The sequence below is a fragment of the Phoenix dactylifera genome, chromosome 10 (genome assembly GCF_051530095.1).
Source record: "Phoenix dactylifera cultivar Ajwa chromosome 10, Ajwa_hap1_PhDact_Kaust_v1.1, whole genome shotgun sequence".
NCBI classification, from domain to species: domain Eukaryota; kingdom Viridiplantae; phylum Streptophyta; class Magnoliopsida; order Arecales; family Arecaceae; genus Phoenix; species Phoenix dactylifera.
Window position 1 is genome coordinate 24920100 of NC_143199.1, and position 130010 is coordinate 25050109.

Below are 130010 nucleotides of genomic sequence, written 5' to 3' on the forward strand. Positions count from 1 at the left end.
AGAAAGAAAAAAAAATCTAAAACAACAAACTAATATCTCATAAAGTCTTAAAATTTTAGTATTAGCATAACCTGTTCATCAATTCACTACTTCTATAATTTTATAAATAAATACATAAAAAAGCTTATTCTGACAATTTTGTGGAAACAAAGCAAAAAAACCATAAAAAAGGATGCCATTTGAATCTTTTTCCCTCTGGAGGGGGGGGAAGGAAAAATCAAACCTAAAAGAAGGGGCAAAAGAGCGGCGACCTCTCCAACTACTGGTAAGGGGGCCCACTGCGACGGCAACTGGCTCTTTCTCCCCTCAATCCACCCATCGCGCCGTACTCTCCAAGGACCGGCAGATGCTCTTCCTGGGCCCCCTTCCTTCCCTCCCCTTCTCTCTCTAAACTGCGTTCCCTCTCTCTCTCTCTCTCTCTCTCTCTCTCTCTCTCGCCTTCGAAACCCCCCACCATCCATCTTATCGCTCGCCGCGCCTCGCGCGTTACATTTATTTCCACCGCCTTACTCTTTTTTGTCTCTCTCTCTCTCTCTTTCTCTCTCTCTCTCTCTCTCGATCCATTCGATTTCTTGGAGAGAGAGGAAGAGAGGTGGTCATGGCGTCGGGGAGCTACAGGAATGGGGGGCCAAAGCTCTCGGCCAAGCTCGATCGGCAGCCCTCCGCAGTCTACTCCACCCCCAAGGCATCTGCCAAGTCCCGGCCGACCGCCACCCCCGCCGCCGCCTCCGGCCTCCGCCGCAGCGGCGCCGGGAACCCCGCCTCCACCCCCGCCAGCAACAAGGGCGACGCTGGAGGTTTGCTTCCCCTTCTTTACTCTTTCCCCCTTCTTAAATGTGTCCCGTTGGAGCGAGATCTGGTGGTGGATGCCACGTGGATGGGTTCTTTTGCTTTTGTTTGGTGCTTCTGCGACCTGTTTGTCGACCATGGTTATGTTTGATCGGTGGTTTTTTTGCTTGGATCCGTGAATTAGGTTAAGGGTTGGGAAGCTGGGCTCGTTCTTGAGCTTCTTTAAATTTTCTGATGCCTTTTTTTAAAAAAAATTCTTCGGGTACAATGCTGGCGGTATAGATATTCAAATTATGGAGTGCTCTGCATCCTGTTTCTAAATTTTGGAAGAGTTTGCCGGAAAAAAGATTATTTTTTCCAGATTTTATGAATTTTGCATTCCATTGTAAGATTGCATGCAACACTCAAAATGGTGGTTGGCGGTTGTTGTTTGAAGCTCTTTCCCGTTAGATCACAGATCTGCTAATGTCTTTAAACTGTAATACGAACTTGTCATGAGAAAGAAAAGCTACAGAGAGCTAAAGCATTTGCATTCTGTGGCAATGCGAAGTGTTTAATATAAAATTTGTAAATGGAAATGTATCTCATGCAGTAAGCCCATTGAACTTTGACTTCTGGTTGTAAAAATTTTTGAAAGCTAGTATTGCAGTTGACTTGGAGAATATTATGGGGGGCAAGCATGAATTACTGATAAATTGGAATAATGAATGGAAGTTTTGAATCAATCAAATGGACAGAAAATAAGGATTCAATACAAGTAAAAATCAGTGAAAAGCGAATCTCCAGCAATTATGGCAAGATGGTATTAGGAAAAATAAAGTCCTAGCATTCTCATTTGAACTTCAAATGGTTGGACATTCGATTGAGCATCTCTTGATTTTCATAGCCAGTCTTTTTACTTTTTTTTGAATCTCCAGTCATTTCACTTTGTTGCAAGCCCACATTGCTAGCTTCATCATCCCATAGTTTATGTCGTCAATGTTCCTATTCCTAAGTTTCACTTATTTTGCTTTGAACTCTATTTCTTGCGCTGCACTTAAAAATTCAGGAGCTGAATCATAATTTTATAAAGTTGTCTGCATGACAGATGCTGCTTTTGCGGTTATTGAGCACAGTCATCATAATATTGGTACCATCTTCATCTTAGATCAATGCTAAACTCATGGACTTGCCTTGTCATAAGCACCAACATCCACTTTTGTTTCTCAAACTAGACATGTTTCTCTTGGAATTGTGGTGCTGTAGTTACAGAACTGTGCTTAGGGAGAAAAATTGTGTGGTGAAGCTAAAGGAGGGAGGAATAGTTAACCTAGTCAATAGTAGAGTTGTTACTTCTTTGGAGCAACTGTCTAAATGTCGAACCCATTCTCGAACCACTAAGACTAAACAACAAATTACATTGATAAATTCTTAGCCTGAAGCTCTGTCTAGCATATGTTTGCTCAAAATTTTCAACCTAAGCACAGCCCAAAATGTTGTATTTTAGTGCTAAAGTTTTTTGTTATTGACTAATTTTGGTTATTTCTTTTAACTTCTTGTAGAAATAGGCAATACTGATGTTTTTCCATATTTGATATTTGTGCAATAAATCTCTGAATTCCTTTTTTTCTTCAAATGAAAGTGTTTCAAGCTCATTATTGATGAAGCGATATGCTTTGCTTGCAACTACAGAAGGTTATTTCACTGAAACTAAAAAAAAGTTATTAATATAACAAAGATTTGTGAAGTCATGTTCTAACAAGAACCTTTAGCAATGTGTTTCTAGATCCAAGATACAAACACATAGAAAATCATGAAAATGCAAGTCGAGCAATTAAAGTTACTTTGATTGTATTCATGGATTAGCAAATAGTTTGTCAAAATCTGACAATTTTGGTAAAATAAGTTTGATTGGAAAGTAACCTAGCTGGGTTGTTCTCATGAATCCAACAATTAAATCCCCAAAACCAAGCTCAAAATACTTGAATCCACTAAAAACTAGCAAGGTTTGAGAACAGTTCCAGCAAAATCTATAGAAAATGAGAGATAAGGAGGAAAATAGAGAATCCCTGTGTGATCCCTTTCACAGCTAGTCAAATTCATCAAATTTGGTTAGTTTCCACCTAAACTGTCAAAATCATCAACTTTGACCTAAACTGGCAAAAATCAAAAACTGCGGGCTGGTTTTGGCTTGCTCCCAGCTGAGTTGATCGTTTTCAGCTGAAATGAATGTACCTAGGTTGAAATTTTACACCATTGATAATAAAAAGTTATCCTTCTGCATTGGACCATTGATTAGAAATTGAGATATTCTATAGCATATATATTTCCTATGGTTTAAACACTATAGTAAAGTAAAGAAATCTTATGGTACGTATGCAAGTATGCTGTGCCCCTGTAGTGATTACATGGTACATTGGAGTTGGCACAACACTTGTACCATGTCTTTGTATGGGGACATATTGAGCCCTTGTACTGTACTAGGCTGATACGGTATGGTTTGTACCACCCGGTAAAAGTTGGTACTTAAAATGCTGATTCTAAGTACGCAAAAGAGTAGCAATTAATGCAGGTATGTAGGATGATTATAATCCTAGATTTCTATAAACTGCAATTGTAATTGAAATATATTTATGCACTAGTACAGGGTAGTTAAATTGTTCATATTCTAGCAATATTTGAAGAAAATAGCATACCTTACCATGATACTCTCTAGTAATGTCACAACTATCCATTCTTTCCTATCCTGTATGTGTGGAGCATTGACTTGTCACAAAAGACCTTGCTAGGCCATACGTGGCATATGCACCATACTCTACGCTTTATTCCTTATTCTTACATGTTACGGCTCCATCACGGTCCTTTTAGATCCAATGTCTTCCTTGCATTCATTGCTCATGGCATCTGAATTACCTCTCATGCTACTTTGTATGATTGCTACATGTGGATAAAATTATGTACTGATCCTTCTGGTGAATATTTCCATTTGAATCCTTTTCATCTACAAGATCTCTGAATCTTATTTGAACTTTTGAATGTCAAATCCATATTATTCTACCTTAATCTTTGGCTTGCGTAAATCCCTAGTTAAGTCCTTTGGCTTGACAAAATTTTGTAAATCAACTGGGGAGCAATAATGCGAAAATAGATTCTATTTCTAAGGAGAATGAGATTTGCATTATTATCTTTGTTTGCAATTATGCTTGCAATTGATTATCTTTTATTTTGCTATTTATTTCGTGCTCTCCACTGAATTATTTTATAATATCATGTTACCTTTTTTTTCTTAAAATTTTTACAAAGTAAGAAGCTATTGACTCTTTAATAGACTTCATAGTCAATGGATTGGCAAGTGTAGTTTGTGGTGCAAGACTTCTAAATTTTTACTCTTCACCATTTGCAACGAGTCAATAACAATATGTTTATGTACCATGGTTAATATTATGGTCACTGAAGTTTCTGATATCTAGGCCTCATTTCTGTCAACTGATATATGTTTGGGTAAGCTCTTGTCTGCTATCTAATTCATATGAAAATTAAAATGTTTGGTATATAAATCACTTTAGTGGATTATGTCCCATCTACCAGGTCTAATACTTATTCCTGTGCTCTCTAATGTGCTGCTGACCTAAGCTATGGAGTTATATGACAAAGCACACCAATGGAGTACAACATGCCAACTATATGTCCTCAGTTTCTTGCATGAGCTGTTTTTGCTTTTCTTAAAAGTGGCGTATGTCTTGCATGACATTGATTACACATTAGAATTTTCTGTAGTCTGTTGAATTTCTGTCACTACGAATGAGCTTACTTATTTACAGGGTTGACTTTGGCATGTGCGTGTTAGTTTGTCTCATGATTCTCAGTAAACAAATTGATTGATTCAAAAAATTTGGAGTTTATGCAGCTGCAATCATATTGTTATATCTTTCACTGCAGACATTTTTAATCTTTCTTTCTGGATTTCTTATTGACATTGAATTATTTGTTTTTTAACATCCTGTGCAGTTCCTGGAAGAGTTCGAGTGGCTGTTAGACTTAGGCCTCGAAATGCAGAGGAGTCGATGGCAGATGCTGATTTTGCAGATTGTGTTGAATTGCAACCGGAGGTTTGACTTCTTCCTTTATTTTATTTCACTCGTCCATATTAAAGGCTAGTTGATAATTTCTTTTTCTTTTTTTCTTGAGGAAAAGATTGGACAAAGCCCAATCTGATTCTTAAGATAATGAATGGAAGTACAAGCAATGCTAGTGGATTCTTTCAAACTACTGTGGCTACTTTTCTATGGACTCTTGGTGCTGGATTCTTGTAATATATTTTGTGCTTGCTATCCTGCAGCTTAAAAGGTTAAAGCTCCGCAAAAATAATTGGGACTCAGAGACCTATGAGTTTGATGAGGTGCTTACAGAATTTGCCTCACAAAAACGCGTTTATGAAGTTGTTGCTAAACCAGTTGTTGAGGTACATATGATAAAAATACCTCATGCTTGATTTTTGTCTTTTTGGCTTTATGATTGCTAAAGGTGAATCATGCTATTCTAGGAGAAGCTTGATGGATGTGAATTATGGTGGGGTCATTTTCTGATTCTAAGTTGATTAAGGAGGAGCTTTCTGCATTTTTTTTGCTTCAAACTTGCTGCACACATGCTTGTTTCATTTATTTAACATTTAAATATCTTATTGTAAGAAATAAAATTATTTCTGATGTTTGTATAACTACATCTATAAACCTTAGAATACCTCCTTTTAACATCATGCTTATATGAAGCTGACATATATTCTAACTTCAATTTCTTGCAGGCAAAAACGAATTATCCCCCTCCCCCCTCTCTCTCTCTCTCTGAACAATAGGATATCTTAATCAATGCCATTATCTTCATCAAATTCCCTCTGTTAAACTGTCCCCTAAATTCCAAGGATTTTATGAATAAACATACCTGAATTTGTCTCATGGAAACAATTAACTGTAACTATAGCTTCTTGATATTGTTTCCTAGGGTTTGACTAGACTTACAAATTTAAGAAACCACATCCAGTGGTATCGTTATTTCTTCTCATCCCTTTTAGAGTGTTAGGCTTATGGGAACATCTTCTCTAATTTTATCAATTTCATCTCAAAGCACTATGGCTCATTCAAGCACTACACCGTTTGTCATTCTCTCCCTTAAATTATTACATGAAACTTCCTATTTTGAATAGTGACCTGTAGAGCCTTCTTGAAGTCTTGTTTCAAAACGACATGCAAATGGAACTCCTGATATATTCCTTTGCTTATTTGCTTGCTGTCTTGAAAGGGACTATGCAACTGTGTAACTATCTTCATGCAATAGAGCTGAGGGCTCGTTTGGTTCGCGGGAAAAGAAGGGGGGAAAGTGTGGTCAACGGGAAAGTAATGAGATGCCTCTTGTTTGGTTGGAGTTTTCAAAGGAGAGAGAATGGAAAGTTATATTCCCATGGGAATGTGATTCCCACATTTCATGGGAAAGTCTTTCCCATGAGAAACATGGGAAAGTTACTTTTCCATGAGGCGGGAATCACTCCATTGTTACTTTTTCCCAAAAAGTCCCTTCAGCATTAAAGAAGCATTAAAGAGGCATTAAAAACCTAATTTTTATTAAGGGCATAATAGGAATTATATATAACTTTCCTAGGAAAGTGGATGGCCAACCAAACATAAGCACCTTGGAAATTTGTCACTTTCCCATGGTCAACCAAACATGCCAAAAGTACTTTCTTAGGCATCCTCTTCCTAGGAATTTGTTTTCCAGGAATCATATTCCTAGGAAGGAAAATGCTTCCCGCGAACCAAACGAGCCCTGAGAGTCGAAGACCACTTGATTTGCATGAAAATTAATTTTCAAAATCCCTTTTGTCAAAGGCAAATTAACCATTAACAAGTTCTTTGTTGGAAACAAAGATCTGTCTGTGGAGAATGACAGATCGTGTGTCAAATTGCTTGTCATATCTCCTCCTTATCATAGGTCTGACTGATTCTTTTGTGTTCACTTTCAATATTTCTATGTTCAGGGCTCCTACATTAAGCTTCTTATTCTTGCTTGGTTTAGGTTATGTGATTTTGGTCCATGTTAGATTGATTTTGCTTCCCCCTCAAGTCAGTTTTCCTGTCATTACTTTCCTAGGGATTTTCATTTGTTGCAGCTTGTGATGAAGCCTCGTTTCTTTGTGTAGAGTGTTCTGGAGGGATATAATGGTACTGTTATGGCTTATGGACAAACTGGTACTGGGAAGACTTTCACTCTTGGAAGGCTCGGAGAGGAAGACAATGCTGCCCGGGGAATTATGGTCCGTGCAATGGAGGATATTCTTGCAGATACATCTCCAGATACAGATTCCATATCTGTATCCTACTTGCAGGTTCCCTGGCCATTATAACAATATACTATCATCTAACCCTTCTCTACTTTTCTTGAGAAATTAACTCTTTTGTATTGTAATATCACTGGAAATTTCATTCCTGCTTTCCAAGACTGCAAAATTTAACTGCATTAAGAGATGTTTTTTGGCTGCAAGCTAATGCATTCTTTATGGATTTGCCCAGCTATATATGGAAACCATTCAGGACCTTCTTGTTCCTGGAAATGATAACATTGCCATTGTAGAAGATCCAAAGACAGGGGATGTTTCACTACCTGGGGCCACCATTGTAGAGATAAGAAATCAGAGGAGCTTTGTAGAACTTCTAAGACTAGGGGAAGCTCACCGCTTCGCCGCAAACACAAAGTTGAATACAGAGTCATCTCGAAGCCATGCTATTCTTATGGTAACTTATCAAATTTTTGTTTACAGTCTCCTATTTGTGATTGTTGTAGTGAATTTGGATCCTCTTTGTTCAAGTAGAATAATTATATATCTTACTTACTTTTGGTTCAGGTACATGTTAAGAGGTCAATTAAGGGAAGGCATGATTCTGAACCAGGTTTACCTAGAGAGAATTGCAATGCGTCCACCCTTGTCTCTTCTCTTAGGCCACCTATTGTTAGGAAAAGCAAGCTTGTTGTTGTTGATCTTGCAGGATCAGAGCGAATAGATAAATCAGGTATATAAGATTTGCTCTGCACATGAAAGTCATTGATGGACGATTTTCTTTTCTGTTTTCAATTATTTCTTCTTGTTGTTTGTAGATAATTCAGATATCATATGACTAACTATATTTGCATATAAATGCATTCATATGTAACGTGGCCAAGGCTGGGTTTGCAGTATACATTAAGATGTACAGGCTTCACCTATATCTGAACTGACCTGCTAGCGGGTCTTTGTCACTTATATTATCAGTGGGTCAGTCATGGCAATCCACATGCGAATTACTTAAACTGCTAAGTCACTTCCTCAACCTTTTGAACTCTACTTGAACCACATGACCAAAATTTGTTCTCCTCATCCATGGTTTAGCTACTTAAGGAAAATTACTGATCATCATTCATGGTGCTAGGAACAAATTCTAGGTTGTGATTTGGAAAAATCATGCAAGATTTGCTGAACCAGTATTGGAGGGCATACTGGCCAGTGACCGGTTCGGCATGGTACAGGTCTGTACCATGCTGTTACGAGGCATATCGACACAAGGAGAGTAGGAGAGGGAGAAAAGGATAAAGGACGAGAGAGAGAGAGAGAGAGAGAGAGAGAGAGAGAGAGAGAGAGAGAGAGGAGGGCTGGGAAACCCTAACACTAGCCCGAGTGCGTGCGCGCGATAGAGAGAGAGAGATAGAGAGAGAGGGAAGGATGGAGAGAGAAGGGGAGGGACATAAAACCTTAACCATAACCCGAGCGCATGAAAGAGAGGGAGAGAGGAACTTACCACTCTCGAACCATCATGAGTGGCTGTAGGGAGGAGGGGAGCGCTAGTGTGATGTTTGCGAGTGGGAAAGGGGAGCGCTGGGGCGGTTCTTGTGAGCGTGTGGGGGGGGGGGGGGAGGGGGAGGGGGAGTGGGGGTGCGGGGACGCTAGGGCAATTTTGCGAGTGAGGGGGTGACTTCTCCAACATCGAATGATCTCGAATCATGCCCAGTGGGAATTGAAAAGTTAGCACCCGGTGGGGAGGGAGAATCCAATCGTGCCCGGTGGACGATCCCCGACTGGTTTGGTTTGGTACGCCTCTAACTGTTTGGTTCGGCAAACCTTGCATTCAAGTACTATTTATTGCTACCTTTGCCATATTGCTCCTATAAAAATGATCCAATGTTTGATGAGGATTTTACCTATGTCGGACATGCTTATATGGCTGGTAATAATTGCTTGATTCATTCTTGAGAAACAATGGAAATTCATATTGTTGAAGCCACAATCCTTATGCTTCTTTTTTTGTTCTACATAAGACAGTTTGATAGTTTACCTTGTACTTGCCTCATCACTTAAATGCTATATCATTGGCTTATCCAGAATGTTCCTCCTCAAGAATTGGTTTAGGTAGGTACTGGCACATTGCAGCCTTGAAGCAGGATCCTGTTATTGAAAATCAGCAGTCTTGCGACAGTTGCTTCCAACTCTTATTACTTTGCTATCATTCATATTTTCAACAATTTGAACTTACCAATTATTATATCTTTCTTCCTTAGTTCATATTTTCTCGACTCTCGAAGAAATTCCTTATTGCATATAAGTTGTTGCTTTTGGTATCTTATTATCCTTCATCCAAGTTGTTAAAACCTCATACATGCATTCGTCTTTTTGCAAAACCAATCCATTATTGCCTGTACAAGAAAATTTAATCTATTGTTGTTCCTTTTTATATCCATTTGTTCTCTAAATTTTGGTTCTTATTATTTTTGTCTTTGTTCCATTATCTGCTTTTCTACAATTTTACAGATTTTGCATATAATGCATAGTTATATAATGTGTAGATAATCACGAGTTAACTAATGTTACACTAATGTACAATATTATTTCTGGGCTCCTTCCACAGGTTGTGATGGAATGGAGATCAGCAAGCCCCTCCCTGTCATAAAGAATTTGCAATTTGCCCACTAATTTATATATGGAGAGATTGCATGGTGAGAGGACTTAGAAGAAGTGCTAGTAAGCTTTTGACAAACCCTCATAAAACCAAGACTGGCTTGGGAGAGCTAATGCTAGAGCTTAGCGCTGGGACTAATAGAATTAATATCAGCTAAGGCTTTCTTCAGTGAGGGTTTGTCAAAGGAGAAGAGAGTCAGTCAAGGTCCCTTGATGATATCAGGAACGGCATATAATATCTACATTCTGTGAAGCAAGGAGCATTGACAGATTGACTTAGAATCTTTTGTAGAGAAATGCCAAATAGACAAGTCTATGTGATACTTTTTGTGGGATGAACCTTCATATCAAACTCCCTCGATATATCAACTGTGTATGTAGTAATTAAACATGACTAGTAAAATTTTTTTAACTACGACAACTTATCCTTGAGAAGAAAATTCAGCTTCAAGATCTTTTAAGTAGCAAAATTGGCTAGATTCCTTCATCTAAAATTGATGAAGGAATTGCATTGATATTGAAAAATATAATGTCAAGAGAGCATGGTCATGATAACTCCATTCAAGCTTTGTATGATTGCTAGCATAACCACATATAGTTCTATGGAGGCTTCAAACATTGTGATGGTTCAAAAATGGTTGTAGGGAGGCTGCATTTAGACCTCCTTAAAGTGTAAATTAGGAGAGGCACTATTTATTTTCATCTTACACTAGCTACCATGGTTTGCCGTACTATACCATACTGGTAGGGAATTAATACTTGGTATGGGTGCATGCCAAGTGCCGACACTACGAACTGACCTGTATTGACACTGTACCATCATGATACTTGTACGGGTACTGAAACTGATATTGCAAACCATGCTAACCACAAACAAGAAAAATAAAATTCATCGCATATTGTTGTTTTACGCTCTCTTTGGTATATTATTAGTTGTCATTATTTACTTTTTGTCTTTAATGCCCTTTTCTTGTAACTATAATATAACATTCATGGATTGTCGTACTGCTCCGGACTACCTAGTTCAAGGCATACACACCTTATTGGGTCAGAACTAGTAAAAAATAGTATTAGGGTTGGTACAAGTCTCATACCAATTTGTACCGAGACTGAGGTGTACGAAGACATATCAAAGCGTACTAGGGTGTGTACCAACTCGTACTACTCAGTTTTAGGCTAGGCCTTGATAAAACTAGGAAAAATGGCATGAGAGCTATCTCGGTATGGGGTGCATACCGTACCATACTAACCTATATTGTACCGAATCAGTAATGTACCGTTACGATACCCAATACTGAGATCGCAGACCTTGATAACATGTTTTAGAATTAGTACCTTAGGCAATGTCACATCCTTTGTCATGACATGAAGTGAATCAAGATAATTTCATAAATCATTTTTTGCATCTCTGACTTCTAATCTGAAGTGAACTTATCCTTTTAGGCCTGATGAATTTTAAGTTTCTTTCGTAAAATACTTGTCGACTGCTTGTATTTATTTATGGTTTATTAGAACTTTTCTCCCTTCTGATAGATATGTAATAATCTGTCATTAATGGTCATCCAGTCAATTGGTCTATAGTGCTTGCTGCAATTATATCAAATATGTGTATTCGTTCTTATCCTATTAATTTTATGTCACACTTCCTGTATTGGAGATACTGAAGTCTTAAAGTATATTCATTTCCACTGTATGGACATGTTTAAGTTATCTGCTAGTTATGTGAGCGTTTCTAGAAACAATGCTAGTTAACTGTTCCTTTCAGAATTGCCATGGATATTCTCAATCATATTTTGGGTTGTACATTTTTTTATTTTTGAAAGTTGTTATTGTTGTCAGGAAGTGAGGGACATTCGCTGGAAGAAGCAAAATCGATTAATCTGTCACTGAGTGCCTTAGGAAAATGCATTAATTCACTTGCTGAAAATAGTCCACATGTTCCCTTTCGTGATTCAAAGCTGACAAGATTGCTTAGAGATTCATTTGGAGGTGAGGTATTGAAGCATTTTTGAGGCTATGATGGTCAAAGCTTCTAAAGCTTAGATGGTTGCTTGTTTTCACAGCTTATGTGTATATTAATGTTAGTAGCCTATACAAATCACGTGCCAAATGTGAAGATATATAACATAGATGATTTTTCAAAATTTAAGCAAGAAAACTTGGTGTTCTTTTGTCTCCAAAAAATTTGAGTGCCCTTACTGTCCTATATTGCTAAGAATATGTATTTGTGTACCCTAGACCTTGACTTACATTTACATCCTCCATCTACAACTCTGATTTTCTATTGAATGCTTTTCCTGTTTCTTGAAGTCATAATCTGGTATTCTTATTGTAATATATCATCTACTTATAGAATTACTTAGCTTACATGCTCATAAAGGAAGGCTAAAATTTGTAGCCTCCTGAGTTTGATCCACATGGACATGCTGAAGCTTTTTGGTTAGATGTGTATATATGCACAGCATCCTTACATATGCCTGTACACCTCTATGCGGAACCATCGGTACATAGTTACGTACAATGTATATGCATAAATCCATAGATCTACAAACATTTATAGATAGATAGATGCACATATATATCTATACCCACACACATATAGGCATACATCTGTGTATATGACTATATTTATGTGCATGTGGGTGTCTATGAAAGATTGAAAAACCACCTGTACATACCTACTGTCCCGGGACTGGTACAGGGATCCTGGAATGTGCTGGTTTTTGCAAACCAGGCCTGTATACTGACCTTGTACCACCCGGTATACTTTTTTTCCTTAATTTTTTTTTGCTCATTTATGCCTAGGCATACTGAGGCGCACCTCCCCCATATCAAGGATCACACCATAGTGGGTAGCCATTGACATGGTACTGATCTTTGTGATTTGAATCCTTGATATGTACTATGTACGTATATATGCATGCACACATTTATGCATGTACAGACACAAAAATATATGTATGCATGTATTGCAATACCTATATGTTTTTTGTGTTGTTCATTTATTCTTTCTTTCTTTTTTTTTTTTGAAAAATCTGTGCACAGAAAGTATCTTTTATAATAAGCATATGAATAAATAAAAAAGGCACTTACACCCCATTATGTGTAGTCTGACAAATAGGGTCAGAGTTCTTTGCAAAGTTATATTTGTTTCAGAGCATGTACTCCACCATTTGAGTTCATAGCATCAGAGCCTAGAATTGCTGTCTTGGAAGGGATCATGACTTATTTTGGCTTTATGGGTCTGATTTCAAGCTGTGATTACAATGTTATTCCTTTGTTTGATGGAATGTATATGGTTGATTTGGTATTTTTTGAGGGCTTCAAGGGTTGGAAATACTAATAAAAAATTTGATTTGAAGGAACTAATGGTTTTTGGTGTTCTAAATTGGATCTACTGCAAAATTTGAAACTGTAGTTGGAAAAAAGGATTGATATATGCAGCATTCAGTCAGCACTAAAAGTTTCTCATGATATATGCTTGATGGGGCTGGCAACTTGGTCATGGAACCACACAATGGAGAAAAGAGAGACATTTTATTTTTGCCTAAATTCTGCAATAAGTTTGTCGTGTTATTTGGATACTTCAGGTTTTGGGAGTTCTAGAAGGTCTGGCATGGCAGTCCATGACACTTCAAAAATGAAGTTCTTAGGTCAGCTTGAAGTGTCGAAATTTGGCATTATCATATGGAGTCTCCTGTTAAAAAATACCTTATTGCTTGTGATCTGATCAACACTAAATAAACAGTACAAAGACATCAACGAGGCATTAATAGTTTTCATACTGCACCAATCAATTGTTTATATCACTGTGTCTGCATTGGCAGTTGGAGACAGTCTTCATGGCAAGTTCTTTTCCCTGATACTGGATTGAGAGCTAGTTACAAAGCATTCTGAAATTTGATCGATGCTTATTTTGATAAATAAAACTGACCATATATAAACAAATTAGGATTGCAGTTTAAGTTAAAATAACTCCAAGAGTTCTTTTCACAATTGTAAAAATTTAACAGGCACTGCAAGAACTTCACTGGTTGTGACAATTGGCCCATCTCCACGCCATCGAGGAGAGACTGCAAGTACTATAATGTTTGGACAAAGAGTATGGCTCTTATATTGCCTTGTCGTTTTTTTGTTGTTAAGTTCTTTTTAACCTTTATTATTACCATGCCTGTGGTTGAAATTTTTGTGTTTCAGTACATGCTAAATCATCTATTTTATACCATATATTTGTCAAGATGAAAATTAACAAGAACTGGATAATGTTCTAAACTTTTTGTAATATGATGCTTATTCCATGTTACAGTTCAAGAAGTTTCAGTTTAGATCACTTTTTTTTTTAACATCATTTCTCTTTCTTTCCATCTATTATCATTTTTTTAGGAAATTCACTACTAAAATAAATAGAGTATCGATGTAGAATATGGTTTTTATGTTACATTTTTGGAATGGCATTCTGATAGTCAATACTCGACATATTCCTATTATCCCTAGAGCCCATTTTCACATCCTTCCTTGTTGCCTAGACTGAGAGTTGGGCTGATGAAATGGCCGGATATTCTAATAAATAACTCAAACTCTCTTGTTGGTATGTGCTGCTTCATCTTTGTTTTGACCCTTAGTTTCATTTTTTTCTCACTGAGGGCTTTTCTATAAATTTCACCTATATAAGAATTAATGAAAGATTCCTCATGTTTTACCATGTTAGAAGGGTTTTTGCATGCAATCCACGATTAAATGTGAAAATGTAAAATTGACACCCATTATTATCATTGCAGCCATGTTCAAATATTCTTAAATTGTAGCTTCACTTGCCTATATGTGATACCGTATCTGCATACCTCATACTGAAACTAACAATAACAATTAGGGATGTTGGAATCATATAGCACAAAAATGGTACCGGCTGTGAATAATCTAGGAGGGACTTAAGAAAGACAAAAACTGCAAGAAACAAGACTAGCTTATATGAGTGGTACTTGATGTGGTATGCTTTTCATGGTTGTTGATAAGTTATGGTCCTGTAACAACTAAAAAAGCATTAGAGAAAGGTTGGGACACTTAGAGACTGAAGAGTGTGATTTATTCAAAAAACTTAAAATGTGCAATTTAATATAATGGTGAGAGGCATCAAGAAACACTGTTACCCCTGTATACAAGTTACTATATATGCATTATCATGTCATAGCACATTCGGCACTGTAATTTACGATGAAGATGAGATAAATTAGTTCATCGAGGGTTAAAGGACCTTATCAAGAAGCTAACATGAATGGGTCCACCAATTGGCAAGCAAGACATTCACTTCTTGCACTTGCAGATTCAAGTTTTTTACAATATGGTTTCACCTGCTTGAGCAATATAACCTCATTAGGGGTAAATGGCTCCTTAATCCATGTTCCATGAAGGATTTCCTTCCCGTCAAAGGTTATTAAAACTTGAAACAGTTACTATTCATGTAAACTGACAAAACAGAAAATAGATAGGAAATTACCAAGTGTAAAAAATTTCAACCTACTAAAGTGGAAGAACACCATGCTAGGAAAAAAATAAAAAAAACACAGATAAGGATAATACAAACTTTATTAGATCAAATGCATAGCCGTGGTTAATGGTATAGATGAAACACATAACCAGACTAAAGCTGTGAAACCTAGTACAATTTGCTAACCAATTTTTTATGAACATGAAAAATCTTGTTTTGATTATCTTCATATTTCTTCGGCAATTAAACATCAGGTACTAATAAAGCAGTTTCTTGTGAATATGGTCCCTGATAGGCAATGAAGGTGGAGAACATGGTGAAATTAAAGGAGGAATTTGATTACAAAAGCTTATGCAGGAGGCTTGATATTGAGATAGACAAGTTAATTGCAACAAATGAAAGGCAGCAGAAAGATTTTGAAGATGAGGTTGAGAGAATAAGAGCAGATGCACAGAGCCGTATTGCTGAGGCTGAAAGAAACTATATGAATTCTCTAGAGGTTTGTCTTTGATTTTATTTCTATGCTGAGAAGCAAAGGATTTCATATGATGATGATTTTGAATTATTTAAGTTCAAAAGAGAAGTTAATTTTGAAGTACTTTTGTGTTGAAATTTCAAATTATTATGTCAGGTAAACACTTGATCTATTATTTTGATTTGCTGTGCAGTATATTTTATTAACTTGCCCTTCTGCTGAGGAGGCAATGAACATGGTATATTCTTGGTAGCTGAATTTTGTTGCTTTCTACGAGCTTGGCACCACCATATCTACTTTTTTGAATGGAAATTTCTGGTCACTCCATATTTTAATTGTAATTATGGAGTCTAGAGGTTGTAGACTCCATATTTTCTTTATTAATCGATTTTTTTTTGATTTTCTACTTGGTTGGCTCTTCCCTTTTGTATATCATCTAACAGCTCCCCTCAGGTTGGCCATTCCTTCCCTTTGTTTCTTTCTCACATTGGTGAGTCTTCCACTCAGACTGTTGGCCACTCATTGCGGCCATTAATGGATGTTTGTGCCCTCACAGGTAGACATACGGTGCAAGTTGATGGCGGAAGAATAGGATACAAAATTGTAATTGTCTACATAAGTGTTACTTGCTGCTTGCAAGTCCCTTCTTGTAGAGTTTTAATCCTAGTCCTAGCTTATACTCAATGTAATTCTTCTTTATGATTAAGGAAGCACTTTTCTTACACAATTATCTTTATTGAAACACAGTAGCTACTCTAACTTGCAATCCTAATGCCTTTAGGTCTGCTTCAACTTGATATATAGCTAAAGTGAGAGTCTTAACTCAATTCTAGACAGGACAGGACAAACTAGTATTGATGGTAGACAACTAAAATGGAGAAGGAAACATAAAACTCTTTTAACTTAGAAAATAATCATTAGTGAGGTAAAAAAAGGATCACTATGGAGCAAGGTTTGCAATCTTGGACTTTTCCACACAGTACGGGGCATACTGTATCATACTGTAGGGTAATAAGACTTAGTACACTCCTCATATAGAGTGTCGCATTGAGGTATATACCCTACCGACACTTGATACATGGAGTACTAGTTGGGCACCGGTACCGTGTCGAATACTGAGATTGCAAACCTTGCCATGGAGTCCCATATTGAACAATGCCTAGTCACTTAACTGCACAATACTTATGATATAGGACTATCTCAGGTCACCTTGTAACTATAAATAGAACCCATTTTCTAGTGAATATAAGACTTGTAAGAAGTCCTAAAATTTGTAAGCAGAAATCCTAAAGTCGTATAAAATCCTATTAGAATATATAAAAAAAATCTTACCTTAACAAACTTGGATGAAAAATTTAATATTAGTAAAATTTTTGTTTGATGGAAACTGCCTGATATTTTCTAACAACCATCATGGAAACCAGATTAAATCATGATATTTTCCAGAGTTGAGAAACTGGCCCTTTATTACTGTAGAAAAGGAGAACTGAAATTACTTTATAATGAAGTGCGTTGATCTCTGACTTTTAATCATGCTGCTTTGTATTTTTCTTTGTTAGAGTTTTTTGATTGTAAGCTTAATCTTTCGTCTTTAAAAGTACTTATGTACATAACGCCTCGTTTGATAATCTAATTCAACTCTTCAATCTTGAGCATTTCATTTTCCATCCTCCTTTTGATTACCAAGTTTAGCCTTGTAATATTTTATTGTCTAGTAATTTTCTTTCTTCTTTCATTTGAGTGTAGAATGAGAGATTGAAGTACCAGACAGATTACTTGGAATCAATAAAGAAACTTGAGGAGAAGTGGAGAATGAAACAGCAAAGCAGCAATAATGATAAAACTAGAGTTGACCATGAACAATGTTTGCTGAAAACATGTAACATTGAGGTTTGCCTTAACTTATTTATCACGACATTATGTAACAACTTTGATGAGCACATTTTATATTATGCACTTGGTTGTGCATGTTTTCTTATTTTACATGCACATCTGTGATGCTTAGGGAAAAAAAGATTATTTTTTAAAAATTTTGGCAGGGTTGTCTGTAATCATCGTTAACAATTGTGGGTAAAAGCAGTAAGTTCACAGAGCTGGACGATATCAACAATCAACCTGCCCACCCACCCCACACAACAAAAGGGGGAAAACACAAGTTGTTTATTCATTTGATTACATGACAGTAGTCGGCCGCAATTGATGCCTGTTATTTGTATTACATGCTTGATGGTATAGCTTCCTGTACTTATCACATAAAATTGTAGTGATATATCAACCATGCATTTTTCGAAGTACAATTAATAATTTATTGCATAATCTGGAGGAAAAAGTTGCAACTTTAGTATTTGGTATGTCACAGCACTCTAAAATAGGTTCTCGATCTTGATAAGTGCTATTTGCTTAATTTTCCTTTCTTTTTTTATTTTTTATTTGTTATTGGTTGCTGGTAAATTGCTGATTGTTTTCATATGTAATATATTCTAGTTATTTTTCTAATATAGTAGGCCAAAGGTGCCTCTTTCTACCTGAAGACAGAAATCAGTTCCTTGACTGCCTGCATACTACTAACGCCTTTGAATTCTAACAGTATGGTTTGGTAAATATTTATATTGATTATCTCATATGGTCTTAAATGTTGCCAGGTTAGTTTGGCATTCAGAAATATCCTCTCAGGTTATCATATTTATTCTATGCATGAACGATATAGTGATTACCAGGTGTTAGGGCTTGATGCTAAAATATTATATGGGTTTAAATTTACTCTCTAATTTGCTTGCATTCTAAGTGGGGGACATCTTATTATCATAACACAAACTCCCACAGTGGATGATCGTCTCCATGTCTCCACTTTCCACTCTCCTATTTACTGCATTTCCACCCGGATAGCTAATCCTATCTTTAGCAAATCTCCCTACTGTTTAGTTCTCTTTATGAGGGAGAGAAACATAGGTAGTACACAAGCCAAAAGTGGCCTTATATATACCATGTTACATAAATAATGAAGGGCAATCTTGTACAAATAGGATTGCAGCCATTCATGCTTCTCTCCCATGCATCAGGCATGCTGAGTACTTGTTTGCTTGGACTCAAACACAAAATTCATGGTTGATCAAGTAGAATTACTTACTGATTCTGGGGGTACAGAAGTTTGATGGGAAAGTTGAGATACCTAAACTTGGCTGGGCATCTCTTTGCAGTGGATGTTGTTAGTCAGTTTCTACATGCTCCGAGAAACCCTTGCTTAGATGTAGTAATTTGAATTCTTAGTTACTTATCAGGTGCTCCAGGATGAGGTGTTCTGTAGAAAATCACTTGTCAGTTGCAAATGGAAGGATCCTCTGACATCAATTAAGTTCTCTGGTGGATGAATGATCCACTACAAACCTTCAATACTTTGTTGGTGGAAACAGAAACACAAGAAACAAGACATTGCTGCTAGGCCTTTGATATACATTGAAGATCAGGTTATGAGATAGAACTATGCGAACTAATGTGGATAAAGACTGCTAAAAGGATTTTATGTATAAAGGTCTAGTCAGGGTTTCAGATCTCGACTGTACTGCACTTTATTGACCCCATAATACATGCTGTATCAACCTGTGTCGACATGGAGGTATCATCTGGTTCGGACTGTAAGTAGATATGGAGGGTGTACCAAATCTCGTACTATATGGGTACATGAATGCTGTGGTGGTGTAGCACGAGATTTCAGACCTTGGGTTTAATAATAATGTAATCAAGCTGCAACAGAGTTGGTAATCTCACTCATCATGAAAGAACTATGCATATTTAAGCACATTGCCAATTTATTTATGTAAAAACTTGAAAATGAACTCCACATATTTACTAGAAGAATTAGGTTCCTAATGTGTTCATCTGGTCTCTTAGAAAAACACAATTTTATAGGATGTTGTTACAGCCTTGCTGTCATGATAGATATTCTCTGACTTGAGAGGGACACTTGAGGGTTATCTGATGATATTTTGTTAACTTTTGGGAGCTTTATTAGGGAGATATGTGAGTAATTTCAAGTTGTTGGGCCTTAAGTATTAGTTCTGGGTCTAACTATAGCCAGAGGAAAGGTTTTAAGATTCATTCAAAATGGATCGGCTTTGGCTGGAACTGAACCAGAACTGACTGAGATTTTTGGTTTCAGTCAGTTTTAGCCGAAACTACTATTTAGTATTTATTTGCTTAACAAGTTAATATGGCTAGTATTTTCTAAAATTGACCAATACAATTCAATCACACATTTATCTGATATTTTAATTATCAATTTTTTTTTGGCTTAAGCTCTGTTGTTATGATGGATAAGCTGCATTTTGAAACAATGAAATTATGGGTTGCTATTGATATGTCTTTTCTTGCTTATGTGGGTTGTTCAAATGAAATCGAATGAAACATGCTTATATGGTTCATTTTCTTCTTCTTCTTTTTGTTCAGATGGGTTATTAATATGTAATAGAATGAAATATTCTTAGATGGGTGTTTTCTTGCTTAGATTGGTTGTTCACATGAAATAAAACTTACTATGCTTAGATGGGTTTTGTCTCTTCTAGTTATTAAAATGAACATAATGAGATATGCTTAGATGGATCTTTTCTTGATTAGATGAATTTAAAATGAAAATAAAATGAAATATATAAAGTTGGGATTTTCTGTTTTGACTAGTTATTAGAATGAAACAAAATGCAATATTTATCGAGAAATGTTTAATAAACTACAAAAACAAGGCTATTGGAATTTACAAAAAACAGAGAAAAGTGTAGGTACATTACAACTATTAGGGAAAGTGTAGGAAAATAAAATACATTTACTGTGAGTGGAAATTTTAGTATAATGCAATAAGTTTAAGTATATTTTAATTTCATCTTAAAACTAGCCTTACTATACAAACTATGCTCCTAGTAACTTTAAACATAATAAAATAATGTGAAATAACTTATCTTGTTTTTTAATTCTTTTTTCCTTTTTTTCTCTTTTTGGGTATTTTTATGACTTTATTGATCGAAATTCTGAAACTTGGAGAGTAACTGGTGAAGCCGCTGAGAATGCCGGAACTGAAACTCTATTCGGAGTGCCGAAACCGGGTTTTAAAACCTTGGCCAAAAGTCACTGTAGCACCATGCAACCAGCTGCATCCTGGGGTTTTGATAACTAGGAACGCCCTATGCCTATTAACAAGAGGGGAGACGAAATGGGTATTCAATTGCTATATACCCACCTCTCTTTCTACTTGTTTTCTCTTCTTTAGAAATCTTTGCAATTCTTGCTTCCATTCTCTTTTACTATTTATTCCATATTAATTGTCTACTTCTGCAGCTCTAATTGCTGAAGTACACAGTAATAAGCCAAGAACTTTGCCTTGAAAGCTACTTTATATGTGATTTCAGATAAGGCTTCATTACTGGTATAATTGAATGAAGTAATATGATTAAGACAACATATATTATTTATTGATTGATCACGTGTTGGTGGTAGTTGACTCTATGTCACAAAATGTGGAAACATGACAAGCTAGAAAGAGATCATTTGATGTGGGGCAATCAAAGAGATGAATCTGTAATAACCATGTTGATTTAACAAGGTGAAGGTACTTTGATCTTTGTAATTGATAGGGCTTTAAGATGGTACATTGCAAAACTGCTTGCTGGTAATAATTGAAATTGTGTTTAAAGTGAACTACAGGATATAGAGAGTCAAATTTTTTACAGGAATTAGGTATGCTGGATCAATCCTCAGAAAAAAAAAATCACAGTACGGTAAGATTAAGTTTGTTTTCTAGTGAAAAAACTTCCATTTACATTTGCTGAAAATAATTTTAACAGAACTGATTTAGCTTACATTGAATTGGTAATGCAAGAAACATAGTCAAGTTTGTGGATGAAAAATAAGGAAACTATTGTGAGAGGTAGTGTAAGTTGGTTTTCATGATTTTTCAAACTTAGATGTTAGAACAAGGGAAAAGAGAAAGTTTAAGGCTTCTAAAAATCACCAGTGGATTTCATAATAATTCAAAGTCAGAAGTTTGAACAATGGGGGAAGGGAAGTTTAAGGTTTCTAAATTACCACCACTGAGAAGTTTGTCTTATTCTTTTCCATATGCGGAACTTCCAATTCCTACACCATTTACAGCGACAGTTAAAAAAGATATCACAATCATCAAATGTTACCAAATATTCCTTCTAAATTACCACCACTGAGAAGTTTGTCTTATTCTTTTCCTCATCCGGAACTTCCAATTCCTACACCATTTACAGCGACAGTTAAAAAAGATATCACAATCATCAGATGTTACCAAATATTCCTTGATCACCATCGTTTTTAAATTGCAACTTCTTGTAGAAGCCACATACTACTTGGCACTTCTCTTTTCTTGGGGAACTCTTTGAATATGATCCACCAGGAACTCGAAGGGTGGAATAAGTATGGGTTCATGTTTCTATTGTATACTGATTTCCTGACTCCCAATTTCTTGTGTTCTCTAATTAATATATCAGATTGTTGCTCTGCATAGTTCATGACAGCATGGCATCTCACAATCTTTGCAGTAATACTGTAATAGTGTTTATCTTTTCTTTTGTGTACCATATCCTGTATAATAAAAGCACCAGTATATGCTAATACGTGGTCCATTCAAGTCTCATTTGTCTATTGATTGAGTAGGATAGTATTTTTCCACATTTTTATTGCATGATCCATTTTCTTTATCCTCTTATTACTATTTATTTTCATTTATTTCTGAGGAAGAATTAAAAAAGAAGTGAAATAACCTATTTACCAAGAACACACTCAGTCTCTCAGCTTTTGGTTTAAAATTTAGGGCACTGTAGGGTGAGTTCTTGGTGCATTTGTGCTGTTTAAAATTTTGTTTTATAATGCAAGTAATGGATCAAGAGTAGAAGTCCTGTTACAGATATTTGTCTAACATGTGTTAATGGCTATTGTCTGCCCTTGACTTTGATTGCGGCTTTTTTTTTTTTTGTGAAATTGTTAGATATAGTTTATACTGTTCAAAAGGAAAAAAAAGAAAACAAAGATAAGAACAAGCTCACATATTTGCCATAATGTGCAACCTATATTGCCTAGATCGTTTTACTTGGCTGACAATGTTGGATATGATGCAATATCTATGTGGGCACAGTTTATTATATTCTTGTTAAGACAATCCTAGGATCTACATACTGAATCTTGAGGAATTTAATGCCCTTCTATATTCTTGATTATTTCTGATCCACTTGATTCGTGAACATATTTAAGAAGCCTAGCACATATATAAAAAATATGAGTTTCACAATTATGAGGCACAGATGGCCTTAGCTTGTGCTTTGTATGGACGGACTAATTGCCTCTTCAGGTCTTGTTTTGTGATTTATTATATCATTCTTTTAACATAACAAATAAATGGCTAATGCACTATGTCAGCATTCATGTTGGGCACAACATAACTACATTAACATTTAAGTTATATCGGCATGTTAGCCAAAGTTTGCTCCTTCAGTTTGCTTCATTGTCATTTTCTCTCTTAAGAAGAGAGAAAACTTTATCCAATTATCCCTAGCAAAGGAATCAAATCCAAGACTTACATATATACGGTTATAACATACCCACTTAATCCATAAGCAGTGAATTCATATACAAACATATAAACATATGATATTTGATTTTGTCATTAATACTGATTTAGATAGCTGATTAATTTCTCTGGAAGTTGTAGGGATCAACAACATCAAACTTGGAGGAAATTACTGGGGTCGGACAGTTACTCCAGAATGAAAAGCACCTACGGGAATCTACTGAAGAGGTTAACGACCTTAAGATCCAAGTGCTGCACTGGAAAAATTTAGAAGTATGGTTGTTCCCAGTAATTGATTTTGTTGGCTATCATTGAGTCATATTTAAATTTGATTATTTTGATAGACATGCACTATGCAATTTCCTGTATGTTAGGCAGCTGCAAGTGCTGAGATTATAAAGCTCCGCATGATGCTTGACAATGAAGCTAATCAGAAGCAGAAGCTTGAAGAAGAAATAAGAATACTAAAAGGTCAGCTGTTGCAGTTGAGTGTTGAAGCTGATAAGGTATGGACTGAGGATTGAGCAAACATGCATGTGTAGTGTACAGGGTTCAAAAATTAATTCTTCAGGAAGTACAACCAAGTGTATAAGTCATTGCTTGAACACTTTCCATCATGAATTCATCTAGATTCTATGATGCATTGAGGCCATTTTAGTCTCTTAACTGATGTTATGACATACGACATACACCATTTAGGAAGACTAGATCTGTCCTTAACGAATCGAAGGATGTAGTGTAAATTGGATGCATATTATTTTCCATCCATTCTCTGATTTGGCATATTATTTTCCGGCCATTCTCTGGTTCAACCAAACATTTACTAAGGCATTATAAGTCAACTCATGTCAAATTGCTTTGTGTAACTGGGCATGGGCATGCACATGATTAGCAATTATAAACTTCTACAGTCTTATGATTATGATTATAATTTCATTTGTCTGCTCTGTTGATTTTTGTTATGAGCATAGTTATTTAATGCTTTAATTTTCTCGTATCAGACAAAGAGGATTCTTGACAGCGGTGGGTCTGGGAAAATCTTAACAGGATTAGATTCCCTTATGCCGCAAGCTAGGCATTCACCGCTTAGAGACTCGGGAAATGGACCTAAGGCATCAATTGCTAAACTCTTTGAACAAGGTACTGCAATAAACCGATATTGTCGAGTCAATAAAGTCTAGTATCCAATTCTTATTAGTTATTTCTTAAATGGATACTTCAATATGGCAGTGGGGTTGCAAAAAATATTGTCATTGCTTGAGTCGGAAGATGCTGATGTTCGTATTCATGCAGTAAAGGTGGTAGCAAACCTAGCAGCTGAAGGTGACTAAAGATTTAATAGATCGGCATTGACTCTAGTATTTCTTTTGTTATTTGATTAGTTTTACTCTATGTTATGTTTTCTCTTATAATCCATGTTTTAGCCGTCGCATTACCATGATGCAACATGTCAAATTTGTAGCATTAGAAAAGTTTTTAACTATATATATTTCTCACAACTAAGTTTTAGATCAGGGGAATAGCAATCTAAGGATATATTTGTACTAACTTATATATCTTTTTTGGTAAGTTGTGTTTAAAATTGAGAATCATGAAATGCTACTTTATAAGGGGTGGACCTTAGCGCAATGGTAAGTTACGTCAATTTGACCTGGATGTCATAGGTTCAAAATACGGAAACAACTCTCCGCATGTGGAGGTAATGCTGCGTTCGTTTGACCCTCACGAGATCTCGTAGTGGCAGGAGCCTTGTGCACTAGGATGCTTTTTTTTATAAATGCTACTTTATAACTTATGATGAGCTTATATCATGGCACATCATACCGGCCCAAGCCGAGTGGTATAGGGCACATCGTACCGGTTCAGTACCGGTACCTGGTACGGGTGGCATACCGACATTTGATACGCCAAAAAAATTTTTGTACCATACCATACCAACACCGTGCTAATGTGGCACTGGTATGGGGTCCAGTATTGAGACGGCGATCCTTGGCCTATATAGTCATTTTATTTATAGACTTGTCACATATTTTGTTTTCAATGAAGATGCTGAGAGCTAAAATATTACAATATCAGAAATCTGCTAGAAATTTTCAAGTTTGTATGAATTGTGTATAACTTTAATTTTAGTAAATACAACATACAATATAATGCTTTTGTAAGGCATTAAAGATGCACTACATTGTAAAAAAAGGAAATATGATTCAAACAACCACATGTAGGTGTATGACTACTATACTCTATATCAGTACGATGAATAAGTTGATGAGATTTTGACAAATTGGTCCTTTTTTGACCCAATCCCTGATCAACCCCTTTTCTTATAAAATGACAGGTAAGACCTTTTTTTTTTTAATGACTGACTCTGTGAACGTCCTTGTGTTAAATGAGAATAAGGGTTTTATTTGTTTTTCCTATATGATAGTAGAAGTGATGGCTTTAGTCTAGCCTCTAGCCTTCATACTAGGTGCCTGGTATCCAAAGTATACACTCTAATTTCTCACAACTTGCGATACATACGTAATCATCTTTATCCCTTTCTGAACATTGACCAAATGATAGATTCTCAAAAAGATCCTTTTATCTCAGTCTTCTAGAATCATCAATTTGCATCATCATCATCAATTTTCTTTAATTCTTTAATATGAAAGACTGCATCGCAGTTGTATGCAGCTCTAGTATATTCAAAATAATGCTTAATTTTTTGTTTCATTAAGTAATTAATCAAGGTTTTAAAAACCTCTGGAATGGGATGGGACGAGCAGTACCATACTGTTTTGGCAGAATACCGGCACCAGTACACAGTGTGTTAGTACAGGATGCAATCCCATACCATGTGTCTATACCTGGTACCATACCGCTCTGGAAGAAAACTTATACACAGTCCATGCCGTATTTGAAACTTTGTAATTAATATTTCATTAGGTACCAACTCATCCTGGTTACTTCTGTTACAAGGCGATTTGTAGGTTCCTTTTCTGCATTACACATTTTTGGATTTCTTAAATCAGTAGAGCAAACGATAGATTCATTTAAAAATTAAAACCATTGACAATGTCTCAGCTATGCCAATTTGTGGAGTGGGTACTAGCTGTTGCCATTCCTTCTACATCTTTAAAAGTGGCAAATTAAATATGCCATGCTGATGAATTGAAGTCAAAGATTTAAATGCATTGGGAAGGAAAAAAATGGGACAAGGCTTGATTGTTATGGTTATGGTAATTTATTGCACATCGAGTACTTAAGAAATTGGTCAGAGTTGGCAGATAGGCTTTAAAAGCTTGCACAAATAATGGATGGTAGCCCTTAACAATGACTTTTTTTTAAAGAAGGATCTGTCAAAAGCCACCTAGGTGTGCCACTTATATAAATGTGTCATATTCCTTGTATGCATGCTTTTGCATTTTTCCTTGTTCTCTAAGAACTCCTATAGCATATTGATTTTTGTTTTTTCATCTGTCCAGTATTGCATTTTTTTTTCTTTTTTTTAGTTTATGTGCTAGAAGCTCTTATTTATATTGCTCTGTTGGAACCATCAATTCATTTATACCTTTTCCTGTTATGAATAATATTGAATGTTATGTCATATTCAGAAGCAAATCAGGAGAAAATTGTAGAAGCTGGTGGTCTTTCATCATTACTGATGCTCTTGAGAAGCTCAGAGGATGAAACTATACGTAGAGTAGCAGCTGGAGCAATTGCCAATCTTGCAATGAATGGTAAGCATGCTTGGTTAAATGGTGATGTTTATTACTCTTCATGCTGGACCTTGTTACATGGTGTCGACACAATGCTAAGTCAAATATTCTGCTTGGTCTTTTTTTGTTACTTGTTAACCTATTGTTTTGTTCTCCAATTTCCACGTTTGCAGAAACCAATCAAGAGCTTATTATGGCTCAAGGTGGCATTAGTTTATTATCAATGACTGCAGCTGATGCCGAGGACCCCCAGACTCTTAGAATGGTTGCAGGGGCTGTAGCCAATTTATGTGGCAATGGTAAATCTTCTAATATTCGTTATCATCGTTGTCAGATTGCTGATGCTGTCCTTTAATCTATCACGTTTAGCTTTGAAAGACAACTTTTGAATATCATGTAAAAAGTTAATTTTCCAAGTTTTGCAACAAAATAGATATTCTCTCAAGTTCTTAGAAGTAACTAAGCATTTTAATAGAATAAGAGTGAAGTTGAAATCTCTTCCAGAGGGTTTTGAGTACATTATTGGACAGAAGGGAGCTAATAACTCGTATTAAAAACAGAAACAGATACGGTAGACTAATTTTTTTGGCTTTTGGTTGAACTTTGGTGAAGGTTTCTAACTGCTGCATCATGGTTTCTTGTCATTTCTTTGGTTGTCTCGAGTCATTTGCTTTATCTCTTGAAGCAACTCCTCCTCCTCCTTATTCTCCATCTTCTTCCTTTTCTTATTCTTCTTCTCCTTCTTCTTCTTCTCCTTTTATTTCTTCTTCTCCATCTTCTGCTGCTTCTCCTTCTTCCTCTTCTCTATCTTTTTCACCGTCACCTTCTTCTTTGGATTCTCCTCTCCTTCCGCTTCCTTTCCCCGCTTCCTTTCCCCTCTCCTTCCGCTTCCTTTCCCCTCTCCATCTTTGGGTATCAGAGCCAGGTTGGTATAGTTCAGTTCATAGCGCTGAGCCCAAGGGGAGGCTACTGGTAGTACCCTAGGCCAGTTTGTACGCAACTATCCATCGTAAGTGTCACACCTCCGTGCTTGAGGCGCGCGGAGGCGCGCAGGCTCGGCCCATGCGCAGGCCATGCACCGGGCACATGGCCGGGCTGAGCAGAGGATTGTGCGACGAGGCGCACACAGAGCGGCAAAACGGCAGGGCGCTGGCCTGTGCACAGGCTGCGCGCAGGCAAGCGCACAGTCAGGCCAACGCCTGAGCGCGCGCAGCTGGGCGTGTGCAGGGTTGCCAGGACGCTTGGCCGTGGCCAGGCCAAGCGTGGCTGCCCAGTGCGCAGGCGACGCGCACAGGCAGCAGTCGGACGAATTGGCCCATGCGCAGGGCCGCGCGCAGGCACGCGCGCGGCTGGGCCAAACGGGAAGAGATGCGCGCAGGCGCGCGCGCATCTGGAGGATCCTGCGCAGGCGCGCGCAGGATGATGGCACTCAGGCCAGCGCGGACGCGCGCACGAGGAGGGCCGAGTGCAGGCCCGACGCGCGCAGACGGCGCGCGCATGATGGGCGGACCTGTGCGCGGGGCGCGCACGGCAGACCTTGGCCGGGCGGATCCACGGCCGGGGCAGGTGCGCAGGTGGCACACAAAGACCCTGCGCTCGGCTGTAGCGGCAGGCGAGCACAGGGCGGACGCGCGTGCAGAGGAAGCCGTGCCTAGATGGGCGCACGTCCAGGCTCCATAGGGCAAGGCACTGGCCCGCTTGTGGCACAAGGGCCAGGCCAGGCCGGATGCTGCGCGAAGGAGGCGCGCGGCTAAAGGACTTTGTCGACCGGCGCGCGGGCGAGCGCGCACGGCAAAGGGATGCGGAGCTGCGTGCGCGGCGCGCGCAGCTGATTGAGCTCGAGCGGCAGACTTCGGCCAGAGTAGTGGCCGGGCGGGCCACTGCTGCGCGCAGGCAGGCGCGCACAAGAAGCCGCGGGCGCAGGAGCGCGCCCGCCCAGTCTGGCGCAGGGCAATGGCCGCGCGCAGGCGCGCGCGCGGCCGGGCCTGGGCGCGCGCGCCGGGCGCGCGTGCGGGGCGGACCAGGGCACCGGGCGGCCTTGGGCGGCTGGGCAGACAGCCGCATGTGGGATGTTCCCCCAGCAGGCTTCAGGCGGCGGCGGGCTGGAAGCTGGGCAGGAGGCGGTTCTGCCCAGGCGCTGCCATTGGCTGATGCCTCTGTCCAAGGACACTTGGCGGCCTGCTGTGCATTGGGCGGTGGCTGGGCAGGCTGCGGGGCAGCTGGGCAGGAGGAAACACATTTCCTAACCGCCAAGAGAAAGCACAAGCCAAGTGAAGGTCCTATCGACCAATGGGCGGCTACGGATGACTTGCACTTGGATTGGGAGTTCAATGGGAGGCTACATCCGGCTGAAGGGGAGATGCCAACCTTGGGCACTATAAAAAGACCTAAAGGTTGAGGATTTCGGAAGAGTCCTTTTGGGTGTAATTTTGGGAGTCCACTTAGAGTCTTTGGGAGATTCTAAGAGGGTGGTATTCAGTCCATGTGGGCAGACCTTTGGGCACTTGTAAGTGAGGGTTCCACTTGCCAAAAGGGAGTGCATTCGGTCCTATTAGTGGGAGAGTGTAGTCCACGGCCAAAGAGGGTCTTTGGCCGGGCCATGTGTTGGCCGAAGAGGGGTTTTTGGGTTGGCTAAGTCTAGTGAGTCAAGGGCTTGGCTATCCTCTCGGCTTGTGAGAGGTACTTGGATATTTTGAGCAATTCAAGTTCCGTTTTCCCCTATTCATTGGTGTCATGTGTGCATGGGCATTTGGCAAGGAAATTGAGGGCATGCGGGCTTGATCCAATCCCTTAGTGCATGCAGAAGAAAACCATCTAGAGGCTAAGTATGGGCTATCTTCTAGAGGGTTGGAAGGCTTACTAGGGAGTAGTATGGGATGCTCTCTAGGCCGCACACCTTGAAGGGGTGATCCAAGCGAAAAATTGGTGATCCCATCTCCGCACTTCTAAGGGGTGTGACAGTTGGTATCAGAGCCGTGTGCCACGGTTCTTGGAGGATCGGAGGAGTTCTTGGAGCTATACCGAAGGGATGACGCTCACCGACCGTGTTGCTCGCTTAGAGGAGCTAGTGGGCAGCCCAAACGGAGAGGAGGTGCCGGACTTGATTGCGGTGGCCTTGGAGCATCATGACAGGTTAGTAACCCTTGAAACTTCTAGCGGAGACTTGGTTCGTAATATGGAGACATGGGAAGAGCATCATAGGGCCGAGAAGGCTGAGATGATGGCTCGGGTGCGTTCTTTGGAGGATGAGATTTCTTTGTTGAAGCGGTTGATCCTCAACGCTCCAACAACTTCATCCCATGCGGACCAAAGTGGGAGGATGAGGATTCCGGAGCCAAAACCATTCGATGGCGTGAGGGATGCGAAGGAGGTGGAGAACTTCCTTTGGGACATCGACCACTACTTCAAAGCCATGAAGATCCCGAAGGCCGACCAAGTAAACATGGCGACTATGTTCTTGGCCGGCGATGCCAAATTGTGGTGGCGCACAAGAATGGCGGATGATGTGGGCGCGGGGCGTGCCCATGTGGGATCGTGGGAGGCATTGAAGAAGGAACTCCGTGACCAATTCTTGCCTTGCAATACGTCTTGGGTTGCAAGGGAGAATTTGAAGAAGCTCAAGATGATGACCACGACCCGTGAGTATGTAAAGGCATTTAGTTCTTTAATGCTTGATATTTCTAACATGTCCGAGGAGGACAAGCTTTTCAATTTTATGAGCGGGTTACACCCATGGGCGTGTGCGGAGCTACGCCGCCAAGGGGTGACAGATATCCCCTCGGCCATGGCAGCGGCAGAGGCATTGGTGGACTTCTGCCCACCACATTCTAGCGGAGAACCGGAGGTGCACGCCGAGGAGAGGGTTTTGAAGGCGGCCAAGAATGGCCCCCGGAAGGAGAAAGTGGATGGCACCAAGAAGCGGAAGGAGGAGAAAAGCAAGGCGCCATGGGGTTGTTTCATATGCGGAGAAGCCCATCTTGCACGGAATTGCCCCAAGAAGAAGGCCTTAAATGCTTTGTCGGTGGAGGAGCCCGAGGCACAAGAAGGTACGCATCGCATTGGTGCTCTGCAGGTCTTGGAGGCGGCAAATGGTCCTTCCGGTGATGCCATGGAGAAGGCGTCGACGAGGGCGTCGACATCTTCTGCCCGGGGAGGATTGTCACACCTCCGTGCTTGAGGCGCGCGGAGGCGCGCGGAGGCGCATGCGCATGCCATGCACCGGGGACATGGCCGGGCTGAGCAGAGGATTGTGCGACGAGGCGCACACAGAGCGGCAAAACGGCAGGGCGCTGGCCTGTGCACAGGCTGCGCGCAGGCAAGCGCACAGTCAGGCCAATGCCTGAGCGCGCGCAGCTGGGCGTGTGCAGGGTTGCCAGGACGCTTGGCCGTGGCCAGGCCAAGCGTGGCTGCCCAGTGTGCAGGCGACGCGCACAGGCAGCAGTCGGACGAATTGGCCCATGCGCAGGGCCGCGCGCAGGCACGCGCGCGGCTGGGCCAAACGGGAAGAGATGCGCGCAGGCGCGCGCGCATCTGGAGGATCCTGCGCAGGCGCGCGCAGGATGATGGCACTCAGGCCAGCGCGGACGCGCGCACGAGGAGGGCCGAGTGCAGGCCCGACGCGCGCAGACGGCGCGCGCATGATGGGCGGACCCGTGCGCGGGGCGCGCGCTGCAGACCTTGGCCGGGCGGATCCACGGCCGGGGCAGGTGCGCAGGTGGCACACAAAGACCCTGCGCTCGGCCGTAGCGGCAGGCGAGCACAGGGCGGACGCGTGCAGAGGAAGCCGTGCCCAGATGGGCGGACGGCCAGGCTCCACAGGGCAAGGCACTGGCCCGCTTGTGGCACAAGGGCCAGGCCAGGCCGGATGCTGCGCGAAGGAGGCGCGCGGCTAAAGGACTTTGTCGACCGGCGCGCGGGCGAGCGCACACGGCAGAGGGATGCGGAGCGCGTGCGCGGCGCGCGCAGCTGATTGAGCTCGAGCGGCAGACTTCGGCCAGAGTAGTGGCCGGGCGGGCCACTGCTGCGCGCAGGCAGGCGCGCACAAGAAGCTGCGGGCGCAGGAGCGCGCCCGCCCAGTCTGGCGCAGGGCAATGGCCGCGCGCAGGCGCGCGCGCAGCCGGGCCTGGGCGCGCTCGCGGGGCGGACCAGGGCACCGGGCGGCTGGGCAGACAGCCGCACGTGGGCTGTTCCCCCAGCAGGCTTCAGGCGGCGGCGGGCTGGAAGCTGGGCAGGAGGCGGTTTCTGCCCAGGCGCTGCCATTAGCTGATGCCTCTGTCCAAGGACACTTGGCGGCCTGCTGTGCATTGGGCGGTGGCTGGGCAGGCTGCGGGGCAGCTGGGCAGGAGGAAACACATTTCCTAACCGCCAAGAGAAAGCACAAGCCAAGTGAAGGTCCTATCGACCAATGGGCGGCTACGGATGACTTGCACTTGGATTGGGAGTTCAATGGGAGGCTACATCCGGCTGAAGGGGAGATGCCAACCTTGGGCACTATAAAAAGACCTAAAGGTTGAGGATTTCGGAAGAGTCCTTTTGGGTGTAATTTTGGGAGTCCACTTAGAGTCTTTGGGAGATTCTAAGAGGGTGGTATTCAGTCCATGTGGGCAGACCTTTGGGCACTTGTAAGTGAGGGTTCCACTTGCCAAAAGGGAGTGCATTCGGTCCTATTAGTGGGAGAGTGTAGTCCACGGCCAAAGAGGGTCTTTGGCCGGGCCATGTGTTGGCCGAAGAGGGGTTTTTGGGTTGGCTAAGTCTAGTGAGTCAAGGGCTTGGCTATCCTCTCGGCTTGTGAGAGGTACTTGGATATTTTGAGCAATTCAAGTTCCGTTTTCCCCTATTCATTGGTGTCATGTGTGCATGGGCATTTGGCAAGGAAATTGAGGGCATGCGGGCTTGATCCAATCCCTTAGTGCATGCAGAAGAAAACCATCTAGAGGCTAAGTATGGGCTATCTTCTAGAGGGTTGGAAGGCTTACTAGGGAGTAGTATGGGATGCTCTCTAGGCCGCACACCTTGAAGGGGTGATCCAAGCGAAAAATTGGTGATCCCATCTCCGCACTTCTAAGGGGTGTGACAGTAAGGGTCATAGGCCAAGGCATAAGCGCCGGGAAAAGGGCTTGTTGAGCCAACCTTACGGGGGTAGGAAACTGGGCATAGCCAGAATGGCTGGCTAGAGGCACCTGACAATGCTAGGTGCATGAAGGTATGGATGTTCAGACCTTAATCATTTTATGTTATGTTTTTGATTATGATTCATAGACTGAAAGCATGAACTGGTGTTTATAATCCATCGTGTGTTGAACTATATATCATTTAACCTGAAGTCACAAGGATGGCTATAGGGTTACTAGTCTCAGTGTTCAGCTGTACCAGTCTGAGTTGAGGTCGAGGATAGGAAGGCTTGTTTGCCCGTGTTGGCCCATTGATGCTGAGATGGCGAGTAGGGCGTTTTGTTGCCCATGTTCCTGAGTAATCTCCTCGTGAAGGGTACAGTAGAACTAGATTGATTGGAGACCCAGACAATAGTTAATCATGTGATCTAAGTTTAAAAGGTATATCTTTCAACCAGATTAAAGGATTTAGACATCATATCTTCATGGTGATTGTGTTTTGAGTCTTAGAATCATAAGAAATGATCATAAGATGAAAAGGTTAAGATCCATAACATGATAGCTTCATGCACAGAGCACTGATCAGTAAGCCAGAAATATGGAAAATAGTTCCATAGGCCCAGATTCCATTAATGAAATGTTTAAAAATTTTAGTTATATAGAGCGTCAAACAAGTCTTCAATCAGGAAGCATATTAAGAAATTTCCTAAATCAAGAATTTCAATCGGAAGATAATAAATCTTTAGAAAATGGTATTTCAATAATTTTAATTCAACTGAGTTACAATATTATAAAACTCAGTATTATAAAGATTTAGAAACCAGAGGAAACATTGAATTCTTTGTTCCATGGTTTAATAGGTTCTATAAAGAACAACAGATAGCAGAATTAATGCTAAATTCTTTTTTAAAAGAAGAAAAGAACCTAGAATGTTCTAGGACTAACCCTGATAATATATCAAGGGATGAAAAGATAGTTCTTCCAGGCTTAATTAGCTTAGACAAAGAAAGAAGTCTAGATAATAAGTCTAGAAAAGAAGAAATTACTCTTCCTGATCTAATAGATCTTACCGATTTTCCTGAGTCTGTCAGTAACCCTGGAGATAGTCTAGATATGAATAATAAAATTCAATCTGGATTGGAATTAGAAAATGAAAAGACAGAAATATCTTCTTGTGAAATTGAATCAGATCAAGAAATACTTGAATCTGAAGAGAGTGAAACTGAGTTAATAAAAACAAATTTTAGTTTTCATAACTCAGAACATATTAATCATATGTCGGATATGAAGACTGAAAATAAGTCTTATCCGAAAAAGGTTAGGAATAAACCTAAACTTCTAGAAGAAAATCATCTTCTACAAATAAAAGTAAATCCTGAGTTGAAATTTAACTCAGATGAACAATATTGTAAAAATATACACTATTGGAAATCAATGATAAAAGAAAAACACTTAATAAAACGGACAGAAGATTCTTCTTCTTCAGAAGAAGAAAAGACAAAAGATGTAGATAATAGCTCTATATCAGATGTTTCAAGAGAAGAAATGAATAACTTTTCTTCTAACCATTCTCAAGTAAATATTCTGACTAATAGTCAAGAAGAAATATTAGAGAAATCGGTTTCAATAAATGAATTGAAACAAGAAATTAATCAATTAAAAACAGAAATAACTCAATTAAAATCACAAAGTAACAATCAACCAGTAGAAAATAATCTACTAGGTAAATTCAATATCTTAAATCAAATAAGATATCATAGGTGGAATACAATAATTAAATTGTTATAAAAGACAATTTGGTCTTAGAAAATATAACTGCACTAATAGATAGTGGAGCAGACTTGAATTGTATTTAGGAGGGAATAATCCCTACAAATTACTTTGAGAAAACGGTACAGACATTAGCTGCAGCCGATGGAAACAAATTAGATATTAAATATAAGATATCACATGCATATGTCTGTATTATGGAAGTTTGCATAAAAAACTTCATTTATTTTGGTAAAAAATCTGACTCAATCAGTGATCTTAGGAATACCTTTCCTAAATGGAATTATGCCAATAATAAGAATAGATGATAATGGTATCTATTCCAAAAGGCAAGGAAAAGAAATAATATTTTTCTTTATTACAAAACCATAAACAAAGGTTATTAATGAGATAAGAAACCTTATAAAAAAGGAAAAACAATTAGATTTCCTTAAACAAGAAGCTAATATGCTTATTATAAAAAGAAAGTTACAAGATCCTTATATGATCCAGAAAATTAAGGATCTAGAAAAACAGTTACAGAAGAAATCTGTAACGAATTACCTTATGCATTCTGGTCTAGGAAAAAACATGTTTTCTTGCCTTATGAAAGCTCTTTCAATGAGAAAAATATACCAAGGCCAGACCAGCACAGATGAATAGAGAATATTTAGATTTGTGTAAAAAAGAAATTAATATACTTCTAAACAGAGGATTAATTAGAAAATCCCAATCCCCATGGAGTTGTACAGCATTCTACGTTAATAAAAACGCAGAAAAAGAAAGAGTACCAAGATTGATAATTGATTACAAACCCTTAAATAAGGTATTAAAATGGATAAGGTATCCATTGCCCAATAAGAAAGACCTCTTAGACAGGCTAAGTGAGGCATTAATCTTTTCTAAATTTGATTTAAAATCAGGATACTGGCAGATTCAAATTGAAGAATCTGACAGATATAAGACAGCATTTACAGTACCATTTGGGCATTATGAATGGAACATAATGCTATTTGGTTTAAAAAATGCTCCCTCTGAATTTCAGAGTATAATGAATGAAATTTTTAATCCATTTTCTAAATTCATCATTACTTATATTGATGATGTCTTAGTGTTTTCTAAATCAATAGAACAACACATTAAAGACCTTTAAAATGGTAGCCATAAAAAATGGTTTAGCAATATATGCTAGGAAAATGAGTCTTTTCCAAACCAAAATAAGATTTTTGGATCATTATATCAACCAAGGGAAAATAGTCCCAATAGAAAGAAGTATAGAATTTGTATCCAAATTTTCGGATGAAATAATAAACACCAAACAGCTTCAAAGATTCTTAGGAAGCTTAAATTATGTGTCCGGACTATTATAAAGATTTGGCACAGGATACTGCAATTCTATACAAAAGGTTAAATAAAGAACCTGTACCTTGGAGTCAGAAACATACTGATAAGGTAAGACAAATCAAGTCTAAGGTAAGGAATCTGGCGGCCTCTCACGAATGGCTTTCGGAGGGCAAGTGTACCTTGCTTATCTTTATCAAATTCTAATTGGTTTAAGATTGTAGAGACCGATGCTTCAGACATTGGTTTTGGAGGAATATTAAAGCAATTAGATCTAAATAATGGTAAATAAATTCTGGTAAGATTTATCTCTGGTAAGTGGAATCCAACTTAGAGCAAATATTCAACAAGCAAAAAATAAATGTTTTCAATAGTAAAAAGCATTTCAAAATTTCAAAATGATCTGTTGAACCAGCCATTTTTGCTGAGAATAGACTGTTGTGCAGTCAAACAGATCATAGAAAAGGATGTCAAAAATTTGGTATCCAAGCAAATATTTGCTGGATGGCAGGCACAAATGTCTTTGATTTTCAATTGAATATATTAAATCTGAAGATAATTTTCTTCCAGATTTTCTAAATAGAGAGTTTTTGCAGGAATGATTCCAAGCCGAGGATCATATGATCGAGGCAGAAAATTTTCTGCTTGATGTCAGGGGACGCAGTGCCAATGCACTTCCCATGAGCATAGAGAATGTTCTGTCTCATTATGATCGGGGATGCAGTGCCAATGCACTTTCCAAAATTTCACAAATGGTGAATTTGGCAACCTATCTCAGAAAAAAAGAGAAGGTTGGCCAAGAACAACAAATAAATGTTGTCTCGTAAGGAATTACTTTGCAATCAACTTTATCGTCGAGCCCACCGATGAAGTACTACAGGAAAATATTCTAGATAGTACTTATTCGGAGAAGAAATTCGAAGAGATAATTATGTACCTGGATCATAATGAAGTAAATAATCTGAATGATCCATGGTTCATACGTCAAAAATATTTTGACGAACGGGGTTATCCTTCATTAGAAGGGAAAAACAAAGTAGTTATGGAGGCACTCCTGCTCCATACTAATTCTGTGGAAATTAATTATAATTTTCATAATAATTCTATCAGGAGTGGCATAATAAATTTCAGCAAATGCAAAATTCACAAGGTGATTCGGCCCAATAAATGGGGATTTGACCCAAATCAGGGCAAACAGATCACAGTGCATAGGCAAATAGTCTTAGTAAATTATTGGGACTATGTCCAAGTCTTTACCAATATATTCTATTATGAGAATCCAAAAAGGAGGCATTCATGGTTTTTTAGGTTAATCCTGAAGTACTGCATAAACCCTTGCCAGGATGGTTCCATAGATAGTGGACATATTTTGGGCCAGATATTAATATATTGCCCAAAGAAATAATGAATTATTTTGAAGAATGGGTGGATCATCATCCTTTCATCAACAAGCTCACAGATGAATACATCTCTTCCGAGCTCTGTCCAATGATGTTCATAATAGAGAACAAAATCCCCTGGATATGGAAATGGATCATATCTGCGGAAGTGGAGGAAGAAAATATTCCTATCCTAAAGAGGAAATTTTTATATAAGTGGTGGCTGAGAATGCTTAGAAAAAAACTTGATGATATCATCACCACTATAAAATCCAATTTAATATCATTTAAAAATGATCGTGCTGAATCACAGCAGCCAGAAGATAGTATTGACAGTTATTTTGCCAGTCTGAAGATTAAATTTTTCAGGAAATATCCTCAATGTACTTCTGAAGAAATTATGGCTAAATGCTTGGACCATATGAAATAACAATTCTGCTCTACATTTGAAGCAGAGCCAAAAGGGACAATGTCCATTGCATCAAGAACTTCATCTTGTTCTACACCTGAATATTAGAACAAATACAGATGCCTTGCAGGAGAGTCCTAGGATCCCTATGCAGCGGATACCCAGTCTTCTGAAGAAGAAGAACAGTCTTTTCATGCCGAAGAATTAACAGAAGCCATGTGGCAGAAAGTTCTGGCCACAAGACTAAGGAAAGGAGCAGTAAAAACTAGACCAATCAGGTCTAATTCAAGTACGGGCAAAGAACCAGCCCATCATTCTGATTAATTACCAACAAAATGAATAAGCTAGAATTAAAGCTGAGTCACCAGCAATTATCCCGAAGGAATCTACTTTCGGCAACTTTGTGTCTGCATCATAGCTGAGTCACCGGCAATTATCCCGAAGGAATCCACTTTCGGCAGAAGGACATCAATTTTATGTCTATATCAGCATAACTTTCGGTGGAAGAAATCCTCTCTGGCCAACAAAGAGAATCATCTTTATTAAAGCTGTCTAATGTCAAATCAGCCTTTGCCCGCATATCATGCCCGCACAACACTATGGATGAAGAAATGTCTTCTCCAGCCAGCAAAAGGAATCCACTTTTGAAAAAGCCACTTTTTGAAAAGGAGCTTTAGTCCCATCAAGACTACTCTGATGGATGGAATCACCACCGACCAGAGGAAAAGAAAGATGCTTTTCAAAAAGTCACTTTTGGAAAAGCAAGATGCCTTGCTTTATTTTCTGCTTTGAGTCGTTTCGGTCTTTCTTTTCTCTTCTTTATATCAAGTCATTGTTTTATCTGTCGACCATGCGTGGCAGACTAACTTTCGGACTCCAAAATGAATTGGAATTCATCTTTGTAACTTGGTCTATATAAGGCGATGCCCTCGCACTTGCAAATGCAGAACCTTTCAGACCTTTGGAGTAATTGAATCTCTTTTCTCCACATAGGTCAGAGCCGAAAGATGGAGAGGGGAAAGGAAGCAGGAGGAGGAAAGAACGCAAGCTCAAAGGTCTGAAAGGTTCTGCCTTTGCAAGTACGAGGGCATCGCCTTATATAGACCAAGTTACAAAGATGGATTTCAATTCATTTTGGAGCCCGAAAGTTAGTCTGCCACGCATGGTCGACAGATAAAATAATGACTTGACATAAAGAAGAAAAAAGAAAGACTGAAAAGACTCAAAGCAGAAAATAAAGCAAGGCATCTTGCTTTTACAAAAGTGGCTTTTCGAAAAGCATCTTTCTTTTTCTCTGGTCGGTGGTGATTCCTCCCGTCAGAGTAGACTTGATGGGACTAAAGCTTCTTTTCAAAAAGTGGCTTTTTCAAAAGTGGACTCCTTTTGCTGGCTGGAGAAGACATTTCTTCATCCATAGTGTTGTGCTGGCATGATATGCTGACAAAGGCTGATTTGACATTAGACAGTTTTAATAAAGATGATTCTCTTTGTTGGCTAGAGAGGATTTCTTCCGCCGAAAGTTGTGCTGATGTAGACATAAAATTGATGTCCTTCTGCCGAAAGTGGATTCCTTCGGGATAATTGCTGGTGACTCAGCTATGATGCAGACACAAAGTTGCCGAAAGTAGATTCCTTCGGGATAATTGCTGGTGACTCAGCTTTAATTCTAGCTGATTCATTCTATTGGCAATTAATCAGAATGATGGGCTGGTTCTTTGCCCGTACTTGAATTAGATCTGATTGGTCTAGTTTTTACTGCTCCTTAGTCTTGTGGCCAGAACTTTCTGCCACACGGCTTCTGTCAATTCTTCTGCACGAAGCTTTTGTGCATGAAAAGACTGTTCTTCTTCTTCAGGAGACTGGGTATCCGTTGCATAGGGATTCTGGGATTCTCCTACAAGATGAAGTTCTTGATGCAATGGACATTGTCCCTTTTGGCTCTGCTTCAAATGTAGAGCAGAACTATTGTTTGATATGGTCCAGGCATTTAGCCATAATTTCTTCAGGAGTACATTGAGGATATTTCTTGAAAAATTTATTCTTCAGACTGGCAAAATAACTGTCAGTACTATTTTCTGGCTGTTGTGATTCAGCATGATCATTTTTAAATGATATTAAATTGGATTTTATAGTGGCGATGATATCAAGTTGTTTTCCTGGGCATTCTCAGCCACCACTTATATAAAAATTCTCTCTTTAGGACAGGAATATTTTCTTCCTCCGTTTCCATAGATATGATCCATTTTCATATCTAGGAAATTTTGTTATCTATTATGAACATAATTGGACTGAGCTCGGAAGAGATGTATTCATCTGTGAGCTTGTTGATGGTAGGATGATGATCCACCCATTCTTCAAAATAATTCATTATTTCTTTGGGCAATATATTAATATCCGGCCCAAAATATGTCCACTATCTGTGGAACCATCCTGGCAAGGGTTTATGCAGTACTTCAGGATTAACCTACAAAAACCATGAATGCCTCCTCTTTGGATTCTCATAATAGAATACATTGGTAAAGGCTTGGACATAGTCCCAATACTTTACTAAGACTATTTGCCCATGCACTGTGATATGCTTGCCCTGATTTGGGTCAAGTCCCCATTCATTGGGTTGAATCACCTTGTGAATTGTGCATTTGCTGAAATTTATTATACCACTCCTGATAGAATTATTATGAAAATTATGATTAATTTCCACAGAATTAGTATGGAGCAGGAGTGCTTCCATAACTACTCTGTTTTTCCCTTTTAATAACAGATAACCCCGTTCGTCAAAATATTTTTGACATATGAACCATGGATCATTCAGATTATTTACTTCATTATGATCCAGGTACATAATTATCTCTTCGGATTTCTTTTCCGAATAAGTACATCTAGAATATTTTTTTGTACTACTTTCTTCATCGGTGGGCTCGACGATGAAGTTGATTGCAAAGTAATTCCTTCCGAGACAACATTTATTTGTTGTTCTTGGCCAACTTTCTCTTTTTTTTCCGAGATAGGTTGCCAAATCCACCATTTGTGGAATTTTGGGAAGTGCATTGGCACTGCGTCCCCGATCATAATGAGACAAAACATTCTCTGTGCTCATGGGAAGTGCATTGGCACTGCGTCCCCTGACATCGAGCAGAAGATTTTCTGCCTCGATCATATGATCCTCGGCTTGGAATCATTTCTGCAAAAACTCTCTAGTTAGAAAATCTGGAAGAAAATTATCTTCAGATTTAATATATTCAATTTGAAAATCAAAGACAGACATTTGTGCCTGCTATCCAACAAATATTTGCTTGGATACCAAATTTTTGACATCCTTTTCTATGATCTGTTTGACTGCACAACAGTCTATTCTCAGCAAAAATGGCTGGTTCAACAGATCATTTTGAAATTTTGAAATGCTTTTTACTATTGAAAATATTTCTTTTTTGATTGTTGAATATTTGCTCTAAGTTGGATTCCACTTACCAGAGACAAATCTTACCAGAATTTCTTTACCATTATTTAGATCTAATTGTTTTAATATTCCTCCAAAACCAATGTCTGAAGCATTGGTTTATACAATCTTAAACCAATTAGGATTTGATAAAGATAAGCAAGGTAGATTCCTTACCTTAGACTTGATTTGTCTTACCGTGTCAGTATGTTTCTGACTTCATGGTACATGTTCTTTATTTAACCTTTTGTATAGAATTGCAGTATCCTGTGCCAAATCTTTATAATAGTCCGGACCCATAATTTAAGCTTCCTAAGAATCTTTGAAGCTGTTTGGTGTTTATTATTTCATCCGAAAATTTGGATGCAAATTCTATACTTCTTTCTATTGGGACTATTTTTCCTTGGTTGATATAATGACCCAAAAATCTTATTTTGGTTTGGAAAAGACTCATTTTTCTAGCAAATATTGCTAAACCATTTTTTATGGCTACCATTTTAAAAATCTTTAAGTCTTTAATGTGTTGTTCTATTGATTTAGAAAACACTAAGACATCATCAATATAAGTAATGATGAATTTAGAAAATGGATTAAAAATCTCATTCATTATACTCTGAAATTCAGAGGGAGCATTTTTTAAACCAAATGGCATTATGTTCCATTCATAATGCCCAAATGGTACTGTAAATGCTGTCTTATATCTGTCAGATTCTTCAATTTGAATCTGCCAGTATCCTAATTTTAAATCAAATTTAGAAAAGATTAATGCCTCACTTAGCCTGTCTAAGAGGTTTTTCTTATTGGGCAATGGATACCTTATCCATTTTAATACCTTATTTAAGGGTTTGTAATTAATTACCAATCTTGGTACTCTTTCTTTTTCTGCATTTTTATTAACGTAGAATGCTGTACAACTCCATGGGGATTGAGATTTTCTAATTAATCCTATGTTTAGAAGTGTATTAATTTTCTTTTTACACAAATCTAGATATTCTCTATTCATCTGTGCTGGTCTGGCCTTCGTTGGTATATTTTTCTCATTGAAAGAGCTTTCATAAGGCAGGAAAACATGTTTTTTTCTAGACCAGAATGCATAAGGTAATTCGTTGCAGATTTCTTCTCTAAACTGTTTTTCTAGATCCTTAATTTTCTGGATCATATAAGGATCTTGTCACTTTTTTTCTATAATAAGCATATTAGCTTCTTGTTTAAGGAAATCTAATTGTTTTTCCTTTTTGATAAGAAGGTTTCTTGTCTCATTAATAACCTTTGTTTATGGTTTTGTAATAAAGAAAAATATTATTTTTTTTTCCTTGCTTTTTGGAATAGATACCATTATCATCTATTCTTATTATTGGCATAATTCCATTTAGGAAAGGCATTCCTAAGATCACTGATTGAGTCAGGTTTTTTACCAAAATAAATGAAGTTTTTATGCAAACTTCCGTAAAAGATGGAGAGGGAAAAGGAAGTGGAGGAGGAAAGAACGCAAGCTCAGACATATGTGGAGAAAAGAGATTCAATTACTCCAAAGGTCTGAAAGGTTCTGCCTTTGCAAGTGCGAGGGCATCATCTTATATAGACCAAGTTGCAAAGTTGGATTCCAATTCATTTTGGAGTTCGAAAGTTAGTCTGCCACGCATGGTCGACAGATAAAACAATAACTTGACATAAAGAAGAGAACAGAAAGACCGAAAAGACTCAAAGCAGAAAATAAAGCAAGGCATCTTTCTTTTATAAAAGCGGCTTTTCGTAAAGCATCTTTCTTTTCCTCTGGTCGGTGGTGATTCCTTCTGTCAGAGTAGCTTGATGGGACTAAAGCTCGTTTTCAAAAAGTGGCTTTTTCAAAAGTGGATTCTTTTTGCTAGCTGGAGAAGACATTTCTTCATCCGTAGTGTTGTGCTGGCATGATATGTTGGCTAAGGCTGATTTGACATTAGACAGCTTTAATAAAGATGATTCTCTTTGTTGGCTAGAGAGGATTTCTTCGACCGAAAGTTGTGCTGATGTAGACATAAAATTGATGTCCTTCTGCCGAAAGGAGATTCCTTCGGGATAATTGATGGTGACTCAGCTTTAATTCTAGCTGATTCATTCTGTTGGTAATTAATCAGAATGATGGGCTGGTTCTTTGTCCGTACTTGCATTAGACCTGATTGGTCTAGTTTTTACTGCTTCTTTTCTTGGTCTTGTGGCCAGAACTTTCTGCCACATGGCTTCTGTCAATTCTTATGCACGAAGCTTTTGTGCATGAAAAGACTGTTCTTCTTCTTCTTCAGGAGACTGGGTATCCGCTGCATAGGGATCCTAGGACTCTTTTGCAAGGCATCTGTATTTGTTCTGATATTCAGGTGTAGAACAAGATGAAGTTTTTGATGCAATGGACATTGTCCCTTTTGGCTCTGCTTCAAATGTAGAGCAGAACTGTTGTTTCATATGGTCCAGGCATTTAGCCATAATTTCTTCAGGAGTACATTGAGGATATTTTCTGGAAAATTTATTCTTCAGACCGGCAAAATAACTGTCAGTACTATCTTCTGGCTGCTGTGATTCAGCATGATTATTTTTAAATGATATTAAATTGGATTTTATAGTGGCGATGATATCATCAAGTTTTTTCTTGGGTATTCTCAGCCACCACTTATATAAAAATTTTCTTTTTAGGACAAGAATATTTTCTTCCTTCTTCATTTCCGCAGATATGATCCATTTCCATATCCAGAGGATTTTGTTCTCTATTATGAACATCATTGGACAGAGCTCGGAAGAGATGTATTCATGTGTGAGCTTGTTGATGGTAGGATGATGATCCACCCATTCTTCAAAATAATTCATTATTTCTTTGGGCTATATATTAATATCTGGCCCAAAATATGTCCACCATCTATGGAACCATTCTGGTAAGGGTTTATGCAGTACTTTAGGATTAACCTACAAAAGCCATGAATGCCTCCTCTTTGGATTCTCATAATAGAGTACATTGGTAAAGGCTTGGATTCTTGTCATTTCTTTGGTTTTCTCGAGTCATTTGCTTTATCTCGAGTCATTTCTTTGGTTGTCTCGAGTCATTTGCTTTATCTCTTGTCACTTCTTTGGTTGTCTCTGGATTTTCAAATCAAAGAGAAGCATATTTCTTAATAAGGTATTTCAATATTTTGTTATTTATGTTTTACCATGCTTGGAAGTATTTGCTACTATTGCTAAGAGCACTTAGAAGCGATATGAATGGTTCTTTTAGAAGTTAACCAATTATATTGCAGATTTGATGGCTTATTTAAAATAACCAAAATTAACATGGGCTGCAAAGAGTATCTGGAGGACATTTGTTTGAAACTGTCTATCGTGAAGGTCCTATATATGTATATGTATATATATTTATGTGAAATTTTGGGATATTAGGGTATAATGCTGCAGTGTTGCCACTACTTTAGTGGTAATGCACTAATGCTGTCTATTTCTAGGTTCAAGTGATAAATGAAGTCTTATGAATTCTTTAGAAATGGGAATGATGACAGAATTTGTTAAACCCATGATGGTTATTTGGTTATGTTCAACGTACGGCTAAATTGTATTCTCAATAAAGATTCAAGAAACACAGGTTGGGTGTGGTTTTCAGCTGTTGCGAATGGTTCAGCATAGAGGTGAGAAATGTCTAAAGAAGCGTGAGGAGTTGCATGTAAAAAATCGAAGTCTTTCATAGGTATGGAATTTATACAGTTCTTTGTATAAACAAGTGGCGGACTGTATTTCATTTGGCTCTTTGGCTATTTGTGCCTTTTAGATGGATACAGCTCCACATGTCAAAGTTTTCATTGCACCCCTTTCTCTTAGACTCTTTGCAGACAAAGATTTCACCACCCACCACCTAGCCATGTAGGTTTTATACTGGGCCCCTTTCTTGGATCCATCTTAATTTTGAGTTGTGTTTTCTTGGATGATGAACAAATGGCAAGGAGGGTTTAAAAATGCTGAAACAAATTAGATGGGAAAAGGCTTGTTAACAATGACTTTCAAGATCATCTAGTTTCCGGACTCTTCCAATGATGCATCTATTTTACAGGTTCATGAAAACAGAAGTTATGTCAATGGAGGGTAATGTGATGATGATTAATCTAAATGGCATGGCATTTGCGATGAACATTGAGGAAGGCCCAATCAAGAGCCAAACAAAAGGACTTCAAATTGTCTTGCTTTAGTGAGCATGGATGGAATTGTACATGAACATTTGATAATATTTTTTGCATTGGATCTAATCATTGGTTTGTAGAAATAAATGGAAAAGAATTTTTCATGGTCCTAGGGTTTTCATTTTTCGACATCAACATGGTATGATATTGATACCATGATTCATAAACAATTAGAGAAAATAACAATAAGTTCAAATAAAACATGTATTTGCTGGGGACGGTTGCATGAATCCTTTTCCTACATTCTGCTTGGTTTAGGGCTACATTTTTTAAAGGATGTTAGATATCAAGTCCTTCCTTACTACGACATCCCATATAATTCAATTCTCACCCTACCTCTACCTTCTCTTTTTTCCTTTTATATGTATCAAAAAACACACCTTCGTACTGGTGCATTCCTCGATCTACGTTGTACATGTCCAAACCATCTAAGTCGTGCTTCTCTCAATTTGTCGTTAATTTATACTACCTCCATTTTTTTACGAATGGTTTTATTTTTTATTCTATCTTTTCTTGTATTACCATACATTCATTTTAACATTGTCATCTTGGTCATACTTAGAATGTGCACATGTTATTTTCTAATTGTACAGCATTCTGTACCATAAAGAATAGTTGGTTGTTTGTCTGCCCTATAAAATTTTTTCCTTAACTTGGTAGGTATTCTACGATCACATAATACTTTAGTTGTACTTCTCCGTTTTATCTAGTATGTTTTAAACCAATGGATAACATTTTCTTCGATTTCCTCTTCCTTATGAGTAAAAGACCGTAAATACCAAAAATAATCATGCTTAGACACTTCATGTTTTTCAATTTTCACTATACGTTCATCTCTATTTCTAAGTTTACTAAAATTACATTCCATGTATTTCATCTTGGTCCTACTTAACCTAAAATCCTTTGATTCTAATGCACTCATCCATAGTTCTAATTATGATTAACCTTGACCTTAATTTTTTCCACTATGACTATATTATCCGTATGCACCAAGGAACATCGTCTTGAATATGTCTAGTAAGCTCATCTATAACTAGCGCAAAAAGGTAAGGACCTAGAGAAGATCCTTAGAATAGACGTATTGTGATCGGAAATTCATTAGTATGCCACTAGTTCTCATAATAGTAATCATTCCATTGGACATATCGTTTATTATGTTAATATATCTAAGGTAAACTCCTTTCTTTTTTAACACTTACCATAAGACTCTTCTAGGGACTCTATCATATGCTTTTTCAAGGTTAATAAATACTATAGGAAGATCTTATCTGTTTTCTCTATACTTCTCCATTAATCTCTGAAGAAGAAAAATAGCTTCCATAGTCGACCCTCTTGGCATAAAATTTAATTGATTCTCCAATGCTTTAATGTTACACCTCAATCTGTGCTCAATCACACTCTCTTAGATTCTATGAACTCATAGTATGGCTCATAAGTTCAATATCACGATGGGTAGAACAATTTTGAACATAACTATTCTTATAAATTGGTGCTATAATGCTCTTTATTCATCAGGCATCTTCTTGGTCTTTCATAAATTAAAATACTACATTATCTAACTTCAACATTTTAATGCATAAATACTTTCAGAAAAGTAGATATTGCCCACTAACTGGTAGTCCCCTCTAGAGTGTCTATGAGCCTTTTAGATGTCCAGATCATGTTCATGGTTAGGCTAGTCGATCTGATGCCTTCCTGAATATTGCCACCACCATTCTTGCTGATAATGTGACTGATCTTGTCCAAGATAGTTGCCTTGATAGTGAGTTTGATATTGTCCTGGCCATTGTTGCATGGGGGGAATGGATTTCAACAACATACTGTGACCTTAGAACATACCCACCATATAAGGAGGGAAGGTTTGTGGAAGATCATACTCCATGGAATATGATGTCTGACGGTAGGTTATGTGTGCGGGTCCTATATTGGAGAAGGACCATATAACCTTTTATGGTGGAGTTGATGATTAAAGGAAAGAAACAGAGAGACGAGAGGTGCAAGTGGGAAAGAAGATTGAAAGACAATGTGGAAGAGGAGTTCCATGGTTTGTTTAGTCAGATTGTGTGCCTTCCCATTTTCATTTATCCTATCATGGTGAATGACTCTATAATTGGCAACTTAATACCCGTTAGTGAAACATCTGTTGTACTATTTATTCTGCTTTGAGCTCAATGGTTTCCCCTAATATGTGCAGGTCCATAAACAACAAAACACTTGGGAATGAACCCGAGAAAACATATAAAATGCTCAAGTTGAACCAAGGCCTAATGAGTAAAATATTGTATGTTTGTAACAAAATATATATGGACCGTAAATGTATAAAGAAAATAATACTAGATGTTACATTCCAATCTAAAAAGATTTTAGGCTTACCATTGATGTATTCCAAATTGCTGACCTGTTTAACATCATCATGATAATCCCATTACTACAGAACTACAACTGGTTTTAAAAAGGAATCCATCTTGGATTCTGGGTATCAACCATCACTTTTACACTTCTGGTGCTAAAACTGATGCAAGACAGAGAATTCTGGAGTCCACCAGATTCGAGAAATCCTCCTCTAGTGGTCTCCAATTCGGGAGTACCTTTGCAAAAGCAAGATTTTCATTCCAAATATTCTGACTAAGAAAACAGGCATGGGGTTTCATATGTAGCCCCCTATATAACTACCCATGATCCCAACAAGTGATCATGTAACTACCCATGATCCAAAGACACATCATGGGTCACTAAGACAACTAAACACAACCATAACAAGCTGGCTAAAAATAGCAATTGACATAAATACGAAAATGCATAATAAATAAAAGGGAAATACACAAGTAAATAACACAAGTAAATAACACTGGGGCCTCTGCATATGGACCAAAGTGCTATGCACGCCAGCGACGCCTGTAAACGTGCTGAAAACGGTGGTCTGTGTCTCCACCAACTCTCCTCAGCTAAGAAGAGTTCGCCTCTGGCGAAACAGAGCTCTAGTAATGCTCCAACAGGTCGGAAGCAAGTCGCTAAAGCTCATCTCTGCTAATCCAGGTATCATCTGACTGAGATCGACCATACCATCTGACAAGATATCGCTGATATCCACCGCTTTGCGTACTAACAATCTGATCATCCAAAATTTGTTCCACTGTGTCCGTGATCTGCGGAGAAAAAGGTACAGGAGGCAAGGCAGGAGTAGGAGATATATTTTAAAATTGGATGTGAGGTCAGTATCAGGCTCTGTGAATGGGTCTTCAGGAATAGTTGTCGGACCTCTGTAAGCAACTAAGTCTTCTACATTAAAAACTAGATTAATCCCAAAATCACTTGAAATATCCACCGCATATGCATTAGATCCAACCTGTTTCAGAATTTTGTATGGACTCATACTTCGGGCATGCAATTTTCTAACGTTTCCTGGTGGAAACCGTTCAGATCTGATTCTGATCATTACATCATCACCCACTTTAAATTCTTGATAACGTCGACGCAAGTCAATAGCCATTTTATATCTCGCATTATTGATTTCAATTTTCTTATTAATCTCTTTATGTAAGTTTTGCATGTGTTGCGCAAAAGATTTGGCGGTCTCAGAAATTTTGTTGTTAGGTGCTACTGGGATAAGATCAATAGGTTTTCGCGGGACGTAGCCTAAAACAATTTCGAAAGGACTCAAACCAGAGGTCCTGTTTACAGAGCTATTGTAGGCAAATTCAGTCGTGGATAGGAGAAGATTCCAATTTTTCGGGTGGTCACCCACTAAACATCTTAGAAGGTTTCCTAGGCTGCGGTTGACCACCTCAGTTTGACCATCTGTCTGGGAGTGATATGCTGTGGAATATTTAAGCTTCATGCCTATAAGATTCTAGAGGGTCTTCCAAAAATAACTAACAAATTTGACATCTCTATCAGTCACTACCGATTTAGGAAATCCGTGGAGCCTAACTACCTCGTCATAGATTATCCTCGCAACTTTGGAGGCGTCAGAAATCTTTGAAGTGGGCCAAAAATGTGCCATCTTAGAAAACTGATCCACTACCATGAGAATGGAATGATGCTTCCAATCTTTGGTAGCCCTAGCACAAAATCCATCTAATGTCCTGCCAAGGACGATCAGGGACGGGAAGGGGGGTATATAAGCCAGTGTTTTGTTTGCGCTGCTTGGATAAGTGACAAGTACGACACTGACTAACGATTTTTGCAACATCCCTTTTTAAACTAGGCCAATAAAATCTTTGTTCGACCATATCAATAGTTTTATTTCTACCAAAATGGCCAGCTATTCCTCCCGCATGGAGTTCCCAAACAAGAAAATCTCTAAGGGACGTTTGAGGAATACGCAGCTTGTTTTCTCTGAACAGGAAAGCATCTACCACAAGGTAGTCACTATTGTTCCTGGTGCGACCTGCTAACATGCTAGCATAAATCTCAACGAAGTTTGGACAAGATGCATAGTCTTCAATCATACGCTCAAATCCAGTAACCTTTATGCTTATTGAAAAAAGTAATGCTATACGTCGACTTAAGGCATCAGCTGCCTTATTGTCAATTCCTGCTTTATGACATAACACAAAGGTGTATTCTTGAAGAAATTTAGCCCACTTTCCGTGTCGGAAACTCAATCGTTTCTGGGAATTCAAGTACCTCAAAGCTTCATGATCGGAATATAAGACAAATTCTTGAGGTAACAAATAGTGACGCTAGTGACGCAGCACTTGTACAACTGCGTAAAATTCTGTCATAGGTGGAATACTTCCATTTGGCGTCATTCAGCTTCTCACTGAAGTATGCGATAGGATGTTTTTCTTGGCTTAAGACTCCACCTATACCTATACCAGATGCATCACGAGAGACTTCAAAAACTTTAGTAAAATCTGGGAGGCACATGACTGGAGCTTCTGTCATTCTAGTCTTGATCTCTTGAAACGCCTTGGAGGCTGCGGCGGTCCAATGAAATTCACCTTTTTGGATATAATCCGTAATCGGTGCAGTGATCGTACTAAAGTTCTTGATGAACTTCCTATAAAAGGTGGCTAAGCCGTGGAAGCTTCGCACCTCAAATAATGTAGTGGGTTCGGGCCATTCAAGAATAGCTTGGACCTTTTGTGGGTCTGCTGAAACACCCTCGGAAGACATGACAAGCCCTAAGAAGATAACACGATCAGTCATAAATGAACATTTCTTAAGGTTCACATATAAGCTTTCTTTCCTAAGCGAGTTGCAGACCAAACGTAAGTGCTCAAGGTGTTGTTCCTTGCTTTTGCTATAAATTAAGATATCGTCAAAATAGACTACAAGGAATTTTCCTATAAAAGGTCTTAGCACTTGAGTCATGATTCGCATAAATGTACTAGGTGCATTTGTCAACCCAAAGGGCATGACTAGCTACTCGTCTAATCCATCCTTGTTTTGAAAGCTGTTTTCCATTCATCACTAGAGCGGATACGGATTTGGTGGTAACCACTCTTAAGGTCAATTTTGGAGAAAATAGTGGCACCTGCCATCATGTCGAGCATGTCATCCAATCGTGGTGTTGGAAATCGATACTTAACCGTTATCTTATTAATTGCCCTGCTATCCACACATATTCTCCAGGTGCCATCTTTTTTGGGCGTCAGAAGTGCAAGCACTGCGCACGGGCTAAGACTCTCTCGGATGAATCTCTTTTGGAGTAGTTCATCAACTTGCCGTTTCAATTCGGCGTGTTCCATCGGATTGAGTCTATAATAAGGCAAGTTCAGAAAAGTTGCCCCTGGGACCAAGTCTATGGCGTGCTGAATATCACGCATAGGAGGGAGCTCAGCAGGAAGGTCCTCAGGGAAGATATCCTTAAATTCTTCCAGAACATGATGAACTTCATTCGGGAAATCTATTTGGAAATCAGGAGCAACTTCTTTGGAAATTAACACAATAACTATGGATTCTTGGGTTGTTGCTTTCTCAAACTCCTTAGGACTAATAATTTGAAGGCGCTTTTCAACCTTCACATCCTTCTTTCCAGCAATAGAGGGCCTAGGAGGCAAAGGGTTCAGACGAATTTTCTTTCCTTGATAAATAAAAGAACAGGAATTGGATTTGTCATAAATGGTCACATCCAAATCATAAAGCCATGGTCTGTCAAGGATGATGTGTCCAACATCCATGGGAATAACATCACACCAGATTTTATCGTTATATTCAGAAAAGTTGATTTGGACTAGGCAACGCTCAGTGACTGGTACGGCGGTTTTGTCCACCCAAGACACATTATAAGGATTAGGATGGGGCACTGTCTTTAACTGTAGCTTCTTGACAGTTTTTGTGGATACAACATTGACGCTACTCCTACTGTCGGTGATAACTTTGCAGTTATGTTCGCCACATTTAATATAGGTGTGAAATATGGATCGGCGCCTCCAGTCATCATCTTGCTTAGGTTGTGTAAGGACTCACCTAACTACGCCTAAAGGAGTGGAACCCTCAAGTGAACCGGGCTCCTCACCTTCATCTGAATCTTCAGGGTCAACCTCAGGCTTGTAGACCAACTCATCTTCATCATTTTGTTCTTCTTCGATGATCAGTGTTTTCTTAGTAGGACATTGACTAGCTTTATGCCCAAAACCGAAATATCTGTAACACTGATCTTGAGAAACTTTGGAAGGTTCACCTAAAATTCCCTTATTCTTCTGATCATTAAATTTTTGGGACTCTGTCGCTTGATTTCTATTATTGGGCTTACCCCAAGTGTTAGTTTGACTCCCATGGGCGAACTTGTGGTTTGACTCCTTAAGATCAAAACACCGTTGGGGGGTCCTGATCTCGATCAAATGCAACTAACTATTCTTTTTCGGTTTGAGGCGATCGGTAATTATTTTGATGATGGGAGTGGGTCGGCCATGGAAAGCATTCTAGTTTCTTCTTCAGTGAGGCATTAACGAAATTGTAACTCTCGATGTCTTGGACAAGTTGATAGGCATGTTCTAAAGAATTGACCTTGCGTAGAATAAGCTCTTTTTGTAGGTCATCTTGCAATCCAGACCTAAATCTAGAAAGGGTCAGCTCTACACTCTCGCGTGCATTGCATCGCATGAAGAACTCATCAAAGTGAGCGATGTACTTAGACACAAGTTTGTTTCCTTGAGTCAGTCGTTGCAACCGATCTAACAAGTGACTCTTATAGGATATGGGGAGATATTTTTTCTTTAATTTCTCCTTTATTTCATCCCATTGTACCACAGGGGGTTGCCTAGCTCTAGCAAGCACGTTTTCTATTGTATTCCAATGTAACTTGGCGGGACTAATGAGCTTCATTTTTGCAAAATGAACTCTGCGATCTTCAGATAGACTATACCAATCAAAGTAATGGTCCATATCAGCGAGCCAGTCAATGAAGATTTTTGGGTTGAGGCGACCATCATAACTTGGTGCTTCTATCTTAATACTGCGCATTACACGCTCATCTGGTGTCTCACGCGTTCTTGGATAGTCCCTCTGGTATTGTTGCCTAAGGCCTCGTGGGCAGGGCGGTTTAAACTCACCAAGTTCAGACTCTCTATCGTTGTTAGTAACTTGGAGGTTGGTGATTGAATTTTCCGCTGAAGTCAAGCGAGTGTTCATCCTAGTTTCAAGGTCAGTAATCCTTGCTTCTAACCTGGTTTCTAATGTCGTAATGGCATCTAACACCTGTTGGTTTGGGTTGGTAGACATCTCATGTGAATAGGATGTACCGCTACGAGTTGTCATGCTCTAGAATATGAAAATTCTAGATATTAATATTCAGATTAAAATCGACAACCTTGAATAAAAGACTTATGACAGAGTCTCGATTACTTTCGAATTAGCACAGGTGATAACTTAATATCACGGCCTTAGATACTGCCAACCTTGGCCTGGTCATGCAAAATCTTCGCAGGTTAATCAATTGAAAGTGGGGTCCTTCAAATTGATTAGGGCTTCAAGTAAATTTCCTAGTTGCCTTTCGAGGGTTTGAAAAATAACTTGTGAGGCTCAATATGTGTTTTCAAGGGGCACAGGCTCTTATAAAATTAAGGTCCTATCTCAAACCGACAACATAAAGTAAAAGAAATAGCAATCTAGAGATAAACTAGTTTATAAGGAAAGGCTGAAAAATTATTTAAAGGAAAGATACGACCTTTTCTTACAGATCTGAATCAGTAGAAGAGTATGGATGATAGAATCGGAGCGCAGAACCGGGGCCCGGCGATTTGTGGAAGATGCTGCTGAAGACGGCATAGGCGTGTGGAAGCGGTGAGGGCAGAGGGTGGAGTTGGTGATAGAGGTGGTGGCGGCAGCGCGGGGGAAGAGGGGTCTCGGTGAGATAGGAGGGAGAAGAAGAAAGGGGATTAGCGTTTGAGGGATGAGATATGGGAGGGAGAGGGGTCTCGGTGAGCTGGGAGGGAGAAGAAACAGGGTGAACTCGAGGGTTGGAGGGTGGAGGCAGCGGAGAAGATGAAGGTGGCGGCGACGTGATCGGGGCAACGGCGTGTGCGGTCGCAGAGGAGAGCATGTTGGAGGGCGGCTCTCGGCCCCGAGTCGCCACACCAAGCCTTGCACCTTGGCTCCTTGCGGATGCCTTAGAAACGTAGGAACGCGGGCCGAACGGGTAACGCCGGTTGTTTGCCGAGCACTTAGTAGCCAAGGGAATCAAGGCAAGAGGAGGGCCTACTGGCTGCAGTTTGACCCGACCCTTGTCTTGAATGAAAACAACTCAAGAACACAAGTGGATTTTGAGGAAAGCTTGAGGTGGATTCTATTTCCAAAATGAAGCTTACAAGCATAATCTAGTGGAACTATGATGGGTTCTCACTAGCCCAAGTCCTTAGAGACACTCTAGGACCGAATACAATAGGGCAAAGCCCTCCCAAGCCTAAGGCCGAAATACAAGAGAATACATATGACATAAGGTCCCTAAAATGTGCCTCTCCAAGGCTTATTTATAGGCATCCAAGTCCTCACATGGCTGCCCAAAGAAGTGGCTAAGACATGGCTTCATAGGGCCTAGGCATGGCCAAGGCCTAGGTGACATGTGGCACAAGGCTGCAGTCTTGGCATGGTGGCTGCAACATTGGCCCTTGGCTAGGCTGTGGCATGGGCTGGCAGCATGGCTGTCATGGCTGGCAATAGGCATGGCTGGGCTGGCATGGCCTTTGGCAAGGCTGTGGCAGGGCTGGCAGGGCATTGATGCAGGGCTGGGCAGCAGGCTGGGCAAGGCATGGCGGTGGCAAGGCCTTGGCAGGCGGTTGGGGCAGCTGGCTGGATAGGGCGGCTAGGGGCTGGGCACAGGCTGGCAGGGCGCCTGGGCACGCGGCAGGGGCGCCGAGGCGCGGCAGGGTCGCTGAGGCGCGGCGCGCGGCAGGGGCGGCGCGGCAGGCGGCAGCAGGGCGCGCGGCAGGTTCGCTGGGCCGAACCTCGCCCGGGGCGCACGGTCAGGCGGGCATGCGCGGGCGTGCTGACGGGCTGGCGGGCGCGCGACACTGTAGCTGGCGAGATTCTGTCCCGAACCTCGCCAGGCCTGTCCGCTGGGCCTGGGCGCACCCGGCACTGTAGCTGGCGAGGTTCAGTATCCAGAACCTCGCCCGGCACACTGTAGCTGGCGAGGTTCTGTGACCCAGCACACTGTAGTTGGCGAGGTTCTTTGGTCTGAACCTGCAGTTTTGCAACATTTGGCCGCGGCAAGCATGCGGTGTGCTCGGCCGAGGTTGGGCATGCTCGGCCGAGGCTTGGACATGTGCGCGGCGTGCTCGGCCGAGGTTGGGCATGCTTGGCCAAGGCTTGGCATTGATGGTATGGGCACGGTGCGTGCAGGCGATGTCGGGCACGCGGCGGGCACGGATGACCGCGGATGCATGCGGGCAAGTGCGGGCGGCGTCGTGCGCGCGACGGGCTGAATGTGGGGTTGCTTGGCCAAGGTTCGGCCAAGTGTGAAGATGCTCGGCCGAGGCTTGGCCAAGCGTGAAGGGGCTTGGCCAAGGCTCGGCCATCCCTCCAAGCAAGTAATTGGCTCGATCCTTGATCTTGGTCTTGGTAGGACCCTCCTTCGGTAGCTTCCGAGCCCGGACCTCTCCTTGGTGGTGGGATCTGACGGTGGTGTATAAGGGGGGTCCGCAACATTCCCCCTCCCTTGAAAACTATCCTTGTCCTCAAGGATAAAGTGTGGATACCGCCGGGAAACCTTGGCATAGTCTTCTCAAGCATCCTTCCTCCCCAATGGATGAACGCTTGCCATATCTTCTTCTTGCTTTCTCCTCTTTCAAAATCCCCCGATGAGCTTCAAGCAACCTTTAGAACCTTTGGAGGTAGGCCCCCTAACTCCTCTTCATGCCGGTTCCTTTCATCATGATGTCGGCCGGCCAATTCAAAAAATCTCCTTGGTGCCGGCTCAACCTTAGGCAAGGGCCACTTAATCATGGCCTCAAACTTTGATTGATCATCCTCCATTTCTTCTCCCAAAGTAATGAGGGCAAAGCACTCCAACTCCGGTTGGGTGAGGGTATGTATTGCAAGCTTGATGTGGAAGTGGTGTTCATCCAAAATGGACAACACAACCTCCACATGTTCCTTGTGTTGTTCCATGGGTTGAGAAGGGACCAAAATATTATCGAAGGAAGCAAAATTCGTCAAGCAAGGCCAAGGTACCTCATTTGTTGTAGCTTGAAGGATGGACGATCTTTGCAAGGCATGCAAAGGGGGGTCGGCCTCCTCCACTTTTGAACTTCTTCCGGCCTCATCATCATGTTCAAGCTCTTTCCTTTCTTTTTCTAAATTTTCAGATTTGGTGGCTTCATCTTTGCTTCCCCCTTGTCTCATCTTGGTTTCCTCGGGTTGGCCCTCAAGCTTTTGAGCATGAAAAAGCTCCTTTTTGGGTTGTCTCATATGATCACGGTTTGCCCCAAGCTTCATACACTCTCGGGCCTTCTCTAACTCCCGTTTTATCATCATCAATTGGCCCTCTCTCCACCTACTTTCCCCATAGCCATGCTCCCCATGGTGTCTAGCATAGCTTCTTGCTCCTTGAGTACTCCTATACTCCCAACTCCTTATCTTTTCTTCTCTTCTTTTTTCATCATCTCTCCTCACTTCTTTCTCCCTTCTCCCTTCTTTTCTTCTTTCTTCTCTCATCCTCATGAACTCATTTTTTTTCTCTTTCTTCCCTATCCCTTAGATCCTTTCTAATTTTGGATAGGGTCTCATTTGCCCTCTTTAAACAAGCCTCACTCTCCTCCATGATGTTTACCATGTTAACCCAATTCTTTCACTCTAACCCTCCGGACTCCATAAAAAAAATTTGCCCTCCAAATCACCTCTTCTAACCTCCTTTGGTCATCACCTAAGGGATGAACCGACCCTCCTCTTTTTATAAAAATTGGAATGAACACCACTCAATCTTCTCCAATTATAACAAAGATTACAAGTAAAACTCTCTTTCTCCCAAGAGAGATGTTTTGAAACTCTATTTACTTCCTACCCGATGTAGTTAGGAAAGGGCACGAGGTACTACCACTAGCCTCCCTCTTGTGTCGTCCCTAATGTACCCTACACCGAATAATTGGGTCAAATAGTGCCGGGTACTATCATTAGCCTCCCCATTGGCACCATCCCTATGATGAGCAAGGTAGAGATCAACCCGTTCCCTTTCACAAGAAAAAAAATGCTCACTCCTCTTTTGCAAATAAGAACGATAAGTTGCCGAAATTTAAGAAACCAATGCATGCATAATAAACTTCTAATGTACCCTTCCACAAGCTCAACAATTAATATGAAGGTATCATGAAGCAATCCTCACTTCTAAACATGCAATGTAATGTAAAACAACTTATCCCAACCTAATATAGAATTTGAAATTTTCTTAAGGTTGTAGGCGTTACCTCTTAGGAAGAGATCTTCCTAATGAAACTTCTCAACGAAAGCACCATTGTTGGAGGGCGGCTCTTGGCCCCGAGTCGCCACACCAAGCCTTGCACCTTGGCTCCTTGCGGATGCCTTAGAAACGTAGGAACGCAGGCCAAACGGGTAACGCCGGTTGTGTGCCGAGCACTTAGTAGCCAAGGAAATCAAGGCAAGGGGAGGGCCTACTGGCTGCAGCTTGACCCGACCCTTGTCTTAAAAGAAAACAACTCAAGAACACAAGTGGATTTAGGGGAAAGCTTGAGGTGGATTCTATTCCCAAAATGAAACTTACAAGCATAATCTAGGACCGAATACAATAGGGCAAAGCCCTCCCAAGCCTAAGGCCGAAATACAAGAGAATACATATGACATAAGGTCCCGAAAATGTGCCTCTCCAAAGCTTATTTATAGGCATCCAAGTCCTCACATGGCTGCCCAAATAAGTGGCTAAGACATGACTTCATAGGGCCTAGGCATGGCCAAGGCCTAGGTGACATGTGGCACAAGGCTGCAGCCTTGGCATGGTGGCTGCATTGGCCCTTGGCTAGGCTGTGGCATGAGCTGGCAGCATGGCTGGCAAGGCTGTCATGGCTGGGCTGGCATGGCCTTTGGCAAGGCTGTGGCAGGGCATTGCTGCAGGGCTGGGCAGCAGGCTGGGCAAGGCATGGCTGTGGCAGGGCATTGCTGCAGGGCTTGGCAGGCGGCTGGGGCAGCTGGCTGGACAGGGCGCTGGGCACGGCAGTAGGGCAGCCAAGGGCTGGGCACAGGCTGATAGGGCACCTGGGCTTGCGGCAGGGGCGTGGCTAGGCGTTGGGGCGCGGCAGGGGGCGTGCCAGGGCTCGGCAGGGAGCGGCAGGGGTGCTGGCAGGGCGCGGCACCGGCGCCGGGGCGCGGCGCGCGGCAGGCGGGGCGGCAGGGCGCGCGGCAGGGCACGCGCGAGCTGCGGCGAGGTTCGCTCGGCCGAATCTCGCCCGGGGCGCTGGGCGCGGGCGCGCGTGGGCGGGCGTGCTGACGGGCTGGCGGGCGCGCGGCACTGTAGCTGGCGAGGTTCTGTCCTGAACCTCGCCAGGCCTGTCCGTTGGGCCTGGGCGCGCCGGGCACTGTAGCTGGCGAGGTTCAGACCAAAGAACCTCGCCAGCTACAGTGTGCCGGGCGAGGTTCTGGATACTGAACCTCGCCGCAGCAATGCAGTCTTGCAACATTTGGCCGCGGCTTGGACATGTGCGCGGCGTGCTCGGCCGAGGCTTGGACATGTGCGCGGTGTGCTCGGCCGAGGTTGGGCATGCTTGGCCGAGGCTTGGCATTAATGCTATAGGCACGGTGCGTGCGGGCGATGTTGGGCACGTGGCGGGCGCGGACGATCGTGGATGCATGCGGGCAAGCGCGGGCGTCGTCGTGTGCGCGGCGGGCTGAATGTGGGGGTGCTTGGCCAAGGTTCGGCCAAGTGTGAAGGGGCTTGGCCAAGGCTTGGCCATCCCTCCAAGCAAGTAATTGGCTTGATCCTTGATCTTGGTCTTGGTAGGACCCTCCTTTGGTAGCTTCCGAGCCCGGACCTCTCCTTGGTGGTGGGATCCAACGGTGGTGTATAAGGAGGGTCCGCAACAGAGCGGCGATGGCGGCCTGGCGGCGAAGAGGAGAGGCGGAGCGGCGGCGGCGAAGGGCGGCGCAGTGACCTGTCGGCAGCGGCTTTGCGGGCGGTCGGTTGTGAGGCAGACGAAGAGGTATTTTTTTTTGTAGAGGAAAGCGGTGACGGCGGACGAGGGCAGCCTGGCGGCAGTGGCAGACGACGGCGGCCTGGCGGCGAAGGGCGTTGCAGCGACCTGCCGGCGGCGGCTTTGCGGGCGGCCGATCGTGAGGCAGACCAAGGGGTATTTTTTTTTTTTTGACTAGCTTGTGCGACTCGTGCGGTGGAGCACGTGTGCCTCATGTGGGTTGGGGCACATGCAACTCATGTGCAGCTTTTTTTTTTATTTTTTTTCTTTTTCTGGAGCGGATCCGGGCTAATGAACTGGGTGACGGGTGAGGGACTTACTCGTTAACCGGTGCTCCCTCAGCCTTCCGACGGTTTCGAGAGGTTGTCCGATCTCTGTGGCTACTGCTGCAAAGTGGATCCTGTGGCCTGCAGTGGTGGAAGGCAGCTGGTTACGAAACCCATGGTTGGTAAGATCAGAGGAGAAGAACCCTCCCCTTGCTCCTTCTGGTGAGAGCTGATCGAGAGGGAGTAGAAAAGGGACGCAAGACTCTCCCTTTTTTTCGCACTGTGCACTGGTCGTCGGTGCTCAACACGCTCCGGCGTCCGTGGTGCAAGGTATGCTGTGAAGAACTCGTGCGGCATACAAAACAGAGACAGCCTGTACATATGCCAGATCCCTGGGTTGATGACTGCTACGGGTGAACCGAGAGGGGGGTTTAGGGAGGGGAACAGGGAGACAGGATCAGGGCTTTGGCACAGAGGTAAAGCCCTGGCTGGCTCTGATACCAAACTGATGCGGGATAGAAAATTCTGGGAACAAAGAGAAGGGGAGAAGATCTGGAGTCCACCAGATTCGAGGAATCCTCCTCTAGTGGTCTCCAGTTCGGGAGTACCTTTGCAAAAGCAAGATTTTCATTCCAAATATTCTAACTAAAAAAAAAGACACGGGGTTCCATATGTAGCCCCCTATTTAACTACTCATGATCCCAACAAGTGATCATGTAACTACCCATGATCCAAAGACATCATGGGTCACTAAGACAACTAAACACAACCATAACTAGCTGGCTAAAAATAGCAACTGACATAGAGACGAAAATGCATAATAAATAAAAGGGAAATACACAAGTAAATAACACACACAAGTAAATAACACTGGGGCCCCTGTATATGGACCAAAGTGCTATGCACGCTGGCGACGCCTGTAAACGTGCTGAAAACGGTGGTCTATGTCCCCACCAAAAATTCTTGCAGAAGATGTCTAGGACAACTCGAAAGCATAGGTAGATCAAAAGTGGGCATGTCTGAAGACTTTTGATATCACTATGGTTGTTGGCATGATATAATATTTGCTATATGAAGGCAGCAAAGTAGAATTGGAAAACTTTCCAGTACTACTATTATTTAGATTAGTTATAATCCAAAATGGTAGTCAGATTATCTTGCCTGAGCAGTTGCATTTGACATTTTAGTGCACTAGGCTCATCTAGTATGATGTTATTATGCATCCTGGTAGGGGCTCTTTTCTATGGTATGAATCATTTTGGTACTGTTGGCTGCTAATAACGAGTACATTGACCTTGAAATATGTATATCCTGTCATTATACATGACTTGAAGATGCAGTCTTATATTGGAAAGAAAATTATCTTTTACAAATTGTGGGTGGTTTCACAGCCATTCTTTCTGTTGATTTGAGCAGATAAGCTACAAACAAGGCTGAGAGGGGAAGGTGGTATTAAAGCGTTGCTAGGAATGGTTAGATGTGGGCACCCTGATGTTCTTGCTCAAGTCGCACGTGGCATTGCAAACTTTGCGAAGTGTGAGTCTAGAGCTTCTACACAAGGTAAAGGCCTCCCTTTTGACTGCTGAACTTACATTTAATGGTGTTTCTTGATGTTATTTTTCATGTTAATTTTCTGTTGAGGCATTAATGTTAGGCAGCCTGTATTCCTGTGGTATTAGCGTTTAGTCATCCATAAAGAGCATTATTTTTTGGAAATTTACAAATTATCTTTTGCGGGTATTGGTGTTTAATAACTTGATTATTCATATAAAATCTTTACTTATGAAGTTGCTTATATTTTTCCCTTTAGTATTATCTGTTTTATGAGATCTATCATCATGTCTCATTTAATTGCAATCCCAATGAATAATGGTAAACAAGGAGGTACCATAAAGTGTATCTCTCTTGATGTACAGATAATATGGGGTGAAAAATTGGAGAAAAGTTAAGAGCAAGGGCAGGGAAAGTCTAGTCCTTAGAAAAGGATGAGTGGCCATGCCATTTTAGAAGAATTTGTTCAAAAATATATTATATATTTAATATGTAACAGAATTCGTTCATTTAGAATTTATAATAAATTGTTAAAGGAAATTTCCGTACTTTAACAATTCCTACACCACCCAGGATGAGTGGCCATGCCATTTTAGAAGAATTTGTTCAAAAATATATTATATATTTAATATGTAACAGAATTTGTTCATTTAGAATTTATAATAAATTGTTAAAGGAAATTTCCGTACTTTAACAATTCCTACACCACCCTCCTCTTCTCATCAAAAAACAAGTCTCTGCACGTTAGTTGCTCTCTCCTTTTCCTTAGTTGAAGCTGAAAGGAAAGCTCTGTCAAATCATTATCAACATTGATGCTCACTTTCATCTGGGTGAGGAAGTGGGGAACTATGCATAGCTTTAGGGGATTCTGACTGGTATGGTTGTCATGAACCATTATTGTCAAAAGCCTACAAGGTTGCCTTTCTCTCAGTTCTGATACTCTGGGGGGACTCTTGATGACATTTCTTATAAAACAAGCCTTTCATGGAGTCACTGGTATCAATTATCTGTCTTCATCCAATGTAACAGATCAAGTTTCAGGATTTTCGGAGTACCTAAATTAGTTTACAATTGAATGCTAAATGATACCTCATGATACTCAGCACTCTTAAAAATGGAAGGTCCTACTTGTTGAAGCTAGAAATGTGGCACCTGGATTAGCATTTTTGGAATATTCTCTTAAAAGAACTTTAGAGCAAGGTTATGACACTTTTGGTAAAGTGTCCTGCATTTTTCTTCCTTTCTCATTAATCTAATGTTACATGAAGTGCAACTTGATGCATTATTACTTGTCAAATTATATAGAAAGGTGGGGAGGGGCTGGTTATACAAATGCATATACATGCATATACATACACAAGCAGACATATGGTTCTGATAGACATAGGTTATGTAGAAAGTACTTTACGCCAACTTCCAATTTCCATGATTGAAGTTCCAAAATCAAAATCTACACCATTCTATTTGATCAACAAGGTCTAAAGTGCCTGTAAACAAAAAATTATTGTTTTAGAGATCAACAAGGTCCAAAGTGCGTCAAATCATCCCAAATTAATAGTTATAGCGACAAAATACAGTGTGTTGATTCTTGGACTACTTGATGCATAGGCAAGAAGTTGTGAAAATGATTGTTTTTTTGTTTATAGGTATATTAGAGCTTGTAGATCACATCCAACTGGTTAAATTTTCATTTTGCAACTCCATCAAATTTGGCAGCTGTTGTAAATTTCTACCTCTACAACCTGTATTATAAGTGCACCCATATAATGATAGGATTATAATACATTTGTAGATGTATTGTAGCCTATATGTGTATGTATGATATTTGTGTCCATATATAGAAAATGATTCTATTGTCAGAGAATTAGAATAATGTTGATGGTACTTGGTCCCAATAACTATCCATGCAAAATAAGTGGTAGCCCTTTCAAAATGAAAATCCATATGTTATTGTTCATGATCTGCATCACCTCAATTGCTTAGAAACCAAAAAATCATGTTTTTTGGAGGTCTTATACCTGTATATCAACTTGATATTAATTGCAGTTATGATTGTGAAATGCCACGTTTTGGTTTAATTTATAGCTTATCTAAAATCTGTAGGTCAGATAAGTGGTTTGGATGCTGGAATTATATGGTGTATAATGTTTAACTCATTAATTGTATTGAGTCTGTCCATTTTTGTCCGCTTGATGCATGAAAAGAGACCTTTCAAACACATGATTTTGGTTGCTAGTCAATTTAGAAACTGCATCATAATCAGTGGAGCAGATTTTCCTTTTGAAAAGTCTATCTTTATCTTGCATTGATGGTATTCTAGTTTCACTGTATATGTGTATGTGTTTGAACATGTATATGTTTGTGCATATGTACATAAAATACACTTGCTTTGACTCTTTTTAAAGGTAAATTGTTCCACTTGGGATACTTACATCAAAAGAAGAAGAAAAAGTATCAAATACTTTCAGGGCACCTGAAAGCTTGGCATGGGTGTCATTATCCTTCACTAGATGAATTGGATTGGCCTCAAGTAGAATGTTAGTTTAGTCCTAGTAAGAGATGAAACCAAGGTAGGGAGAGATACTGGACCTGTTTAGTCCACCTTATCTGTTATCAACTCTTAACCATCCCGGTAGTTTATAATTTCAAGTCCTTCATCTTGTATGAGCAAGTGCTCTCCCTCTTGCATGCCAAAACAAACAACATCTTGCCCTCCTGAGAACAGTGAATTTATGTATAGAGCCAAATTACTCCACCTCCAGCATTTGTAAGTTAATAAAATTCCGCCCTGTAATCTATTTTCTAACCCTATGTCTCCTTGGACCCATTTGAAATAAACATATTTTCTCTTGGGTGTCACCAATAGAAGGTTCCTGACACCTTAGGCACTTGATTTTGTTTGGTTTAAGAACCCTAACTGTTGTATCCTGAGGCCAGCTCATTTGGTGCAGTTTTCACCATTTATTTTCTTACGTTAATTTACTCTGGCATGTTCACCAGAAAGGAGTGATTCTTTCCGCCTTATTTTTTTCTCTATTGAGGCCTTTGCTTATTTTCTTTCCCTTTTTCCACCATTCCTGTCTGGAGTTACAAGTCTTTTTCAACTTTGTGGGGAATTGCAGGGTTCAAATTAGTTGCCTCAACAAGACATCCGCCCTCTAATTGAAACTTTCGAAACCTCACTAGAATGCGACTGGTTGGGCGTCGACCTCTCGTCACCCTTGACTCATGTAAGAATACCCTGTTGTGTGTTTTCTTAGAAGGCAATGTGACAGACAAATTCACCAAATAATAAAAAAAAACTCCATTAAAAGAGGGGTCCTTGTCAATCGAACTGCAAAGCACACAGCCAGAGCTGCTGTCTGCAACACTTGCTTCTACATGTACACAGGTTGTTAAAACTTGCTTTCCTCATTAATTATTGAGAATGATTTAGAAAACTTATGCATCTTTCAGATTTTCCATGGTATCCATTAAGAGATGAAGAGTATAAATGCAGTGGCAAATTTGCAAGTATTCATTGTGTTCTTTAATCCTTTTGTCTTTTGTCACTTTGTAATAAATACGAAGTTTATGTTTGCATCAAGCAAGTTTTCTCTGAGGATGTCACTCCAATGGGATATTTTTTTTTAAAGTTTATTAATAGCATTGGAAGCCAAGTCTAGCAACCATCTCAATGCAAAAGAATTGCTTATAAGTGTTGTTACGTAAATGATCACCACAGGAAATAAGGCAGGAAAGTCTCTTTTGATAGAAGATGGAGCACTTCCTTGGATTGTAAAAAGTGCCAACAACGAAGCTGCACCCATTAGAAGGCACATAGAGCTTGCTTTATGCCACTTGGCACAACATGGTAAGTTAGTTTTTCTCCTGACCCAACTGCTGGAAAAGACTTGTGCTTATGGCCTGATATTTTCAACTCTTGATTGCAGAAGTAAATGCAAATGATATGATTAGCGAGGGAGCCTTGTGGGAGCTGGTTCGCATTTCACGGGATTGTTCTCGAGAAGATATTAGGACACTGGCACACCGAACTCTGACTTCCAGCCTTACTTTCCAATCAGAGTTGAGAAGATTACGCATAGAATGTTGAGATTTGTTGACGTTGGGCCTTGTGCATGAATATGAATCGAGAAGCAGCAGATAACATTGAGTTGCACCTTCTGCAAGGAAGCGGGGTAGAAAGTATCAAGGAGGTTTGGCTTGGCACCATCTAAGTGATGAAGTGGATTCAAATCAAGTTCCAATGTTGAACTTGTGATAATTAAGAATATTCATTTCTAAGAAGGCAGCGTTCTTTTTGTGACCCCTCCCCTCCATGAATTGGGGAAGAGGTCAAGAATTCCTGTCAGCAATTCTTTTTGTTCATACTGAATTCGTGTACCAGCCAAACTCATCATGCCTACCTGCCTAGCTATTGTACAAGTGTGTATATATTAAATAAGGTAGAGAAGATGGTTGTAACTTGCATCAAGAGTAATTGGCTGGAGGCTTCAACCTATAGAAATATCCAGCCATATTTGTATCATACATGTTAACATTATGGTGATTCCATATTAAAATTATCAAGGTTTGTAGGTTAATCGAGATTTTTTTTACCTCAATGCTTGTGTATATTTATTATCTTTGGCAAATCCTATGTCAAACTTGTCTACCATAGGCAGATGAAAAAAGCATGTCTTACATTGAGACTTTACCTGTTACTGCTTGCTGTAGTCCCCAGATTTCATGTCTGGTTACAAGTTCAATAGCTCCGATGCCTGGCCAGAACAGAGAAAGAAAAGGTACAAATTAGGGATCCATGGATCAGTGGGGTGTCGGGCACATTCCCCTAAATTAGATCTCAAAACGAGATGATAAATTAGTAATTTCTTACTTGTTAATGACGTTAGAACTCTGGTGGGTAGCTGGGGCACATTCCAACCAATTTGTAACTTTTGGGATCTAATTAAAAAAAATTAGAACTTTGGTGTAAGTGCAAATTGCGAAAAATTGAAGAGATGTTTTGTAATTTATTCTTTTTTTTGGAGTGAAAAATTTTGGGCTTGTATTGATAAGTGATGATTGATATATTTTCCATGTCAAATGCAAATATCAGAGCATAACGTGGGAAGGAGAGAAGTGAGAGGTTGCTAAGTAGGAAAAAGAAAGCACGTGTTGTTAGCTATCGCTTCAACCCCCAAATAATTAGAGCCCCAATTTTGTGACCTTTGGCTTGGTCCTTGTAAAGGGCTAGGCTCTGATCTTGGTGCGGTTGGATAGGTATGGACGTGAGCAAACGACCGGAGCGACAAGCTATACATCTTCAAATAAAAGCACATTTAAGATAGTTAAAACCCATTAAGAAGATGGTTATGATCCCATGCACTTATGAGCCACATTGCGGAACAATTATAGCTCGTCTCGTATGATTGAGCAGTTACCAAGCAACCTGCTCAGTTAAGTCCTCCGATATGTGTAACATGCGGATGGTTATTATCTGTCAAGCAGTTAAGGCACACGTCCACCTTTTTCTGTAAATGATACTAACCCTCACTTTATATAATTTACATATAGGAGATCTCTAGGTATGCTCTCTCTCACGCTAACATCCTTGCTTTCACTACTCTCAAATCTCTATTGTTTGTCAAAAATCTTGCTTGATTAGATATTGGAGGATCTCCCCATCAAATAAATTTTGGCAATCTTCAGTGCTTTTTTTTTTTTTTGCTTTTAGGTCGAACTCTTAGCAGACCTCTTCGTCCGAGCATGGCCATCCGCTTGTCTAATTTTTTGGCCCTGATTTGGTGGCAACACTGTTAATAGAAAAAGATATATGGATGGTTTGTTTTGGAAAGGAAACATGTTTGGAGTAGATAATTTTACCTTTTTTTTTTCTAAATAGAAATGACCTTTAGACAATAAGCTATGTAATGAGGATGGCCCTTTTTAACGTAAATATTTACTAGTTATTTGATCCGGAATACTTAGGCCCTGTTTGGCAAAGCTTTTAAAGGACCAGAATATACTTTCTAGTCCTCCAAAAGTATTTTTGGATGGTATAGTAGTGTTTGATAAAAAATCGGAAAGCTATTTTAGTTTTGCAAAAAGCTAAAAAGGTCTACTTGGAAAAAGCTCTATTTTGGAGCTTCTTCTCAAAAGTATTTTCTGGCCAATATTAAAAAGTTGTTTTCGTTTTAATAAAACTTTCTAATGACCAAAATGCCAACCAACAAATCTCATGATTACTCTTATATTATATCATACCGTATCATAATATATATTGTTACACTATAAATGTAATATAATAATAAATTAATAATATATTTTTTATATTATATTATATTATTACATTATAATAATATAATATATTATATTATCATAGTAATATATAATTATAAAATAATAAATTCTTATATTATATTATAAACATAATAGCATATATTTTTACAATTCATTATGTTATATTACTATAATAATATAATATAATATTATTATTATAATAATATTATGGTATACTATTATTATCATTGTATGATTATATTATAATAATGTTATATTATTATTAAATATATAATAATATATAATAATATAATATTATTATACTATAAAATAGTATAATCTATTATTAGATTAGATTCTAATCCATTATATTATATTATAATACTATTATATTATATTATATTATTACATTATATTACATTGTAGTAATATTGTACTATTAATAAAACATTACTATATCATATCATAGTATGTTATATTATTATACTATAGTATTCAATATTATATTACACTATATTATAATAATATTTTATAAAATAATAATATTTTGATATATAATATTGTTGGGGGAATACAGTTTTCCCCCAGCAATATAGTAACCCCACCTCCAAAAGGCCGCATAGCCACCGAGCTTGGACGACTGAGGTCGGCGTCCGACCTCTGAACATCCGACCTCAGAACGTCCGACCTCAAAACGTCCGACCTGGAGAATTTCCGACCCCAAAGGTCTGTCCTTGTCGACCACCTACTACGGCCGAACCCCTCCAAAGTCCGGCCGAGGGCCATATCCTGCCACTGCCCCAGCATTTATTGCGCATGACCTCTGCAAACCCCCAGTTTACTCAACAATTAATGCGACTCTCCGGCCTACTCAACTATTAATGCGCACCTCCGGCTTACTCAACAATTAATGCGCATGGCTCCTATTATCTACGGACCTACGACTCTCCATGGCAAATCAGCTCAGCGGAGTCCAATCAACTGTGATAAGCCTCTGATCTCGGCCTCACCTCCGACATCAATGCAATGATTCATCCGATCGTCTGTCAGTCCAAGCAACATGTCGAGCCGTACGACGGCCTCGCCCCGTCACATCACAGGTAAACCGACCCCCCTATAAAAGGGAACCCTTGCTTCTCAAAAGGGGGGAGGGACAAAAAAACTCAAAAGATACCGTTCTCCTCTTTCTCCTTTGAACACAGATAGCCCCCTTCTGACTTAAGCATCGGAGGGCCGGCGCCGGAAAACCCGGCCACCGGCTTTTCTGCAGGCACCCCGACGGAGGACGTTGCCCGCCGACGGACCGCCACTCTCCTGTGTCCACCGCCGCTCCCCCTCCTCGACCGACGATCGCCCCCGGGTCCAATTTTCAGCAACAGTTGGCGCTAGAGGAAGGGACCGAGTCGCGATCATGAAGTTGAGAAGTAAGGGAGCCTCCAATATCTCCCGGCGTCCCCCACAGAGTCCTGGACACTCCGTCCAGAATTCGCCTACTCCGGCTGGCCCGGATCCCCGGGTCCAGCCGGAGCAATTCAATGCTCTCGTGCAGCAAGTTCAGGCCCTGGCCGCTGCCGTTCAAGGTCTGCGGCGCGAGGAGGCCTTACCAACGCTTCCCCCGCAGGCCCAGGTCTTGTCGGAGTTTCCTCCCAATGGCCCGATTCTCCCAGGCCAGAATCTTCACGGCTTCTCCAGGACCAACAACGAAGGGCGGGCCTCCCCCCAGGGAGAGCTGCCGGGGGAAGGTCTCAACAGAAGACCCCAACCCTCTGAAGCCGAATCAGCCCCTGACCACCGTGAGCCGGAGCAAACCATGGTGGCGATTCCACGGGTTGGGGAGCTCGACAGGAAAGTCGAACACTTGGAGCTTCAGATCGAAGCGCTCCACAGCAAGAAGGCAAGACAAGAGGGGGATTTTGAATTCACCACCAAGTCCCCCTTCTCCTGCCAGATCGAGGATGAGCCGGTCCCCGCGAGGTTTAAGATGCCTCAAGTGGAGCCCTACAGCGGAATTACCGACCCCCTCGACCACTTGGAGAGTTACCGAGCTCTCATGGCCCTACAAGGATCCTCGAAGGCTGTACTTTGTAAGGCCTTCCCGGCGACTCTCCGAGGGACGGCTCGGCTTTGGTTCTCTGGGCTAAAGCCGAACATGGTATCTTCCTTCGAGCAACTCGGCAGGCAGTTTGCCACTAATTTTGCTGCCAGCTGACGCCAACGGCGGACGTCGGATTTCCTCCTGGATGTCAAGCAGAAGGAGGGGGAATCCCTCAAGGAGTATCTAGACCGGTTTACCGCCGCCACGTGAGAAGTTCGCGAGCTGGACCAGTCAATAGCCATGTCGGCTCTAAAGACTGGGATTCGCTCTTATCGATTCCTCTTCTCTATCGAGAAGAGCTTCCCCGCCGACTTCATCGAGATGCTGGCCCGAGCTCGAAAGTATGCAAAGGCCGAGGAGGCAATCGCCTCCAGGCGGGGTGCGGTCGAGCCCGCCTCAAGGAAGCAGAAGAAACGCCGCGAGGAGCGTGGCCGACAAAGAAGCCGATCCCCCCATCGAGAGAAGAACCTCCTCCGACTGAGGAGCCCGCCTCGGCAGCGGGGACAACCGCAACGGAGGACCCCACCTCAACCAAGGTCCCCACCACGGCCTCGGACGTACCCAGGGAGGTACGAGAATTACACACCGGTCAATGCTCCCCGGGCCGAGATTTTGATGGAAATCGAAGGTCGGGATTTTTTCCGACCTCCACCTCCTATGCGGGATACAGGAGTTCCCCGCAATCCCAGGAAGTACTGCCGCTTCCACCGAGATTGCGGGCACGACACGGAGGATTGCTTTCAGCTCCGAGACGAGATAGAGGCGCTTATCCGCTGCGGAGTACACAATCGGTTCGTAAGGAACCGACGTGAGGAAAGGAGGCCAGCAGAAAACGCCACACCGTCCGAAAATCCGGACGACAACAGGCCTATCGCCGGCACCATCAATGTAATTGGAGGAGCCTCGGCAGGAAGGTCAGCCCAAGGAGTCTCCCCGAAGCGCCCGCGTACTGCTGAAGTCATTTTGTTCTCGGACGAGGACTTGGAAGGGGTTGAAACCCCCCACGATGACGCTGTGGTCATCTCCATGATTGCAAATAAGTTTGATGTAAAACGTGTCCTAGTTGACAATGGAAGTTCAGCCAACATTTTGTACTACCACGCCTACCAAAAAATGGGGTTGCCAGAAGGACATCTCCAGAAAATTGGTACCCCACTAGTCGGGTTCACCGGAGACTCGGTCCCAGTTGAGGGTGAGGTCAGCTTCCTTGTCACGGTCGGCCTCGCTCCCCAGGAAAGCACTGTGAGGACGGACTTCCTTGTGGTCCGTCTATCCTCAGCCTACAACGCTATCCTTGGGCGACCGGGGCTAAATGCCCTCCGAGTCGTGGTCTCAACCCGCCATCTACTCATGCGATTCTCCACCGGCCAAGGAGTAGGCGAGGTCCGCGGGGATCAGCTGGTTGCCAAGCAGTGCTATATGGCGGCTCACAGAGTGAAGCAACCAACCGAGGCGCCGACTCAGGCAACGGGCCCCACGCTACCCATAGAAACCCTGGACGCAAGGGACGACCTCTGGAAGAAGCAAGTAGAGCCCGGTGAGCTCCTCGTTCAAGTTCCTCTACGAGAAAATTTTTCCGAGCTAACTGTGCAGGTCGGCTCCGGCCTTGGCATCTGCGAGAGGGATCACCTTATCAGCTTCCTGCGGGATAATGCTGATGTCTTCGCCTGGTCACCCGCCGACGTACCAGGAATTGACCCTGAGGTCATAGTCCATCGACTCCAGGTAAAGCCGACCAGCAGACCTGTGAAGCAAAAAAAGAGAGGATCCGCCCCGGAACGACAATGAGCTGCGGCCGAGAAAGTAGATAAACTCCTTGAAGCTGGCTTCATTCGGGAAGTCTCCTACCCAGACTGGCTCGCCAACATAGTCCTCGTGAGGAAGGCCAATGGGAAATGGCGCATCTGCGTGGACTACACCGACCTGAACAAGGACTGCCCGAAAGACAGTTTCCCCCTTCCGAGCATTGACCAGCTCGTCGATTCCACCTCAGGACATCAATTGCTGACCTTCATGGACGCCTTCTCAGGATATAATCAAATCCGAATGGCGCCAGAAGACGAGGAGAAGACGGCCTTCATCACCGACAAGGGCATCTATTGCTATAAGGTGATGCCTTTCGGTCTGAAGAACGCTGGAGCCACCTATCAGAGGCTGGTCAGCCAAATTTTTGAGGACCAGATCGGCCGAAATATGGAAGTTTATGTGGATAACATGTTGGTGAAGAGCCGAGCGGCGGAGCACCATGTAGCTGACCTCAACGAGACGTTCTCCAAGCTCAGGAGATACCGAATGAAGCTCAACCCAGCAAAGTGCGCGTTCGGAGTTACCTCGGGCAAATTCCTAGGTTTCATAGTGACCCAGCGCGGAATTGAAACCAACCCCGAGAAGATCCGAGCGCTGCAAGAAATGACGCCCCCAAAGACAGTCAAAGAGGTGCAGCGGCTTACCGGACGGGTTGCCGCCTTGGGGAGATTTGTCTCCCGATCGGCTGAGCGCTACCTCCCCTTCTTCAAGATCCTTAAGCGGCCAAAGGGCTTCCTGTGGTCAGAAGAATGCCAGCAGGCCTTTGAAGAGCTCAGGCGCCTTCTGGCCTCTCCCCCGCTACTCACCAAGCCTCAGCAGGACGAAGTTCTTTACTTATACCTGGCCGTCTCCCCGGTTGCAGTAAGCTCGGTCCTGGTCCGGGAAGAGGACAAGCTTCAAAAGCCGGTCTACTACATCAGCCGGGTCCTCAGGGATGCTGAGACCCGATATTCTAAGCTTGAGAAGATAATTTTTACCCTTATCATCTCGGCTCGAAGACTCCGGCCTTATTTTCAAGCACATACAATAGTCATACTGACCGACCAGCCTATGAAGCAAATATTGCAAAGGTCAGATCGTGCGGGAAGGATCGCCAAATGGGCGGTCGAGCTCGGAGAGTTCGACCTCGAGTATCGGCCCAGGCCGGCCATTAAAGCTCAAATACTCGTCGACTTCCTCGCAGAGTGCACCTTGCCAGATGACCCCGAGCTACCGTCTGCACCTATGAAGGGAACCCCGGGGCTACCATGGGTCCTATATTCGGATGGGTCCTCAACTTCGGGGGGTAGCGGAGCTGGACTCATCCTCACCAGCCTGGACGGAGTGGTGGCTGAACAAGCCTTGCGCCTCGAATTTTCGGCCTCAAACAACGAGGCAGAGTATGAGGCTCTCATTGCCGGGCTCAAATTGGCGAAGGAACTGAAAGTGGAAGACCTGAAGGCCTTCAGCGATTCCCAGCTGATAGTGAGCCAGATCCAGGGAGACTTTGAAGCAAGAGAGCCATCAATGCAAAAATATCTCCAAAAAGTGCGGGAGCTCACGTCTGCCTTGGGCTCTTTCAGCATCCAGTACATTCCCAGAGCGGAGAATCTCAGGGCAGACCAGTTGTCCAAACTGGCGACCTCCCGCATGAGCGAGCTTTCCAAGGAGACAACGCTCGAGTATCTTCAGACACCCAGCACGGAAGAACCCGAACCCACCATGTGCATCGACTTCGAGCCGAGCTGGATCGACGGGTTCGTCCGTTATCTCCAGGACGGAACCCTCCCCCATGATGAGACAGAGGCTCGCCGGATCAAGCGCCAAGCTTTTCGGTATGTCCTATATGAAAACAAGCTCTATCGTCGATCATTCACTTCCCCTCTTCTCAGATGTCTCCGCCCCTCTGAGGCGGACTACGCCCTCCGAGAAGTCCATAAAGGAATTTGCGGTAACCATCTGGGAGGTCGGGCGTTAGCCCATAAGATCCTGCGGCAAGGATATTACTGGCCCACGCTCCAGAAGGATGCGACCGACTTCGTTCAGAAGTGCGACCGGTGCCAACGGAACGCCAACATCCAACGCCGACTTTCGGCCCTGCTAACTTCAATCATCGCCCCCTGGCCGTTTGCCCAGTGGGGGATCGATATTCTGGGGCCTTTTCCTCTGGCCACCGGGCAAAGAAAATTTCTGGTCGTCTCCATTGACTACTTCACCAAATGGGTTGAAGCTGAACCTGTAGCCCGGATCACCGAGCAAAAGATGCGGGACTTCGTGTGGAAGTCCATAATCTGCAGATTCGGACTCCCCCGAATTCTTATATCTGACAATGGCCGACAATTCGACAACGTCCACTTCAGAGAATTTTGCTCCGAGCTCGGCATCGATCACCGCTTCACCTCGGTCGCCCATCCCCAGACAAACGGAGAAACGGAGGTAACTAACCGTACCATTTTGTAGGGACTTAAGGCTAGGCTTGATCGATCCAAAGGACAGTGGGTCGAGGACTTGTACAACGTCCTCTGGGCATACCGGACTACGTTCCGATTGCCCACAGGAGAGACCCCCTTCAACCTATCATATGGCACAGAGGCTGTCATCCCGCTGGAAATCGGCCTCCCTTCTTCAAGGGTGGAGCACTACGACCCCGACTCCAACTCTTCCCGACTCAGGGGTAATCTGGATCTTGTTGAAGAGACATGAGAGGTCGCCTAGATCCGTATGGCAAGATACCAACAGAAAACGGCCCAATACTACAACTCCAGAGCCAAGCCCAAGCTCTTCAAAGTAGGGGACCTCGTTCTCAGGAGAGCCGAGGCTTCTCAGCCAACTGAACAGGGAAAGCTCGCCCCAAATTGGGAAGGGCCATATCAAATCGCCCGAGTACAACGACCCGGAGCATACAAGTTGAAATCCCTCGAAGGGACTCCAATTCCGTGAAGCTGGAATTCCGAGAATCTACAAATGTACTACCAATGAAACCCTTAGGGGTTCAAGACAATCAGGAACATGGACTCAGTCTCCTTTTTACAAATGATTCGTCCATTCCAATAATTATGATTATTTCTTCTAACGTCGGGTCGTTTGTGATCCTCAGATTCCTCGATTAAGATCAAGATGCCTCGAGGCTCGACCGTAGAGTCCCAAACTCCCTCGACCTCGGAAAGCGTCGCAGGTCGATAGAGCATTCCCAGACCCATCGATCTGACGTACGGTTCCTCGACCAAGGTCGGGATGCCCCGAGGGTCGACCGTAGAGTCCCAAACTCCCTCGACCTCGGAAAGCGTCGCAGGTCGATAGAGCGTTCCCAGACCCATCAACCTGACGTACGGTTCCTCGACTAAGGTCGGGATGCCCCGAGGGTCGACCGTAGAGTCCCAAACTCCCTCGACCTCGGGAAGCGTCGTAGGTCGATAGAGCGTTCGCAGACCCATCGACTTGACGTACGGTTCCTCGACTAAGGTCGGGATGCCCCGAGGGTCGACCGTAGAGTCCCAAACTCCCTCGACCTCGGGAAGCGTCGCAGCTCGATAGAGCGTTCCCAGACCCATCGACCTGACGTACGGTTCCTCGACTAAGGTCGGGATGTCCCGAGGGTCGACCGTAGAGTCCCAAACTTCCTCGACCTCGGGAAGCGTCGCAGGTCGATAGAGCGTTCCCAGACCCATCGACCTGAAGTACGGTTCCTCGACCAAGGTCGGGATGCCCCGAGGGTCGACCGTAGAGTCCCAAACTCCCTCGACCCCGAGAAGAATTGCAGATTAATGGAGCATTCCCAAACCCCTTCAACCTCGGCGGGCGCCATCAGGCTCATGAAAAGCCCGAGTTCTCCTAAAGTCAAAGAATCACTCCGAAAGTCGGCAAGGAAATAAGGCCGCCCACTCCGCTACGAGGAGCGCAATTTTGGAAATACAAAAGGTATACCCTACTTGATGTTTGCCTTGTTATATTTATCTACATATTGCCAGCCACATCCCGATTAAAATCGGGACCTTATTCTGGCCAAGGTCGCATTGCTCCTGCAAGTCGGTTTAGTCTACTGACCTCATGCATGCTCCATCTACCGATAACCTCCTCGACAACTTATGTGAACTCACAGGCACCAGGGCCCAATTCGGCCCTCATACGCAGAAACCCCAATGTTGACCTATGAAGATGACCTCGACCGCGGGCATACTGATCGCGCTCGAGAAGGTCGAGGTATCCCCTACAGATTCCGGCCCCGCTTGCTGAAGCCTCGGCGGGGTCCAAGGGCGATAGCTAACCTTTTTATTGACCTACGGTCCGAGAGCCGAGCCCGAAAGCTCGGCTAGGCCCCCTGATAGCGACCTATGCGAGTCTGACAAGGCCCCTCTCGGGGTCCGGGGCCCGAGCTTGGTGCCTCAAGAATCCGAAAACCAAACCCGGCAACCTTTGCGAGCTCTAAATCCGGGCTCCAAAACTTGTCGGACGCTCAAATCCGAGCTCCAAGACTTGGTGAAATTTGTTGGAAAACAAGTTAAGGGAAAGAAAAGCAAAATACAGCTGAGAAACGTGTATTCATTGATGAGCCGCCCAAAGGCTAGGATACAAAGTCGAGGATCGATAAAATAATAAGTTGAAGTACCGGCCTCGCTCACAACTGAAGAAAGTAAAAGGAAAGAATAGGCGCAGAATCGCGAAAGAAAATCTTTTCATTAATAAAGCGCCGGAAGGCTAAGTACAAAATTAGAGGTCGGCCGATCAACAATTTTGAGGGCCAACCTCATTTACAGTAAAGGGAAGAAAAAAGTCTACGTCTTAAGAGGCGGCAGCAGCGTCGGCGTCGCCCTCGGGGTCATCTATGGCGATGACCTAGGGGCCTTCGGCGGACACGGGCTCGGAGTCTGCGGCGGGGACCTCGGCGGGGACCTCAGGAGCGTCCTCGGTAATTCCGCGAGGGGGAGCCTCCGTCACCGCCAGCGCGGCTGTGTCCGCCTCAACCTCGGCAGACTCCTCCTCGGGCGCGAGGGCATCAGGAACGTCGTCGTTGGAGTCGCAGCCCAACCTCATCCTCGGATGAATCGTGGAGAGATCGAGCCGGGGGCAGAATCGAGCCATCTGCCTCCGGAAGTTCTCGAAGCCGCGGAGGAACCCATCCACGGTTTCCTCCTCTAGCATGTCGCGGAATTCGTCCGAGTCCTTGAAGAAGTCCACGGCATGCTCGGCTCGCTCGAGCGCCCTCCTCTCTCGGGCCTCAAGCTGCTCGACCTTCAGGCGCAAGACCCCGCCCTCGTATTTGAGGCCTGCAACCTCGGACTGAGCCTCCGCCAGACGCGCCTCTGAAGCGCGCAGAGCCGACTTGGCGAGAGAATGAGCGGCCCTTTCCCCCTCGAGCTCTTCGACGACGGCCAGCCGCCCAGCCTCCGTCGCTTCCCTCCGCGCTTCGGCCTCGGCCAGCGCGGCCTCTAGCTCGGTGACCCTCTTCTTGGCCGGCTCCAACTGCCGGCTGAGTCGTCGAGTCTCCTCCTGATACCCTTGGGCAATAAACACAGGGCGTCGACTTCATAAATATGCTGCAAGAGGAAAAAGAGGAAGCGATTATAAGTAAAAAACAGGCAATATGTATATACGCTAGCAGTCAAAGGAAAATTGAGATAATGGCTCACCCGAACAGTATTGCGGTAAGTACTGTCGACGATCTCTTCCAGCAACGAGCTTCGGAACTCGGCTCGGTCCGCTGGAAGCATGGCATGCCGAAACACCGCGTGCGCGACGTCGGCATCGTGGAAGGCCGAGCTCCCCTCGAGGAGCGGGGACCCTGGCTCGGCTGTTTCCCCCCTTTGGCCCCTTGAGGAGCTCGGCTCATCCGAGCTGGGGACCTCGGGGCCCCTGCTCGGCTCGGGCCCCGAACGCTGCAGCCGGATCACTGTCGGCCCTCCCCGTTGGGCGACAGGAGCCGGACAAGATGGGGCCGCCGAGCCCGCATCGCCGGCAGCTGATGCTCGCCCTCAAATGGTTCCAGAGACCCCCGCCTATGGGCCTCCCGTCGCGGCCGAGGTAGAAGTGGCGGCCGACCTGGACTTCTTACGAGGCTGGGGAATAGCCCCCCCGGCCTCGGCCTCCCGCCTCTTCAGTCGAGAGAAGAGGGACGTGCTGCTGGTCGGCATATGGGAGATGTCTGAAACCAAAAATTTTCTTAAGTGTCAGACCAATGTTAGTAAAAAGAGAAAACAGATAAAAATAAAGCGATGCGACTACTCTTACCTTCGGGGTGCGCCGAACTCAAGCCCACGCTCGCCAAGGCCTCCTCCCGTAGGAGCTCGGTTAGGTTGAACCCCTTCTCGAGGGCCCGTAGGGAGTCCAAGACCCTCAGCTCCCTCCCCGAGGGCTCAAAGAGCTTGTTGAGAGCTTTCAACCGAGGGTGCCCCCACCTCGGGTTGAACCCCCACGGTGCCTCGGACGCAAGAAAGAAAAATTTTATCTTCCAATCATGAATAGAGGAAGGGGCACCCTGAAAGAGTGACATACCGCCCCGAAAGGCGAAGTATAGCCACCCCGCATTCGCCAGATTTTTCTTTAATAAAAAACAACGGCGGAAAATACTCACCGAGATCGGGATCCCGTGCGCAAGACACAAGGACAAGAACCCGATGAGCAAGCTGTGCTGGAACGAGTTGATACTCTACCAGCAAGTTGTTCACGAACTCGTGAACAGGAAACCGTAGACCGGCCCAGAGCGTCTTGCGATGGATCGCGATCCGACCTGGGGGCGGCCGCGTCACCCTATCCTCCGGCCCCGCGGTTTCGAGACGAAATCCGGGCTGGAAGAAGAACCGGGAGCAGATTAATTCCAACTCCTCCCCCGACAAACTCGACCCTACTTCCTCTGGACCGAGACCCATTTTTACAGAGAAATGAAATAAACTAAAGGTAAAGGGAGTAAAGAGGAGGAGGAAGGGGAACCCTAGCTAATATAGGGTGGAAACCTACAGGAAAGTCGCCGGAAATCGCTCCGGGCACCGCCGGCAAGATTTGGTCGAAAGGTAGGATGAAGGAGGAAACGGCAAAATGAAAGGCAACCAAATGGAAATCTTAGGGCAGATTCATGGGGTTTATATAGACCCCCCTGACGGCCCAGATCGGCAGGTTCGGTTCCCACCCCCCGTCTGGATTGCGCCACGTGTCGGCCTCGGAAGCCGAAGCACCGCATTCACTCCAGATCAATAAGTCGGGTACAAAATCGAAGCGCCGTCCCATCGGATCTCACGGCCTCATCATGGGTCCGCAAAACCGGACCACCTTGAAAGACGAGCGGACGTCACCCCCGCTCCCTCCATTTAATAAGCCTCAGGGACACGTGGAGCGCCGATGTAGCCTCAGCCTCCCCAGATCACTATCCTGCCAATACGAGATCAGAAATATCCGACCTCGGATCACGCCGCGTGTCCGTTTTGAGGCGCGAAGCGGCGCACCTATTTAAAAGGGAGGCCTCGACCACGGGATCGAGGCGCCGCCCCATTGGGCCCAGGGACCCTCATCATGAGTTCGCCGCACAAAGCGATCTCGGAGATCCAAAGGGTGCTGTCCCCGTTGTAGCTGCTTCGGGATGTGTAAGGATGCAAACCCCGGTATAAGTTCGCCATGTAGAGCGACCTCGAAGAGCCAAAAGGCGCAGACTCCGTTTTAAAAGTTTCGAGGTACGTAAGGGTGCAAACGTGACCCCCTTCGGCCTCAATAGCCATAATGACAACCTCTACTTCCCACGTCCGAGCTGGCAAGCCGCTCGAACTCGGAAGTCGGAGGGTAGTGTTGGGGGAATACAGTTTTTCCCCAGCAATATAGTAACCCCACCTCCAAAAGGCCGCATAGCCACCGAGCTTGGACGACTGAGGTCGGCGTCCGACCTCTGAACGTCCGACCTCAGAACGTCCGACCTCGAAACGTCCGACCTGGAGAATTCCCGACCCCAAAGGTCTGTCCCTGTCGACCACCTACTACGGCCGAACCCCTCCAAAGTCCGGTCGAGGGCCATATCCTGCCACTGCCCCAGCATTTATTGCGCATGACCTCTGCAAACCCCCAGTTTACTCAACAATTAATGCGACTCTCCGGCCTACTCAACTATTAATGCGCACCTCCGGCTTACTCAACAATTAATGCGCATGGCTCCTATTATCTACGGACCTACGGCTCTCCATGGCAAATCAGCTCAGCGGAGTCCAATCAACTGTGATAAGCCTCTGATCTCGGCCTCACCTCCGACATCAATGCAATGATTCACCCGATCGTTTGTCAGTCCAAGCAACATGCCGAGCCGTACGACGGCCTCGCCCCGTCACATCACAGGTAAACCGACCCCCCATAAAAGGGAACCCTTGCTTCTCAAAAGGGGGGAGGGACAAAAAAAACTCAAAAGATACCGTTCTCCTCTTTCTCCTTTGAACACAGATAGCCCCCTTCTGACTTAAGCATCGGAGGGCCGGCGCCGGAAAACCCGGCCACCGGCTTTTCTGCAGGCACCCCGACGGAGGACGTCGCCCGCCGACGGACCGCCACTCTCCTGTGTCCACCGCCGCTCCCCCTCCTCGACCGACGATCGCCCCCGGGTCCAATTTCCAGCAACAAATATTATGCAATATTATATTATATTGTACTTTACAATGCAATACTATACAATATTTTTTATTGTCCTTTTATTATACTAAAAATATTTTCTCATTTTGATTACTAAACATATATTAAAGCTTTATAATACTTTAAAAATATAGTTACTAAACAGCAAATAACTTTTTATATCTATTTTTAAAAGTTTTATTGCTTACTGCGATTCCAAACAAGATCATAATTCATAAATCAAAAGTGTCTGCTTAGCAGCCATGATCGGATACGCAATGTTGCGTTCTCTTTTTAAAAATTATTATATGTATCTCAATCTAAATATGGGAGTATATATTTACGGTGGATAACATGCATCTTTCATTTGATCTTGAATGGTTTAAACACGAAGAGGTAATAAATACCCTGTGGGGAGTGGCTATTAGACTGGGTCCGTCTACCCTCTCTTCTCGGTACTCACCTGTGGAAATGAATCTCATCAGCGGTCACGCCACGTCATGACCCGGCAACGCGAACAAGCTAAGGTATGGCGCATGGGCCCACTCCTCGTAAGCCGGGTCCCTCCTGCCCGACCCTGTCATTTGGGATCCTCTCGTGGCCGCGGAAACAGAGCAAGAAGGAGAGAGGGAGAGAGAGAGAGAGAGAGAGAGAGAGGGGGAGAGGGGAAGGGCATGGGCCGGCGGGCGTGTGGGTGTCAGCGCACCGTACGCGTCGCCTACTGGGGCTTCTCGTGTGTGGTGACGTGAATGCGTTCATCCGATACGAGCAAGACAGAGATGTGACAACTTGGCCTTATCGTTCTTCTCATTCCTTCCCTCTCTCTCTCTCTCTCTCTCTGTTCCCATCTATCTGCCTGCCCCAGCTTAACCACTCGATTCCCTTGCATCGTGTTCTTGCCCCTGTCAGACTTACGTATGCTCACTAAATGTGTCCTTCCATCTCACTCCATAGTCATGTGATTACTAAAACAGAGCATGGCATGCTCTGTCCTGTATTACCTATCCTTTTCTCGACAGTCTTCTTTTGGATTTGTGCTCTTTGCTCATGTGTTGATGGGTTATGGAAACTCCACTCGGTCAGAGTTTACCGAGGATTGAAGGAAACAAAGATTTTGTACCCTTATGTATGGATTGATTGACTCCAAGTCTGATTGCATGAAATTTCAGATCAGTAATGAAAATCTTAATCCTTAGTCATAAATTCAAGAGAACAAAATATTAAATACTAAACCTGAGCTTGGATGGAGATTAACTTAAACCTGAGCTTCGAGTCTAGTTTAAATGTTGTCTCATGCACAGAGTTGTTTTTCATATTTCGAATCTATAACATTCCGAAAGTAATTTTACTGTTGCAATAAGATCCAAGCTTAAAAAGCTTCATTGCCAAAACTGAAACTTTGGTCTACTAAGTACGAGCCAAGAATCCTAAACAAGCTCCTAATGCCAGTTTCCTACCAAAATATGCTTTCTATTTTGATCTATCGCATAACTGCGATAAATGAAGCTCCAACTAAGTGCAATGCATGGTGGATTATGACTTGCTGGTTGGTGCATGCATGATGTTGATAATCAATCATGTATCTGCCTGTAGCTACACTGCATACACAAATGATTCAACTCAACAGCCACAAAATGAACCTTTAACTTAGAATATTTATATCAAAATATCACAATATCATGCTCCACGGGTACCACCAATTATAGACGACGAGCATGGGTGCTGATGACTCTGGTTTCTTATACCAGCTCATCTGAAAGTCTGGGTTCTCTGGGTGCGTGAGGTGAGCTCGGTTGCTCCACCCCAGGCGGGCACCTGTCCGACAAGCCCAGTGAAGGGATAGCGTCATACGGCCTCGGGACGTGGAGACAGTCTTCGTACCATGCATGCGGCATGGCACGTAGTGCCACCACCTTAGCCTTGGGCACTGGACCGCGCCTCCACCGGCTGCCGATGTTGGCGGCTTTAATTTACGTGCACATGATGTCCCCCAGCCCAGGACAGATACTCAGCATCCACACCGTTTTCCACCCGGAATTTAAGAACTTTTTGTTCTGTATATATGCATGGGCGGTCGATTCCTTCGGCTATGGAGTTCCAATCCGTTGTCCGACAAATTATATATGTTAGGTCCCTTGAAACTTTGAGCCTTTGGATTTCTCAGGGCTTGGCTTGCACCCCATGAAGCGGAGAGAGGATTACTTTAGGAGAAGTGCTTATTATAAGAGGATCGGGCTAATCCTCTGGGAGGCTTGGATTTAATAATCAAGTTTGGTCTTATCCACATCCATGTCCACATCTTGTTGGATTAGGAGATAACATAATCCCGTAAAACCACCTCTCTCTCTCTCTCTCTCTCTCTCTCTCTCTCTCTCTCTCTCTCTCTCTCTCTCTCTCTCTGTGTGTGTGTGTGTGTGGGTGAGAGAGAGATAGAGAAGGGTTTTATTTGCCATGATCAATTGAAGAAGGAAACATTTCGGATTGCAATTGCAAATGATTCCCATTTCCATTTCTTTCTTTTTAGAGTTAACATGTACACCGGTCCTTAATTCAATTAGCTACTATTTATCAAGCTTTTAACGTCCCTTACATATGTAGGCTGTGTTTGGATGCTGAAGAGTTAGACGGGGGATAAATACATTTAACCATCGGTAACCATCTTTAGATTAGCTAATTAACCATGGATTATAATTATCCGTTATTTGTTTGCTACTCACTTTACCTGCCATAAATGTTATGATGGAGAAATATGTTGTTTGATTGAACGATGGTAGCTGATCGGTTAAGGACTTTGTAACTTCGTTGACAAGAAGATGAGTTAAAGTGTGAACTAGAAAAGAAATTGGAGAGCGAAGGGAGCTCTCCCCTGGTTATCTTTATTTCACCTTCCATGAAACGAAGATTACCGAGTTAGCCTCCTTTTTGACACATCGACCAGTTATAAATAACATGTCATTTTAAACTAGCTTACACTTCTTTCCCTGGACCATTACATTTAGTTTGCATGTAATTGTGCTAGTATGCGCAACAGGGGCTGATGGTAAAATGGCAGTGAAACAAAGGAATGGGTAGAATTACGATTTTTTTTCCAATTTATCCATGTCCAAATGCTTGGGATGACCGTGCAAGACTTGAACATGGAACCTCCTCCTGTTTTCACTGAAACAGTGCCCGGTTTTTGACAAATGTTTTTCATTTTCAGAAAATTAACATGGCTTTTATTGTCTACTGTTGAAGGCTCAGTGTACAAACATAAGCTTATGCAATTCATAATATAGAGACCACAGACTAAACGCTCTGAAGCAATTAATGCTTCCAACCTCCAAACTGTCGGCCAATATTGGTAGAAAGGAGGCCCCCGCAATGCATTCAGATAATTCTAAATAAATCTTCACATTATATGTGAAGATTCTAATCTACCACTATAAACTCTAATTTCATAGACTACTAACTCTACCTAAATAAGAAATGAAAACCTTAAGACCTTATAATAATTTCTACCGTATCAAACTACAGATATGTGCTCTACTTCTGAGAGATTATGAATATATTCATGCAACAGAAAGCTTGGATTGTTTTCCTAAACGCTCCTAGATAGTCTAAGCCTTGACTTTCTGCAAGTGTATCGAAGCTAGATTAATTACAACTCGTTTCAGGCATTGATGACCTCTAAGTTATACTGTTGCCTGTTGGAATCAAATTATAGCCATCTAGGTCTAATCTGCTGCGGCAAATTGATGGAATCCAAGAATGACAACCTATGCAAAATATAGTAACTGAAAAACAGAGAAGGTCCCTGGCATGGCTAGCAACTGTTCTTGATATAGAAATGTTTTCTGAGAAATATTTCATCAGATAATAAGAAGTACATCATCAGTGCAAGGTCTAAATAATATAGATTAGTTTGGTTCCAATTCTCACTAATTGAATTAGTTCATTTGCAGGTTCAGGGGTTGGATGTCCTAATATTCTAACCCAGCCAAACCATATATATATAGTTTATAAACTAGCATACATATCTTTTCATGCTTTATTGTTCCTATGCTCATGGTTCATGTTATATTTTGTCTTCTAGAATAATGTATCGAGTTTTCATGTTATTATTATATGTTTTGTCCTAAATTTGTATTAGCTAAAACTAATCCACAAAATGATTTGTATTGGGTCCAAACATGGGAAAATCGATAGTCACCAGTTTCATCTCATTTTAGCCTCTAACCTGAACTAACCCGACCCATGTGCATATCTCAAATTGGAATAAAAGCAGCGATCTCGAACACATTGAAAGCAAATTAAGGTCTTTCTTCTTTTATCACAAAATTGATTCATGGATGGGTGGCTTAGAAAATAGCCTAACAAATTGATGTTCAAGGTGTTTTCTACTGTTATTGTATGGAAACATAGTGGATATTAAGCAACAGCCATAATATACTACCATCTTTATGTTATTTAAATTAGGCACTATATATTAGTTAAAATAATTCTTCTAGTTTAATCAAATCTCTAAAATCTCTATGCTACATTTTTTGAAGCGACAAATCTCTGTGTTAGTTAAAATTGGAAATGATAACTTAGAGAAGTCATTTAAAAATTATTCGACTTATTTGATGGATCGATGATCAATATATAGTGTCATTATTTACTGTTACTCTCCATTGTTTCCCTAGTATTGGCCAATAATGACCATCATAACAGCTATCCCTTTTCTTCTCGTTGTGGGGTAAATCAGACTACATATACCCTGTGGGAGTCCAAGCATGCATTTCAACTTAATAAATTGTTCACACCTGAAGGATCTTGGTCATTCCAAATGATTCTAGTTGCAATATTATAAATAACCAATATTAGCAGCCCAGTCAAGGCTGGTTTCCTTCCCTAAAAGTACGAGAGATCTGAAAGCTGTTTGGGATGGCAACCGTGCTCCTAACGTCTATCAATATTTTTTGTCTGCACTACATATATAAATAACAGTGTTGAATATGAGAAATATTTTATTATGATTCTGTGTGCCATTTTGCCATCAGAAAATACACTTTTACCTCACTTACAATGCATAACTAATTTCTGTAAAATAAATCCTCTATTTTTTGAAAAATCAAATCAATAAAATTTTGATTTAAGAAATAGTTTTGCCTCTTTTTTTTTTTTCCTCAGTTGTGCATTATACAAATCTAATTGTTAATGTAACAACACAGGCCCTCATCCAAAAAAAAGCTAATTGAAAGGTATTGTTTGAGTTTCTTAATTCTGAATAAGTACCCAAGTCTACCTAGCGAATAACCAATGTGAGACTAAACAATACATCTGCACGGATCCTCACATATTTTTACTATTTAAGCTATGACATTATCGTTAGTTTAAGAGTTTAAATTCATTCAAATCTAATTACAAGCACCACGATCGGCCCATGGTCAGCCTCAATGGATCCATGCTGCAGTATACATTAATCCACATAAATTATGGATCAAATCCGCTCTTATATTATTTGTAACAATCTAAAACCTCATCTCAAAAAAGTTAGCCAGAAAGTATTATTTGGTTCCTTAATTTTGTATAAGTTTCAAAGATCTACCTAGTAAATAATTGATGCGGGATTAAATACACGTCTGCACGCGTTTTTACATCTAGTTTTTCAAAAAAACTTTCTAAGGGTTGATTTTCAAGTTGTTTTTCTGTTTTTTTTTTAATCACGCTATAATATAGCAATCAGTTCAAAGGTATTTTTTTTTTTTTTTGTCTCGTACTTTGTTTTTTAAAAAAATTAAAAGGTGGCCAGTTACATGGGAATAGCGTCCATATTGAAGCTTGGCACTAATTTGGGATCCGAGATACTTTCCAACACTTATTTGATGATTACGCTTGGCTTCCGTAGATGTCGTATGGCTGCATATCTCACAATTAATAAGTTGGTCCGTAACTGAATAATATCTTTATACAACATCTTCTCAGATGCTGTTTTGTTTTTATTTGTCCTACGAGCTCTTTCTTCCAAGTCTTAGCCATATTGCCAAGTGGTACGAAGCTAATACTCAAATTCTCTTCGGTGATCCAAATAATAGAACGAAAGAAGGAGGTGTATCAGATTCTAGCCGAATAACTTTTAGATTATCAATCCTCTCTGAGAATAAGAGATTTCTGAAAAATATTATATTATTTTAGCATAGGTGACATCTCCTTTGGCTTCCTTCCTCTCCAACCAGTCGCTTGAGAAAAAGAATGATCAACTCAAGATAATTAAATTAAAAAATACAAGTGGGTCAACCAATATCATTTGCACATGAATGGCCAATCATGTTTAAACGCATGTTTAAAGCATAAATCGGCATGATCTCTAATCATTTTTCAATAAAATTATCTAATCTTCGTAGATCACTTCACATACTTAGTAGTAATACTGGTGCTACTATGCTTTCCTTATATAATTTTGTGCATATATTTTTCTCTTATATAGACGAGTGCATACTCTATATTGGCTAGATATAACTCATAGTGTGTCAAAAAAAATATGAGCAGTAAAAATTTCTTTTCTTAAGATAATAAAATAATTTAAGGTATGGGATAGTATTTTCATATAATTTTGAAAAATCAAAACCAAAACTAGTAATTTGCCAAATAAGTTTCATAACTTTCTCTCTCGAATACAACTACCAAGAATTAAATAACTAAAAAATTCTAAATTAACTATGATGTTTGAACATACACTTTGTTGGAACTAAGGAATAGGTTATTCAATCTACAAATTATCTATTCTGAACTCGAACAAAAAAAAAAAAAAAAAAAAAAAAAAAGCTTACAACTGCTACTTGTGAATAGCTCTTTTGTTACTAGAAGTTTAGTCCCTTCCAAAACTTCTTTAGATCTCGAACTAACTTGTTTATAAGTCTTTTCTGGGCTCTAAGAGGAGAGAACTATTTAATCTTGAATTTTGAAAATTATTTTGTTAAAATAAATATTAGTTTATTTTTTTAACAATATAATCATTTTTTACTAATTGTATCTAATAATAATTTTTATAATTAAATATTTCATTAATTAGCTTGCTATTTCTGACACAAAAGCACCCTCTTTTTCTCAGCATCACCCTACATTCCCTTTGTAATTTCAGCCTTTGAGCCACTCCTCTCCACTCCCTGCAGGCAGAAACCTAGCGTTCCATGGGATAGTACCACTCCCTCCTTTCTCCATCTCACCTATTCCTGTTTTCTCTCTGCCCCTTTACCTCTTATCGCTCTCTCTCTCTCTCTCTCTCTCTCTCTCTCTCTCTCTCTCTCTCTTATAGGGGTGCAGAAAAAAAAAAAAAAAAAGGTCTCCAGCCAGTTCCAGTGTACTTTTTTTTTTTTTTTCCCCAGCATACTTTTTTTTTTTTTTTTAAGAGGGGGGGGGGGGGGGGGGGGGACAAGCCCACCCAGCGTAGCAGTCCTCACTGGGCCTCCACCCCGCCAGAAAAATGTTCGATGTGGATAAAAATGACCGTGTATTGGGCACTCCAGCCGGTTTTACTCATACCCTTTCCATCCATGAGCTCGGCTCGGTTACTCCTTTGAGCTCTGGCACGAATATCACGTGTGAGTACGTTACAACTGGCATCACCGAAGCTACTAGCAGAGCGATACATCCTTCCAGACTCTGTGTCAGAGCAGGAAGCATCCGGTCTCTACAATTTAATCGATGCCCGTGCGTTTCGAACTTGGAATTACTTGGTTGAAAGTAAGGCCACGGCTACCATCTCGGTAGCGTTCCAGTGTACTTCCCCTTTGAATTCCCCGGCCAAAAAAAATTTCCTTCCGATACGTGTGCCGCGGGGAGCGCTAATTTGGGCGGAGCAGCAGGGGATCAGCGGGCGTCCAATCCGTGCTCCTTCTTGCTTGACCACCGATCCATGCTCGGAGCTGTTGGACGGCTACGATCGAGAAGTCACGTCGGTTATGGACCCCACACTGGGAGTTTGATCAAGATAAACGGCCGATAATCTGCCACATGGCATCGACGGAGTAGTGGGGCCCTCGTCCATTCATGGGTTCCTCCCGAGATTCGAGCCTTACGACAACGCCTGACCTCGCTGGAAAATTTCAATAAAGGGAGCCACATGCGTCGTCTCAATTACCGTAATACCCCTATATGGTTCACTTAATTACGAGGGTTCCCCTGGTCCACGGGTCAACGACGTGGGAAGCACGCTGGGGCTTACGACAGCAATCCCGGCTCCCCCGGTCAGCGGGTTTCCTGTAGGGGTTAGGAACGTAAAAAAGAAGCAAGATAGGGCCATTTTTGGATGGTTTCCGAGCTAGAGACATCCCTGGCAAAGAAGAACCAAAGAGATAGAAAGACGAAAGAAAGAAAGCTTTCTTTTGCTTGCTTAGAAGGAGAAGATGGAAGAGGAGAGGAAGATAAGAGGACAAGAGAAGAGGAGAGATTTGGAAATGGAAAGATATATAGAGAGGCAAAGGTGTTGACGAGGAGAGTACGATAACGTGGAGAGAGAGAGGGGGTGGAAGGGGCCCATCTACCGCCCATATGCGCGCTGTCTTTGCCATCCAAGCCCAGACTAAATAGCCCCAAAACCATCATCCATCTCCTTCTTTTGACCAACCCTTACCCTAAGCCAGTTCCAAAACTCCCCATCCTCCTGAACTCCAACAATTCCAGCCACCAAAGAGCAAGTACGTACACCACCAAGGAGGAGCAGCAAAGGAGAATGGAAATCTGGCTGGGAGATTCCGGTGGGGACTCCTCAGCTTCGTCGGGCAGTGCAAAAAAGGAGAAGAAGAGGGAGGAATACAGCAGTCTTTCCGTTAGTCTTTCCCTTTTCTCTTAATCAATTGAACGACCCTACCACTGGTTACCTATCTGCTTTCAACACCTTCTTCTTGCTCCCTTTCTTTAGTCCTCTCTTTGCTTCGGTTGCACTGTTTCATTTTCTAAGAAAATTGAGGACGAGAAGATAAGATAAAGGGAAGAACAATATAAGGAAGAATGGATCCGTTGGCGGCATCTGCACACGGCCACCACCTCCCTCCTCCCTTTCACACCCGAGGCTTCCACCACCTCCACCAGCAGAAGCACCTCCCACACCGCCAGCAACCGAAGGCCGAGGAGGAGAACAGCGGCAGCAGCGGCATGAACCATGGCGAGAAACGGGATCTCGAGGATATCAACAACAGTAACATCCACGACAACAGCGACAGGAACAGCGGCGAGGGGAAGGAGCTGGTGCCCGCACCGCTGTCAGGCAGTGGCGGAGAAGGGGAGATGACGCGGCGGCCCCGCGGCCGGCCCGCCGGATCGAAGAACAAGCCGAAGCCGCCGATCATCATCACGAAGGACAGCGCCAACGCGCTGCGGTCGCATGTGATGGAGATCGCGGCTGGGTGCGACATCGCTGAGACTGTTGCCACCTTCGCCCGCCGCCGCCAGCGCGGTGTCTGCATCCTCAGCGGCAGCGGCACCGTCACCAACGTCACCCTCCGCCAGCCTGCGTCGCCGGGGGCCGTCGTGACACTCCACGGCTGTTTTGAGATCCTCTCGCTGTCCGGATCCTTTCTGCCCCCGCCCGCCCCCCCTGCCGCGACCGGCTTGACGATCTACTTGGCCGGCGGGCAGGGGCAGGTTGTGGGCGGTAGCGTGGTCGGAGCCCTGATAGCGTCGGGCCCCGTGGTTATAATGGCGGCGTCGTTCAGTAACGCCGCCTACGAGAGGCTCCCTCTGGACGAGGAGGAGCCTGTACCAGCCCCGGGGCCTCTCGACTCCCCGGGACTGGTTGGCGATTCACCACCACCACCACTGCAGCAGCAGCTTCTAGATCCCAACACACCTCTTCTCCACGGTCTGCCGCCGAATCTACTCAATAATATCCAACTGCCGGCCGAGGCATACAGTTGGGCCACCGGAGGAGGCCGTCCCCCGTACTGATTGTACTGAGCTGCTCTTGTTTGTTTAGTCTCTCTACTAAGTTGCACTGTGAATGGAAGCCTTGCCGGAGACCCAACTAGCTGGGGTCAATTATGGTTGCAGTATTAAGGCTTTCTTCTCTCTCCTTTCTCGTTTTTATCATATTTAGATGCTTTCTTCTCTTTGTGCTGATTTAAGAATGCTTGTACAAATCTATGAATCCTTGGTGGTTTCAATTTGATGAGAAAGCTTAAAGGAATGGCCGCAACACAAAGAGCTAGGTGTTGAGGAAGAAGAGAACGGAAAAATGATGACCTTTTTTTTTCTTCTCGTAATTTCTCTCACTCCGTCTTCCGATCTGGTGCACTACATTTTGGCAGTGAAGTTTCACTCATTTTCTTACATTTCAGATCTTAATTAGTTGTAGCTCTTGATACCCTCTTAAAAGACCCAGAAAGGGAAAACCGTGGAAATAAAGGAAAAAATTTAGAAAATTATCCGAAAGGAAATGATTCAATGTACTTGTGCTCTAGTGATTTCTTTCTGTCAACTATGAATATGTTACACTGTAGCTGCATCGGTTTCTTCGCTGCTGCCCTACAAACTCCGACCATAACAGCTCATTTCATACTCCTCTTTTCTCTCAGTCCAAGCTATCATCACCTAATCCACATTAGCCAGCCTACTCAATTTTCTAGTACGCAACATAACAAAACATAAAACAACTCTAAACCCTTGTTCTCCCTTGGCAGCATTTTCTTTGGAGAAGAATATTATTAATGCAAAATCTAGCACTATTATCGGTACAGTGCACCTTATTTATCGCCATTTTTTAGTTGGCCTTTCTGTTGTGTTTGTTAATGGAAGAAAAAGGAAATGGAGCAACTCGAGGCTTGATTTTGGATTGGTAAAAGGTTCTTAGTTGGAACTTTGAGGGTGGTAAAGCCATGCAAAGAAAAAGTGAAGGGGATTTTGTGTAGAAGGGTGTGAATGAAGAGAACTGGGCTACACATGCGCTGCTCTGAAGAAGCTCCTTTTCGAGGCAAGAAGAAGGACAAGGACATGGGCGGCAAAGTTCTTTACTTTTCTCAGGACTTAGAGACAACCCCCCCGCAGCAGCAGCAGCACAGATGGAGAGAGATCCATGGGTTTCTCTTTCTTTCCGCCAGGTTCTTCTCCTTTGCCTAATGGACACCTTTTTTTCTTTTTTCCCTTTCTTCCATCCATCTACCTCGTCCCTTTGCTAGAAGATCTTGAAACGAAGTATGCGGTGATGTTTTATCGTAAGAAATTACTTTGAACCATCCTTTTTTTCTGCCATTGGTTAAGGTGCTCTTCCTTAACCCTATATTTCCTGTAGATAATGCAAGCTCTGCCGTTTTCTTTTGAAAAATCCCAACAACTGCTTCTCCATGGCAAATTGCAAGAGAAAGAGAACAAGAAGAGGTGCGCAGGATGGATGGAAAAAATGACAACTGATGTTGTCTTTAGAAGTTCCAAGTTGCTGCATATATAGCTTATACAGTCACCAAGATATCATTTCTTATATGAAGAATGTCTTCTTATATTAGTACATCAATTTCATAAACTCAATCAATACATGCATTTAGTATTCATGCAACTCTATAAGCCACTTCTTTAAATTTTCAATTAATATAGATTGAAATTCTAAAAAGAACTGAAACTAATCGACGCATGGAACTTTTAACACATTCATGAAACCAAAAATGCATGCATGCTATACATGCTGATTCTGGTGCTGGTCAAATTAATTAGTAGTCCATATGTCTCATTTCGTTATATGACTTCCAGTTTATCCAAAACAAATTACCTTCTAGCTAGGGCTAAAAGACACAGACAGGTTTCGGCATTTAGGTTTCATTCATTTAGTCAAACAAGGAATGCCGTCATGATGATGAAGTAAATAAAAGAAATTGATTGGTAGAAGTTTAATAGTCTCTGTTTAATGCATTTAGAGATAGGATCCAACCTTAGACAAATCGAACAAGAAGTTGATTTTTTTCATGGGGAACATAATTAAGTAGATTTTGCTTGAGCCTCTCTGAAAGTTTGGTTAAATGATTTCAGAATACCATTTAGTTTTCCAGAAATCTTGGAATACCTCTTGCTTCATTTTTTTTTCACGACAAACAGGAAAAAACAAAAGAAGAACAAAAAGAAAGAGGAGGTTCTGTTGGGGACTACTTCGTAACAGTGCATTTGAAAGTGTGTATCGACATATGGTTAGGTCGGATCCTTTATTGCCTAACTTAGAATCTTCAGTTGAGTAAATGCGAAGATCTAAGAATTATGATGTGGCAGTTAGATTAATTTAACCAAGAATTTATCTCATCTGAGGATTACAACATGACAGGCTTTATTATCTTTTCTTAAATATTTATTAAACCTGAACTCCAAAATTTTATTCTTCGAGGCTCTTATCATTCATCTCTGCAAACTTCACAACTATAACTGCTCCTACATGAAATTAGTATATCTTGCTTACTTTGATTTTGCCTGAGAGAAACAAAGAAGTACGCCTTCCATAATTAACAGTATAATTATCAAGTAATATGAATAATAAAACTTTAATTAGATAGGAAGATCATAGCCAGATAGATTAGTTCTCATGTTCATTGCATTAGGAGAATACAGCCATCTGTATATATATTACTTCTCAAGTGAAATGCCAATCAGCCATAACTGTTTAGTATCCCCCTCCACTTGTGGAGAGGTCCACTGTTTCAACCATGGTAATGGCATCCCCACCATATTTCAAAAAAAAAAAAAAGTTGAAAAAAACAAAGAACATCAACATGACTATCCAAAGTCCCCATTCTGAATTATATATATACACAATGATCTTAGTTTTCAAAACGAGCGAGAGCCTTCCATTTCTGAGATGGAAGACGTGGCAGCAATTAGTGTATGCACAATTCTTTGCAGTGCAGAAATCCGAGCTCATAGATCACTGCTCTATGACAGTAATATATAGGGAATCATGGTGGATGAAATGTTTCATATCACTCTTGCCATGTTTAATCTCCATAATGGTTGATTATATCCACAAATTAAGGGCATTTATGCATAAGTTGTTGCTTATTTCTTCACCTATCTTGAGGAACCAAAGCTAAAATGGCAGATACTAATTGGTCAACCATAAGATAAAAACAAAGCATATGAACTTTAAGTGTGATTGGTTCTATCACTTGTCATCTTCATAGTCCCAGATATTTAACCATCTGATAACTTACATTTGAAGCCACATTATCATCTGTCCCAGCTTTTGACCAGTGTTTAAAATTTGAAGTCTTGTTCATCTGTTGACCTGAATCATATCAAAATTCAGAAGAGTTAGATTTAAGTTATCACCATATAATTGCAAAAAATATATATAATATCATAGCTAAGGATCTCATCCAAAAAAGCTAGCCGAAAGGTATTAATTGGATTCTTTCACTCTGTACAAGTATTTAAAATCTACCCAGTACATATTCGATATATATATGACTAAATATGCTTGAGTCGTCATATACTCCCCCAATTTAAGCTCCGACATCCTTGCCAAGCACCATAATCAATCTGTGCTGCAGTGTCTCCTAATTCACATAGGTTATGGGTCGGATCCGCTCTAATACTATTTGTCACAACTCAAGATCTTATCCAAAAAGGCTAGTTTTGGAAGATAATATTTGTGTTCTTTGGCCTTGTATAAGTACCAAAATTTGCTTAGTTGGGACTAAACACATGTCTGTATGGATTCTCACATATAAGCTATATATATATATATAAGTTCTAGATGATTTTAGTGCGTGTTAAATCCGGCCAGGTTAAGTCCCCAATCCAGCAAGGACTCCTGTTTCTGCAAGTGACTAAACCAATCAGCAGGCCCCAAAGAAATAGTTTCCTGTTCTTTTCTCCTACTGTTTATCTTCTTCTTTTTTCTTGTAATCATACTGTTCTTATCTGTTCACAAAATCACAAAACCTCATATGAGCTAAGCCAGATGGCCTTCAATGCATGCCCATCCAGATTTCTACACAGACCAAACTCAAGTTGCCGTACTTTGTGTGGAAAGCAACCTCTAACCCAACAATATTGGACTATTAATCTCCAGCGTCACACTCGGCACATTTGGCCTACAAACCGAATAACCCCTCCTCTCTCTCTCTCTCTCTCTCTCTCTCTCTCTCGTACTTTTCGCTCACTGTTTCCTTGCTTACTTGGTCCATTCTCTCTACTTCCTTGCACCAAGAAGCAAGAGATAATCCCAGATGCAAACAGAAGCTTGTGAACTCAGTCCTCCACACCCTCTCAAGTGGGGAAAGAGACAGAGGAGCGGTTCCAACTCCCAAGCCATTAGCATGACCATATTCTGGCTCTCATATTTTAATCACCCCTACCCCTAGCTCTTTGTTAAAGCAGCTAATCCTTTAATTAACGTTGTCCAATAAACAATTACTTGCAAGCACCAAGCTAACCAAAGGGACCACCACGCCAAGGAAACAGCCATGTCCATGTGATCGGCACCAGCAGCCGCCTGGAATCGGCACGAGGTCGTAGGCCTTCGTTTTCGTTGAAGTCCACTTTCCGTGCCGGAGGTGACCGGAGGAGGAAAGAGCTCCCTTTGCGAGCTTAAATTATTCTTTGGCTAAGCGAGCATCGATCGTAGGCGCTATTTTATTCGCTGGCTGCCGACCATTCCCATGTGAGCGATGGCGATCGCTTTGGACCCATCCTTTGTCCTTCTCTCGCCACCCCGCATGAGCCCGGCCGAACAAAAGCGCCACCTTACGTTGTCAACGATCTACCACCTTCACATTGATTGCGATGGGTAAATGCGGGGAGTAATCCAAGATATCTCTATGGAGCCAAATGTTTCAGATAATATTTTCTAGCTAGTTTTTTATGAATTGCTATAAATGATATCGGAGCGTACTTAGTTTATGATCGATGTAGATTAGAGAACAATGCAGTACGATTCTTTTTGACGCTGACCACAAACCAATCACAATATTTGTGACGATCCGATATAAAAATTCGGACGCTCACATCAAACTTCTATTTGATGGAACTATATTCATTTGGTAGTTGTTTGCTTTCCCAGTATAGCTGTAAAGATCCGTGCGGGCGTGTGCTGGATAGATCTTGGGTACTTATGTAGGATCAAAGAGCTCAAATAATACCTTCCGACTAACCATTTTGGATGAGGTCCTGGGTTATTACAAATGGTATCAGATCGGACCCGACTCATAACTTATATGGACCAGGAGACATTGCAGCACGAATTCCTTGTGGTTGACCATGCGCCGATAGTGGTGTTTGTGAATAGATTTGAAACTTTAGCCGGATGAGGACGTCAGGGCTTGAATGGAGGGAGTATGTGAGGATCCGTGCGGACGTGTGTTTAGTCCCAAATTAGTTATTTGCTGGGTAGATCTTGGGTACTTATACAGAATCAAGGAGCCCAAATAATACCTTCCGGCTAGCCATTTTGGGTGAGGTCCTAGGTCGTTACAATAGCTCTTCTTACCTTTGATTTTGAACAGCGGATAATGCTTTGTTATCCTTTTAACAGCGACCCATATGAGACAAAGAAATCCTCCGAATGTACTTGCTAGCTAGGGTGATATTTCACAGCGGTTACCATGTACTTAATTTATTGATAGAATCTTGCCTTCATTCAAACCACATAGCAAGAAGTTCGGTGTTGGATGTAAATTGAATAGACAACGGCTTCAACAAAAAAGACAACGGCTATTAACTATATCCTTTAGTTATTAATTATGAATTTTGCCAAGCATAATTAACTGAAGAGTAGAGATGGCAGTCAATGAAGAAAAGAAGCTTTAATTCAAGTAACATATACGTTGGAAACTTTGCATGTGCCATAGTTTCAACTTTCAGGAGTGGTTGTATATCTCTTCAGAGGTATAAAAGTCTATGACGCCTCTTGCCAACCACTCAGGCTCACCTGCCCTCGCATCAGCTGGTTTCTTTGATTGCAAAATTGTTTTAGAAATTGAAATCAGATAATTAATTAGGACTTACATGCCATGAAGAATTTGGAATGCGATGATCATGTCGACTTGATTTTTTTTGAAGATTATATTCTATGCAAATGCTGCTAATGTGAATATTCTAAATTCATACTTCGGAATCAATCGGATTGCTACCTATTTGCAGCAGCACCTTGGGAACTTCAAGCTAATATAAATCCTCCTAGAATATTGATTTATCTTGAAGTTTAAAGTGTTGTTGTCCGTCCATCTCCCTAACAAATTTTGATGTTTAAGTGTTCTTATCCCTCAAAAACTCACTGCAGACATTAGGATGCTGGAGTTTCAATCATAGGCTTTACTCACAGAGGTTTGGCCTTTCTCACCCTTGGTTGATGCTGCTTCATAATCTTAGGCGATACCAAGCCTAAGTTAGAACTGCTGATTGTTTTACATATACATACATGTAGACATACACACACATACATATATACATATATACAAATTAAAAAAGGATAACATAAAATAGTGATCATAATGTACTAGATTATAGCACGGAAAAGCACTTGGTAGTAATTATATTTAGCTAATACTTGCATTCTACAAATATTGTGCACATATATCTGTTTCCATTATGAAATTTATAGGGCCAAAGTCTGGTCAAGAACGGGCTATCCTTGTTGGCTTTGTACCCATTGAGGCCCGTAGTGCGAAGAGTAAGGTAACTAAACAATTGTTTTATAAGAATAGAATGGGATTCAAAGTAACTGATTTCGTTGAGGGGCTCTGGAATAAAAACAGGGACCCAGCCAGCTATGTTGCCGAAGTTTCAATGCATGAGATCTTTGCTTTCTGCAACGTTAGGAACCATGTATTCTGCCTACCAGATAACAAGGTAGAATTTTTTTTCTTGAAGTGATTGCATGAGAAGGATGACATTCCTGCAAGAAATGGGGGCATTTGGTTGTACGGAATGTTAATCAAGTGTGCAAACGAGTTGGGCTTCTTCAGCAAACAACCAATATAAAACTAAACACATACTAGCATGGCCGTGGATCCTCGTATACTCTCCATTTAAACCTGGCATCCATGCCAAGCCTATGATCCAAATTCAATCAAATCTAAACATAAATACTATGATTAGCCTATCGTCAAATCCAAACATGCTCATGTTACAGTGTCCCCTGGTTATACATGGGCCATGAGCCGGGCTCGCTCTGATGCCATTCATAAAGATTCGGATTTTTGCCCCAAAAAATCTAGTTGAAACGTATTATTTATATTCTTCAGCCCTTTAAAAGTACTCAAGATCTTTTTGGTGCCCAACCAATGCCATATTAAGCACACACCAGCAGAGATCCTGGTACCAACACACCATGACAAGGTTGTGATCCTACAAACCAAAGCTCTTCTCCTTTTTCACAAAAGAACTGGGCTCTGACAGGCTTGCTGGGCTGAAGTTAGATTCAATGGCTCTGACAGGCTTGATGCCTATATAAACTCACAACCTTATTCAACAAGATCTGCACTTAGGTTCTTGCCCCATATATATTTACAATGCAGCATATATTCTTTTCAAGTTTAGCATGATCTTTGATAAGTGGTCTTCTCTATTCTGGACAGGTAAACTGTTAGTGTACAAGAGCTCACCATAAGTTGCTGCTTTAAGGCAGTTCTGCTATAAAGGAGAGAAGCTGTCATTCAGAACAGAGGTCCGGTAGATTCCTTTCACTCTCTTCAGTTCACATCGTTGTGATCAAAACACTGCTGTGCAAAATCCTGATACATAAGGCTGTTAGATTTGGTGGGCCTCCAAGATCTATTTTCCTTCTTGCACAAATGTGGTTCTGCAGTTATTTTTTTGTTGGAAGAATTAAAAGCGCCAGTGGTGCAGTTCAGTGTTTGGTGCAACCTCTTCTTTCACACACCATGGCAGGAAACTCAAGGCTGATCAGAGATGCCCAGCTCTCTTAATCACTAAACACTATAGCTTCCATTAAGGTTGCAAGGTCTTGGAGTTGACTCATTTGTTTTTTTGATAGGGGACCAAAGATCAGATTGATTTGATGCTTCAACCTTAAATTTGTTCATAAAATGGATGCAACTTACTAATTTAAGAAGGATTCACCTTCCTTTGCACGATTGGATTGTGCAATGGGCACTTCGAGATCTGCGGTGTGCGAAACACACAACCCGAACCCAGTCTGAAAATCCCTTCTTGGTTTTAAGATTTGTGGGCCTTCCATTTACCCTTGGTCTGAGAAGCTCATTGATTTCTCTAGGCAATGTTTGAAGTGAATTTAACTGTCACTGGTGCTGAACAAAGTGGAATCAATTAGTTTTACTTTGTTAAGTATTTATGTCCTATGGCACACCATACTTATATATATTATACATTAACGTGTTTCAGACTAATTTAATCAAACTTGCTTTATGTATGCTTTCAGTAAAAAAGGATCCGAGGAAGAGAGCTGGTTGTGCCCTAATAGTCTACTGTAGAGGGACCATCCTTCAGAATGCCATATTAGTAGCAAAATCCAAGAATAAGTGGAGGTTGTGTGTTCAAAGATCGGCACGGACTTAGTCTTATGGCCCATCACCATGAGGGCCTTTTGTTCACTCATTTCTCAAACAATTATGCTTTTGAGCACTACAACCATTTATTATGAGTTGTCAAAAATTTATCTGAATTATTTACAAACATCCAAATCATTGGCCCACCATTTATAAACAAGTAAGTTGAAAAGGAAGCATAAGAGAAGAGAATTATATTTCTAATTGTGTTTATAATGTACAGAAGTAGCCTTTAAATAGTAATAGAAGGTTGACGAAGTTTGGTAAGGCCGACTAAGTTTGGCACAATCCATTATAAATCAATCAACAATGATTCTAACAAGTAAGACCTACCGATTATCGAGGTATAATTGTTTGAGGATTAGCAATTAACAATCTGATAAACTTTTCTTTTAAGATACTTTCCTTCTCAAGTGCTCAAAAAAATTTTAGCAATAATTTCATAAAATTCCTGGCTTTCTAATGCTGCAAGAAGCTTGCAAGTATGGATCGGCTATGTATCACAGCTTGATCTGAGTGTTATGAGTTCGTCCCTGTATCGTGTACAAGGATGTCCTTCATCTCTCCTGTGGTCGGCACCTATTCACCTTCCAAAATTCTGAATCGACATCATTTAATTAATTTCCTCTGCTGCTGCTCCTTCTGCTGTTGGGTACACTAGGCTTGTGATCTTCTCTTGATGACTTTGATTCTTATAAAACCACATAGCTCTAAGCTGAATTGTATCCCTTACACTCCTAGCCATCTAATTACACTGGCTTCACTAGATCATTCATTTCACAACAATTATCGGTTGCACATGGCTTCACTAGATCATTCATTTCACAACAATTATCGATTGCACAATGCTAGAGCACCGAACTGAAATTTTCTATCATGATTCATATTTTTTAGCATTTTTTTTTTCTGAGACGGATGATTCATACAATTCTAGTACGGACACATAAAAAAAGATCGACAAATAACAAATTTCGAAGCGCTCTAGGCAGCGTCTTCTTTCCAATCTACAGGGCACCTTTGGAATGTTTGGCCACGTACAAGGCCATCCAGTCTACTGTCTTATTGGCTTCTCTATAAATATGCTTGGCTTGTAACTCCACATCGCCACTAACTATAGTCCGGATATCTCGAAGCAAGGGTGACCCCCACACACCAACATTTGTTTTTTTAAGAGATCACATCTCTTCTCTCATCATGTGGCTTCTCACATGGCATGCTAGTATGTCCTACCCATCATCCAAAGATTATTGATATAGTTCATCTGATGGGTGTCATCTGATATAATTGTCCTTGGTCTTTAGGTTGCATGGCACAAGGTTCTCAACAAATATGCATGATAACATTTAGCACCCTCTCTCTCTCTCTTTCTATGAGAGATGTTGAAGTAAACAAAAGTAATAGCCAGAAGACAGCTGTGGTGGTGATGTTATAGAGGAACCTTCCTTTTTGTGAAGGAACATTGTGTCTCCAAATAGTTCTGACAATAAATGGCGTGGTCCAACCTGGAGACCCGGAGCTGCTGGCCTGGTTCTGGAGTTGAATCCAAAAAGATAGCCATGGTTGGCTGCAAAAATCATTGAGGTCTTCCTTTTTAAGGACCCGAACCACTCCATCACTTAATTCCTTCCGGTCTGGTCTAATCTGAGTCAAACCGAAAAAGGGCCAGACATATCTAATATGTTCCAATATTAGTGGATAAGTTGCTGGCCATTAAAGAGAAGTGGGACATCGTTGTGGGAGGCCACTAAAGCCGACCACCTCACGTGCATCCGGCTTGCATTGCAAGAAGCCAGGAAGCACTGGATCATGCTACCGGATGTTTCGCTGGACTCCAACTTAGAAAAAAAAGTGTCATGCCCCTAATTTTTTATTTAGATTTTTTATATAAATATTCTTCTAAATATCAAATTTTGCATAAATATCCTTCCAAAATTTATATTTACATATATACCCTCGTAAAATACTTGTTTTACCATTTTACTTTTTTTTATTATTATTATTTCTGCATATGTATCCATGCTATCTAATGCCATTAAAAAATTAACAATTTTCAAATTAAAATGACTAAAGTATTCTTAATGGGTAGATGTGCAATAACAAAAAAAAATTATAAGGTTATCATGGTAGAGGATAAAAAAGTAATTTCAAATATTTATTTTTTTAATTAAAATAATATATAGTTTTTATTAACGGTGTTAGACGAACCGTTATATTAGGGGCATTTATGCAAAAATAGTGTTTTATGAGGATATAGAAATAAATATAAATTTTAAAAAGGTATTTATGCAAATTTGAATTTTTAGAAAGGTATTCAAGCACAAAACTCTTTTTTTTTATTTCTTTTGGATGAGTTAGGCTTATTATTTGAATCCATACTTCCTTTCTCTGAATGTTTTTTGTGCACCGATTTGGCGCTGTCGAATGCATTGAGCAACTCCTCGAGCTTTGTTTAAAGCTAAAACAAAAAAAGTTTTGGACTCGAACGTGTGAAAATTGATCCTATTTGTTCAAGATCAGTGCAATAAATCTCAAATAATGTTGTCGGATAATATTTTAATTAGTCTATTTTATTATTTAAATTAGATAAATACTAACTTAGATTCATACTGCTTAGGCTTTTTCCTCTACTCTTAGGAGAAAAGGAGGTACCTCGATATGTTTTAGATTTATTAGTCAAAAACAAGAATTTTATCGTAAGAAGTCTTAATCTCTTCGAAACGCGGAGCTGTGACCACTAAGGTAATGTCTAAGGCCCTGTTTGGGGGAGCTGTTGGCAGTAGAGCTGTTAGAAGTAGAGCTGTTATAAAAAGCTGTTTGCTGTTTGGTAACTACATTCGTAAAGTGCTGTGGTACTTTGTTTTGTGTTTGGTAAACAAACTGAGAAAGTACTTTTGTATGACAAAATTACCATAAAGGACATTGCATAGTATTATATAACAGAACATAATAAAACATAACATAAATTAATACATAAATATATGATATAGTATAATATTATTGTAATATAAAATAATATTATGTTGATATAGCATAATAGTGATATAATTATTAGAGTAAATTAATATTTGGTAATATAACATAATATTAAATTATTTAACATAACATATTAATGTATTATGATATAATGTAATATATATTATATTTATAATATAATACAATAACAAAAGTATAAACTATTATAATTATTAGTATAAATTAATTTCTCATAATATAACATAATATTAAATTATTTAAAATAACATATTAATGTATTATAATGTAATGCAATATAATACATTAATATGTTATTTTAATATGGACATTTTTGTCAAAAATACAGCTTTTCGAAAAAACTGAAACAGCTTCCTCCCAAAAGCTCCAAATTGGAGCTTCCTCCCAAAAGCTGTTTTCAGCTTTCCGCAAAAGCTGAAACAGCTTTTTGAAAAATTTACCAAACACAGTTTTTCATCTAAAAGTACTTTTGGAGGGCCAGAAAGTGCTTTCTGGCCCTCTAAAAGCTCCCCCAAACAGGGCCTAAGTCATCTTGAGTTAAGATCATCAAACCAATTAGTTAAGCTCTTATTATTAATTTTGAGCTGAATCCAATTTAGTTTTGAAGTAAGCTTGACGAGACCCATGCTTAATTAAGCTCCACTGGTTCAAACATCAGCTGGTCCCGACTCGCATCCCGCCGGTTTGCTCGTTCGAACCTTAGCGCCAAGCCAGGGAAAGCAAGGCTTATATGGCGGGAATTCAAAAAAAGGGAGCCCGGTCCCCGGTCCCCATCGTAACACTCTGGCAAACATGACGGGGTGGTGACGGGACTCGGCTGGGGCTCGCCTTGCGGCGGCTTTGATTCGGTGGGAAGCAGGCGTTGGGATCCACGTCCGAGCTGTCCGCCACGCGGTTCCCGTCACCGCTCCCTTTCCAGGTTTCATTACTCCGTGTCTCCCCGTCGTACCCCCTTACACGCCCCTTCCGTGGCCCCAAGAGCCATCTTCCCTCCGTCATTTCGCCGTCAACCACTCCACCTTCCTCTGACCTGCAAAAACAAACGGACGTCAAGTAACCCCCCACCCCCGTTCCCGCCATCCATCTCTACCTGATAAAAGAATTAAACAAAACTCAAGAATTAAGCCCCCATCCCTCCGACCTTAAAATATTTGGGCAACAGATATAAATGTTAAAGATCAATAATGCTGTAGATTGGATGGCTGCTTATGTAGCTTGTCAATCCGGAAGCATTTTATGAGCTGAAAAAAAAGAGCTAAAGCACTTTGTGATTGCTTATGTAGCCTGTCATTCTATAAATATCTTATGAGCTGAAAAGAAGAACTACTTAGGACACTCGGTAATTTATTTTTTTTAATTTTATTTAATGTCTCTGTACTCGTATGAAATATTAGTTTTAGAAAAAAACATCTGTCATTAGTCGTCGTCAAGAGGTGGGAAGCTGGAAGCACGACGGATGTAATCAATGCTCCCGTCTACCACGTGGCAACATCATGACGGAAACACGAGGGATCGTACGTCCAACATAGCACCATTACTATGAATTAATTATTTACGCTAATAATACGCTTTAAAATACTTTATCTTTCTATTTTTTTAACAAAAATAGATGAATTGTGTGGGAACGTCGTGCAGGCCCATGAAGTCCCAAAGACGGCACTCGTGCCTCTGACTCGAAGTCACGTGATATTTATGTACATAATAATAGCTGGTTTTAATTTAAAAACACCGTATTTGGAGCAGTAATCCGCATGCAGGCGACCCAATGATGGTTTTCTCTTGCTAAATCCAACCGCTCTTCCGGCTTATATTAAATTCTAAAGGTTAGAGCGAATGTTCCAAAGCTAAAGCAAGATTCCATCCGTTATAATTACACGTGGCTCCACGTTCGTCATGGATTTGGGTCTCGAGAATCCAGAGTTCCAATAATGGTTATAGGCGGTTAATGCCACGTAAATGGCTGGACGGCAATTTTAACTCAAAATGACAAAAAAAGAATGGAGGGTTAGGATGTTAGTTAGTAATATCGCGCGACGGCGATGACGACGAGAGAGAAAGGGCAGCGGGTCCGACATGGGCGGTCGAGGCGGTCGGCCCCCCATCACTCTCCACTTGTGAACCAAGCCAAAATGGCTCCACCCGGTCCCCACCGGACCGGTGGTCTCTTGAACCGGAAGCAAAGATTGGACCACGGAGCGACATTGCAGCTGTGTTGGATGACACTCGGAGGCAACGTGGGCTCGGTTCAATGGACCGGAATCGGGCCCCCTGGACCAAGTCGGTTGACCGCCTGAACCGTGGAGTGAGGCGTGGCTTTGCGCTTTAAATACGAAGCCCCTTGGGTCCCGGTTCCAGTGGGAAGCTCGTGCCCTTCCAAGAGAGAGGCGATTTGATCGAAGAGAGGGAGGTGGAGGCGGGACAAAGGAGTGGGAGGAACCTGTCGGCCACTGGGTGATCTTTGGTCGCGGCGGGGATTTTGGAGGGACTTCGCTTTGCTGGTCTCGTCGCGTTGCGGGGATATTAGAGGGAGAAAGCGAGAGGGAAGAGCGAGGGACTTCGAGCGGGAGGAAGGGGAGGACGGAGCGGGACGAAGGAGTGTTCAAAAGGACAGAGTAGGGAGTTCCTTTTTTTTTCAGAGAAAAATGGCGTTCGAGGTGTTGAAGGGAGAGGAGAGGGAATGGCCGGCCTATTTGGATGAGTACGAGAAGCTCGTCATCCGGATGAACACTCCTAGGTTCGTTCTCTTGCTCTATGTTCTGTTCTGTAAGCTTTTGTTTCCTTCGTTTCAAACTGTTTACAACTCTAGTTGCTTAATCTCTACATCTCGTTTGATTTGTTTGTTTCTTTTCCTCTAAAGCGTCGAGATTTAATCGATTTCGAAGCACTTCTCTTTTAGTTTTTGTTGCAGACCTAGAAGTGCTTTTCTGCGACGGGTTTCTTACGCCTTTGTTCTGGCTCTTTGTTGCAGGGTGGTCATTGACAATGCCGTCTGCCCCACTGCGACGCTGGTCCAGGTAACGAAGAAAAAAAAAACAAACTCCGAGATGCAAGAATGGAGGATTTTTAGGGAGAAATGACACTAACGCAGATTTCCCCTGTTGTCATGAAACCAGGTCGACAGCGCGAGAAAGCACGGCATTCTCCTGGAGGCCGTCCAGGTCCTCACCGACCTCGAGCTGTCCATTAAGAAGGCTTACGTCTCCTTTGACGGCCGCTGGTTCATGGACGTCTTCCACGTTACCGACAAGTTCGGCTGCAAGCTCACCGACGACAGCGTCCTCTCCTATATCGAACAGGTCTTTTCTCCCTCTAAATTCCCTGAAAATATCCGATTATTTTGAGTTCTATTTGCTTACTGCTTCGAAAAATTCATAAAATCCCGCAAAAATCTCATTTTTAGAAGCTCCGTCAATTACTTTCTCGTAAAAACGCAGTCTTTGGCGACGGGGAGCGCCACTAGGTCCTCCGGCAGCTGTGGCGGCGACGGCGTAACGGTGTTGGAGCTCACCGGGGCGGATCGGCCGGGACTCCTCTCGGAGGTCTTCGCGGTGCTCGCCGACCTCCAGTGCGGGGTGGTGGAGGCGAAGGTTTGGACCCACAACGGCCGGATCGCGTGCCTCCTCGTCGTCCGGGACGAGGGCTGCGGCGAGCTCATCGAGAACTCCCTCCGGATCCACCGCGTCGAGTCCCGCCTCCGCCACGTCCTCAAGAGCGACCACGGCGTCCGCGGCGCCAAGACCGCCGTCTCCTCCGTTGCCATCGCCCACACCGACCGCCGCCTCCACCAGATGATGTTTGCCGACCGCGACTACGAGCACCCTTCCCCGTCTCCGACGGCGCAGCCGCCCTCCGTCTCCGTCCAGAACTGGATCGAGAGAGGCTACTCCATCGTCACCGTCCAGTGCCGGGACCGCCCCAAGCTACTGTTCGACATTGTTTGCACGCTTACAGACATGGAGTACGTGGTGTTCCATGGAACCATTGACACTGATGGCGATCGAGCTCTCCAGGTTTGATCTTTCTCACTTGGATTAAGAACTTGCGTAAAAAAAAAAAAAAAAACTGGTTCCTTAGAGTAAATTACTTTGCTGGATTTGTTCAGGAGTTCTATATAAGGCACAAAGATGGGAGCCCAATCAGTTCAGAAGCAGAGAGGCAGCGAGTGATCCAATGCTTGCAAGCCGCCATTGAAAGGAGAGCATCAGAGGTATCAAAGCTACCACCTTTGTTACTAAATTATGCATGATTCCTCTGAAAGAAACAGGGACAGAAGTATCTGATTGTTTCCTCCAATGTCATTTTGTGTTGATGTAATTAACTTCATATCTGCATGGTGGCAGGGTTTGAGAGTGGAGCTGTGCGCCGTGGATCGGCCGGGGCTGCTCGCCGACATCACTCGGACATTCCGGGAGAATGGGCTGTTCGTCACAAGAGCGGAAGTGTCGACGAAGGGCGACATGGCCTCGAATTTTTTCTATGTGATTGATGCCGCCGGGAAGGCAGCAGATCATGATGCAATTGAGGCTGTCCGGCAGAGGATCGGGACCGGCACAGGTTGCCTTAAAGTGGAGGAGGAGCGGTGGCTGCAGGTCTACCGGAAGGCGGCGAGGGCCCGGGAGGAGGCTCAGCCTCAGACTGGTGGTGGCTTAGGGCTGTTCTATCTGGGGAATCTAGTGATGAGGAATCTGTACAACTTGGGGTTGATTAGGTCTTGCTCTTAGATTCTATGTTCCATTGGTTGTGTCTTTGTATCATACGATACCTTGCTTCCAATTGGATTTGTACATAACACAAGGCGGGGAAGAAGGAGGTGGGTGATATGAAGCAAAGACAGAGAGTATCTGATGGTTGTTAAATTGTCAAACAATTCGGGTCCTAGGGATATTTGGTTCTGAATGGGGATGAGGGGCCACTGAAGTAGTGTTTTGGACAAGAGAAAAAGAACAAAAGAGAAGGAAAGAAATGGATTGGTTGGGGATGGGGTCTTTGTTGCTGCTTTGGGGTTTGAAGTTTGAACGTTGCTGGTTGGGGGCAATTTGGTGGGAGTTGGTTGGTTGTGGTCGATTGGTGGAGTGCCAACTTTGAAAGATTGGTGTGGTTTGTTCCTTTTTTTTCTGGTTGTTTCTCTTCTTTTGGGTGACACACCTTGTACATAGACCATTGATGTTTAGTACTAATGTTTGACTCCATCATTTGATTTCATCTTGCTCTCTTCGAGGGAACTTTATTTTGTAATTCTCTTCAAGTCTGGTGGGTTTGTAGTTGGCTTATCTGGCATGAGATGAGTGTAGAATAACAAATTATCCATCCGAAGTAGATCGATCCAACCTAAGATCTAGAACAAATACTAAACACACTGAGAATTACGGAAAAAAAAATAATAGTGGAAGAAAAAATTTAGAAAAATTTTTTTTATTAAAAACAAGAAAAGCCGAAATAAAGAGTTTAGCTTTCTCTCACAAACAAGTCTCATCTGGTCAAAAATAATGCTTTGGATCTATCTTCTATTTCGAGATATCTTGGCGAGAGGATGGATCTCTTTTAGGGGTAGGCACGTCTAAAGGAAGACGAATGGTGCTGCTGACTGGATGGTTTTATTTGTGGTGATCACTCTGGTGGGGTGCTCCGGATAGGTGAGTCTCAGCTGCCGAGGATCTTGCTTGATATTCTTCCGATTTATATGGATGTATTCATATTAGAGTGGTGTGAGTCATCCATTGTAGCAAAATAATAATAATAATAATAATTCTTTCAAATTCTTGATATAACTTTTTTCCTCCTATTTATAAAACCAAAAAAAAATTTCCACTACAAGATAGAAGCATCAACATCTACTAAAAGGTAAAAATACTGATATCGCACTCTAGTTGTAAAACAATTTCAAATTTATTAAGCTTAAGGTTCAATCTAACTTAACATGAACCCAAATTCTAAAGTTATTATAACTAATGACTAACAAAATTCGTAATAAAATTAGGACTTGGCAACGATTCTCAACGGTAAAGCTACTAATATCTGCTCCCCCTGATCATTTTACTCGGTTTAGTGGACACTATTCCTCCAGCTTTGCATAATTTAAGGAGACAGCAAGATGTAACTTTGATGATTTAGGACCTGAAAATGTTCATCATACTTTCCATTGGAACAATATGCAAGTATGCTGCAATCTAATTTGTAGGTTGTTAATTTGAAAGAAGGCATAAAAAAATGCTTAATATCATCCTCCAAAGCATTCCTTCCTTTCCAAATATAATGTTAGAAGTCAGACCTATCTCTGGCTTTATCTTTTAATCCAGGAAGTAGTTGAATTGAATAGAAATTGACGCAAGTAATCTGCTATGTGACATTAGGAGATAGCTCCTCAAATATGAGCAAGGGAAGAAAGTCCAAGGGAGTTGGTGTACAACTAGAAGACAGACAAGACACCTAGGTGAGTCCGGCAATCAACTGGGACAAAAAAGGTGGCAAGGGCAAGCAACTTCCAAGGAAACAGCACCTTGAGAGTACCACATCCAAAATGGTGTTCCTTGGCTTAAAGAAATGATGCATCCAAAGCATGCCATCCTCCAATTTTTATCTACTAGACATGGAAGGAAATTGTGCTCAGGTTCATATTTGTGTCCTGGGAAACAGGGGCTGCACTAGAAGCTTATAATTAATTGGTCCTTATAGTAGTGTTTAATCGACCAAACAAATGTTGGAAGTAGAACATATGTTGGTGAACATTGGCAACAATTTAGGTCTAGAAAGTGACATGATTTGACTTCAAGGATAACTTCAATGCAAGAGTATACCACCACCTAATTTCTGGTCCTAAGTTTGGAAGATCGATGCATCCAAAGTGCATCTATTCTTCAATCCCTTCTTATTTTCTTTATGGCATGAGAGTAACTGACTTCATATTAGTTTCATCTTTGAAATAATGAAGCATTGGTTGAACCGGATAAAATTGGTTCTACAAATATGCTGTGTGGCATTGGAAGCTAATGCATCAAAATGCTGGATATAAGCATGTTAGTCCATAAGAGTGCAAGAGATCCACAAACATGATACAAAACACTGTTTGGGGAGTTGGTCTAACCTGCTCATCAAGGCCCCTCCCTAAGCTAGCCTTCTAACAGTAAGTACCTGGAAAAAAACAGAACTGTTTAAATGATGCTTAATATTTATAACTTCCTTTGATCATTGTAAAGTTCTCCAACCATTAATGAATCTTCAATAGTCTGGATAGTCTATTGATCGATCCTTAGTGATTAAATTATCAATTATTTTATAATATCATGTAGAATTAATAAATGTAATGAAGGCATAGTTGCAGCCAAATTGAGGGGTTTTTTTTCTTTATTTAATTGATCATGCCAACTCCAAACCTGCTCTCCAAAGAATGGTTTGACAATAGTGTTAAAGACCTCATTGAAATCTTGACGTAAATTCTGTTATTATCTGGAAACCAATGTAGCTCCTAAACAAAATCTCCATTCCTCCCAACTTTAAAATACTTGGAATATTAAATTATATAAACTATATATGTGTTACATAATACTTTTAATATATAAAACCTCCATAAGTATTTCAAACCTCAAATAGTGGCATATGTGGCAAGGGAGCAGGTTGGCTCCAATGCAGAGTCACAAAGCAAGTAGATCTACATGGGAAGCATATCCGACAAAGACACTACATATACAGTGTAATAAAACCTAAAAGAGTTGGACATTATTCATCGCCAGCTTTTTCACATGCTTTTATGAACTTACAATTGTCAAGCCAACGTAGCTATATTAATCCAACTATATTACATTATGTTTTATAATGAAGGATAAACATTTAGAATCTCTAACATATTTATGGATTCCGTATTTTTTTTAGAGTATTACTATTTATTTTATATATTTGTAAATATTTTTATTATAATAATTGATTTTAATTTTAAAAAGTTTAAATTATTAAGGACTGAGCCAACAATATACTTAGAAATTTGAACTCACGATCTTTAGCAAAGTGAACTTCGATAGCATGTTAACGAATTGCTAAACTAGAAAACTTAAGCTGCTGGGTAAATTTTTTTTAAAAAGAAGGAAAATATAAAATCTATAAGCTTGCATGCATTGTGAGAGACAAGGGGAAGCAGATATATCCAATCAAGGTAATGCATTATTTTGTATCTATAAATCCCATGGTACAGACATCTAGAACTAAGGTGCAGGTCCTCAGAAGCTTCATGAGCACCAGGAAAACCACATGACACTCTCTACGACTTCCATGCATTGATTCCATTTGTTCTTGGACTCTTCCACTGCCAAGCCGGCTGCCATCAACTTCCTTCTCCCTCGCCCCTTCTTCCTCCCTCCCCGTACACCTTTGTCAACTTTCTCCACCACCTCATGGCTCATAAGCCTACACTGCTCCCAAAACACGTACACGCAGACTCAGATCCAGTCTTCTGCAGAAATATTATTGTTATTATTCTCCCAGCTGCCGCGCTCGCCGGGCGAGGCGGCCGAGAGCCGAGCCTTCTGCCGGTTTCTCCTCGTCACATGACCGGCATTCTCGCAGGCTACTTTTTTTCGAATAATTTCTCGCCTTTTGATGCCGGCTTGTCTCCTCCAGCTTTGTTCCCCCCTCGCGTGGGCCCATGGCTTCAGCTATTTAATTTCACCCCAGTTCTCTCCGTGCTCGTTCCGTAATTGTTCATGAAGTGTGTAATGACTTCGGCAAAGCATATTTAGAGCTCCATGGCCAGATTACGGGAAGAAAGTTGCGTTAGTCGAGGAGAACAATCCGTAAAAATAGTAGAGAAAGTTTCAGAAAATTAACCACTGTAATGTTGCAACGGTTAAAACTTATATGGTTATTATAGAATTAAAATAATGACCTGACTTTCTGGTGTTCATTTGAATAAGAAGGTGGTTTTGTTCAAATTTCCACCGTCACCAAAAAAAAAAAAAAAAATCAAAATAACAAGTCACAAAACGCTCTAGGTAACTCCTTCTCACCGGTCTAGAGAACTCTACCGAAATAATTAGCCACAAAAACTATCTATTATTTTTTTATTATAAACATTTATAGTATTTTTTTTACTTCTATTCTAAAGAAAATAAATAATAATATAAACGTCCTTATGATGAAGGAAAAATAGCGGCATATATATAAGAAATTTCTTGTGATGGAGGAAATATATAATAGCATACAAGAAAATAAATCATGTTATACATCTCCTTATGATGAAAGAAGCAAATAATGGTATATAAGGAAACAAATCATGGTAATATACGTTCTTATAATATTATATAGTTGTCCACTCTCTGTAGTTACATCATATCTTTGTTGTATCATCATAATTGTGCTTATAATTGTCTAACCAGTCTCTTGTATAGTTTTTATGTAATATACATTTCTCATTTCACCAAGTGTGGTTCCCTTGATATATTGTATTATTTTCATTCTCTTCTACTAAGCCCTTAAATTTCTTAACCTAGTGTAATTAGTTTTTATGGTTGGTATATTCACCAAGGGTCTCACTATAACATGGTTCGCTTAAATTCGATCCATGCTCAATATCACTCATGTGCTATTTCCTTTGACAGGGTTTGATCGCATATCACTCGTTAACACAATAAAATTTTGTTCACCAACTACATATGCTGACACTATTGGGATTTACTCATATCCTAGAAGAAATAGATAATGGTATATATTTGCTTATGATGAAAGAAAAATAGTGGCACACAAGAAACTCCTTATGATGAAAAAAATAAATAATGGCATACAAGAAAGTAAATCATGCCATATACCTTCTTATAACGAAGGAAATAAATAAGCGCATATAAAGAAACAAATAATGGCATATATTATCACTATAATTGTTCTTATAATTGAGCAACTTCTCTGTAAAATTTCTATATAATGTAAATATCTCATCCTACCTAGCGTGGTGCTCTCGATATATCACATTATCTTTATTCTTCTTTACTAAGCTTTTTATTTTCTCAACCCAATGTCATTGGTTTTCAATTAGAAACTTGTGTAGCAGTAGAAGTGGCTCCTTTTTAATTAATTAACAGATCCAAATGCCTCTTCTACACTCCTTGTCTAATGATCATTTGACAAACATTTGGTGAATCATTCAGGTGGTCCTCTTTTGGAGAAGACACAAGCAAAAGAGAAGACTATTCAAACAACAAAAGAGAAAGAAATCTATTCAGAAAAAAAAACATAGGTAGTGAGGCCATCCACTGTATGTCACCTCCATTCTTCTCCCATCCATGAGAGTATCTCTTGTTCTGGCAAAATATCCTACCGGATGGGACAAGAAAGTCTTATTTTAGAGAGAAGAAAAAAAAAATCTTCTTTTTAAATCACTTGTGCTCTTTTCGAGCTTTCTCAACTTGCAATAAAGAAATCAAAAGTCAAACCAAAACACCATAGGATTATTATCTAATGCTTCTATGGGAATGGATTGGGTGCATTTTCTATCCAATTCAAGGGGAAGCATCTACTAAGTGTCAACGGTCATCCGACAGTAGAACCAGCTATGGCGTCGGTAGCTACATTCGCCGTACGTCACGGGAACTTGCCAGCGGTGGCCCGAGGTTTAGAACCCCAAAATCTTTCTTATTAACCTAAATGCAGCAAACTTAAGTTGTTCAAAGTTCATTTTTTTATTATGTTTTTAAATAAATAAGTTTTATTAAAGATACTTATTAATTGTTTCTCATAAGGTGTATTTAAGAAAAAAAACTAGCAAATCATAAAACTTGAAGCATAACTTTCATGCAAAGCAACTTCATTTTGTCCAAAAAATATGTTTTGCATAAAATGAAGTTTCATGATTTTATGGATTGTCATAAGAGATTTTAACAGTATATAATAAACTATTTCTTTGTGAACAGCTGAGGGGCTTCTTCTCACCTCTTCTCCTTGTATACATGCCTCTGTGGGAGTATCTCCGGGATTTTGAATTTTGTCTTGTAAAATCTAGTAAAATCTATTAAAATTATCTAGTAAAATCTGTTTATTATTCAAAGGTTGCTCTTTTGAAAATTGCATTTTAAGTGTCTTGGCTTCGTATCAAGTCCCTAAGGGATAAGGGTCAATTGTCTTATGACGGAATACATTCTGGACCTCTAGTGGATCGAAGGATGGCATGAAGAAAGAGAGCTGTTGCTTAATTCCTAGATCATTCCTGCTTAGGTGAAGATCCCCCTCATTAATTTATCCAGGTGAGCACAAGCCAACTGAAACCTGCTTTCTTCTATAATGAAGGTTTGCCATAGTCTAGAAGAAAGATGGGTGTATATCAGTTCAGAGAACGTAGGGCTTGATTGAAATGCTTAGTGGTTGAATGATGAGCAATGTCTTAGATCACCATGTTCAGATATTGTTGACAAAATACAGGCACAGATTTCCATGTTCCACAAATGAGTATATTGCAGCTCTTCTAGGAAGTTGCATCTCATGTAGGTAATGCATTGCATTCCATATGTCTATTGATTATATAGGAAATCTGGATATGATGATTGAATTTATTCCGTATTGCCCTCTCCATGTTGCAGGCATGGTTTAATGATACAGTTACTGCTATCAATCCGCCATGGTTAAAACCGATATAGGATAATTGCAGCATAATGACAGATTTTTCTTTTTAACTTAAACTATTCCAAAAGCAAATATATATATATATATATATAAATGACAAGTTAGGGTTTATAGCAATGACAAAAATTAATGGCATCAAGGATATGTATTACTTTCTCGAGGTTACAGACATGTTAGAAATTCTTGTTAAACAAATATTGAGTTATGTAAATTGTTGAGCTGTCATTTTATAGTGGCTGTCATTTGAAACTATGGTTTCATTTACCAAAAAATTAAAAGAAAAAGATGATTTCTTCCAGAATAAAGATAAATTAATCCATATTTTAATGTTAATTTAATGCCTCAAAATAAGAATCTGTTTCAGTTTGGGTTGGGTTTCTCCTCCAATTTCATCCTTGCAGTGGAAGTACTGTTCTGGAAATTTGAGGGTTAAATGACCAAAGTCCTTCCAACCTGGGCTGCTATTGGACCTAAAATATGGGCTTTGAACAAACTAGGATGAAAGAGTACCTTGGATTAGGTTCTTTTGGACTCTTCTTTTTGGAAAAAAAAAAAAGGGGTAATTTTTTTGACTCTTTCAATTTGCGTTCTATCCCAGATGCAGATTGCTTGGCAAATGGTTTCAAACTCAGATTCATGGATAAAAGTCAAGTGTCTTATTAGTGGATTTGGTTAGACAATGTAGCCGAGCAAGATTATCATAACATTAGATATAAGCCGAACCCAATCATGAACGGCCTCTTCGTTCATGAATACTGCCAGTCCAAAGAGTTTCAAGTTTTGCGAGAAAGAATCAAATAGCAAGCGTGCAATCATTAAACGACAGGAAACACTAGCTCAATCAATAGGCATGGAGTGGAATGATAGGAAATTTGTAATTAGGAAGCACATTCTTATTATAGCTTCAAAAAAGAAACTCAAGAAGGGGCTAAAATGAAAGGGCAAAACCATATTAGATATGGATTCCATGAAGTAGGTCTAAATGCCTCATGATGCTGTGACTCGGTGAATTGTGGCTAGTTATCCCTTTATCTTTACTAGATTATAGGGGAAAATTGAGGTTGAGATTGCAATATGTGGTAGGTCGACGCAAATCACAACTTAGTGAGTCTAGTATCTATGTGACTATTCTACTTCAATTCATCTTGGTAATTAAGGTTTTGTCTCATTACTAGGGATGAGAAGCTCATGGTGATGCTTCGAACTAGGTTGGCAATTGAGAAGTCGGAAAGGGCTTGATGAAAACCGAAGCGAAGGACTTCGGCTTTGATCAAGGAGTCGCCAGCCGTAGAGAACAATCGGCACACATCGATAAAGGCAGACAGCCCCAACAACCGACAGCTTTGGCAATCCATAGTCATAGCGGCATTACATCCTACGCCCCACTAGCACACTCTATTGCCCACGTGGACTAGCACCCATGCTGTGGTCGTACCATCGGGCATTGCGTAGTCATCATTGCACACCACGTCGGCCTAGGTAACGATAATCTAGAAAACCTCGGGTATACAATGTACATGCAATGCGCTACCTTTCTCATAGTGTCCTCACTCTATTGAAATCTCTCCCTTCCATACTATTGCCGCGTTGTTCTGATTTAGGCAATGGAGGGTTTTCACCAAAAATTCTCCGCCAAGTGGACTTTTTGCAGGCCATCCAGCGGAGAAGTCCAGCGTCCAATGCCTCAACCAATCTGCTCAAACCGTCTCTAGCTGATCTCAGGGTCGTACGAGTTGCGCTCCTACCTTAGTTCGGATCCAGCAGCAATAGATACCTAATTCTTCTTGACCAAATACGTAGCCAATGATGAACATTAAGCAAAACGAATTAATTAATGATGCCCATCATTGCAACATTAGCGTGCATCTTTCAACTTTTCATAGGTGGTCACTACATGGATGATGGGAATTAGTAAATAACTATAGAGTTTAGTTATTTCAGGAATAAGAAGTCATGAACTGTTACAGTACGGTACTTTTGTGTTGGCTTTCCGAAGAGGACTTGTGAAGTTACATCGTTGGTCATTCACTGTGACTTGGTGAGCTCCTTAAGCTCAATAATTTGTAGGAAAGTCTCAGGTATCAAGCCGGTGAAGATGAGAAAGGTGGTGATGTTTAGGTAGGAGGTGAGGAAGATGGGAGCAAGCCATTGGTACTGAAGCCAAGGCTGCCCTAGAGCAAGTGGGAGAGGATGGCCAGACTGCAAGACCGTGCAAAATTTAATGCAGAACGTGGAACGAGTAAAGCTTAGGGCATAAAGGTTCCTCAAGAAACTTAACGGGTACGCTTAACTTTGTAGGACGTTGTTGTGTGAGCTGCAATGGGTGCAAGATGGAAGGCCACGAGTAAGAAGAAGAAAAGACCTACATGGAGTTAGATTTGGTTGAGTTTTTCAAAGAAAGGAAAAGAAAATATATAGCGGCTTACATATTGCTTGAAGTTGGAGAATATGTTAATTCAGAAATATTAGTGGTACAGGATAATGAGAGTGTAGCGATGATAATTTTTCATAGTAGGAGGAAAAATTTTGTAGAATTGTGCAAAAAAAGAAAGGGTTTTTTTTGTTGTTATCCCTAAGTTGTAAATGACCAGAGAGGAAAATAGGTTCCCCCACCTAATCCTCCTGATATGGCTTGGATTCGTCAGCCAACCCTAAAATCTTGTCTGGCAGCTCAGCTCGCTGAATCAAACGATGATATATGTTCAGTAAAATTAACGGTCAATCAAATCTTTGAATAATTAGTGATTGATTATAGCTCGGTGCGTTCTCAATTTGTCCAAAAAGGAATATCATAACTGACCAGCAGATAAGAAAAGCGCCTAATCATAGTGCATGTGAAAAAAAAATATATCCTCATAGTCTCGATCAGCGGATATGGAAATAGCTAAACTGCTTATCTATGAATCTTGCGATCCTAATCATACAGCTTCACGTCCTCTCCTCTATAATAGAGCTGATCAAAACCCAGGTCGGGTCGGGCCCGGACCGAGCTCTACAGCAGAAATTAGGCCCGATGGCTATGCCCAGGCCCGGCCCGGCCCGACTGTCGGGCTTAAATTTTTGTCTAAATCCAACCCGACTTTATAAATCTGGTCCCAGACCCGACTCGACAGGCCCGACACGACAGGCCCAATTTTTTCTTTGTTTGGAATCTGAAAATGGGCCAGAATGGCCCAACAGTTTAATGGGCTCTCTAAAACTTTATATATATATATATATACACGGGCCGGGCCGGGCTATTTTTAAAAGTTTCTAGGCCCGACCCATGGGTCTTTTTTTTAATGCCCAAGCCCGAAAAATTTTGGATTGGGCTGGGCGGGCCAGAAGGCCCGTGATCAGTTCTACTCTATAAATACTAGGCATATGGATCCTTTACATACGACAAAGAAAACTCCTATCATCATATTTCAAAACTTCTACCTCTCTTTTATCTCTCTTGGAGGATCTTTAGCCAGATAAGTTCTAACAACCCCCGATCGTTTGTTATGATTACAGAATAACTCTACTGCCATGCTACTCTTCTCCAACTCTGCCGAGCAGAGCAGCTCTCCTGTCAATCTATCCATCTATCAGGTCAGATTTCGAGCGGCAACTCCTCCAGAAAAAACCTAACAATCTTATTTAGAGAATGAAAGATTATGGAGGATAGATAAGAAGCTACAATGTCATATTACGGTGCCTGTTAACTAACAAATACCTAAACATCTTGGCAACTTAAAGTATTTGTCAACATCCTTCGGTTAGCAGAAAGCACCTCATGCCTCAAACAAATGGAACGCAGCAATTCTTATTGTAGGAATAGGCATTTTCGTCCCCAGAAGAACTTCTTATTTATGTTCTTTCCAAATATCCCGGCAGACAGCCATGATTAACTGGTCCCATGTCTTCCTCTTGCTCATAGGTGCCTTCTTTTTTCCTCAAATTGTCCATAAATAAAAAACGGAGCAGATTTTTTTTTGTTTTGTTTTGTGTTGCCGATGCAAAACTTGATAGTTGAACATATACTCTCAGAAAAGGGGCAATGGATGAAAAGATGTTTCACTGATTCCGGACAAGACTCGCACAAGGGACATAGACATTCCAATCTTCTTTGGTATTGTAACTTTCCATGGAGTCTTGTAGTATGGACTTGCAGGATGAGGGAACAGAATAGAACTTGTTCCAGGTTAGTTTTTGCTTGGGGTGTGGAGGGGCATAAATCTTTAGTCGTGCTCTTTTTTAAAGCGGACAATATTTTTGAATGGAACGCAACTCACTTTTTCTACTCCAACAATTTTTAAAAAGATCTATTTGCCACCCTCGATGATCTGATGGAAATAAGCATTGTTTGTTGTGGTGCAAAAGTAATGGCATCAACATTCCGGCAGCAATGGTGGAAACTTTAAGGGCTCATTTGGTTCGCGGAAAGCTTTTTTCTTCCTAAGAATATGATTCTTGTGAAACAAATTTCTAGGAAGAGAATGCCTAGGAAAGTACTTTTGGCATGTTTGGTTGACCATCGGAAAGTGACAAATTTCCAAAATGCTTATGTTTGGTTGGCCATCCACTTTCTTAGGAAAGTTATGTATAATTCTTATTATGCCCTTAATAAAAATTAGGTTTTCATGCTTCTTTAATGCTAAAAGGCCTTTTTGGAAAAAAATAAAAATAAAGTGATTCTTGCCTCATGTTTCTCATGGAAAAGACTTTTTCACAAAATGTGGGAATCATATTCCCATGGGAATACAACTTTTCCATCTCTCTCCTTTAAAAACTCCAACCAAACAAGAGGCATCTCATTACTTTCCCGTTGACCACACTTTCCCCTCTTCTTTTTCCGCGAACCAAACGAGCCCAAAGGGACAATGACATTGGAGCAGCAAGGACCATAGACTGACTAGGTAAAAATTCACTTATGAATGGAAGGAAATGCTAATGGCGGATTCAAAATGACAGCATGGAGGACTTGTTAATAGTCGACGGTATTAATATTGAGATGGAAGCTATTGTCCCATTTACTTACTCTTTCCCATTCCCTTTTTTTTTCTCCCATTTAATTCTTGAATTATTATTATTTATTAATTTATTCTTTTTTCCAAGGTAAAGATGGTTCCTCCTTGTCCTTCCTCGCTCTTTGTTAGGTGTTCTTCGAATCACTTTGTATCCTAAATTCTCCCGCAGCTCCGTCGGGTCAAAATTAACTTTGATGGGTCTCCTTGTTCTATTATTCAGAATAGCTATCGTAATTCCATTGTAAGAGGTGCCTGGATCATGACGATAGTCTATAATGATCGAGATATACTATTTCAGTACCGGGCTTTATACTGTTGTCATTCTATTACTGCATCGGTATGCATGTTGATACGCTTTCCATATCATGACGACAGTCATGACTTGGATCTCCAACCCAAGGTAATTTGATAAATTTGCTTCAGGAGCCTCTTCTTAATCCTGATCTTGTACCTTTTCTTAAAAAAAAAAAAAAAAAAAGAGTCCACGTCTTGAACCTACACCTTAATCCACTTTCCTACCCACTCTTGCTTTTTGTTACCAAGACTTTGATCTTGATGTATCAATATAATTCAAGATACATGAAGCTTTTTCAAGCATTAGCCCCACCTCAGCCAGCCCCATACATCAGTAATAGGTTTGGTTAGGTGACACTAAAGTTGAATGTATGTGTATAATATTATAGTACAACACCCCTTTCGTCGAAGCTACTCAAACAAAAATGCTATCGATCTCTACCGAACTTGGCTCCAAGATAAACACTCTGCACCGATAAAGGAGGTCACCTCCTAGTTGTTTTTTTTTTTTAAAGAAACTTTTTTCTTTCGTTGGGAGGCGAGTGAGCACAATATTTATTTTGATCTCTCTTACAATAGAAGTCTGAAAGCATTACTTGGCCCCACATCTCAGAAAGATGCTGTGACTTTGGGAGTGATAGGGACACAGTGTGGCTTCCCAATGACTTTATGATAAGTGGCAGCCACAGTGCCAACCCATGTTCATATTAAACAATTTAGCTCATTTATCTCATACTAATTTATTTCATATTCGGAAAAAAAAAGCTTTTTGGAAGTGGTATCTGGAAAAGAGGTGTTTATGGTGGTTTAGGTTTTATCATCAGGAGCTCAATGGATTTCCTTGTAGCTGCAGGTGGTCTCAGAAATTTTGGTATTACTATTTTGATAGCAGAATTATGAGACATATGAGAAGGTTTGATATATGCTACAAAAAGTTCGAGGCCTCGTATATTATTTTTCGAAGAAGAATTTCTGATTGTTGTTAGATAGATATCGGCTTCATCACCTTTAGAGGCTTTTTCATCTCTTGGTACAGGATTTCTAGTAAATAGTTGTTATCCTTTTTATAAAAAAAAAAATAAATGAATGATTGTTACCCTTTATTCTTTTAAGATAACATATGTTTATATAGAAGCAAAAAGTATACTTGATTCGGTTGCAAGTTATGGATCTAATCATACCGGGACTAATTTGTAGACTCCTATATCTATCGCTCCTATAAATATTTTGTATGTTGATTCTTATGGGTATATTTAGACAAAAATTTAATAATATTTTTGATTTTTTTTAAGAAAAAAAGCTTTGGAGTCTGGGCCTAATACCATGGACTAGTTCCGGTGGGCCAGTTTAAATCCTGTGGCAAATGTATGGTGGATAACAGACATCCCTCATTTGATCTTGAATTGTTTAAATGCAAAGAGGTAATGTGGCGAAAACCTATTGTTGGAAAATAGTGCTTAAAAATTGCTATATTGTTATTATAAAATAGTATCACGAAAGAATAATATACTAAAATGAATTCAGAAGATTGAAAAAATCTTGTCTGGATTGAGGCGTGTGATGCACATTGCCCCAAGAACGTAATTCTTTATACTAATTATTGGAGTTTTAATTAAAATTTTTTTTTTTATCTCCTAAATTTTAGTTGTTTTAAATACTTTAAAGTATCCTTTTGTCATATGCTTCTTTTAAAAGAGTTGTGACTATTCAAAAGAGAACGTTGGTTTCAAAAAATATAATATTTTCAAAATATTACATATCTTCGGAACTATCGTGTCTCTTCGATCATCCGAATAGTCTATAAATAGAGTCCTCTAGGATTAGTCCAAAACAATCTAATCTCTCTTTCATTCATTAGTGTTCTATCTCCTCTTGAGAGTTTCTTGTACAGACAGAATTCTTTTACGCTTAAATTTTTTTTTTGCCTTTTTTATTTCTTAGGTATTTGAAAGAGTCGGTCGGGTTAAGTCTCCCCAGCGATCGTGCTCGTTAGAAGAGAATCGGGCTGAGTTGGATTGTTGTACCTTGCAAAGGAGATAGCCGTAGACCCATACACAGGGGGCGAATCTCATTCTTAGGTCAGTGTGCATATCATGCCTCAATCTAGGCAAAGTCTTTTCAATCTTCTAAATTTATTTTAGTAAATTATTTCTTTATCTCACTATTCTATAATAACAATATGGCAACTTTTAGGCAATATATTTTCCAATAGTGTAAGAATATGATTCTTTATACTAGAAATTGTTATTTGATTATTTATCAAATTTAATTTGATAGCATAGAACTAAATTTGGTGCAATTGTATAGAATTGGATAACTTTAACTCTATCATTTAAAAGTTGTTTTCTTTACAAAAATCAGTTTTCTAAGAAATTCGTATTGCTTTGAAATTAATGCAAATAGTTTTTCTGTAACCTTTAAATCTGTACAAAAGTTTCTGCAAATTTAAAATTCTACAAAATTTTTCTATCTAAAGTATGTGCAAAAATTTTATGTAGATTTAAAAATCTATACAAAAAATTACGGCAGCTTTAAAATCCATGCAGAAGTTTTCTACAGCTTTAAATTTTGTATGAGCTATTTTTCTGTAAGCTTTAAAGGCTGTAATTTTTTTTTTTTGCATTTCAAAATCTATACAAAAATTTTCTATAGATTAAAAAAAAATATGTAGAAAGTTACAGGAGCTTTAAAATCGATGCAGAAGTTTTCTACGACTTTAAATTCTATACGAATTGATTTTCTGCATTTTTAAAATCTGTGCATAAAACTCCTGCATTTTTAAAAGCTATGCAGAAATTATAATTGCTTTAAAAATTGTGTATATTATTACTTTTTGTTAAAACACCTACTGCTACTTTGAAAAATATGCAGAAATTACAAAGTTACCATACTTGTTATATTTCTTAGTGTCGCTGTTTAATTTTATAGATATTATTACTCTTTATTGTATTTATTTTAAAACCTAGAATCTAACTCAAAACCTGACAAAATAAAAAATACTAACAAAAAGGTGAACTGGCATATCCAGATTCGTTATAAATTTATAAGACAACTCAAAAAGAGTAATGCCATTTTTTTGAAATTTATCAAGTTTGAGAAAAACTTGGCATATCAATTAATTAAGAGTTTGCCTAGAAATAAAGTCTTAAAATCATCGAGGAAGATAGGGCTTAAGCCCACTATTTGGTCACCGATAGTGGATACCTAACCTCTATGATTGGAAATCTCATAAAGGCAGTTCAATACGATAGAAATGAAGCCGATTGAGTGATTGTGTCAAAGCACATTTTTTCGAAGTATACTCCTTTCATCCCTATGATGAATACTCTTGTCAGTGACAAAAAATATTTTAGAAAGGTTGAGTTATACTCTTAATAAGTTCAAGATAGAAATTCTGTAGGGTATTAGGTCACAAATATTTTTGGAAGACTTACCTATGTGAGAAATATTATATAGATTGTGATTAGGGGTTGGGCTAACCCTAACAAAATTTTCATGAAAAATCAAGGTACTAAGCGTAAGGCCTTTAAATGGCGCTGGCCACACAAAGACTCAATTGAGCTATACTATTTGTGTGATAAGTAGAAGTCTGAGTCAAAAAAACCTAGTTCAAGGTCTAATCTACTATGGTTCCGATACTATCAACACTCCACAGTACACCTCGCCTATTGTATAGTTTAAGTTGCCCAGATATTCAACTTTATGATTTTCAATTTGTTGGATGCTTCTTTTGGAAGAGTTGTAACTCTTTATAAGAGAAAGTTGGTTCTGAAAAGATATGGTGTTTCCAAAATATTATGTATCTTTAGAATTATCACATCTCTTCAGTTGTCCGGATAGAGTTTATAAATAAACTTCTTCGGGATAATCTAAAATAATCCAATCTCTCTCTTATTCATTAGTGCTCTATCTTCTCTAAAGAGTTTCTTCCATAAATAGAGTTCTTTTGCTCTTAATTTTTTTTTTCCTTTTATCTTTTTTTATTTTTTAAGCATATGAAGAAGTCAATTGGCTTAAGCCTCTCTAGCAATCGTGCTTGTTAGAGGAGGATTGGGCTAAGCCAGATTGTTGTACCTTAGAACGAGATCGCCACATACCTGTATGTAGGAGGTAAATCGCATTCTTAGGGCAGTGTGCATCACACGCCTCAATCTAGGCAGAGTTTTTTCAATCTTCTGAATTCATTTTAGTAGATTATTATTTTATAACACTATTCTATAATAACGATGTAGCAATTTTTTTTTGGTACAACGGCGCCTCACACGCAACGGGCGTGAATGCGACCAACAAAATCAGAAAACAGTAGACCACATAGTGGCTCGAGCTGGGGTCCTTGATTTCTCCATACAAAGCCATCGAAGTGGTAAGCAGCAAAAAAGACAACCCAGTCAGTAGCGCCATTTGCCTCTCTGTAGACATGCATGGCTAGGTAAGAGCCACACTCCCTTAGAAGTCTATGGATGTCGTGGAACAACGGCCTCCCCTTCGCAGCACCGCCCCGACCTCAAACCCACTCGATCACCGTGGCCGGGTCCCCCTCGAGGAGGATCCGATTTGCACCCAGCACACACCTCGCGAAGGTGATGCTCTCCCAAGCAGCTCTGAGCTCAACACAAACAGCAGACATTTCGAAGATACGCTAACTCTCGGCCACCACCAATCTGGCATCATGGTTCGGATAACAAACTCCACGCCTCCACAGCTCTCGCCCTTACCAACGCTACTATCAAAATTCACCTTTAGAAAGCCAGAGGATGGGGGCACCCAAGAGATGAGCACAGTCCTAGACGCTGCAAGAGCAGAATAAAAGCTCCAAATTTCTCTAGTCGTCTCTGAAGGCGAAAGCTCAATAGTACCGAGAATCTCCGCCGCATGCAGTAGAGCTCCATCTGCCACCATCCTCGGAGAAGTATTGCCTCTCTCAAAAACTCGGGCATTCCTATATAGCCAACAATGATAGGCCAGGTAGGTTGCACAAGTCCCCCTCTTCACAAAATCAGGCTCCCGTTAAGAAGCCTCCAGAAAACATAGAAAGTCCTCGATCGACATCCACCTCGGCTTCTGCTATGTAATTTCTAAATAATATTATTTTCAACACTTATTGAACTGGTCCACCTAATAATTAGACCTAGGCCATATCTTTGCTATGGCGAGGAAATGAGACTCGACCAGCAGCTTTGAACTTTGATAGTGTAAGGCGCATCAAGAATTGCTCTTTCATGTGGGTCTTCTTGAGATCAGGCTGACGAAAAAGACAAAGAGCCACATCAGTAACATATTTCTGGCTCATGTCCTTCCCTCTCAACGATGCTGATGCATGCTGATACACCAAAAGTTCTGGTCGATCACTGTCCCTTAACGTAAGCTTTTTCTCTCGCCCATGGACCCGAACAACTACGACATCATGTCCTGAAGCTGCCTGCTGATCCAACCCAGCAGCCTTCCTCTCTGTCTGACCCAAATCCTCCCGTTGCCGCCGCCGCTCTCGAGTTGACCACCACTTCCCCCCAAAGTACCGTTCTCCAAGCATTATCCAATCATAACCTTTGACCACCGACCACCAGACCCTTCTGCGACCACCTGGGTCCCACCTTAGATCCAATCACCCAAGATCCCAACCTCGCTCAAATATCGTTTGGTTTTGACCCCAAAAATCATCCGGGCATTGAGTTTTGACTTTCCTTGAATAGATGGCCCAACATGTAAATTTTTTAATAAAAAATAAAGATAGGATTCTAATTCAGGATCTTTTTTTTCTTTGATACCAAGTTGAATCCACCAAAACTTGAGCTTATAGAATAAAATAGATTTATTTATATATTTTATATTTTTTACAAATTTCAAATCTCAATATAATCTGATTTGAGATCAATCAGATTTATAATTTGTAAAGCAGTAATCAAGCTCCTTGCCAGCAGATTGTGGGCTTAGCTAAAGCTAGTTAAAGATGGCTCGGGCTCAAGCTCATTATAAAATTTTTAATTTTGTTGAACTAGTACGCTAGTCCAACCGCAAACTAATATATACAGACACATCGGTATTGTCCGCCTTTTTTTTTGTCTTTTTGTCGATTTTTGTGTATCGATTAATGGTTGGATTGGTCCACTATTTAAGCTAATAGATATGATCTAACAAGCTCATTTGCCTAGCGAACTTAAAACATTTTTGACAGCTTGAGCTGAGCCTAAATGATTTGGTTCGCAGCAGTAGTAACAACAACAATCAGAATCTCACCAAGATTTTGCTCAAGTCTAGTTTAATATAAGGACATGCCAGGCCTGAACATAATGTCAAGTTGCTTAAATTTGACTCGAGCTTGATTACTTTGTACGCCAAGCCAAGCTTGAGCAGCTTCACCGCACCACTCGCCGCAAAACTCGTAAGCGGATCCACTCCAGGATCCGGTTTGGATTCAACTCATGCTCGGTGAGCGGTCGACCAACGAAGGCTCACCTGGGGTGACGAGAATCGGGCATGGTGGAAGCACGCTAGAAGCCAAAAGGAAGAGCACGCGAAAGTAACGACGAATAGCGTGGCATTATAGAAACTAATTTGAATTACGAGGGCACGTTCGTGATCTCCTTTTTTAAAGTTCTTAGTTCGAGAAAAGGGACAAAGAGTGGTAAGCAAAAAGCGGGTCTCCGACACGTTTGCTTGATTGCCTCCCAGCGTTAAATCCAGAATCATAATTGAAAATAAAAAATATAAAAATAATAAAACAAAAAAAAAGTCTTTTTTTTCCAATTCTACCCATTTCTTTGTTTATTATCTCCCCCATAATGGACGGAAGAAAAGAAGTATTTCCCATCACAAACGCATATTTCGATTTTCGTAGCCCCTCAGATTATAATATTATAATATTATTTTTTTATATCTTTCATTTTATCCTTTTTATCAATCTTTTCTTTCTTTTTTTTTTAAACTTTCCATTTCTCTCGCCTCTCTTCCGAGTCTTCTCCCATCTTCGCTCCATCTGTTTCCGAAGACCGCCGGCGAACTTCGTGGCGGTTTTCCGACACTGCTGTCTTCTCCGACCGGTTGAGTGGAAATCGGTACCAGGTCCGAGAGGATTTTTTTATTTTGGTTTCGAGATGGCTCTCTTGTCCTCGAGCTCTCCTCTCCTCTCCAATGGCGAGAGCTGGAGCTAGGTCCCCGAATCGGACGGTCGAGAGGTCTCCATCCGGCCCTTGAACTACTGATCAAGCGCCGAGATTTCTAGGGTTTCGTGGGGTTTATCTATGCATGGAAGGGAGGGAAGGAGACACGCCTGCTGCGGTGGCGGTTACGACGGCGGCGGTGGAGACCGCTGGGAGCTTCCCGCCGTCGGCGGCGCCGATGATGGCGAAGACGGAGGAGTCTGGCCAGGGCGGCGCGACGGCTGCCGCTGTTCCGGCGGTGGAGGTCCCGAGGCCGCCTCCGGCGGCGGTACCCGTGGGGCCGGCGTCCGTGAGCCTGGCGACGCCGGTGATGAAGAAGAAGCGGGGGAGGCCGAGGAAGTACGGGCCTGACGGGAGCTTGTTGCTGCCGCTGAACCCGGTGCCGATCTCGGCCTCGGTGCCGGCGGGGGAGTACCAGACCGTGGCGGCGGTGGGGGCGGCGATGAAGCGGGGTAGAGGGCGGCCAGGGGGTTTTGTTAGCAAGCAACAGTATGGGTTTGAGTTAGAGTCTTCAGGTGTGAAATTATTACATCTTACCTCTTACCCCTTCTATTTTCATGGTATTTGAGTTCGATTTAGGATATATTGGTGCTGTAGCTCTGAAGATGATCTGATGCTTAGATATTCTTCTACAATTTTTTGAATTTGTCTGATTTTTGTGAATTTTATTATAATATTACGGTATGCTATTTGGGATTGTTGTTTAGATTTGGTAAAATATTAGATTTTTTCGTGTCAAATGAGTCCCTTTCTGCTGCAATTCATGTTAGTTTTGGTTTTCCTGGAACTTTTCTAACTGACATGACAATATTTACTTCCCTTTATTGGTCTTATGTGCTGTATATATGTTTCTTGTCCCTGTCTTCCTTTCTGCTTGCAGTCGAATTTGATCTGTAACTCTAGACCAGTGAGTTCAGAGGTAAGTTGCTGGAATTAGTGTGTGGGACCGCTAGATAAGATCTCTTGCATCAGATCTTCCAAGAAATGGGGGTCCTTTCTTCTGGGGAAAGGCAAGTTTTGTGGGGTGGGTTTGGGGAACTGAGAATCTGAATCTTGGTGACTCTGGTTATAGGTGAAATTTGTAAGTTTCTTATACTGATGTGGGTTGAATTGTTGTCAAAACCATGAAAAGTGAGCGGGGTTAAAATTCTAGTTGCCTTCCTTTGTAGGTTGTTGGAACCTGATTAAGATCTAGGAATTGCTTGTACTGTCCATATTTGGTTCTATTGGAGGACTGTGGATGAGGTCTTACTGATGTTCTGTTAATGATGGGACCTCGAATCAGACGAAGAGACTGTCAGGCAGTATTCCCTCTCCTTTAGGAAGTCTAAGTCTGATGATTTCAAGAAATCGATTTTTGAATACTGCTTCAGCTGGTTAATGTTTTCTTTTCCTCCTAAACATTCAAATCGCTTGTGTAAAATTTGTATGGTTAGTTCATCTTAAACTATTAAAGGAGTGTGATTTTTACAAGACCTTTGTCCTTACACATTTTTTTTCTCAAGTACGCATAGGTTGGTTCACTCATAATTAATACATTCTTAATGCAGGTGAAATGGTTGCATGCTCTGCTGGTGCAAATTTCACACCTCATGTCATCACTGTTGCAGCTGGCGAGGTATTGCTAGCATAAACTTAGAGAAATCTTTCATATTCATCACCGAATGTTAAAAATCGGCAAAATACCCTCTTCTTATATATTGTAGTATCTACCATGTTTTCCATTGCACTGTCTACCATGCATCTTTTCTCTATATCATATTGTTTATCCCTGGGTTACTACATGGAAGGTCTTTTTTTCTAATCATTTGATATTTTTAACGGCAATGACATGCACAAAAATAATATACAGATTAGGTGATACCCCCCCCCCCCCCCCCCCCAACCAAAAAAAAAAAAAAAAACATGCCTTGTTTATATAATTTGAGATTGTCACTTTTAGAAGTCTTTTATAGGACTTTTCTAGGCAATGGATAATACTTTTATCCTGCTATATTTATTTTTTTAAGTATAAAGCTTAAGGAAACCCCAATTTAGAAGTTTGGAAATATTTTCATCTAATTTCAAAGACTAAGATGTCTTGTGAATAGCAATGACCTTTTCAATCATGCATTTCAATGGATCAGTGGAGCTTCCTATATGAATGATACCAGGCTTATTAGACGTTAAAAAGATTAAAGATTCATTTTTTCAATAAATGCACCAAGAATCACACCAATCCTATTTCTGGGCAGGATATTGATGTTTCATTTGACCTCTAGGGCTAGATATGTTGGCAACAATGTTTAAAAAGTAAGTCATATTTGCCACGTGGCCTTGTGTAGTTATCTTATTGGAGTTTGGGGCATGTGGAAGTTTTAATTCTGAATCAGTGGAGCTTCCTATATGAATGATACCAGGCTTATTAGACGTTAAAAAGATTAAAGATCCATTTTTTCAATAAATGCACCAAGAATCACACCAATCCTATTTCTGGGCAGGATATTGATGTTTCATTTGACCTCTAGGGCTAGATATGTTGGCAACAATGTTTAAAAAGTAAGTCATATTTGCCACGTGGCCTTGTGTAGTTATCTTATTGGAGTTTGGGGCATGTGGAAGTTTTAATTCTGAAAGCCTACTAACTAATTTATGTAGTATGTTAAACTTAGGTTATTACATTATACTTAAGAATATTGATAACTCTTTATGAAATAATTAAAAACTAGAGAGAACCCTTACTGAGTAACTTTGAAGATTTCTCTTTTCAAAATTAATCCGGACCTACACTTACACATCATTTTTCACATGTAATGTCAATACATGTGGTGAATTTATTTCCATATCTTGCAACATAATGGGCTTTCTTATTCTTTCATATCGTCGTCACTTTTCATTTTTCTTAATATTCTACAATTCCTCAAGTACTCTTAAGGATAATGGAATCATTGGTTTACTTATTTTGTTGGTTGATTGAGCTAGTCTGGGGGAACCATCAAAATTCTTTCTTGGTTTGCTCTGACAAAATTGTTTTATCTTAATTTGGTAAATCGCAATTATGAATTTCAACCAGAAAATTTTAATTCACCAAGTACCTTTCTGGTGATTGTTAGCCTAGCAGGAAATTTAGACATGAAGATGTGATCAAAATGTATGCATATACGTAATGCACAAATAAAATTAGTTGGCATCAATCCTAGCACCTCATGGTTTCCTTAACAAGGAGAAATTTTTCGAAGAGATTTCCTTTGTTTCTCAATATCCCAATCTTAGTTTTCTTTTCCCATTATTTCCTTCCTTCTCAACTAAAACCTTGTTTTATAGCTTTTACTTTAGTCCTCATTAGTCTGTCAAAGGAAACATGTAGACATAGTATTGGTGATTTTGCCAATTTTATATCAGTGATTAAGCAACCATGTGGAAGTTTGTATTTATTCTTTTTTCTCTTAATATAATAAACTTCAGTACTGATGATTTAAATTAGTCAGTGGTATTTGCATTTGTTGATGCGAAGCCTTGACATATTGTACATGTTAACTCCGTACAATTTTTTAATCGGTGTTTGGTTGGCTGGTTCAAAGAACATGCTTACAAGACTATAGACATTAGTGTGATCACTGTATTGCCACTTTGCAGCCTATTGATGATCAAGGTTCCCTTAGGCTTATGTACAATTCTTACCTATTTGAAAAGCTTACGCCAGCTATGCTCTCATGCAAGTGATCAAGAGTCATATGTTATGGAGACCATGATTACACTAATTGTGTCCACAATTGCCTTCTGATGATGATTATTTTCTTTTATTGCACATCTTTATTGTTTTGGGGAGATGATGCTTCCATTGCATTTGCATGTTGCTCGGAGAGAACATAATGGATAGCATGTTGTCAAATGAATATTGTGACTGCAACATCTTTAGATTGTTTTACAAACTTTTGGGTTTTTTGAACATCTGATAGATTCTTTTTTTGTGCGTAAAAAATCGATGCTTTCTGAGGTTATTTTTGGATATTTGTTTATAATGTTGAGAGAAAAACATTGATTCTTTGGTTAATCAAAGTGTGATGTTTCATAAAATATGACACAATAAAGTCCTTTTTAGCAGTGGTATTCTTTTTCACAAATGGTAGTAGAAGTGGTTGCAAATCTTGTTATAAAATATTATATTTTTAGTCTTCACCATTAGTAAAACCCTTTATTGTTGTGAATTGTTGTTAATTTGCCTTTACAATTGTTCTAGGATGTTACTATGAAGATCATATCATTTTCTCAACAAGGGCCTCAGGCTATTTGTATTCTATCTGCTAATGGCATCATATCAAATGTTACACTTCGTCAACCTGATTCCTCTGGTGGTACACTGACTTACGAGGTTTGAAAACTGATCTGTCCCTATGAAATTTATGGTGATGTTTTGAATTCTGAGCCATAGTTGAACTGCTTAAACTTAGCATTCATTAATTCATCCTCACTTTCTGCCTCAACCAACATTTTTTTTTTACTTTGGATAAATAAGGTTAGGTTTGATGACTATTTTCTATGCCTTCGTATAAAATAATCGATCTTTGGAAGAGATAGAGATATGTTCTACATTAGGACATTCAACTAATAAATAAAAGAATTAGACTTGGAAAGTGAATATATGATCATATTTGGGTTTTATTCATAGAGACTCTGCATGGTCACTAACTCAACTCCTAGAAATTTTTTAGCAGAACTCTATAATAGAGATGCATTAAACTTATATCAAATGGAAAATAGGAGCCTGAAAGTCATATGAGAACGTATGATAGAATGATAACAGCATGCTGACTTAATTAATTGACCAAGAAGACTAGAT

At 41.1% G+C, this 130010-nt stretch overlaps 4 protein-coding genes across 4 annotated transcripts in view; all 4 read left to right on the top strand.

Annotated features, from left to right (window-relative positions):
* Nucleotides 1-315: 315 nt before the first annotated feature.
* On the top strand, nt 316-65591 carry LOC103717408 (kinesin-like protein KIN-UB). The gene is made up of 19 exons (XM_088705641.2): nt 316-797; nt 4777-4877; nt 5108-5230; nt 6959-7144; nt 7329-7550; nt 7661-7826; nt 11582-11731; nt 13756-13844; nt 15523-15726; nt 17449-17592; nt 23420-23551; nt 23653-23784; nt 24280-24418; nt 24509-24601; nt 26872-26997; nt 27150-27275; nt 60853-60996; nt 64712-64840; nt 64920-65591. The coding sequence occupies exons 1-19, from the start codon at nt 599-601 to the stop codon at nt 65078-65080; spliced, it is 2766 nt and encodes a 921-aa protein (XP_088561767.2). The 5' UTR covers nt 316-598; the 3' UTR covers nt 65081-65591.
* A 22400-nt stretch (nt 65592-87991) lies between these two features.
* LOC103717409 (AT-hook motif nuclear-localized protein 18) lies at nt 87992-90094 on the top strand. The gene has a single exon (XM_017845255.4). The coding sequence runs from the start codon at nt 88676-88678 to the stop codon at nt 89609-89611; it is 936 nt and encodes a 311-aa protein (XP_017700744.4). The 5' UTR covers nt 87992-88675; the 3' UTR covers nt 89612-90094.
* A 13414-nt stretch (nt 90095-103508) lies between these two features.
* On the top strand, nt 103509-106356 carry LOC103717407 (ACT domain-containing protein ACR8-like). The gene is made up of 6 exons (XM_008805781.6): nt 103509-103888; nt 104123-104168; nt 104268-104450; nt 104589-105164; nt 105257-105361; nt 105495-106356. Exons 1-6 carry the CDS (start codon nt 103797-103799, stop codon nt 105873-105875), a joined length of 1383 nt encoding a protein of 460 aa, XP_008804003.3. The 5' UTR covers nt 103509-103796; the 3' UTR covers nt 105876-106356.
* Nucleotides 106357-124828: 18472 nt separating this feature from the next.
* LOC103717406 (AT-hook motif nuclear-localized protein 1-like) overlaps nt 124829-130010 on the top strand; it is a 14417-nt gene continuing 9235 nt past the window's right edge. Inside the window, exons 1-3 of the mRNA XM_008805779.5 lie at nt 124829-125706; nt 126742-126809; nt 129411-129542. Coding sequence (XP_008804001.3) covers nt 125277-125706; nt 126742-126809; nt 129411-129542 — 630 coding nt within the window. The 5' untranslated portion in view covers nt 124829-125276. The remainder of the gene's footprint in view (nt 125707-126741; nt 126810-129410; nt 129543-130010) is intronic.

Excerpts from the sequence above, each read along its gene's own strand:
- LOC103717408 (XM_088705641.2), top strand. The coding sequence starts at position 599 with ATGGCGTCGGGGAGCTACAGGAATGGGGGGCCAAAGCTCTCGGCCAAG. Across the intron at positions 13,845-15,522 it reads CTATAATGTTTGGACAAAGA|GCAATGAAGGTGGAGAACAT; the intron begins GTATGGCTCTTA and ends GGTCCCTGATAG. Across the intron at positions 23,552-23,652 it reads TGCACTGGAAAAATTTAGAA|GCAGCTGCAAGTGCTGAGAT; the intron begins GTATGGTTGTTC and ends CCTGTATGTTAG.
- LOC103717409 (XM_017845255.4), top strand. The coding sequence starts at position 88,676 with ATGGATCCGTTGGCGGCATCTGCACACGGCCACCACCTCCCTCCTCCC.
- LOC103717407 (XM_008805781.6), top strand. The coding sequence starts at position 103,797 with ATGGCGTTCGAGGTGTTGAAGGGAGAGGAGAGGGAATGGCCGGCCTAT. Across the intron at positions 103,889-104,122 it reads ATCCGGATGAACACTCCTAG|GGTGGTCATTGACAATGCCG; the intron begins GTTCGTTCTCTT and ends TCTTTGTTGCAG. Across the intron at positions 105,362-105,494 it reads TTGAAAGGAGAGCATCAGAG|GGTTTGAGAGTGGAGCTGTG; the intron begins GTATCAAAGCTA and ends GCATGGTGGCAG.